Source organism: Diabrotica virgifera, chromosome 10 (assembly GCF_917563875.1).
Source record: "Diabrotica virgifera virgifera chromosome 10, PGI_DIABVI_V3a".
NCBI classification, from domain to species: Eukaryota; Metazoa; Arthropoda; class Insecta; order Coleoptera; family Chrysomelidae; genus Diabrotica; species Diabrotica virgifera.
Window position 1 is genome coordinate 30262916 of NC_065452.1, and position 132295 is coordinate 30395210.

Consider the following 132295-nt stretch of genomic DNA (forward strand, 5'->3'; position numbering starts at 1 on the left):
GATTTTTTGGCATATATATCATACTAGTAACGTGATCCATCTGGGCGTGATGACGTAATCGATGATTTTTTTAAATGAGAATAGGGGTCATGCGGCAGCTCATTTGAAAGCTTATTCAATTCTCTATTCAGTAATATAAACATTATCATAATTATTTATACAGGATGTCCAAAAAATTTATTTAATTAAATTCTATCTATCTATCAGCCTTGCGACATCCAATATTGTACATAGGCCTCTCCTCGTTCCTCCATCTTTCTCTATCCTGAGCCATGTGCATCCATTTTGAGCCGGCTTTGTGTTTTAGGTCATCTACCCATCTCATCTGCTGTGGTCTCCCTCTTTTTCGTTTGTATGTCCATGGTCTCCACTCTGCAATTAAATTAATAATTGAGACAAAAAAAAGAATGTATGTAATTTATTTAATTCAAAATACGTTTTACTGTTGTCAGAAAACAGAAACAAATGTTAATTTGACAAGTAAATATTGTTTTTCACTTAAATTCAATAATCAATTATTTTCAATGGGAAATAAGCCACAATTTTGCCAAAAAATGATTTTATTAACGTTTCGACGCCCAAGTCGGGTGTCGTTGTCAAAATACAAAATAATGCTAAATTAAACAAAAATGTTGTTGCTTAGTAAAAAATTCTATAAAAAAGAAGAATTTTTTACGAAGCAACAACATTTTTGTTTAATTTAGCATTATTTTGTATTTTGACAACGACACCCGACTTGGGCGTCGAGACGTTAATAAAATCATTTTTTGGTAAAATTGTGGCTTATTTCCCATTGCAAATAGTTGTTTAAAAAAATGCCACAAGGAAATAGCTTCAGAACAACCTTAAATTCAATGTTCAAGCTGCCACTCACCTGCCTCTTGGCAGTTTGAACATTTCAGTTTAAGCGAAAATCAATGTTTATTTTTTAAATAATTTTTTTTCTGTTTTCTGACAGTAGTAAAATATATTTAGAATTAAATAAATTACATAGGTACACTTTTCTTTTTGTATCAATTAGTTTAATTAAAAAAAAATTTTGGACACCCTGTATAAATACTTATGTTAATCAAAAATGAATAACCATTTTCAATTTCGTTGCAAAACGATAATACAGCCGCATCACATTCTAGTCCAATCAGAGAGTGCAGCAAGCACTTCTACCGGTTTCGAAACTTATTAGTCTCTCATCAGGAAGCACATATGCTGCTCTCTCTGATCCAACCAAAACAAACCCCGGCGTGCAGTCACGGATTGCAACGAACGAAATGGCATAGATGCCCTAGCGGTAACTGTTAGCAAAAGACTAAAGGCCGCGTCTCACCATCAAATAATTTGATCAAACAGTTTGAGCAAACTTGACGTACTTGAGGAAGTACGTCAAAGTGACGTCACAATTGCAGTTTTTTTGAAATTCTAAAAATCTGTGCTCTCACTATTAGTCTAGTTTGATCAAATTTTTTGTATTGAGTTGTCTAACTTGTTTGTACTTTATTTAAAATTAAAATTTTTCATTATTATCCACAATGAACACTCAGGATGTGTCGTCACTAACTGTCACTTTCAGTTTGCTCAAACCAGTTTGATCAAATTATTTGATGGTGGGACGCGGCCTTAAGTTTTCAATCTAATCTAATGGCATATAAAACAACATAAGTTGCGTTCGCGGGTACAGTGGACAAATTGTCGCCGACAAATTCTAACCTCATTTAATATAAATAATACCGTTGTTAATAGATAAATATACAAGGTATATTTACTTTTAATTAATATTAGTAACTAATTATCAAATTATACAAGGCAAATATACCTTGTATATTTATCTATCAACGATTTTATTTATATCATTTTAAAGTGCGCATGCGTTTTGCTGCTAATTTGTCGCCGACACGCTCCCGCGAACGCGCACTTATTATGTTACTCTACATTCCACCAGACTGAAAATAATGGGAACCTTCTCTGGTTACACCTCCGAGGCTTCTACAATTTGCAAGCCATAACGGATGCTGAGACTAAGGAAGATGAGGGAATTTTACAATTTATAATTCACGTCCCATCTGCTCAGCGCGGTAAAGTTCCAACGAGAATGGTTCCCTTCGTACTCCAATCAGAGTAAACATGTAAATCAAAAATGAATAACCATTTTCAATTTCGTTGCAAAACGAAAATACAGCCGCATCACCTTCTAGTCCAATCAGAGAATAGTCCTCAAAGGATAAAGGAGGTAGATTGTTGATATAGATGGGGTTAGCTCGTGCATCGGTCATGGGTTGAACTGAGTAGGCTCAGGATTGCGGTGTGCGGGACGCCTCATCTGTATCTAGCAAACACAGCGGAAGAACTTATCCTGCTTAAAGTTAAAAATCAATTAACAACGACAAGCATAGCTTAAAAGAATGTGTGTGTGTGTTTATGTTTTATTGGCACTGGTTTAAGCAACCAACTGGCCAGTCAATGTGTTTTGAATTCTCTCTTTTACAAAATATATGCTTAGTATCTAAATTTAAAACTATTAGTACTACTGTTTTTTTTACACTGTTTTTTTTATTATTTTTTTTATTATATTTTTTAACATTTTTTTTATTACATTTTTTATTTTTTTTTAGTTTTTTTTTTTTTTTTTTTTTTTTTTTTTTTTGTATATTTTTTTATCGCGCTAAGACCTAAACCCGATTCAACCTCGCGGAGGTTTAGATCTTAGTAACTTTTTATTTTATTTAATTATTTTTTTTTTTTTTTTTTATTTTTTTTTCTTTTTTTCTCAGAGCTTTAATTTTAAACAATTAACATGGTTGTACAAAATTTTATAAACATCTAGATTGTTTGATTGTAAAAGGTATATAAGATTAAAAGGAAATTGTACATTAACTTGAACTAGATTGGCAAAAAAGTTTGATATTTCAATAAAATGTAAAGGACATTCTAATAGCATATGTTGTAGATCAGCTAGCTCTCCACATAAACATTCATCATTATCTACAAGTCCTATTTCTCTTTTGTAGACTGGAGTCAGACAGTGATTACTTCTTATTCGACAAATAGTTTTGATAAAGCCTTTGTTGGAAACTTGATTAAACCATGTCTTGATGGGAAGTGTAGGCTGGATTTTTTTGTAATAATTTCCTTTGTCTGAATTATTGTATTGTTCCTGCCATTTCGTCCGTTTGATAGATCTCATAATAGAAATTATGTCTCCCATAGGAAGTTGATAAGTATGCAGAGTGGATTCCTTCGTTGTTGCTTTTTTAGCCAGATCATCTACTATTTCGTTGTTTTTTATACCAATGTGTGCTTTTATCCAACACAATATTATATTTTTTCCCGATTTCAAAGCTTCACTGTTCATTGCTATGATGTCACTGATGATATAATTTTCTGCAAAATTATGTACATTATATTTTAATTTCTTTACAATGCTTTGGCAGTCTGTAAATATAACATAATTGAGTTCTTTTTGATTAATACATATTTTGTATGCTTCTTTGATTGCAATGAGTTCAGCTGTGAAAATTGTCATTTTATCAGGTAATCTGTTGTTTATTTTAGCTTAAAAGAATGAACAACAAAAGAGATGAACCGGAACACGAAAACTCATTCGACGAGGAGGAAGTATTTAAAAGAAGCAAATCAACGACAAGAACACCACCAAAGGACAGCAAAGAAGAGCAAGAAAAACAAGAAATGGAAGAAATAAAGAAAATTTTAAAAGAAATGAACGAGGAGATCAAAACACAAATAAAAGAACTAAAAACGGAAATAAAAGAAGAAAATGAGAAATAGAAAATATGAAGAATGAATGGACAAAGGAGAGGAAAGAGCTGAAACAAGAAAATAAAATGCTCAAAGCAGAAAACAAAAAGATAACAGAGGATCTATCTGATCTTAAACAATCAATGGAAAGACTAGACAAAGAAAAAAGAAAAAATAACCTAATCATAAGCGGATTAATTATAGACAGTGAAGATCCAATAGTTCTAAAACAAGAAATGACAAACATGCTAGAAAACCATCTAGGAATTAAGACCGATATTAAGAGAGCTCCAAAAATTAACACAGAAACCTGCATAATTGAATTAGGAAATGAGGAAGAAAAAGTAGCCATAATACGAAATAAAAGCAAACTAAAAGACGTAAAGCATGAGAAAATATGGATTACAGAAGACCTCACAAAAAGAGAGCAACAGAAAGCGAAAGCCTTAAGAGATAGGTACATATAAGCAGAAAGATGAGAAAAAAAAGGGAAAAAAGTAAAAATGGGATATAATAAAATTACAGTAGACGGAAAGGAATGGAGATGGAGCCAGAAAGAAGAAAAGGTAATGGAAATAGCGACGAATAGAGTAATCGAAAAAATTGAGAAATCTTCTCCAAAAAACTAAGGAAACAACAAACGAGGGATAGTAAAGACGATGACGACAACGCAAAGACAACGGAATGGAATTCGGATAAAGAAAAACATACAGAAGGAAAGGATAATCAACAAGAAAATGGACAAAAGAAAAATGACATTGAAAAAACAGCTAGCATGATTGACGTGGAAATGAAACAAGGACAAGCCACACAAACTAGAATAAACGAAAATAGCAACTTGACAATTGGTACATGGAATTTTAACATCCCTTAGAGGAAAGGAATGCGAATTAGTGCAAGAAATGGAAGAATTTAAAATGCAAATAATAGGTATTAGTGTCAACTTTTAGGCAATTCGAGACATCAAAAATGTCCCATATTTAAGGTGGTGCGTTAATTTTGCTGATCAGGGTATTTAAATTAACAGGATTTTTAAAATTATGCGTTAATTTTGGCGCCCAGTCATGTGTGTAGATGCAGAAGCACCCCTGAAAATAATCCTGGCGACGCCCATGAATACATTTTTGTAAAAAACTAAAAACTTAATATCTATCACAAGCAATAATAGATCGCTATGAAGAAATAACAAAATGAAAATATTATTTCTATTGTATTATTATGTCTCGTATTTTTCATTTTCTAAAAAATGTATTACAGTGTTGTGCAACAGTGTGCCATCTATACTCAAAATTAAACACCATTTTCTAAACGCGCATCCGTTATCTGCGTACGAGTCGATTTTCGTCCATTTGCTTTCAAACGTTGAAAGAGCAAGGTGGTCGTGTTCACTAATCAATAGTTAAATTTCAAGTTTTGTATTAAAAAAAAGCAATTGTTAGCATCATGGAAGGAGAAGCAGCGGCCGAGACTAAAGTTGAATCAACCAACGAAAATACACAAGAAAAACCAAATAATTTCAATCGGGGCGAACGCCGTGGAGGCGGTCATCAAAGAGGTGGAAGATTCGGACGAGGTGGCCAGGTAAGTGATATGAAATCTATTATTGGTATAATGAAATGGCATAGTAGGGAATATGAAGTGCTTCTTTTTGTTTTCTTTTTGCTTTTGCTTGCTCTGTGCTTCTTTTCCACCTTCGCGTGGCTTCTAATTCATAAATGTAACGCTTTTACTAAACCTGGCATAGGTACAATCATTCTATCATGGCGACCGTCTTCTACGCTTTTGTCGAGGTCAATAACTTCCGCAAATTTTATTACAGTTACTAATGTATGGCTATTGCTAATTGCAACATTTTTTACATTGTTTTTAATCGTAATGTTTCAAATTAAATTTAATATGTACGTGATTCATATCACAAACCGGCAGATTTGATACACTTTTGACAATGGCCGCCATTTTAGATGTACTCCAAAATTGTATATTTCTGGTGTGAGATACTTTCATAAATGCAACTAAGTAATTACTAATATTGCTAAAATACGGTACCTAATTTAGATCAACAGTTTACAATTTTGGGTCTTTATTTTTTCAATGTGAGCGTTCTTAATCTTTTTCGAAAATATCCATGTGCTATTTCCAACAATTCAAATGCATTTTTCTATTGTTTTCATAAAATTCACATCACAAGATGTTGTCTAAAATTTCACCACACCGATTCAGGTGCTCTCCTCTGAAGATGATGGCAGGTATTACTAATTTACCGTTACACCTAATCAACTAATAAAACTACAGTTATGATTTTTGAAAGGATGTGAGCTATTTCTAAGCTAGCTAAATGAGATTTTATAGAATAATGAATGGTATTACACGACTTGATAGATAGAAAATGAAGACAATGGGTCCATTGAATAAAAAGAAGTATTTGCTTTTACTTACAAGTATTTAAGTAATTACTTAATATGTAGTAATTGAATAAAGTCATTTCTTTAATGCTTTATTTAATTACTATTAAGTAAATACTTAAATACTTTTAAGTAAAAGCAAATACTTCTTTTTATTCAATAGACCCAATAAGACAAGCACTGAATAAACGACTTAAACATCATGAATGAAATTGGAATACATTATTATTATTGGCTCTACACCAGGGGTTGGCAAAAGCCGGCCCGCGGGCCGGATCCGGCCCTTTTGCTTACTTTATCCGGCCCATTGAGAAATCTCACAAGCGATTTTTTTAAGAGCGTAATGCATTCATTTTTTTCGAATCCCGAGAAAAATAATAAGTATTATTTAAACGCAAAATGAAATATTACATTATTACTGAGGGCCGAAAGTCCCTGAAAACTTCTATAATGTTTATCACAGAGGGGAAAAAAAAGAGAAAATTTAGTGTGATTTTTAATTTCAAGTTATGTCTTTCTCCTTTTAATGATGGTCAAAAGTTCTCTGTTCCTTTTTCGTTCTGTGCAACACCATTTCGTTCGTAATATGATCGGTCAATGGTATTTTCATAATTCCCCTAAAAAGCCACATCTCAAAAGCTTGCAGCTTTTTCATTAAGTCACCAATAATAATCCAGTAAAGAAGAAGAGAGTGGACAAAACATTTTTATTATTATCCCGGTGTTTTATAGCGTTCTCTGTCTTCCGGTTGCCAGTTTCCAGCTTCGTCCGTCGTTGCATTCGTCAGGGTGAAGGTTCCTTTCTGACATTGCCTTCTGAATGCTGCCTAGCCAGGATTGTTGCAGCGTTCCTCTCTTCCTTCTTTCCCTTGGCGTCCATTTTAAAATTTGTTTTGGCAGCCTGTCTTCGTCCATTGACGTCATACATGACCATACCAGACCAGATCAGTTGTCTCCTCTGAATTTCGTCTATGATGGTTGACTTGACATAACATTTTACCATCCGATATTAGATGTGCAGATTGAATCTTTGGTTACTCAGAAATTTCCTAATCTTCAAAAAAGTTTTTCTTGATTAGTCTATTCTTGATCGAATTTCTGAAGTTCATTTTTTATCTGGATCCTTGTTATGGCTTAATACAGTGCACTGGAATAAGTGTTACCCCTCCCTATTAACTAATTTATTTTTAGCACATAAGCAAAACGCTCGGACAGGTCGACTTTTAAAACAGTCATGGTATATTCTGCCATCAATGTTTCGAACTTTACGTAATGCCTCTTCAGGTGAGTCATAACATCGATTTTTTTAAATGGGAAAGTACATCATGTGACATCTCATTTAAAAGCTTTTGAGATACTGATTACGAAAATGTATAATACTTAAATCCTTTTTGAGAGCGTAGTCGCAAAATTTCAAGTCGAATTATTTTTAAATGCATTCATTTTTTGCGGATCCTGAGAAAACTAATAAGTATTTTTGAAAAATTTAAATGCAGTATGAAAATTACGATATTACCGAGGGTTTTAAGTTCCTGGGAACTTCTTTAATGATCATTTTAATAAGTTACAGGGGTGAAAAAAATAAACAATTAAGAGTGATTTTTAACTTAAAATATATAATTCAAAAGAAACTTTTTGTTTATTTTAAGGGACTTTCAGCCCTCGGTAATAATGTAATCTTTTATTCTGCGTTTAAATCTTTCAAAAATACTTATTAGTTTTCTCAGGATCCGCAAAAAATGAATGCATTTAAGCTCTTAAGAAATATTTAAGTATTATACATTTTTGTAATCAGTATCTCAAAAGCTTTTAAATGAGGTGTTACATGATGTACTTTCCCATTTAAAAATATTAAAGTTATGCCTGCCACCTGAAGAGGGTTCACGTAAAGTTCGAAACATTGATGCCAGAATATACTATGATAATTTTAAAAATCGACCTGTCCAAGCGTTTTGCTTATGTGCTAAAAATAGATAGGTTAATAGGGAGGAGTAACACTTATTCCAGCGCACTGTATAGTGGACCATATTAAAAATTTCGTAATTTTACTGGGAACAAATTCTTCGCATATACACACCAAAAAGACAATTTATTATTATTAACAGTCAAATGTCTTTCTCCAAATGCCACCCTCCACCAAAAACATTAGCGTACATACTGGGTATAGTCTTCCGGCCCAGGAGACATTTTGAAAATTTCATTTTGGCCCGTGCTTAAAAGTATTTGCCCACCCCTGCTCTACACCTTTTGAGAGTATGTGCTACAACCTCAAGTAGCAAAACCTGAAGATCTGTCGGTAGTTGAAATTGGACATACACAAATGAAGAGTACAGGGGATAAATAAGGAATGTCACTTTCTCATTAATTTTGGTTTTTCTCGCCATGAGGTAGCAAAAACTGAGTACTATGAACTAGGCTATCGATTCAAGACAATAAACAGAAAGATCAGTCTATATAAATTTTCTAAGAATTTGTATCCAGGCGAAGGACCAGGATTTTCAACACACCACTGAACAAAAATAAGGAATATTAGCAGTTAGGGTGTCCCCGAAAATAGTGTGTTCCTTAAAGGTATAGATAGAAGGCACAAGGTAGAGCAAAAAACATTTTTTCTAAATTCAGCCGTTTGACCATAAAACGAAAAACATTTTGATATGCAAATTGAAGTCTGGCAACACAAAAGCTAAAGGGCTAAAGGTTGACACATTTAAAAATAGTAGGTTTGTAGGTCATTTGTATCTTGTAGGTAGTAAAGTAAAAATGTAAATATCAACCAAATGGCTAGTGTTACATTTTTTCACCCTGTCCTGGTCCCCTCGTATCAAACAAACCAAGAATGCCATCAAAGCAAGAAAGAAACCATTGCTTGATGTCATTGACATTTGATATTTGGGGTAATTTAGTTTTATTCCAAAAACACAGGTATAGTTCGCTAAACTTCGCAAGTGGCTAGTGATTTTCAATTTCAATTTTTCAATTTATTAGCCAAAATTTACATTTTTAAGTACATATAATATAATATACAGAAAGACACCTAGATGTGAAAACATCTGTGTGTGTCTATAGAAAAATCCTAAATAAATATAGATTACTTATAAACAAACGTAACAAAAAAAAAACACATTCGAGAAATCAAAATTATTTGGAATTTAAACTTAAAACTAAGTAAACAGCATATCTATATAATATAATAATATGTAAAAAATCCAACTTATAGGTATTAAGAATTCCAAAATCAAAAAAAGAACATTTTTTTCAGGATTTATAATTCAAATTGTGTTTTGTTTCCAATAATACAATCAACTACCTTTTTATTAAACATTTTTATGGATTTGATTTCTTTTATTTTGTTTGGTAGTAAATTATAATACTTGGGTGCCCTAAAAATCACAGAATGTTGGCTTATTCCTCGACTTAACTGTGGTAAAACTAAGCTTCTTTTGATGTTACCTCTAGTTTGATAATTATGTTCTATTAGTGTCTGTTTGGAGAAATTTTTATGAATATATGTGCAACATGTTGAAATATAGAGTGTTTTCAAGTCACAGATTTTATTATTATATAATTCGGTTGTAGAGAAAAGTTTAGGTTTTTTTAACATTATTTTAATAATTGAATTTTGAGCTACTTTGAGATTTCTTATGTTGTTTTCATATGCTCCACCCCACAACAAAATTCCATACCTTAGTAAAGGCTCAATTAAGGATTGATAAATCATAGTGATCAGTTTTTTTGCAAGAAACTCCCTTAGCAGATAAAATTTATGCATAGGGGCCCTAATCTTTTTTGTTAGGTATGTTATGTGGTGTTCCCATTTAAGATTTTTATCTAAATATACTCCTAAGTATTTTATGACATTTACTTGTTCAATAGGATCTTCAATGTTTTGTATGTTAATGTTTTCAAAGTTTGGACGATTTGTATCATTTATAGAAAAGGCTACATAATTAGTTTTTTTAGCATTTAGAAGAAGTTTAAATGTATCAAGAAAATTTTTGATATAAACTAGATCTTGTTGAAGTTTCTGTTTTGCTTCTTCCCATGTAGATGCAGAAAAAATTATGACTGTATCGTCAGCATATGACACGATTTTACCCCTGATCTTAAGATTAAATATTGAGTTTATATATATATATATATATATATATATATATATATATATATATATATATATATATATATATATATATATTAAAGAGTATTGGGCCTAAAACTGTACCCTGTGGCACTCCAATTTTAATAGTTCTTGGTTCGCTGATAGCATCATTTATTTTTGTATATTTTATTCTTTCATAAAGATAGTTAGTAAAAATTTTCTGCCCAATACCCCTCACGCCATATTTATCTAGTATATCCAATAATTTAGTGTGTGAAACTGTGTCAAATGCCTTGGACAAGTCAAGGAACACTGCAATACATTTTTGCCCTTTATCAAGATGCATAGTTATATCTTGCACAACTTTATTCATAGCATCTACTGTACTTAGACCAGGAGTAAAACCAAACTGATTAGGAGATAATATTTTGTTTTCAGTTAAATATGACACTAATCTATCTTTTAAGCATTTTTCAAAGATTTTACCTAGATTTGATATGATACTTATTGGTCTATAATTTTCCATATTAAATTTATTACCTGATTTATAAACAGGGCTCACTACTGAAACTTTAAAATGACTTGGAATATCACCAGTTTTAAAAATAAGGTTTATTATATGAACAAGAGAATCAATGAGATAGATGTGAAGAGTTTTTATAATTTTAGAAGAGATGGCATCTTTACCTGGTGCTGAATTATTTTTAAGGGAATTTATATATTTTATTATTTCGTTATTTGTGACTGGTTTAAGATACATTGATGTCTGAGAGGAGTAATTCATGTGGAATGGAGTATGTGGTTTTTTAATTTTACTGGTCATTTTTAATCCTATTTCAGTAAAAAACTTATTAAAATGGTTTGCAATATCAATGTTATTTTCAATTTTATTATCATTTTCAACCTTGATGTACTTAATTTCATTTTTTTTATTTTTTGTGTTTTCGTTTGTAGCCTCATTTATAAAATTGTAAATTTTTTTAATATTTTTGCTATTTTCATTTATTTTGTTTTTATAATAATCATTTTTTGTTTGTGTAATTAATTTATTTAGTTTATTTCTGTAATCTTTATATTCAATGATTTTTTCTGGAGTGGATTCCCTTCTTAGATTTTGTTTAAGTTGATCTCTTTTTCTAATAGATACAATAATGCCATGAGTAATCCAAGGTTTAATTTTTTTAAACTTATTTTTAAGAACTATGTCATCATAAGAAAGTTGAATTAATTCAGATATATTTTTTATAAGTTGTCCCGCAGCTATCTCTGGTTCTGCATAGTTCAAAATCTCTCTCCAGTTTACATTTTTTGCATGATTAAGAAGTTTTTGATAGTTTAATTTTTTATATATTTTTGTGTTACTAAAAGAGTTGCTACTGATATTTTTATTAAATGAAAAATTCAACAAGACTGGTAAATGATCTGTTATGTCATAATTAATTATATTTGGACTTACCTTTATAAAGTTCTCCTTTAATTGTGTTTTGAGGAATATATGATCAAGACATGTCAGAGATTCTGGCCTTGTTACGTCCTCATATAATGAAAAAAAGCCATGAGAATTAAGGATAGAAGTATATTCACTGACTATGTGATCTGTGTCATTCAGAATATTTAAGTTTATATCTCCTAAAAACAACTCAATATCTTTTGAATTTTTTTGAGAAAGATATTGATTCAAGTCTGATAAAAAATTAACTACATTTGAGCTGGGTGAGCGATAGCATATATTAAAAACAAAAGTTGTGTTTTCAAAAGTTAGTGTTAAGCTTGTTATACTTATTTTAGATGTAACTTGTTTGTTTGTATGTATAAGTGGATTTAAATTGAATTTAGTATATACTAAGATACCATCAAAGCTATTGAAATCTCCATCATCATAATAAATATTAAAACCTGGAATGTTACACTGAGAAGTTGAGTACAAGCTGTGGCATTCTGTTAAGATTATTAAATCACAACATTGATTTTAGTAAGTAATTTTGCCAATTTGGTAAAATTGGCAAAAAAATAATTACGTAATAGTTAATAATTACTAGGTAGTTAGTAATTTTGCTAATTTTTTTGCAAAACAAAAAAATTACCCACTAAAATCATTAGCCAGTTGTGTCTGAGTTGAGCGAACCTACTATATTTCTTAACGAGTAATTTGTAAAGGGTGCAATATTTTATGAATTACCTAGAACACTAAAAGGAGAGGGAGGGAGAGGCTTGCAAAATGTTTTGCCGGTACTTCTTGAAGACATGCAAACACTACGTCAAATGTGGTAATAATTATTAAATCTTATTGTCAATGATTGACATTTTATCAATTTGTTTAAAATTATTCCATATTTCAATAGATTTCAGAAAAACATTAGATACAAATCATTTTTCCTAAGAGCATTAATTACATTTTACCATAGTTATGTACTTTAGTAAAAGTTATAGTTTATGTAAAATTTCGAGCCTTAATCCAAAACCCTAATTAATTCAGATATTAATAGCAAAAATGCCACATTATTAAAGCAAGAAATAATTATTTTGCAGGTCGGTACCTACATCTAGGGATGTCAACAACCCTAAAAATCACAACTCAAATAGTAAATAAACAAAGGGCATTAGATTAAATTTCACAGTTACAGGTTCTTCTATGCCCTGTTGCCAGGTCATATAAATTTATGAAAATAAAAATTTACTCATGGAGAACAATGTAATTTTTTTTTGAAATGGTTAACTTTAGGAGAAAATGATATAAGATTTTTTGCTCTAAATTGTATATTATATCCACACCTTAAAGGAACTCACTATTTTCAGGGACACCCTGTAGATTCATATTATATTAAGATTATAGAATAAGAATTGCTAGAATTCGGCTAAGAATTTCCAGCAGTTTTTAGATATCATAAGAATTAAACCTTTATTGGTGTTTATCTTAATCTGTTACTTGATGGAAATTCATTTTATCTGACAATAAAACATGTGAAGACTTTTGTTTTTAATATCTCCACAAAATTTATTATTAATTATAGCACTCAACTTGCAATTTGTAGTCGCAAAGATTGCACACATTGTTTCAAATACAAGTCAATCCATTTGCAACTAAATAATCACAGCGATAGAGAAAACTCTCAAACAATCAAATATAGTCGCTCTATAAAATGAATCATGCGGACAAGCATAGACATGCATCCACTTGCGATTGTTTACTCGCGATTCTGAAACAAACTCAGCCTGGTGTGTTGTAAACAATATTTGATTTTCAATTTTTTTAAAATGTCAAACTAGAAAGATGCAAATGTTGGGAGGCATTTTGAGTACTAATAATTGATTCAGAGCAGTTGAAAAATACCAGCATTTTTTAATAAACAACAGGGTACAGCAACAGAAATAATAGAGAAAAAATGTGAGGCAATGTTTGTATTCTTGTGGTGCTAAACTGGACCGAACTCTACATAAGATTTACTTACCTTTCAAAAATGAAAGGTAAGTTAAAATTAAATTTATTATTATATTTTCATACATGTATTTTTTTCTTTTTGGCTTAGCAGGAACTTAGTGATGTAAATCCATTCACTTCCCATTCTTTTATCAAGAAACTTAATCTCGTATAATCACATTATCAGCCTTCACTTTATTTTATTATTTGGTATTAATATGTAATGGTTCCTATCCATTTTGGATGTTGGAAATCATATTGGCAACATAACCTTGCTCACTGTCGTTTGAAACAGTTTCTTTAAGGTTTTCTTAAAACATGTTCTCAAATTCTGCAGCCATGATATTCTCCTTCTACCAGGTCCACACTTACCTTTGACTTTACCTTGCAATATGGGCTGCAGCAGGGAGTAACGGTGCTTATTTCTCATGTGTCCCAGATACTGCAATTTTATGCGTTTCATGGTAAACACAATCTCCTGTTCATTCTTCATTTTTACTAGAACTTCCTTGTTAGTGATCCTTGCTGTCCATGATATTCTCAGCTTTCTTCTATAAAGCCACATCTCAAACGCTTCAAGTTTTTTATTAGTGGTGTCTGTAATCATCCATGCCTCTGCTACGTACAGTAATACAGAGGAAACCTAACATCTCAAATGTCTCATTTTTGTATTTAGGTATATGTTGTGGCTTTTGAAGATTTTGAAAAATGAAAGGCTTTTCATTTTTTTGCTGAACCTTATAAAATATTTTCAAGAGCTTTCCATTTTGCAGACCTTACTGATTTATCAATTTATTCATCCTTTCTTATAATTTTGATGGCATTGTCCAATATAACAAAGTAAAAATTTTAGATCAGTTAAACTGATTTTGATGGATTCGACCGTTACTTGATGGAAGTTCATTTTATCTAACAATAAAACACTGAAAACGTTTGTTTTCTATACTTCCACAAAATTTATTATATCTAAGTGACTACAGCTGTTTCGGCGGAGTGCCTTTCTCAAGTAATATAGTTTACAATGTGTTTGCCTTTTTAAGTCTTCAACTGAAGAGGTTGAGGAGTGGGGAGCTGTTTGTCTCGAGTTGGTCATTCAGAATTATATCTGTATTTTTCAGTTTATTAATTTCCATAGATTCTAAAAAAGATAGCTTAAGGCCTTTATTTTGAATATGTAGAATTTGAAACTCTTCATTGAAAGAATGATTATGATCTAGAAGGTGAAGTGCGTATGTAGAAGTGTCTGTTTTTCTATTGTTGAATGCCCTTTTGTGTTCTGCTATCCGTTTGTCAAAAGTTCTGCCAGTTTGACCGATGTACGTTTTCGGACAGTCACCACAAGTTAGTTTGTACACACCACTCTGTAGTTGCTTTCTCTTTCGGCTTTTATTGTTCTTAATATATTTGCTTAAGTTGTTGTTAGTTCTGAAAGCTGGTGTTATTCCTTTCTTTTTTATGTATCTGGCTATGTTGTTATCTTGCCAGCATATGTGAGAGAGCAGAAGGTACTGGGTTCTTTCTGTGGTTCTTTTTCTAAGAAAGCCCTGAAATTAGTGTATCCACCACCACAGAAAGAACCCAGTACCTTCTGCTCTCTCACATATACTGGCAAGATAACAACAACAATAGCCAGATACATAAAAAAGAAAGGAATAACACCAGCTTTCAGAACTAACAACAACTTAAGCAAATATATTAAGAACAATAAAAGCCGAAAGAGAAAGCAACTACAGAGTGGTGTGTACAAACTAACTTGTGGTGACTGTCCAAAAACGTACATCGGTCAAACTGGCAGAACTTTTGACAAACGGATAGCAGAACACAAAAGGGCATTCAACAATAGAAAAACAGACACTTCTACATACGCACTTCACCTTCTAGATCATAATCATTCTTTCAATGAAGAGTTTCAAATTCTACATATTCAAAATAAAGGCCTTAAGCTATCTTTTTTAGAATCTATGGAAATTAATAAACTGAAAAATACAGATATAATTCTGAATGACCAACTCGAGACAAACAGCTCCCCACTCCTCAACCTCTTCAGTTGAAGACTTAAAAAGGCAAACACATTGTAAACTATATTACTTGAGAAAGGCACTCCGCCGAAACAGCTGTAGTCACTTACATATAATAAATTTTGTGGAAGTATAGAAAACAAACGTTTTCAGTGTTTTATTGTTAGATAAACTGATTTTATTGAGCCTCATCTTTACACTAGTAATCAAATAAACACTTTTTCGTTCTTTCTGTCTCTGTAACCACAATACATAACATCATTTATATTAGTTTACTACAATTGAGTATTCTCCTGAAAAATCCTTGATGCGTAGTGAAAAACATGTTAAAATGTATTAAAACACCAAAATATACGATTATATTTTTTAACTGGTTGCGGCCAGTATAGTCGAAAAAATGAAAGATTACTCATGAATGATCGTATCAATCACTTATTTTGTATTTGCTGTCTTTTTCTATAAATAACAAACGTTTGTTATAGAAAAAGACAGCGAATACAAAATCAGTGATTGATGTGGTCGTTCATGGGTAATCTTTCATTTTTCAGACTGTATTTAAATATCGGCGGCTAAGAGTCTTACCTGCCAACTCCATTTGTTGTCTGTGTATGGCCCAATATCGCTCACAGTGGGAAATGGAGTTGGCAGGTTAACACTCTTAGCCGACGATATACAATTTTAATTACTTTTTATAGGCCGGCTGCAAGTTGATGCAGGGTGAGTCTTTACAGATATTCACAGAATGACGTGATGCAGTTTTCACACTCTATGACCCTGCGCTACACAGTTCTCATTTCGCAGATTGTCATGGCTTGTGGAGGTAAGATCCACAAAGTCTGCAGCAAAGAAATATGTACATCATCTAAGAACAGTAGGCACAAACTGCGTTTCAATTTGCAGTGATCCAGTTCTTCTTCTTTTGGCATCATAAAACTGGATGGGTCTTTGTCTGTCTGACAATGTCCTTCCATTCAGATCTATCTTGTGCCCTTCTCCTCCATTGTCTTATATTCATGGTTTTCAGGTTGTCTTCCACTTCATCCAACCATCTCGTCCTGGGCCTTCCTTTTTTTTTCTCCTTCCTACCGGCTTCCATTGTAATATCTTTGTCGTTTTCGTGTCTTCTTGTCACTGAACATGTCCCAGCCATGACAGTCTTTGACTTTTCACAAATCTTATAATATCGTACCCTCCATTCAGTTCATTAACCTCATCGTTTCTCCTGATTCTTCATGTGCCGTCTTCCTCTTCCACCGAGCCATATACTTTTCTCAGTATCTTTCTCTCGAATGTCCTGAGTTGGACTTCATCTTTTTTCGTCATTACCCAGGTTTCACAACCATAGGTTACAACGGGTCTAATCAAGGTTCTGTAGATAGTCATTTTGGTACTTTTATCTAGTAATTTCGATGTCATCAATCTTTTATTAGCTTAGTGTGTAGCACAGTGATCCAGTTACCAGCAGCTTTTTCTCACTAGACTCACCTGTGTGACATCACCAAGAAGAGTGTCAACTTGAGGCCAGCCTTAAGGGTTGATTCAGACTCACAGTCAGGGAGAGAAGGTACAGTCAAGATTGATTCTGCAATGAGGTAATTCACGGACACAGTACAGTCACTGCCTGGCCAGTAGCTCCGCCAGCAATCAAGACTGACTTGATCTTGACTAGACTGGACTTTCAGGATGTTGTGAATATGACACAGTCAGTTAGTCATCTGTTTTCAGTTATTGTACCATGTTTTCGTTACTTGCTGCTGCATTGCTTTGATTTTCAATGAAGGATGAAAAATTAATAGCGTGTATTTGTGAAGAAAAGTACTCTACGATTTATCGCATTCATTGTACTCTGATTCTCAGCAAAAATTAAAAACGTGATAGGAAATTACAATTTATTCATATGCCATTATGTTCTACTTTAGAAGCAATTATATTTATGACTATATATTATAAAAATCTTGTTTGTGAGATGTAAGATTACAGGAATTCCATGCCGTTTTACTCTTTGTTTCTGTGTGCCTCATATTTATGCCACACAACAAAATCATTAAACCTCTGTGTAATTCGTTAGGACTCACGGTGCAATGCTAAGTGAATGTCATAGGATAAAGAGCCGTCCTAAGGTTAAAGTGATATGTGCCGGCCGCTGCTGGCATGGCATTTGAATTCGATTTTATGATAGGGTAAAGTAAAAAAAAATATCACACTAAAGAAAAAAATATTTATTGGCAAAGAAAACACATTAATAAACCAACATTAAAAGTACTTTAATGCTAAAACTAACATTAAAACATAGTTCTTTAAAATTGATCAACGTAAGACTGTCAGATAAAAAAAGGAATTCCTGGGTAAGAAATATCACAAAAGTTAAAGATGCTACTCGTCAAACAGCTAAACTAAAATGGAAATTCGCCGGTCATACGATTAGACAAAAAGACGAAAGATGGAATAAAATTATTAGAGTGGAGACCATGGACATAAAAACGAAAGAGAGGGAGACCACAGATGAGATGGGTAGATGACCTAAAACACCAAGCCGGCTCATGTGCAATGGATGCACATGGCTCAGGATAGAGAAAGATTGAGGAGCGAAGGGGAGGCCTATGTCCAATATTGGATGTCACAAGGCTAATAGATAGATAGATTCTTTAAAATTATAGAAAATCATTATGATGCTGCCATATTGCAATTAGAACTGATTAACCTCTCTGTATGGTGTTCACTTAATGGTATGAACCTTAATTCCAGCAAATGTCATGTAATCAACTTTAACTGTAGTCACAACTCTAATCAAACTATTACATTGATGGCCAATTGCTCAATACTGGAAATAAAATCAAGGACTTGGGGATTACACTGGATAATTCTCTTTGTTCCAATACTCATATCATGAATGTTATGCAAACCTCTATGAAAATGTTGGGTTTCGTAAAAACAACAACTCATGACTTTACAAACGTTTCCAGCATTAGAGTTCTTTACTTCTCCTTGGTCAGGTCTCACCTTGAGTATTGCTCTTCAGTGTGGTCCCCACACTACTTGGTCTACATTAGGAAACTTTTAATGAGTTCAAAATAATTTCTTCCGTTACATTGCTTTTAAGCTTCATATGTATTAGGATTACGCTGTATGGCAACATCAACTGCAGGTCCCTTCTCTTGCGAGCTGGAGAAAAATTTGAAGAAATTTGCGATACATTTTTGTAAATTTTTATGGTTTTAAGTTATTTTTCGGGTGTAGCTACAATGATATGCAAAAAATTATGTTACCTTGCAGATTTAAAATGTGTTTATCTCGAAAACGGTGGAGTTTAGTAAGATGAATGTAGAATACATTTTTCAAGTAAAAATATTAAGAGAATAAAAATTTTGAAGCCAAAAGAAAGTATGTGGAGTGGGTAATAAAAAAATTGAACCTATTAAATGAGCGCTGAAAGGAGTATGTGGCGCTCTCTGGGTAATACATCATTTTTGGTGGCGAATTTAGATTTCTCGTCTCAAAAAACCCCTGATTACAAAATTTCGTGTTAATATCCCATGCCTGTTAGGAAATATTCAAGAATAAATAATTAAAAAGTTTAACTGACACCCTGTATTTCGGTTAGTATCAATTTTCGTACTAAGCTAAGTTAGCTTAAATCAACCTATTTTAACCTCAGGAATCTAGGGTTAAGCTATGGCCCATTCTTTACCAAACACCCTGTATACAGCCATCCTCAATGTGTTAAAATACCAAACAGGACACAAGAATAAATACTAAACATTTCAATCGCACAATATGAAAAGGATTTCATATTGTGGATTTTGATCCTATAAGACATGATAACCATTTACATATTGTCGTTCTATGGTTCATTCTAATTGTCTCAGAAGAATGAAATAATGGAGTTAAACTAAAAAACTGTCTGCGATAATCTTGATCAATCTGAATACTGAAGTAGACTGACTGATCCGCCTGGACTTTAAGTGTGAATTTTGACAGAGATTTGACTGAGATATGATTTGTTATTATCAATTTTCATACTAAGGTAAGTTAGCTTAAATCGACCTATAAGGTTAAGCTATGGCCCATTCTTTACCAAACACCCTGTATAAGGCCGTCCTCAACATGTTAAAATACCAAACAGCACACAAAAATAAATCTACACATTTCATGAAATAATGGATTTAAACTAAAAAACTGTCCAAAAATGCGATAATCTTGATCGATCTGAATGCTGAAGTAGACTGACTGATCCGCCTGGACTTTGGGTGTGAATTTTGACAGAGATTTGACTGAGATCTGATCGTACTGTGACTGTTGGTCTGAATCACCTTAAATTCAACTTTTCTGTTACTACTTACAAATGTGATCATCTATTTGTTTTTATAATTATTTTTATAAGCGCCGACCCCTTGAAGTGCTCCTGGCTTCAAACAGACCCGAAAGGAAGAAATACAGAACACTTCGGAGTATAGAACCGATGCAATCCATAAGTGTGATTGTAAAGCAGGTAACAAATACCTAAATTCTGGAATGAAAAAGAAACAATACGAATATAAAATATCTTCATTTATTTTGTTACAAATGTAATGTAAGTAAAAGGGTGATTCTATTTCAGATCACACAAATTTGGATCTCCGATTTGTCTGATAATTGGTATATAGCATTTGCGGGATGTAGAAATAAAACATTTAAAGTCGAATTGTCTTCTTCTTTTTTTCTCAAAATGTTATTTTAGGCGATTTTACAGTGATTTGGTATTTATATTTAAACAAATTTGCATTTTCTGTCAAAGTATTAATGGAAAACATAATATTTTAATATATGGGACTCAAAATTTTCATTCTATGGTATTATAACAAGTTATTTTGATTCAAAACAGGTTTTCGATCAAATGTTAGGTATGTACATATCGTCGTCGACACAAGAAAACCGCGTAACTCCAATTTTTACTTAAAATGAGGTTTTACTGCCATCCATTAGCCAATCGCCCTATTCTAGCCATCCGACAAATAATACGTCATTTAAATGTAGATTTCTAATTTTAAAATTTATACTAGAAAAGCAGGTATCTCTCTCCCGTGCATTTTCTGTTGTCAGTTAAGTGATTATTGCCGTTGATTTGATTTGTTTTTTTTTGTAGTGAAATAGAGGTTTTTAAGTTCTAATTTTACATCTTTAAGGAAGTATGATAAAGTAAGTTGACTTGGGCAATAAATGTTTTTAGTACGATTTAAAAATAAAGGGATTTTTGTTGCTTTAAACTATCGCTGGAGTTACATGGTTTTCCATATTTTATTTTATGAACCCATGTTGGAGTTACATGTTATTCATGTTACTGTTTTAGGCTCTCCTGAAAAATTAAGGAAAATGGAGTTACGGGTTTTTCTTGTGTTGACGACGATATAGAAAACGTTAAAATACCGTTTTTTACATTTTCCTCCATTCCCAAAATACATCATAACCGATTTAGCTGAAAATTTGCCCACAGACAGCCAAAACATAGGACTTTAAGTGGCTAGATGGATTTGAATTATATTACAATACCAAAAGAGACTTCACGAAAAAATTGTTAAAGAAATTGTAATAATTGTAAATACGATTTATTTGGAACAATGGCAGTTCCTACCATTTTTGCCAATTTAGGCTACTATTGACCCCCCTAAAGATTAGAAAAATTAAATTTTGGGCAGCTCGGCATGCAAGGTCAAATGCTATCACGACTGAACTAATATACTTTTGAGTCTGATATTATTGCATGTAACTTTTTTGGTATTGTAATGTAATTCAAATCCTTCTAACCACTTAGAAGTCCTTTTTTTGGCTATCTGTGGGCAAATTTTCAGCTAAATTGATTATGATGTATTTTGGGAATGGAGGAAAATGTAAAAAACTAGTTTTGAATTAAAATAACTTGTTATAATGTCATATAATAACATTTTTGAGTCTCTTCTATTAAAATATTATTTGTTCCATTGATACTTTACGATGGAAAATGCAAAATTGTTTAAATAAACACCAAATCACTGTGAAATCGCATAAAACATTTTGAGAAAAAAAAAAGAAGAGAACTTTTTGACCTTAAATATCTTATTTTTACATCCTGCAAAAGCTATACACCAAGTTTCAGAAAAATCAGAGATCCAAAAGTTTTTGCCTGAGTGATTTGACATGGAATGTACCAAAACTATATATAATATACAAAATTGTCCCCTGGCTTTACACCTTTTCTTTTTCTGGTACTCTTCAGCATAAAATATGTGTTGGAATAATAGCATACTCTGTTTCACTTCTACCATCTTATTCCAGTAAAAATTTGATATGATTTCTAGGTCCTCTCTTCATCTATTCATCATCATGTTTGTCTTGACTAATGTATGCACTATTTTATATTATGCCTTATGTACACACACACACACACACACACACACACACACACACACACACACACACACACACACACACACACACACACACACACACACACACACACACACACACACACACACACACACACACACACACACACACACACACACACACACACACACACACACACACACACACACACACACACACACACACACACACACACACACACACACACACACACACACACACACACACACACACACACACACACACACACACACACACACACACACACACACACACACACACACACACACACACACACACACACACACACACACACACACACACACACACACACACACACACACACACACACACACACACACACACACACACACACACACACACACACACACACACACACACACACACACACACACACACACACACACACACACACACACACACACACACACACACACACACACACACACACACACACACACACACACACACACACACACACACACACACACACACACACACACACACACACACACACACACACACACACACACACACACACACACACACACACACACACACACACACACACACACACACACACACACACACACACACACACACACACACACACACACACACACACACACACACACACACACACACACACACACACACACACACACACACACACACACACACACACACACACACACACACACACACACACACACACACACACACACACACACACACACACACACACACACACACACACACACACACACACACACACACACACACACACACACACACACACACACACACACACACACACACACACACACACACACACACACACACACACACACACACACACACACACACACACACACACACACACACACACACACACACACACACACACACACACACACACACACACACACACACACACACACACACACACACACACACACACACACACACACACACACACACACACACACACACACACACACACACACACACACACACACACACACACACACACACACACACACACACACACACACACACACACACACACACACACACACACACACACACACACACACACACACACACACACACACACACACACACACACACACACACACACACACACACACACACACACACACACACACACACACACACACACACACACACACACACACACACACACACAATATGTTAGGGATGATAAAAAGAATTCTGACGGAGCATGTTAAGGCACGCTTTGCGAAATAAAAAAAATGTAAATGTCGGGACTAACAAGAGTGGTTGAGGCACACTTCACCAGTTTCTCAATTTAAACGTCGGCAAAGATTGATAGAAAATATATAATAGTGAAAAGGAAAGAAAACACAGCTAGCACCCCATGTTACTTTGGGGCCGTTCCAAGCCTGGCCTAAGGCAAGCCGATAATGGTTTGTAATTTTTTTTTCTGGAAAAGACGTTCATACATACTTTAAATGAAAAAAGTTTGAGCTTTGAGACTTAGTAGATTTTTTCAAAAAAAATCTTAAATATTTTTTGAAAAATTTCAAAGTTTTTCCCCTTATATCTCTGATGGGCAAGCAAGTAAAAATTTGAAATTTGTTCCTAACAAGTAGAATAAGGGGTAAAAATTTGGAGTTGTAAGCATATCGAAGTTACAGACCTGAGAAAATAGTAAAAAATTGTCAATTTGAGTGTTTGCGGGTGCAGTTACTAAAATTAAAATAAACTGTCTAATGAAATAAAAATTAATTTATTTGCACCAAATTTCACAATGAATATAAATTTGTACTATTTTATGAAATATTTACTCTTTTTATATTTAGCAGTTCAGAAAATTTCTTCACATAATTATTTGAAAATAATTAGTTTGTACTTAATGACCTTACTCATTAAAATTAGACCTACTTAGGTTTGGTAATTAATTTAAACTACTAAAATGTGATTGGTAATATATATTTGGTTAAATATATAACTGATTTTCCCATGGGGGGAAAGCTGCAATCTCTCCTGTACTGTGTAGGAATAATGTATCTAGGAGCAGTTCATGTCTTTGCAGGTACATAGCATGTCTCTGCAAGCAAGACTCTTCTGTGCTTGTAGTGACAGAGCTCAGTTCAATCAGAGCACATTTAGTGTTGTATAGTAAACAGTGTCATGTATTCAGTATTAATATGTTGAAAGTGAAGAAATTCTAACATGAATCACAACTTAAAAGACAGATTTAAAACTTGTAACTTGTTTGAAAATTCCTGACACTCGTTCTTTTCATCCAATCGTACCAATCTCAAAAAATAAAGCCAAATGTTTTAAAACATCCCAGGCAACTAAATATTTAGAATTTGTTACCTACCTTTAGTGTTATCTAACTTTCCCTAAGTGAAAATGATGTAATAGCCTGTGTGTATGATGGAAAGTGGTGGCTAGGGGTAATACAAACTGTCAGCATTGAACATAATGACTTCTATGTGCACTTTTTTGAACCTTCTGGACCCAAAACATCATTTAGGTGCTCATGATGAATCTTTCATGCTTTTTCATAAAATCTTGAGGAAAATTACACCTTCAGAACTAAAAACAGCAGCTGGACGCAATGTTAACATATCTCAAGATTTATGTGATGACATATCCCAACTTCTGAACTGCGAAAATTAAAAATGACAGTTACTGTTTCTATAATGTACTATAGACTTGTATTTATTTTGAAATTTGGCGAAAATACATTCATTTTTATTGTATTAGACAGTTTATTTGAATTTAATAACTCTGCCAGCAAACGCCCAAATTAATGATTTTTGACCATTTTCTCAGGCCAGTAATTCCTATTTGCCTTAAGTCTACAACTAAGTTCCGCCCCTTTTTCTATTTATTAGGAGCTAACATTTAGCCAAATTTCAAATCTTTACTTGCTTCTTCATCAGAGATATAAGATATAAATTTCAAACTTTGACATTTTTCAAAAAATTACATCTTTAAGATTTTTTTTAAATGTACCTAAGTCTCAAAGCTCAAACTTTTTTCATTTCCTTTTCCAGAAAAAAATTACAAACCATTATCTGCTTGCCTTATGTTGTAAGAGAAATGCTGAAAATTGAATTTTATCAGTTTACCTTTTCAAACTTTGAGGTTCATTTAAGGTCTTAAGGGTAGTTTGTAATTAAATAATGCCACAGACCATTGTTTTAGAGCATACTTTTCTAAAAGGCTTGGTTTTTGATTTATTGTACTAGGACAAACCTCAGTGAAATATTGGCTAAAGAGCGAAACCATGTTTTTCGTGAAAATGATTGATACGCTGAAACAAAAATGAGCGCCATTGGCAAAATAAATTTTTTAAAAATAAAACGAATGCAATTTTGCACTCTATAGACTGAAGTTTATTAGATAGAAAAATATAAAATATTAAAAATAGGCAAGCAACCAACTTAATTTGTATTGGACCACTTGGTATGGATTGACCCTGTGCAATTAATAAATATTTACTTTTTGATAAAATCGGTCGGATCAAAAGTAAGGACGGTAATTTTATTAAGTTGGTTAATTCATACAATGATAAAAATCTTAACACGTGGTGAGACCACTATAGTAAAATCACCAGGGCACTGATCGTATCAGAAGTATTTATACTTTGTATCAAAGAAACCTGGTTTAAACCAAAAAAACCTGGTTTTTTGTTTTTGAAAAAAACCTTGGTTTTTGCCAACCCCTATTTGTTATTTATGAGCCTTAATCCATTAAGCGCCATTGATGGGAAAACATAACATTTTGAAAGGAATTTTTTTTTATAACTAAATATTATTTTTTAGAAAATTCTTTGTGTTCTAATTGTTAAAGGTTTAATGATATTGAAATATATTTTTCCACCTACCTCTACCGAAAGTATACTTTTCCGGACCTGATTGTAGGGAGCAAAGCTGTACTTTTCCTCCCTAGGGAGGAAAATATTTTTCCTCCCTTGGGAGGAATATTTTTCCTCCCTTGGGAGGAATATTTTTCCTTCCTTGGGAGGAAAAGTAAAAGTGACGGCATGGTATTTCATTCATGAAATATAACTTATTGACGCCCTGTACAATATCTATTTTATATTACGTAAGTGTCTATACATTTAAACGTTTATTTAAAAACACTCTGTATTTTGCAGAATGGTAAAAAACAGTAAATTGTTATTCTGATTTAACATTGTTTACATTAATAATTTGACTTATATTTGACAGTTGACAGTTATATTGTACCTACTTGTTTTAGTTCTAATAAATTTTGTTGGTTAGTTACATAAATAAATTAAGTAAAAATGAAAAAATGACTTGTTATTTGAGGAAGGTGGAAAAACCATATGTATAACATGGGAGTAAAGTGCCTTTTCCTCCCTTCAAACTTCCAAACTTCATTCTCGGGAGGAAAAGTAGCACTTTCCTCCCTTGTTATACAAATAGCTATTATAGAACAAGAACAAATATATTTAATTGTTTATAACTTATAAAATACTTACTTTAGCAATTTTTTACATTGTCCGTCATGACTGTATTATTCCGAATTCTTGTAAAATTTTCATTTTGCTTATATATGTAATTTAATGGTTAATAATACATGATTTTTATAAAGTATAGACTATGTATTTAACAATAACCAAACAAAAAATTTAAATAATTTTATCAAGAAAAAGTTACGTGCATTCATGAGTTTTTTGCATCAATGACGGAATCTGTTACGAAATAAATGAAATACATTTTTATGAATTATGAGATTTATTTCAAAATTAAAAGTACAAAAGTAGTAAAACTAAATAAAATATTTCTAAAAAACTATAAAAACTTAATATTTCAATTTATGAAAGCTGTCAAAACATGCAAAGTGTAGATGTACATTGCACTTTTGACACATACATGGTAACATGCTTTGACTTTTACATTGTCTGCATCTTCTCGGCTTTTTAGGGTACTGTATTACGATGAATGTTGTTCACTTTGTTAGTTCTTATTTCTTTCAATAATTCTGAATTTGTCGATCTTCCTCGTCATTTGGATTTAGAAGCTGATGTACCCTGATCTGCGCTGGCTGAGAATGAATTACATACCTTCTTCTGATTTTATTAGTGTCATAATAATATAAGAGCGAAACTGTAACTGCGATATTGTAGTGTCATTTGCCAATTTGTGTTGGGGTGTTGGTGTTGATCTATACGATAACAGCATGACCAATTATCCTCTAAGAGTAAGAGGAAAGAAATGGTGGTGGTCTTTTTTTATAAACACTATAGACATACAATCGGCAAAGCATGGACAATTTATAAATTGGCAAATGACTCTAAAATATCGCAATTATAATTTTGCTCTTATATTGTTATGGTATAAATAATGTCAGAAGACTGTAATTCTCAGCCATTGAAGATGAGGGTACATAAGTTCCTAAATACAAAGGACGAGAAAAGCCAACAAATTCAGAATTACCAAAAGAAATGAGAACTGACAAAGTGAACCACATTCATCGTAATAGGGCACCCTGAAAAGTCAAGAAGAAGATGCAGACAATGTAAGAGATAAACCATTATAATATGTGTGCCAAAAGTGCAATGAAAATTTACACACTGTTTGACAGCTTTCATACATTGTAATATTAAGTTTTATTGTTTTTTAGAAATATTTTATTTAGTTTTACTACTTTTGTACATGTCTGATCGATTTTATCAAAAAGTAAATAATTGTTTATAATTGCACACATGTGCAATTTCCAACTATGTTTTTTTTCTTGTCACTATTATACAGGGTGTTTCATTAATAATTGTCCATATAGTAACTGGAGAAACCTTAGCACAAAATACGAAGATTTAACCTAAAACACTTAAATAAAATGTGGTTCTTTACTAAGTTAGAGGTTGTTTTATCTAAAAATTTAAAAACTATTTTTGCTCAGAATTGTAAAACTATTGAACTTATCCGTTTCATACTTGGCAGGAAGTGTAGGTACTGTACAAACTACTAAATTATGTTAAACAAACGTTTCTGACTATAACCAGAGGCATATGACGGGGGAAAGTGAATGGTTGACCCTTTCCAAATTCTACGCCACTCTTGGAATTGCTATTTTAGTTCAATTTTTGGATTCTCCAATACTTTCTATGAAAATAATATACACTTCATTCGTAACGATAAAGTCATTAATTTTCGAGATATTTGAAGTTAAAAATGAAACGACAGTTTCTGTTTTCATTCTGGTGGGATATGTTATATGCCATTAGAGTGAAAACTTAGTCTTTTGATTAATGTATTGTGTCACTTCATTTTTAATTTCAAATATCTCGAAAACTAATAATTTTATCATTACGAATGAAGAGTATGTTTATTTACATAAAAAGTATTGGAAAATCAAAAAAATTACACTAAAATAGCAATTTCGCCAGTGGAGTAGAATTTGGGAAGGGTCAACCACCCGGTATCCCCTGTCGTACGCCTCTGGTAGTAGCTAGAAACGTTTGTTTATCTTAATTTAGTAGGGTGTACAGTATCTACACTTTCTGCAAAGTATTATAAGGATACGCCAAATAGTTTTAAAATACTGGGTACAAATCGTCGCCTTAATACTATAACTTGATAACTCCAAAATTGACGTTTTTGAGATCACTAGTTCACAAGATGTATTTTATTTGCCTCCATATTGTGTAAGAACTTGATATCTCACTTCAAACGGGTTAAGTATTTATTTATGATTGACGAAAGTTGATAAAACTCAAATGCCACTAATATTCAGTGCTAAAACTTGACAAGATAAGTTATCAAGCTATTATTTAATCGAAATAATCGTGAATACGACATACACTGAATGCTATAACTAGATAACTCGAGTTATCTAGTTTTAGCACGTGTTTCTCTGAAACCATTGAACTTACCACATAATTGCTATCTGTTTATTCGGTTCATTTTAATGCAAGAATTCGAGAATTGTTAGCAGATCTGGCAACCCCCATGGCAAAGGGCTAATTTTCAACAAAATAATGTTTAAAATATTAGTTGTGTTAAAAAGTTCACTTATATGCGACTTAGCACAACATGCGATATTACCAAATGTTAACATTATGGTAGTGCTAAAAGTTGATAACTTTAATTTTTCATGTTTTTTTCCATATTGGAAAACAAATTTACACCATATTCCTAAATAGATCAGTTGTCAAAAAGTTAAGGAACAGTATTTTAGAGCCGCAGAGTGAATTCCGTATTTACCAACATCATGGTAGCAGCACAAATATCTTTAAAATCTTTAAACTCGTTTATCTCAAAACTACTAATTTTGAGTTATCAAGTTATAGTATTAAGGCGACGAAATAATTTTTAAATTTTAATCATAAATATCTCAAAAACTAATGACTTTATCGTTACCAATGAAGAGTATATTATATACGTAGAAAGTATTGGAGAATCCAAAAATGGCACTAAAATAGTAATTCCTCCAGTGGAGTAGAATTTGAGAAGGGTCAACCCTTCAGTATCCCCTGTCGTACATCTCTGGTAGTAGCTATAAACATTTGTTTATCATAATTTATTAGGGTGTATAGTAGTCGCACTTTCTGCCAAGTATGAAAAGGATACGCCAAATAGTTTTAAAATGGTGAGCAAAAATAGTTTATAAATTTTTAGATAAAACACCCTGTAACACAGTAAGGAACCACATTTTATGTAAGCGTCATAGGTTAAATCTTCGTATTTTGTGCTAAGGTTTCTCCAGTTACTATATGGACAATTATTAATGAAACACCCTGTATATTTTGAAATTGGTAAACTGGTGAAGCGCACCTCAACACACTCTGTAGGTCTGGACCTTTATATTTTCTACTCATATTTGCCAACCATTATTTTAAACTATTGTTTGACATAGGTAAGTACTTTATTGTATAAGTCATCGATTTGCTGTAACTAACACAGCTTCGTTTGGTCTGCATCACTGTTCAGGGTATTCGGTAAAGAAATACTGTTGAAAAAAAAATTAACAAAATTCCTAAAATTTCAGCCATTCTTGTCCGAGTTATTTGAGTAAGCATTATGAATTACAATATTCCAATTATTTATTTACTGCTATATTATATCCCAAATAGTTGTCTAATCATGTCATATCAATAAAATTTTAATTATTAATTGTTTAGGATAAAATTTTATGACCCCTCATTATGAATGTTTTGTTTTCAATACTTTGGTATGATTCATATAGTAAATGGAACTGAGAGGGATTTTTGTGTCACATCGAGAGGTTTTTTTATTATCATAATGTGGTTTGGTTTTAAAATATGGTGTTTTTGCAGTTCTGAATCCTTTTCAATTCATACTATATGGTTGCGCCAAACCTGAGGGACAGAAAAATGAATTTACCCTAGGAATTCTTTGAAATTGAAAGAATTCTGAGATGACTGCCTCTTTGAACAGTTGGTAGAGTTCATTATGGTACATGGATATTGTACATATTCTGTTTTCGTCAATATGTCCAAATATCTTTTGTAGAACTTTTCTGTCAAAAACCTGTAACATACTAGTTGTTCTTATATACTTAGTAAAAAGCTGGTTTCCAAATATTTTTAGTTAATTGTTGGAGTTCTTTGTTGAGTATGTAAGTAAAAATTTTGGTTTTCCAGTCCGTAGGGATCTTGTTCATGCGACTGCATTTGTCATACTAGGTATTGATAGTTCAGATGGGATTGTCATACTAGGTGTTGATAGTTCAGATGGGACGTTGTCAACAAAGAAACCTGGTTTAAACCAAAAAAACCTGGTTTTTTGTTTTTGAAAAAAACCTTGGTTTTTGCCAACCCCTATTTGTTATTTATGAGCCTTAATCCATTAAGCGCCATTGATGGGAAAACATAACATTTTGAAAGGAATTTTTTTTTATAACTAAATATTATTTTTTAGAAAATTCTTTGTGTTCTAATTGTTAAAGGTTTAATGATATTGAAATATATTTTTCCACCTACCTCTACCGAAAGTATACTTTTCCGGACCTGATTGTAGGGAGCAAAGCTGTACTTTTCCTCCCTAGGGAGGAAAATATTTTTCCTCCCTTGGGAGGAATATTTTTCCTCCCTTGGGAGGAATATTTTTCCTTCCTTGGGAGGAAAAGTAAAAGTGACGGCATGGTATTTCATTCATGAAATATAACTTATTGACGCCCTGTACAATATCTATTTTATATTACGTAAGTGTCTATACATTTAAACGTTTATTTAAAAACACTCTGTATTTTGCAGAATGGTAAAAAACAGTAAATTGTTATTCTGATTTAACATTGTTTACATTAATAATTTGACTTATATTTGACAGTTGACAGTTATATTGTACCTACTTGTTTTAGTTCTAATAAATTTTGTTGGTTAGTTACATAAATAAATTAAGTAAAAATGAAAAAATGACTTGTTATTTGAGGAAGGTGGAAAAACCATATGTATAACATGGGAGTAAAGTGCCTTTTCCTCCCTTCAAACTTCCAAACTTCATTCTCGGGAGGAAAAGTAGCACTTTCCTCCCTTGTTATACAAATAGCTATTATAGAACAAGAACAAATATATTTAATTGTTTATAACTTATAAAATACTTACTTTAGCAATTTTTTACATTGTCCGTCATGACTGTATTATTCCGAATTCTTGTAAAATTTTCATTTTGCTTATATATGTAATTTAATGGTTAATAATACATGATTTTTATAAAGTATAGACTATGTATTTAACAATAACCAAACAAAAAATTTAAATAATTTTATCAAGAAAAAGTTACGTGCATTCATGAGTTTTTTGCATCAATGACGGAATCTGTTACGAAATAAATGAAATACATTTTTATGAATTATGAGATTTATTTCAAAATTAAAAGTACAAAAGTAGTAAAACTAAATAAAATATTTCTAAAAAACTATAAAAACTTAATATTTCAATTTATGAAAGCTGTCAAAACATGCAAAGTGTAGATGTACATTGCACTTTTGACACATACATGGTAACATGCTTTGACTTTTACATTGTCTGCATCTTCTCGGCTTTTTAGGGTACTGTATTACGATGAATGTTGTTCACTTTGTTAGTTCTTATTTCTTTCAATAATTCTGAATTTGTCGATCTTCCTCGTCATTTGGATTTAGAAGCTGATGTACCCTGATCTGCGCTGGCTGAGAATGAATTACATACCTTCTTCTGATTTTATTAGTGTCATAATAATATAAGAGCGAAACTGTAACTGCGATATTGTAGTGTCATTTGCCAATTTGTGTTGGGGTGTTGGTGTTGATCTATACGATAACAGCATGACCAATTATCCTCTAAGAGTAAGAGGAAAGAAATGGTGGTGGTCTTTTTTTATAAACACTATAGACATACAATCGGCAAAGCATGGACAATTTATAAATTGGCAAATGACTCTAAAATATCGCAATTATAATTTTGCTCTTATATTGTTATGGTATAAATAATGTCAGAAGACTGTAATTCTCAGCCATTGAAGATGAGGGTACATAAGTTCCTAAATACAAAGGACGAGAAAAGCCAACAAATTCAGAATTACCAAAAGAAATGAGAACTGACAAAGTGAACCACATTCATCGTAATAGGGCACCCTGAAAAGTCAAGAAGAAGATGCAGACAATGTAAGAGATAAACCATTATAATATGTGTGCCAAAAGTGCAATGAAAATTTACACACTGTTTGACAGCTTTCATACATTGTAATATTAAGTTTTATTGTTTTTTAGAAATATTTTATTTAGTTTTACTACTTTTGTACATGTCTGATCGATTTTATCAAAAAGTAAATAATTGTTTATAATTGCACACATGTGCAATTTCCAACTATGTTTTTTTTCTTGTCACTATTATACAGGGTGTTTCATTAATAATTGTCCATATAGTAACTGGAGAAACCTTAGCACAAAATACGAAGATTTAACCTAAAACACTTAAATAAAATGTGGTTCTTTACTAAGTTAGAGGTTGTTTTATCTAAAAATTTAAAAACTATTTTTGCTCAGAATTGTAAAACTATTGAACTTATCCGTTTCATACTTGGCAGGAAGTGTAGGTACTGTACAAACTACTAAATTATGTTAAACAAACGTTTCTGACTATAACCAGAGGCATATGACGGGGGAAAGTGAATGGTTGACCCTTTCCAAATTCTACGCCACTCTTGGAATTGCTATTTTAGTTCAATTTTTGGATTCTCCAATACTTTCTATGAAAATAATATACACTTCATTCGTAACGATAAAGTCATTAATTTTCGAGATATTTGAAGTTAAAAATGAAACGACAGTTTCTGTTTTCATTCTGGTGGGATATGTTATATGCCATTAGAGTGAAAACTTAGTCTTTTGATTAATGTATTGTGTCACTTCATTTTTAATTTCAAATATCTCGAAAACTAATAATTTTATCATTACGAATGAAGAGTATGTTTATTTACATAAAAAGTATTGGAAAATCAAAAAAATTACACTAAAATAGCAATTTCGCCAGTGGAGTAGAATTTGGGAAGGGTCAACCACCCGGTATCCCCTGTCGTACGCCTCTGGTAGTAGCTAGAAACGTTTGTTTATCTTAATTTAGTAGGGTGTACAGTATCTACACTTTCTGCAAAGTATTATAAGGATACGCCAAATAGTTTTAAAATACTGGGTACAAATCGTCGCCTTAATACTATAACTTGATAACTCCAAAATTGACGTTTTTGAGATCACTAGTTCACAAGATGTATTTTATTTGCCTCCATATTGTGTAAGAACTTGATATCTCACTTCAAACGGGTTAAGTATTTATTTATGATTGACGAAAGTTGATAAAACTCAAATGCCACTAATATTCAGTGCTAAAACTTGACAAGATAAGTTATCAAGCTATTATTTAATCGAAATAATCGTGAATACGACATACACTGAATGCTATAACTAGATAACTCGAGTTATCTAGTTTTAGCACGTGTTTCTCTGAAACCATTGAACTTACCACATAATTGCTATCTGTTTATTCGGTTCATTTTAATGCAAGAATTCGAGAATTGTTAGCAGATCTGGCAACCCCCATGGCAAAGGGCTAATTTTCAACAAAATAATGTTTAAAATATTAGTTGTGTTAAAAAGTTCACTTATATGCGACTTAGCACAACATGCGATATTACCAAATGTTAACATTATGGTAGTGCTAAAAGTTGATAACTTTAATTTTTCATGTTTTTTTCCATATTGGAAAACAAATTTACACCATATTCCTAAATAGATCAGTTGTCAAAAAGTTAAGGAACAGTATTTTAGAGCCGCAGAGTGAATTCCGTATTTACCAACATCATGGTAGCAGCACAAATATCTTTAAAATCTTTAAACTCGTTTATCTCAAAACTACTAATTTTGAGTTATCAAGTTATAGTATTAAGGCGACGAAATAATTTTTAAATTTTAATCATAAATATCTCAAAAACTAATGACTTTATCGTTACCAATGAAGAGTATATTATATACGTAGAAAGTATTGGAGAATCCAAAAATGGCACTAAAATAGTAATTCCTCCAGTGGAGTAGAATTTGAGAAGGGTCAACCCTTCAGTATCCCCTGTCGTACATCTCTGGTAGTAGCTATAAACATTTGTTTATCATAATTTATTAGGGTGTATAGTAGTCGCACTTTCTGCCAAGTATGAAAAGGATACGCCAAATAGTTTTAAAATGGTGAGCAAAAATAGTTTATAAATTTTTAGATAAAACACCCTGTAACACAGTAAGGAACCACATTTTATGTAAGCGTCATAGGTTAAATCTTCGTATTTTGTGCTAAGGTTTCTCCAGTTACTATATGGACAATTATTAATGAAACACCCTGTATATTTTGAAATTGGTAAACTGGTGAAGCGCACCTCAACACACTCTGTAGGTCTGGACCTTTATATTTTCTACTCATATTTGCCAACCATTATTTTAAACTATTGTTTGACATAGGTAAGTACTTTATTGTATAAGTCATCGATTTGCTGTAACTAACACAGCTTCGTTTGGTCTGCATCACTGTTCAGGGTATTCGGTAAAGAAATACTGTTGAAAAAAAAATTAACAAAATTCCTAAAATTTCAGCCATTCTTGTCCGAGTTATTTGAGTAAGCATTATGAATTACAATATTCCAATTATTTATTTACTGCTATATTATATCCCAAATAGTTGTCTAATCATGTCATATCAATAAAATTTTAATTATTAATTGTTTAGGATAAAATTTTATGACCCCTCATTATGAATGTTTTGTTTTCAATACTTTGGTATGATTCATATAGTAAATGGAACTGAGAGGGATTTTTGTGTCACATCGAGAGGTTTTTTTATTATCATAATGTGGTTTGGTTTTAAAATATGGTGTTTTTGCAGTTCTGAATCCTTTTCAATTCATACTATATGGTTGCGCCAAACCTGAGGGACAGAAAAATGAATTTACCCTAGGAATTCTTTGAAATTGAAAGAATTCTGAGATGACTGCCTCTTTGAACAGTTGGTAGAGTTCATTATGGTACATGGATATTGTACATATTCTGTTTTCGTCAATATGTCCAAATATCTTTTGTAGAACTTTTCTGTCAAAAACCTGTAACATACTAGTTGTTCTTATATACTTAGTAAAAAGCTGGTTTCCAAATATTTTTAGTTAATTGTTGGAGTTCTTTGTTGAGTATGTAAGTAAAAATTTTGGTTTTCCAGTCCGTAGGGATCTTGTTCATGCGACTGCATTTGTCATACTAGGTATTGATAGTTCAGATGGGATTGTCATACTAGGTGTTGATAGTTCAGATGGGACGTTGTCAACATTTGGAACATTTGGAGCCTTGTTATTCCTTTGTGCTTGTATTGCTTGCTTTACCTCTTCCGTTGTCGGCGCGTTTTTATATCTTATATTCTGTCTCCACAATGTGCTGCGTCTCCATAATATTACTCTTTATTTTCTTGTGTCCCTAAAAGAGTTCAGAAATGGGTTTTCCAGATCGATTTTATTTTTCTTGGATTGCTGGTTATGTGCCCTTCTTGATTTCTAGATATGTATATTTTTTCAGTTTGTATCCTTTTAAATTGTGTAGATGCTTTATGCCTTTATGCTTTTGTTATATCGTTGTTTTTGTTCTTTTTTATTCTTTTGTTTTTATTTTTTTTTTTAGTTTTCTTTTTTTTTTCTTATTAAACAGGCTGAAAGTATTTTTTGTCTATTAATTTTATAAAATATTGTAAAGTAAATTGTTAAGTGAGGCCTATAGAATCAAAACCTACTAGATGTCATGTCATGTTTTAAAATTTTGTTAGGAGGCTAAAAAAACATTAAAAATGTCTCAATTTCATTTCCCAATCAAAGCTGCATCAATAAATATCATAAAATTCACACTAATTTGTCATTTTTCATTACATCTTCAGAAATTTGTATTTTAATTTGGATTTAGCAAAACGAAAAATTTAGGATTTAGCAGGTTTGATTCTGATGGGCTCAAGTAAAGTACTTCATATTACTTATATTTTATTTTTTCCAGAACCATGGTGGAAACCAGCATTTTGAAAATAGACGAGGTAGAGGCAATTATGGAGGTGTTAATAGAAACCACGCAAACAAAGATGAAAACAATGGTAATGACAATCGCCAAGAAGGCGACGGAAATCGCCCTGGTGGAAGGGATCGTGAGGGCCGTGATGATCAAAGAGGAGATAATATGGGACGAGGACGAATGGGAGGACGCATGGGACGCGGTGCTGAGGACAAATTTATGGAGAAGGTTCAGCAGATGGCTGGCCCCTCCTTTGATGTACCGCCTGTAGATGTGACAGAACGCAAGTTTAGCGGCAGAAACAGATTGTATATAGGGAACATAGGATCTGAAGTTACAGAAGAGGACATCACTGAACTATTTAAACCTTACGGGGAAACCGCAGAGGTGTTTATAAACAAGGATAAAAATTTTGGATTCATCAAGGTAGATTACCACGCCAATGCAGAAAAGGCTAAGAGAGAGCTCGATGGAACTGTCTTGAAGTCTCGCAGTCTCAAAATAAGATATGCTCCAAATAATGCTACAGTTAAAGTAAAGAATCTCACGGGCTATGTAACCAACGAATTATTGCACTACGCATTTTCTATATTTGGAGAAATTGAAAAGGCAACAGTCCGTGTTGACGAAAGAGGAAAACCCACAGGTGAAGCTATCGTCGATTTTGTGCGCAAAGGATCAGCTTTACACGCGATCAGAAAATGTTCAGATGGCTGCTTTTTCCTAACAGGTTCCGTCAGACCTTGCATTGTAGAAGCCTACGAAGTTGTAAATGACAACGATGGCTTTTCAGAAAAGAATATCAACAAGAAACACCCAGGTTTTATGAAAGAAAGAGAAATTGGACCTAGATTTGGCGTTGGCGGATCTTTTGAGAATGATTATGGAATGAGATGGAAGCAACTCTACGATCTTCATGATCAGAAAATCGATCAGGTCAAGAAAGATTTAGAACTTGGAATAGCTAAACTTGAGGCCAAAATGGAATTTGAAAGATATGAACATGAAACCGATATGCTGAGAGATCAATTGGCAGCTCGTGAATTAGACAAAGAACGTCAAAAGAGAGAATGGGAAATGAAGCAAAGGCAGGTCGAGGAAGAACGGATGAGGTCAGAAGAACAAATGAAGCGGACAACAGCTGATATGGAGGCAAGAATAATGGCCCAACATGATGATCTACGCAGAAGACAGCAAGAAAATAATTTATTTGTACAAGCACACAACTTGGACTCCATGCTTGATCAGCAAGAGCAAGCCTACGATTCAAATCCCGGTTATAGTCATCATGGAGGTATGTATTATTCAATTTCTTAAAGATATTTGATAAGGTTGTGTTCTGAAAGTGTACAGGGTGAGGCAGATAAACAGCTTATTAGAACTATCTCGAGAACTAAAGGCAACAGAATCGTGAAAATTTGAATGAATGTGTTTTGAAGGGTGATCTATTTAATGAAAATATTTTCATCTATTTGCTACTTCCGGTTATACCGGAAGTTGCCTGAAGGGGTCTGGGCAATAAGGGACCTAAGCCTCATTTGAAAAGTTTTGAGTAAATCACGTTTAAAGTTTTTGACTAAATCCTGAAATCATATTTTTATATTTTATAATGTTTACCTTAATTCCTTACATGCATAATAAATTATTAAATATATTTTTTCAAAGAAAGATACAAAATGAAACTGCATTTGTTAAGAAAAAATTTATTAAACAAATAAATGTGGCTTATGATCTTTTTGAAAATAACAAAATGAATCATTCTAAAATAAAGAATTGACCTACATTATTTTTTATTTAAAAAAAATCGGTTTCATCATCCCTGTCTACTTCCTCTGCTTCATCAACTTGTTTATAGTCTTGTTCAATGTTACTTGTACTGATTCCAATAATACTGAGATAAAACTGCTGGTTTATGAAAGGATTATATTGTAAAAGTTTATATCCTGAATTTTTTTTGTTGTCACCAAACTTTATTAACACTCTTACCAACATTTACTTCATCAAACGCTCCATTTAGGGTGTTTTTAATGAATATGGAATTTGAGTGTTCGCTATAGAACCAAGAAGGGACCGAGCCACCTACTAAATAAAATACTTTTTTGGTCTTAAAACGTGTTATTGACAAACGAATTTAAATAGAATATTAGTCTTAATGGCTCTTTATCAATAAAAAAATTTAAAACAGGTTATTTAGGACTACGTTTTACTAAAAAAGTAAATTTAATGTTAATAGAATAGAATAGAATACTTTATTGGTATAGCTTTACAGCTGCCATCATAAAGATGGATATACACGTCAGATATACAACACAATATAGTCACAGACACATAATCAAATACCTATACATACACTTAAATTTTAGATTTAACATAATGTACATTGATAAATATGAAAATTATTAATATTAGACAGAACTCATAACAGCAATCTAGTTGCTAAGTATTCTTCTACACTGTAGAATGCATGTTTACATAGTATACTTTTCACAATTCTTTTGAATTTCACCGGATGCAAAGATCTAACTTCATTTGGAAGATGATTATATAGCCTGACCCCCACATAATCTGTGGACTTCTCAAATTTGGATAGTTTGTGACCAACAGTAACAAACTGATTGGCATTCCTAGTTGAGTATGCATGTAAATCAGAATTTCTCTTGAATGAATGTAAATTATGCTTAATATACAATATGGATTTCAAGATATATATGGAAGGCAACGGTAAGATATTGTTATTAATGAAAACTTGCTTACAAGTATGCCCAAAAGGAATATTGAAGATAAGTCTAATAATTCTCTTCTGTTTAATAAACACTGTGTCTGATTTTGTGGAATTACCCCATAACGTAACATTATAAGTAAGGTGACAACAAACCAAAGAATAATATACATTAATGAGAGTTTTAATACTGAGTGTTCTCTTCAACTGTACTAAAGCATAGAATGAACAATTTAGTTTCTTATTAACATATTCAACGTGAACATCCCAACTCATAAACTGGTCCAAGAATACACCTAAAAATTTTATGTTTGGAATATTTACAATTTCAGGAATAGACACAACTGGCATATTTCGTTTGCATCTAAAATGTATATACGATGTTTTATCAATATTCAGTTGTAGCAAGTTTTGTGTACACCATGTTTGGAATAATCTGATAACCCTTGACACTCTATTTTGAAGCTCTACGTATGTATGTGCTGATACAATCACAGATGAGTCATCTGCGTACATTACAATGTGGTCATGAGTAATATGATCGGGTAGGTCATTGACAAAAATAAGAAATAGCAGTGGTCCCAACACAGATCCCTGCGGCACTCCTACATCTACACTGAAGATGTCTGACCTTTCCTTGTTTAATTCAACATAGAATTTCCTCTCCAGAAGATATGAGTTCAATAAATTTAACTTATTATAAGACACAAGCCACATATCCTACAGCAAGGTCTCAAGCCACTAAAATGTTTACTTACCTTTTTCGGAGAAGATTCTTCACTGTAACTCGTGTGTGGAGAATATTCTCGATCCTTTACTACATAATCGTGAGTCAAAATCGGAACCTGAACTACTGTATTTTTCCTTATAAAATAATTGTTTTTCTTTTAACACTCTTCAATCACTTTTCGCCATATTGATTTTATTGTGGCTTATGACGTTCTTGCTTAAAAATTTTACATTATTTTGCAAGTCGGCAACAAGGTCGTTCTAGCCTGGTGGTCACATCTATTGCCCAATAGCCGTAAACTTCGCTGGTGGCTTGAGATCATTGTTACAGAGCCAGTTTTACTAAAATCTTCAAATTTCAAAAAATCTGGCTAGGTCCCTTATTGCCCCGAACCCTTCAATAACTTCGTTTTTTTTAAATGGGACACCCTGTATATTTTTACATTTTTGGATTCTCCTCGTTGTATTCTTTCCTAAAATATGAGGTTTTGTAATGTAATTTGTATATAGGGTAGTTTAAAAGATAATTACGTTTTTTTTTATTAATTTTGTAGCAAATTTCACACCCTGTAGAATTGTAGTAGTTTGACATCAAAAACTCTGTTTATGTTCAAATGATTTTTAATATAGTCTACTATTGTTAAGAATGGTTAGTATAGCTAAATTTTTAATTTTAGTATACAGGGTTGGTCGAAACTCAGAATGAGTATTTTCTGAGTTTCTTGCGAGTCTATGGAACACCCTGTATTTTAGTATTGTAATGAAGTGATATATTTTATGGTACTTTGTTATTTCTTAAGCATTCCCTATAATACCTAACTGCTTTAATTTGTGAGTTATTGGTGATTCAAGCCAAACATTAATTGCAACAAAAATACGTGAAATTTTATTAGGTTCGCCGTGAAAATATTCAATCACAAATAAATTTTCGGAAATAAATACATATTAATCTAGACTGATCCTTAAAATTATCAATAATGGTTGAGCTATCAAAATACCTACGTAGTTAAGATTGTTGGTGCGATTAACAATTAAGCACAAATTAAAGAAGTTGGTAGCCTTTGAGATGTGGTGCTATAGAAGGATTTTTAAAATACCATGGATCCAACGAGTTACAAATGCAGAAGTGTTAAGAAGGCTGCAAAAGGATTTCGAGGTGATAAAGAACATCAAAACAAGAAAGCTCGAATATTTAGGCCACATTACCAGAGGTGCGAAATATGAGATATTAAGGCTCATAATGCAAGGTAAAATAAAGGGTAAAAGATCTATAGGTAGAAGAAGAATTTCCTAGCTGATAAATTTAAGAGAGTGGTATAGTTGCAGCTCAGTAGATCTTTTCAGAGCAGCCGCCAATAAGGTACGGATAGCTGTGATGATAGCCAACCTCCGATAGGAGAAGGAACTACAAGAAGAAGAAGAAATAAGTTAGTTGTGGGGAATACAGGGTCACATATCCCATTTCCATTTAAGAAAATACTCATCCCGAGTTTCGACCAACCCTGTATACTAAAATTCAACATTTAGCTATACTAATAATTTTTAATAGTAGACTTTATTAAAAATCATTTAAACATAAATAGTGTTTTTGATGTCAACTACCACAGGTCTACAAGGTGTGAAATTTGCTACGAAATTAATAAAAAACGTAATTATCTTTTAAACTACTCTATGTAACATTACAAAACCTCATATTTTAAGAAAGAATACATCGAGGAGAATTAAAAAATGGTGTCCCATTTAAAAAAACGAAGTTATAGGCAACATACCGGAAGTTGCAATTAGATGAAAATATTTTTATTAAATAGATCACTCTTCAAAACCCCTTCATTACAATGTTCATGATTCTGTTACTTTTAGTTTTCGAGATATTTCTAATAAGCGGTTTATTTGTCTCACCCTATAATATGATAAGTATACTCATGAGAAATTTCAAAACAGAAAAAATATTTTACTACATTTTTTTTTAAACTTTTTGCATTTGTCACATTTTAAAATTACCAAGGTCTACTACATATTCTAAGTACATACTTGTTTTATAGCTCAGTAAAATAAAATAAAATCAAAATGTAATTCTGTACAGGTTGGAACAAGTTATATCAAAGTTTAGGTGATAACAAAAGATGTTTTCAAGAAAGTATATTATTCATATTTATTATTGTTTAAATAATGAAGTATGGGTAATTTTTGCACAAAATTTACTTTCTTAACTGCTGCGGTAATTCATGTTTTTATTAAGGTTTTTACGATTTTTTTCTGCAAAGCTGAAGGAACAATCTTTCATATAAAGCTTACCTACTACATTAAATTTGACCCTTATTTATTTAAATAATTGTAAATCAAAATTGAAAAATAAATTTGCAAAAAAATTTTGCATTAATAACCACTAGAAAACATTTTATTTTGCTTGCAGAAAAAGTTGCATTGTGGTACCAGTATAAACAAAAAAAAAAATAGTTAAAAAAATATTCAGTAATTTCTAAGATATTCAATTTGTTTATTAAATATTACCATTTTTCAGTCGAAAAAATGTGGTTATTGTTGATAGAGTAAACAATTTTTTAAATGTTAAAAATATCAAATGTCATAACATTTTAGTTTATCTTGTTGTGTACTATTGTGTACTATTTCTCATTAAATATTTTACAAGGTTTTGGTACACTTTATCTTAATGTTTTGTTTAGTTTATCATCATATGGATTCTTTTACATATTTTTTGCTCTCCTGTCTAAAAGAGTACATTTTCAATTAATGTTTTCCTTTTTGCAGGAGATGGACAAGAAGAAACTAACATGATGGTACGTATTTAGTTATAGTTTAATAATTTATTAATATTTCAGGTCTGCAGTATTACTGTGATGAATATTTTTAAAATATCGTTAGAAAAATTTCTCAAAATATAGTAACACTCTATTCAGCAAAGTGCGCGTATTGAGGGAATGTAGGTTCAGTAGACAAGAAATGTCATGAATATCTAAATATTTATGGTGTAGCTCTGTTAATAGGTACACTATGAAATAATGACAATGAATGTTCCGAATTAATGATATGAGCATAAACCACAAATTGTAGAAAATATCTTAATTACAATGTTTATTTGTGGTTCTTTCGCAAGAAATATTTTTGAAATAAGTAATCATTTTAATAACAATATTACTCCTTTGTTTTGGCATATTTATATAGAGCACATCATCTTTTGTGTTTTAAATAAATCTAACTTATTTTTTAACTTGTTTGTTGCAAACATTTCAATTGCAGTCTTGATTTTTTCACCTGGGAGTATCGTTCATTTACTTCTTTCCTCTCTGTTCACTAATCTATTGATTACTTGACTGTATCTACCGTTGATTACTCACTCATGCATAGACGCGCTTTGTGAGATGACATTTTGTAAAAGACCATATGTGTCGTTTAAAATGTCTGTACATCTTAGTATGAAACTTGTGATAATTTTAATAATTCGCCTTCAGTCGGCATTTTCTGGATCAATAATTCCTCTTGAAATATTCTTTTGCAAAGTTACTTTCATCCAAACAGCAATGCAGTAGACAAAGAATCCTGTTTATAGTATCAATAGGCCTCTATAAAAATTATAATTTTAAACCATGCAGTAAGCCTACTATCTAATTCGACCAAATCTTTCTTTCTCCCCTTGCTTTTACCATATCAGGGTGTTGGATTTGGGCTAGATATTTTAATTTCCATTCACCCAATTTCCTGCTATTATTTTCAATTCGTCAAGTGATTTCTGTTTGACTTTTCCCGCCTCTGCTACTTAATTTTTTTTCTTGGTCTGCCTCTTTTTGTTTACGATGTTATTTGCTTCGTGGACTTTTCTTGTAATTATGTTGGGTTGCATCCTCATGAAATGCCCATCCCAGTTCATTTGTCTCTTTGCTAGTGTATTTATTGTTGGTTCTTGGTTGACGATTCTCCTAGTAGTCTCGTTGCTTAATCTATCCCATTTTGCCTTTCCAACTATCCTTCTTAAGTGTCTCATCTCCATTGCATTTATGATTTTCCAGAATTGTCCAGTTTTCACTTGCATAGAGCACAGTCGGTATCATTGTGTTATATATTTTTATCTTAGTCTCTGTTGTAAGTTATCTTTCCCGATATTGGGGTTAACGCATAGTATAACTTGTTTGATTTCTTTGCTTTATTTTTCCGTCATTAGTAATTATACTTCCCAGGTATTCGTAAGTTGTAACTATTTCCAGTTCTGAGTTTTTACATTTCATCTTTATTTCATTATCTTCTTTATTATTGATTATCATTATCTTACTTTTTGTCTCGTTTATTTCCAATTTAAGTTCTTCTATTTGATCTATCGATATATCCCATTAGGTTCAGCATTTTATTCTCGGAATCTGCTATTAGTACTATGTCGTCTGCATACATTAAGGATTCTACTTTTACCGGTTGTATCTATGATATCATATTATTGTCTGTAATTGGTTGGTTCTTACTCTAGTATTTCTTATCAATTCGTTCATTACTATTGTGAATAGCAAAGGGCTGAGACTATCTCCTGTTTAATACTTATCTTCCAATTACTTCTGATCTTTCCCCTGTTATTTGTACTCTTCTGTCCTCTTTGTACAAAATACATCTTATATTATAAAATCAGTAATTATTGTATTCTATGTTTCCATCATATTTTGTTCAGAGCTCTTTACTATATTTCTTTACTATTTATTCATTTTCTTCGATTATGTCAATAGTTCCATCTTCTACCTTTATAATTTTCCAGATTTCTTTATTATTGTTCTTCATAATTGTTGCGATCTCCTATTTAAGATTACATGGATTCATCTCACCTAGCTAAGTCTAACTTGCGCCTGGAATTTCTTGGCCACTGTCAATGTTATAATTTTTTGCATTATTCAAATCATTTTACTAGATCATTTATTAAGACTTAGACATAGGGCTTTTCAACGATTCTCATTTGTTTCGAGCTTTTGTCATATTATGTTGTATTAATGTTATACATGGATTATACAACATATGACAGAATCTCGAAACAAATGAGAATCGTTGAAAAGCCTTATCATAGAAGCTCAGTAGCTTTCTGAATAAATGCCTTCTTTTTTTATTATTGTAGGTAAACTTTTCCATTTTTAGTGACATGCTACACTGATTCGATTATGATAAGATTGTTCTTTTTAAATTCGTATTCTTTAGAGATTGTGATAATAACTGTAAGGGTTCTGTTTTAATGATAATTTGGCAATATTTAATTTTGTTTATTTGCTCAGTGTAGGCTACAGCTTTTATTATAATACATATATATTTCACACCCATATAGTAAGGAATGGGTTAATTTTTTGCGTAAAATAAAAATTAATATGAACTTGCAACTTTTCCTTCTTAGGGTATAAAAATTATCACTTCAATTTTATAACTGTGTAATCAACTTAGATCAGATTATTTATTGAACGGTAAAATAAATCTATATTTTTGTTGACTTCTGAGTCCACCACCTGAAGGATTTATCTTGATTATATAAAGCATTTTTTTAAAGTAATAAAAATAAATATTTATAGTTTTAATGTTATGGTATTAGCCACAGTTTGGTTGTAATGACTACTACATTATTACCTAAAAATACTTCACTTTTTAGGTAAAAATTTAGCTGAGGCGTGCACCGGAACAACGATTTATGTAAAGGTACGCATCCATACGTGGGTGCTCCGTGCTCAGTGTAGCTGCTCAAATGGATACGGAATGCGCTCCCCTACTATAAACCACAAAGGTGAACACCCATGTATCCACTATGTGAAGCAGCTACACCAGCACGGAGCACCCACGTATGGATACGTACCTTTACATGTTGCTGCCAATATGTAACATAGATCATTGTTCCAGTGCACACCTCAATTGACATTACAACCAAAATGTGGCTAGCCCATATAAACATAACATTTAACTAAAATAAAATATTTCAGAATCTTATTCATGTTTTCTTAACAATTATATTTTTATATATAAAAACCTTAATCCACCTTTCTGTTTAAAATTCTTGTTAAATCAAGTGAGACAGATATTTGCTTATGCATTTGGTCGCTGGACATTTTACCAAACCTTTCATTAAGCTGCACCAAAAAGTTCTGTGCTGTTCGAAAAAGCCACAAATTCTTTTATCTGGCATTAAATACATATTTTATTTTCACCAAATCCGAATATTGTTTCCTGGAAAATTTTCATGACTGCAGATTATAGGCAGTATTTCTATCACAGGTAACATGTTTAACATATAACATGTTTCTCATGATATAAGGAAGAATTCTAGTGACTATGGGGTCAATAATTCTTATATTCTCTCTAATTCTAGAGTTCTAAGTCATACTATATATTTCTTGAGTCACTTGGTGGACTCCAAAAAATGTTTGCTGTGTGCAATCTAGTGCTTCGCAGTGATGCAAGATATGGTTGACTTTTTCAAGTTCTCTGAATTCATGGGATCCTTTCAGTAAGTCTGACTAATAGTCTCATGAGTCTCTGTCTCAAATTGTTCTTCAGAATAATTTGTAATAGCTATAAATGTAATTCGTAATAGCTATAAATGTGACGAAACTATAGGGAAAAAGAAATTGGTTTTTACATGGATTGAGAATTAAAGAATTAGTCTGCTTTATAGAATTTGAACAAGCATTCCATCACGATAGGTTGTGTGAATATTTAGAGATAGTTTGTAAATCTAAATTATTTTGACAGTAAAAACGTTTCTATCACTCTTTTCCATTAATTTTCTAAAGAAATTTAGTGATATAATAGTTTAAAATTTTTTTAAATATATACCAGGTGTATTTTTACTATATTGTGGATTAATATGTTTATAATTGAGATACATTTATGTACTTGATTTTATCGATTGCTGATATAGAATTTTTTGCTTAAAAAGTTACTTTTCTTGGACACTATATGTTTTTCTAATTTTTACAGTACTACTGATTTTTACTTATCGAAAACTTATTCTTACTTGATAAGTTTCTTTGTGATCATGGTAGCGTGCTTCCTACGTACTGTTTTTATGTATTTAGTTTTTCAGAAAGATCTATGGTTCGTTCTAACTTCAAGCTTCCACCGATCACAGTGGCTTCGAGCTTAGCTTGATGTTGAAAGAAATATAGATTTACTGATTTTTTTCATAAAAATTTGTTGATTACACAGCATATAATGTTTTTCTTATATTATCGGTATTGTATATTTGATGTGTCGGTCCCTCGTGGCCAAAGTTCTGCATGTGAACATTTTAGAATTTTTTACATTATTAGAGCCCGTTCATACAGAGAAAGACGCGCAGATAGGTTACCTTAAGGAGGTGAAAATAACATTTATTGTAAATCTGTGACCGTAACAGCCATATATTCACTTACTAATACAAAATTATATAAAATATTATTGAAACATGTTTTAGTACGCTCTTGGATGATATAGTACAAAAAATATTTTTATAATACTTAGCAATCAATAGTACCAAGTTTTATCGAATTTTTACCAGCCCTCAGCTATGAAATTTTTGACTTAATTTCGAAATTATATACATAGTATGTACAAACATTTAAAATATGACATATAATATACCCATGTATTTAGATAGCTGTATATACAGCTTTTATAGGGCTTTAGTGTGTGTATTGTCCAACATCTCCTTTGTTTTTGTAAACAGATCTAATATCGTCGGTGATGTGACAATACTTCCTATCTGCTTTTTCATGAATTTTGTAAGAGAGACTTCAAAAACTTTTTTTAGGGTCACATCCTGTTTTCATATGATATTTTTTGACTTGTTTTGTAGTACATTCAACTTTTTATTTACTAAAAAAACATGTTAAAACTTACATACGAAAGCAGGAATCCTAAAAAAGTTTGAAGTCTCTCTTACAAAATGTATGAAAAAGCAGATAGGAGGTATTGTCACATCACCGGCGATATACTACTACTGCATTTATCCGGCATTTGTTGCATTTCCATAATTCTATTAGACAAATCTGTTCTATCAATTTATTCTGCCAAACAAACATGTTTGGGGTTTGTCTTCCCCAATGATATGATCTGTTCCTGATGCTTTACATTTTGTTGTTAAAAGTGTCAAATGCCATCCAGAAACTTAAAAATAATAAAGTATTAGTAATCGACGACATCTGTACTGAAATAAGGAAGGGGGTGACCATGTTTTGGCAGTAATCCATAAACTGATAGTATTTAATATTATGTTTATATGGGATTAGCCACAGTTGATTGTAATGGCAATTACATTTTTACCTAAAAGATATTTGATGTTTCGATATCCTTCCAGAAATCGTTTTCAAAAAATAGTAATGAAGAAAAGAAATTGTTTTGGAGAAATATTCTTCTACCTCTTTATAAACAATTCTGCTTGTTCATTGGCGGATTGATACCTCTATGGAAGGTTGTCACTCCCATCTTTTGCGCGGTCGGCCGATACTTTTGATGATTGGTGATTTATCTCTTGCTATTTTGACCACACGTTTCTCCCCCATTCTGCTTATATGCTTATTCCATTATGTTTTCTATTCAGTGTTCATTTGTTTACACATTGTATGTTAGATTTTCTTGTCTTCACTCATCTTTAGATCCCTCAGCATATTATATATTTCCTGTAGTAGGAAGGTAGTGTACTCCCTTTTCTAGTTTTTGCTTTTATTATGTTGATCAACTTGCTGTAAGCATTTTTCAATACACTGTTTTGTTTTCCGATGTAGTCCCCTTGATTTTCTTCTTAAAATTTGAGGCAACACTAGTTCTGCTGTCATTATAAGAAATAATCTTCACTTTTCATCTTTGTTTTAGTTCCATTTTAGATGTAAATTTGTCCTTTTGATGTAATGATTTGGATGTAAAGTTCTGCCCCAATGAGGCTAAACCCCAGCCACATCTAAAATATTCATAAAAAATGCAGAACGCCAGTGGCTAGCCTGTCTTTTACACATGTGTCCTATCTGATTTTTGTTAATATCTTCACAGTCAGCATAGTATACGGGAGTATGACACTTTTTTTTTTTTTGGAATGTGGGTAACAAGAGGTGCTTTTGGAGTGAATAAGAAAATTGAAGATTTCTCTAAACGGTTCTTGTTTGGTCGAAATTCGTGAGGAACAAACCTCATTTTTTTTTACTGTGCCCACCAGAATTAATGAGTTTGCCAGTAAAAGTATCAAAATCCTTTCAATCCAATGTCCTAATTTTAAAAATGATAATATTTTGAACAGCTCATGACTATGTTATGGGAACATACCTCTAAACAAATTCAATGCATAAAATTCGATAAACATTTTTTATCAGTTTATGATAAAAGAAGTGGCGTCTCTGGTCCATTGGGCCAACCTTGTCCGATTAAGGGTTAAATAAAAATTACAAACTCTCAAAAAATAATAAAATTATGCAGTTGTATCCTCTTCCCTCTTCTGTAAAATTAGTCAAAATTACTTGGGCGGTGTTGTTAGATAAGCGACGATATGCCTGCGTCATTGATTATGAAAAGGCGTTTGACATAACGTACTTATGTTTGCATAAGTTACTTATTTTTGATGAAATATAAAATTAAATTCCAAACGTAACCCGCAATTACATTTTTTGCACAAATGAATAATTGACGAACATCTTGCACCTGAATTCTGTTCAAGGAAGTACTATTTCTTGATGTAGTTGGTCTTCCACACACTTGAGGCGCAGTTCCATATCGAGATACATATATATTTTGCAATTTCACATTTTAAGTCTATTTTTGTACTCACAGATGATCGATGTATAATCCAAGCATTTACAACCGATACATCAACCATAAATATCACAACCACCATTTTTTCGAACGTATTGCAATCCTATATCAGTTCATGTTTACTATCAGGAATCGTCATTTCATTATGTTTTGGTGGAACCTCTAAATCTCTAGATATCCAAAAAAAGTTTTTGTCCAACTCAATGCGCGGCGTAGTATGTGGCTCATCCTCTTTGTTGACCCCATAATCGATGCCAATATCACCACATCTCCAGATATCCAAAAAAAGTTTTTGTCCAACTCAATGCACGGCGTAGTATGTGGCTCATCCTCTTTGTTGACCCCATAATCGATGCCAATATCACCACATATTCTTTGGTTGTTATGTAATACAACTTCAGCATTTGCAGAGTTGCGGTCCTACTTACTTAATCCAGAACTCGTCTACCTTTCGGTGTGAGTTATTACGGAGTTAGGTTCTCAGTCGCTTTCCACATTTCCTTCTATCCATGGCCAATGCTTTTGTTTCCTCCCATTTTATTCCTCTTTTGTCGGCCGCTTCCCTCACTTCTTCTGTCCACGTCTTTCTTGGTCTTCCTCTATTCTTCCCATATCTCTCGCTTCATATATCTGTCTTACTTTTTTTCTCTCTTCTCAGTACATGTCCGAGCCAGCTAAGTTGTCCTTGTTCGATTGTTGTTATAACTGGGTGTTTCTGGGATTTTCTCTTAAAGGTTTGATTTATAATTTTACCTTGTTTTTTCCTCTATTGTTCTCTTCTTCTCGTTGTCCTTATGCCCTATAAGAGCGTCGGACTTCTCTATTGTTCTCAAAAATCTTATTTCTGTGCTTATTAGTCCATTCTTTTGCCTTTTTGTTAAGATTTACAGGCATAGGTTAGAGTGTCACAATCTTTTTTACTATTTCCGTTTTTATACTCTTAGGTATTTCTTTCTTTTTTAAAAAGTTACTCTTAATATTATTGTACAGCTTACCAGTCTTTGCAATTCTTTCATTTATCTCACCTTCTAATAATTTTCCATCCTAGCTTATGATTACCCCAAATACGTATATCTGTCTACATGTTCAAGTTGCTTGCCAACTACTTCTATTTTGTTTTTCTTTTTGTCTTCCAATTATCATTGTTTTTGATTTTTCTTTGTTTATTTTCATGTTTCTGATTTTTAGCTCTTCATACAATATGTTCATATTTTCTTGTAGTAATTGTTTTGTTGTCTGCGTATTATCTTCTCAGGTTGTCTGCGTAGCATAGTTCTGTTATTTGTATCATTCTCAACTTTCAATATCGTACATTATATTTTCTCCATTTGTGTTTGCATTTATTTATTACGTCATCTAGTACTAGGTTAAAGAGTAGTGGCCTCAGGACACAACCCTGTTTTAATCCAATGTTGCTGTCGAATATTATTGATTTTTCATTTCTTGTCCTTACATAGCTTTTCGTTTTTGTTTTTTTTTTTCGTATAAACTCTGGATGCATCCTATTAAATCTTGTTCAATTTTTGTGCAAAGATTGCGGTCCTGGTAATCGAAATCATCTTCACCTCCCGACTCTTCGTCCGTTAGAATTTAGGCTCAGGAGGTTCAATGAATATGATCCACATCTAAATCATCTTCATATACTATTTGGAGCGCTTCCTCTAAAGTGAAACCCCGTCTGAAAAAATAAATGAAAATACAGAAATGATTAAATAGTAGCTTATTGACCTAGCGTTGCCATATGGCAACACTAATTTCACGGTCACTATAAATGCACCTCAAATATTACTTTTGTGTATTTTACAACATTATTACTAAAGTTTCATCTGTTTGCTCGATATTTATTACGAAATGACGCGAAAAAATTATAACTTAACCAAATAATAAATACTACTTACTCGAATTGAATGTCCACTGTGAGCGTAACCACAAAATGTCTGTTTACAAGCGTCTCTTGTCAACGTTTAAATTCACAATAAACAACTAGATTAGAAAACATGTGTTCCTGTTCCGACAATCTTACTGAAGCGACCTAAAGCATCATCTGTGATGTAAAAGAAAAATTTTATACACTAGGAATATTTTTATAAACACCCGATTCGCGTTGCCGTACGGCAACGCTGGTTTAAAATGGGTTAATTAAGATGACTTGAGAAATGGCATTTATTATATTTTACATTAGGCGAAAGCCAAACGTCTGCTTGACAGTTATTCTTGTGGTTTTATATAGTTGTTGCTTTTGACTGTTCTCATAACAATTCACGTATTGGTTATCTATTATTTACTAAGAGAATGCTCGCCTTCACAAGGCAAACTATATACCTACAGTCTCGGCTGTAAGTTTTCTATTCTATGGTATACTTTAATTAGTTACGGCAGAAATGTACTATCGATAATATATACATATATGTAATAGTCGTCGCCCGTTTTATAATATACATACTATATACCTACAACATATTCTATAATGGTACCACCGTAGGGTGACTTATATGGGCGGTTTTCCGTACGTGTGGATAAGGCTCTCATAATGCGTTTTATGAATTATTAAATATTTTGCGGAGGTCAGTATCAATTTCAGGATTTCATCGTGTTATTACAAATGTGCAGCTTTTAAATAAGATGACTGAAATGTCTTCGGTCGAAAGGGATGATGGAATTGTATCTAGATCATTTGTTATTTTTTGTTATCTGTGAACCGTTTTATACGACTCAGTGTCTTTTTTTAGCTTTAATAGTTTTCGGGCCGAATAGCTCAGGTCATGCCTTCCACGCAGAAGGTCGAGGATCGAATCTCAGGTTCGGCGAGAACATCTAGATATATTCAATTAAGTATCTACCCAGGTTGAATAGAATGAATAAAATGATTACCTTGGATAAAAACAGGGCAATAATAGGCGATTGAAGCATGGCACTAGCCCTGTTACCTTCCTTGTATACCGTAGACCCAATAGATAGTAGACTATTCTACTATATTTCCAAAGCCGAGCTAGCGGTATAAAATTATACAGTTCTAACGAAAAGCCCTCTCCCCCTCATATCTTGAACAAAATGGTGAAATTTGGAGGGAGGAAATATGTACACAGATGTAGGCTTCTCAAATAGTCATAGGTGACGTAATAGTGACAAATGACTTTACTGAGCCACTTTGACCGATAATTTTAAATGGGACCTTCTGGCAAGTGATATCTCGTTTGAAAGGTATTGAGAATACCTATTCAGTCGTAGTAATTTTGTTTGGGTTAAGTTGATTTTGATGAAAAAAATTATATGTACTAAAATTGTAGTTTCATATTTAATTAATAAATATTCAAACGTCTGCCTATGGTTATTTGTCAAAAAAGTTGATGTTGACGTAAAAACAACTAGAGAATTGAAAAACGTCAACTTTTTTGACAAATTACCATAGGCGGACGTTTGAATCTTTATTTATGCGAAACTACAATTTTATTATTTATTTCACTGATTTATCAAAATCCCGAAATCCATCTTAAACCAAACAAAATATGTATATATTATTGAATATGTGTTTTTAATACCTTGCAAACGAGATATCACGTGCCATTTAAAATTATCGGTCAAAGTGGCTCTGTAACGTCATCTGTGACTATTACGTCACCTGTTATGACTCTTAGTATGTCCTCATAGGTAGATATGTCCGTAGTAGATATGTCCGTTTTTGTCCGACTTTTCGTATTCAAATATTATTAATAATTCTTATTGTATACCTAATGCTCAAGGTCATTGCAAGTTTTATATTAAAGATGTTGTGCTTCTCCGTTGATCTTTTAGACAAGGCGAAAATGGCGGGTTCGTTGGAAAAATTATTCCCATAAGATTTTTTTTTGCATAATCACAGTCGTGAGACATCCCAGAAGTGACTAAATCAAATTTAAAGCCCCCCTACATGATCCTGAAGAAATTTGTGTCATTAATTTATTACTAAGCTGTTACTTTTAATTATTAATAATGAGCGGTAACATCGTATTGACGCAGCTGTAAATGTGAGTGCGAGTGAGATGCGCTCTGCCTGGACTGCCTGAATGGCATCTCTTTCGCACTCATCATGGACGGCTGTCTAATACGTGCATGGCGCTCATTATTATTACTTAAAAATAACAGCTTAGTAATCAAATAATGACAAAAATTTCTTCAGGATTTTGTAAAGGTGGCTTTAAACTTTGATTTAGGCACTTCCTGACTTTCATAGTAATAACTTTTAACCAAGTTATTAAGTCTTGAAAATCGCCAGTTTTCGTTTTTTCAATTTTAAAATGATTTTACCTCGAAAACGATCAACTTTAGAGAAAAATTACAAGAGACCTTTTTTATCCAGAATGGTCCAAAAAAACCTTTAAAAAATGCCCGGGCCGAAAATATTGATTTTTTGCAATTTGATAAAAAAATTTGGACCACTTTTCGCGTGGGCGACTTGTTGAATCTTATTCTGGAATGTCTCACGAATGTGATTATGCAAAAAAATCTCATGGGAATATTTTCTCCTAAGATCCTGCCGTTTTCGCCTTATTTGTAATATAATCAACATTTACATTTGCCAGTGTCCCAGACTTGTGAATCATTAGATAAGATAGTTCACTGGTTTTGAATTGAAGCTTTTGATTGATTCTAATTATTGAATATATAGAAATTAAAATCTACAGAGTTCCTCTGTAATCAGCTATGGTTTGTTAAATTTTTCGATTGCTAAAAGTAACAGTTTCCTCTTAGCTGATGAGAGCTCCCAGGTTCGCCTGAGTCATTGCAAATGTTTGTTAGATGTTTCAATTATTATTTCTTCGATTTCCAATTTTGTGGCTTCATCTTTTAATACCTTAGGTTTAAAAAAAAATGAAAATCAGAATAGGTTTACTGAAATTATTCGTACTATTGTTTGTCAAACGTAGGAAAGAGTTTGAAAATCTTACGATCGCCATGCGGCGTTCTGGCGATTGACTGAGATTTTTAAACTCTTTCCTACGTTTGACAAACTGTACTTGTAGCTGTGCGCTCCAAAATACCGTTATCTTTAGATTTGCCCACCTCTTTTGAGAGGTTAGAGAAGTAGAAGAAATGGTGATGTGAAGCAGTGTAGCTGACTATTCATCATCATCAGTAGCTCGACAACCCTTTTTGGGTCCTGGCTTGTTCTAGGATTTTCCGCCATTCTGTTCTGTTCCCTGCTCTTTTAAGTGTTTTCAGATCTTGTTCCACTTGTTACATGCATCTAAGTTTGGGTCTTCCCTTTGACCTTCTCCCTACTGGTGTCTGCGTCATTATATTTTTGATGTTTCAGCCTCCAACATCCGTTCAACATGCCCCATCCAGCGCAGACGTCCAATCTTTATGGATGTTATGACGTCGGGTTCTTTGTATGCTGCGTATAGTTCAAAATTATATCTTCTGCGCCATACGTCATTTTCTTTCACCCCTCCATACGCCCATGTCTCTGATCCATATTTAAGGTCCGGTTTTATCAGGGTTTTGTATATTTTGCATTTGGTTTTTCTTGTTAGATCTTAGATGTTTAATTAGTCCATTATGTTTTATTAGCAATATGTATTCTTCTCTTAACTTCTTCACTGACATTGTTATCTGCGGTAACTAGTGAACCTAGATATGTAAAATTTTTCACGCTTTCGATGTTACAGTCTCCTCTTGTCAGATTCTGTAGGTTTCTTTGGCCTGTCGATTTGCTCGCGTCTAGCTATGATATGAACATCGTCTGCAAATGCCAATATTTGTACACTTTTTATTATTGTTCCTCTGGTGTTGACTTTTGACTCTCTAATTATTTTTTTCTAATGTGATGTTGAATAGAATACAGGATAGGGCATCTCCCTGTCGTAGGCCTGTGTTTTGAATTCGAATTTTGTTTTGTACTTTGTTTCTTTTACTATATCAATGAGTTGAGTTGGAATATTATACTCTTTCAGGGCGTGGATCAGAAATTCTCAATGGATGCTATCATAGGCACTCTCAAAACCAATAAAGAGATGATGTGTGTCTATATTAAATTCACAAGTATTTTATAAGATTTGCCTCGAGACGAAGATCTGATCTATTGTAGACTTCTGCCTGCAGAAACAACATTGATATCCCCCAACTATTTGTTCCGCATATGGTCTCAATCGCTCATACACAATATTTGACAGAATTTTATATGCCACAGTCAGTAGCGTTATTGCCCGCTAGTTTTTACAGCTGGGAGCTGACTATTACAACATTGCAATTTACAATTGCTGACTATTCAATTCTTACGAAAGGTGGAGCAAACCTAAAAATGTCTGTATTTTATAGGTAGCGTATCAAAAACAAGTATGTACTCGTAGAGTAGAGTTCTTAGAGCTATTCTCTGTAACTGTATGATTTAGTTTTTATTCGGAAGTTAATTACAATTGGATACAATTCCTCCAACCTTAACGGTCGGTGCTACCGATCTAGATCAGATCGATTAGGTATAGAATGTGAATCTTGAAATTTGAGTAGTGACCTTCGTGTAACACCTAACTATTAAAATCGATACCTACTTTTACTCTTATTATTATGACCAGGATCCCAAATCATTCATGAGCTCTTACGAGCGTGGAACATCTCGCTTTGATCGGGGCAATGCACGTGAACCTCAAGGAGCCAGAGGTGGTGGTCATTGGGTCAACGATTCTCGACGTGGCGGTGGAGGTGATGATTTTCCAAATAAACGTCGCCGTTTTTAAGGAGAAGCAAGAGATTTACTTTGAATAATTGACTTTATACTATCATACATTGATTTGAGAGCTAAATTAATAGAAAATAGCACATGTTTAGATGTCCAAAGGCTGTCTTAGATCACAACTTCTGAGTAAGTGCGGGTTGATGGCTTTGGACATTTGATTATGGGAATTTCGGAAATTGTGGATACGATAAAGTGGTGGTGTTGCATTCCAGTTATTTGTGAAAACCATTAAACCTTTTTCTTTCTGACAATTTCTGTTCCTTTAATGAGATATCTGTACAATGGATAAAGCCCGCATGCCCGCATTTTGGTCAAAATGTTGTGACTTTGGCAGCCGTTAATATTTTTAATTTTAGTATTGATAATACTTAATGTTAGGAAGTATCTAATTATCCATAAGATTGTAGTACCTAATTATTTGAAATGACTTGTGTGTGACTTTTTTTAGTTAATTCAACATTGTTTACATAATTTATGTATTTTATGTCCCTTCATATATCTCTAAGATAAAATATAATCAACTTATAACAAAGTAATTTTTAGTTTTAATTTAATATATACAATATCTAAAGAAATGTGGCAAAAGGACACCGCGCACGTATTATGGAAATTGTAATGTTACTCAACTACAATAAAGTTTACATGCATAGATCGTCTTTAAATTACAAGCATTTCATATCATTGCGCCAACTCTGAATTTCGATTAATAATGGCGTAAATTATAATTAAAATTTATGGAGATTACATTTTTGAAGTCCATAAATACTATTAGTCTAAAACAGTGATATCAACCTGCGGGCCGCATGCGGCCCTCTAGCGTTCTTTATGCGGCCCGAAGGCTAACTAAAGGGTCCTGTTATCAAATTATTTGTAAAATTTCACGCGTTTTTCAAATTATTTGATAGTGTGTCGATGTGTTTGAGGCGTGTTTGGGCGTGAGGCAGACAATTTAATGACTTTAATTTTAAACTATATTGATTTTTTTAAGAACTCTGATTAAAAAGCATTATTAACTTTTAATAATAAATTATTAAAGTTAATGAACAAATACTTATTTTAAAAATAATCAATACTTATTTACTACATTGCAACGACCCATTTAGTAATCACAAGAAAATTTCAGGTCCGGATTAACAAAAAAAAAATTAAAATAATTGTGACCTTGAAACAACACCCTGTATATTAACATTTTCAAAAGAGCACAAAAACTGTTTAATTGATCGCTTCAATTTTTTTGCGCAGATAATTTAATGACATTAATTTTGAAATTATATCGAAATTTTTGTTTTGAAAGTTCGAGTTCTTAAAAATTTCGACATAATTTCAAAATTAAAGTCACTGAATTGTCTGCGCAAAAAATGGAAAATCCATTAAAGCTCTTTTCAAATGTGCAACCGTTTTGTTTAATCCGGACCTGGATTTTTCTTGTGATTAGTAGTTGGGCGGTTTGGGTTCTGAATGTGACATGTGTACCAAATATCAAAAAAATATACAAGGTGGTTCTAAAGTTATGGGTCCACAAAGAAATGGGCAAAATCGATAAAACACCCTGTAACTCGGTTATAAAGTCGGTGGAGCAATAAATTTAATATGTCTGGAACCACCTCATTTACCTCTATTCACCATTCAAGTATTTCCGTTTCCCAATGAGACACCCTGTATACTACCTACTTCTTCTTGATTGCGGCCCGCAAGCTGTGGCAATAGCTACTATCTGGCCCAGGAAAGAAAAAGGTTGAGTATCGCTGGTCTAAAATATTATATTGTCGCTATTGAAAACAGCTTGAGGCTGACCCTTATTTTTGTCACTGGAAGTGCATTGTCATTTATTATCTATAAGATCGAGATTTTAATACAGAAAGATGTCGTCGCAGCAAAAGTCACCAAGTCCAAAATAACAGATCTGAGAAAACGAACATTTAGTGACGTCTGCCTTACAACAAAATGGTAATTTTGGACTTATGCATATTCAGTGATTTAAACAACCATCTCTACGTACTTTCTAAGACTTCGTTATTTCTGCCAGACTATGAAAATTGATATTGTGAATCGATCAGGACGCTTAACTCAATTTTGACAAAAGTGGACTTAGTTAGTTTTGCCGTGACGACGACGGTATATGAAGTGCCGATTCACAAAATTCCTTTCTCAATTAAGCCGGTCGCCTACGATACTGCGACGTCGTTCAATTTTGTCGAATTCAACTAATTGGCAAAAATTTTGATTATGTGTGACCGTGCATCTAAGGAAATGTACAATTTGACCACAGACAGACTGGCCTGTCTGCTGCAGTACTGCAGAATTGATATCATCGACGATCTTGTCGAACGACACCGCAGTACCGTGAGTGGCCTTAGTACCGGCTTTATATACCCATTTGATTTTAGATTTATTTATATCAATTTACGCCAAAATTCATTGGCGCACATATATGAAATGATTTTAGTTGCGAGGCGAATCTATCCTGTAAATTTTATTTTATTTGAGTGACATTACATTTTCCATAAGATGTGTGCGGTATTCTTCGATTTTGCCTATTGAAGACTATAAACAACACATCGTATATCGTCGCTGAAGGTGGAAAACCTTGTAACCCACAAATGGGTTTTTGTGCAGGAGAGTAAAAAACATTCTCTGCATGTGAAAGTTGTTAGACCTAAATGAAGAATCGTTGATTTGACCCTTTCGTTCACCGTGTATTCAATTGAGGACAACCTATTCTATAATTTTTTGTATGTAGCTCCATGTGTTCTTACCGTTGTAAAACATTGTCCCCGATTATGGACATCCTATTCCATCCAATGAATACCTGTTCTGCCATCTAACAGCTTTTGAACAAAATATTTAATTTTTTTAAATATAGGTTTCTATAATTCGTGCGACATTTCTATATTGACATGCTACAAATGCAATGTTCATCTCTGTATAAATAAAGAAAAACATTGTTTTGTAAAATACCATCCATTACTTATTAAATAAAATACTTAAGTTTTTGTGTTTTGTCAAAATTAAAAAAAATATATAATATTTTTACTCCAGTGGCGCACGATGTACTTAAATGAGGACATCTTGTAGTGACCAAACTGTGCATTTTGAAAATGTAAAACTAATATCAAAAAAATCATTTTTGCTATATTGCAAATTTCAGATTTGTAGCTTAAAGAAATTTAATTCGTGAACGAAAGGGTTAATATTAGGTTAGGTATTATTAATACCTTGATATTGAATGAATAATTATTATTCTCTATTCAGGTCAGGCGATTTTCTCATGCAGAGAATGTTTTTTTGTTCTACCGTGGAAAAACTTATTTGTGAGTTGCGAGCTTTTGCATCTTAGCGACGATATTATGTTTATGCCTGAAATACTATAAGGAATATGAATCAAGAACTCTAGGAAAAGAAATTTGGATGTCTAAAAGACAAATAGAGTTGATGGAAAACTGTAAGAACAAGTAACATTTATCTTGAAAATGGCTCAACTACTTCGAGATGTTTTATTGTAGACGAGTTCCCACCAAATATTACAAATTATGAAAGATGTAGGAGATGCAGTAACGGCTAATATTTGGACAGGTGTACGAAAAACTTGATGGATTGTATGAGAAAAGGATCTAGGATGAGAAAGGGCTAAAATCTCAGCACTAAACCCAAATATGTTGAGTTTTATAATATCGAAGCCTCGACGAGACATTCTTAGGTTTTTAACTTGTGTTGGTAGAAAATATTTCGAAGACTTGTTAAGTAAAAAGACTATATATCGGTCAGATAGCCAAGCTCACTTCGCTTCGATGCTGAAGTGGATCTAGTAGATGTGCGTTCAAACCCTGGCTCGGTGAACAAAAAATAAAAAGGCTAACGCAGTAGTTTAAACTTCTAAAATGAATCTACGGTTTAGACTGGAATATGCTGGTGTCTGATTGGCCTGTGGGGAGCAGTACGGAAAGGAATAAGGACTCCTTCAGATTTCCTATCGGAAGGGCGTTAACGCCTAATATACCGGTGTATATGAAGCAAAAAGACTTAGGTCAGAAATAGGATACCTATTCAAGGCATATTAATTCCGGTAGGATTAAATCTATGGATGATGAAGTAACCGTTTTAGATGTTTGGATCAATGTTTTAAGTAGTGAAGGAACCTATGGAGATACGTACAGTGGTGTTTGCAGTTCTTTTGGATGTATGGAGCATCGTTTCCCCTGCCATGGAGTTCCGGAACACGGGGTGTTGCACCTCGGATTTGCCGATTGAGAATGGTGTTTTTGTGTTTGGTTGTGTGTATGCTTATGTGTGTTTATGAGAGTAATGTTCAACACGTTAAGCCCTGCGTGACATATGCTGTCTCACGGTGCTGTGATCTTGCCGGACAGCGTGAGCTTACGGGTGTGTCTCGCAGCTCAATTTTACATCAGTCCGCGTGAGCAGGTGAAGATACGCGTTGCAATCTTTTTTGTCATTGAATAACGCCGGTCTGGGGGAACACTTCAGTGTTTGCGGTTTCAAAATAGGATAATTTGATATCAAGTTATGAATCATAAAAACAGCCGTTTGTACTTGTACAAATATTTATTCTAAACAAAAATAAAGCTTAGGTTTGTTTCAGAGTTGTAAAATCATCTACATCTGATTAATCACTGCTCTCAAACGGGTTGTTAATATCCGACCTTGTTACTGCGCTGTGTATAACACTTCTCCGAATTATCTGTTCAACAATAATTACTTGTAAGGTAATGCAATATTTGCAAGTAACCCTCAACGCATCGATTTAGTCAAATAATACCCGCTTTACACCAACAATAAATTGAACAAGAAATTGACCAAGTTATTCAAGGCCAAATTTGACGTGTTCAGAAAACAACAATTTGACATCCAATTTTGTTCGTTATTAAATTCACGTCAATAAATTCGTGAATTTCTTGGAAAACAAAGTTTCTTTGACTTCAATAAATTGAAGGAACTTTGAATAAAGTTGGATTTATAGTTTGACGTAGACGCACTGGAAAAGCTCAACACCGAATTTTGTGTACTCGTGTTTATAGATGAACGCAAGCGCCTGACGGAACGTAAGAGAAACGTAACGGAACGGAAGAGTTCACCAGCTTTCATCTTTTACAGTGCGTTTCTTACGTCTGGCCAATCAACAGTAAGAATTTGTTCTGTCACCCAAAGTGGACAGGCCCTCATATAAGTATAAATAAATAAACACAAAGTTTGTTTATTACTGTTCGCATAATTTATAGGCTATGTTGTTGAATTAGAATTAAGTCATTGTTTACTCTTTCTACTCATGCGCAAAAATTCCGCTACGTCATAGCCACCTTTACTTTACTAAGTAAAGGTGGCTATGGCTACGTCGATCTATAAATTGACATAATATTTTTTTACGTTTCCAGTCCGTTTCTTACGTCTCCGTTGCGTCTACGTCTACGCTACGTCAAACTATAAATCCAACTTAAATGTTGTAAACGTGTCAATATTTTCAGTAGTACCAATGCAATGACACAGCATAATAAGGCCCGGTCTTTTCACCTCCGAATAAAAGTTATTGGGAAGTTTATCTGACAGATAAAAAAAGTAGCGTCTTTTCACTCTGGAATAAAGTTATCCGGCAGATAAGTTTGACGTTATATGTCAAATATTTAACTGCCGAATAAAAAGTTATTTGGAGGATAAACTTTGCTTTTTGTATATTTCATGGTTTCTGGTTACCACGAAACTAAAAATATAACCTAAAATCTTGTAGGTCTGATTAAATTTATTGCAAAAGTAAAATTTTGTTCTTTCTAAAAATTATCAATCACAAATTTTTTGTTATTTTGTTTTTTATTTATACATACCTACTGTAATTTTTTGAGCAGAGTTATTAGATATTAAATTAAAGATGGGTTATACTTCGAGAAAATTGTAATAGGTATTATGTTTTATTGTATACCTACCCAACCATATTCATTTACAAAGGAAAACAAGTTGTAAAAAATAAAAATAGAATAGTTTTTTTATCCCATCTTGCAAAGAACCTATCTTAAAGTTACCCACCAGAATAATCTGTGAAACATGAAATTGGTAAAAGTTTTACCTCTAGTTTTATTAAAAATGTTTATTTTTCTCGTTTTTAAAAGAATAGTTTCTTCGAATTGCCAAATATTTTACGATTCCAAAATGAAAGGTATTGATATAGTAACTAGAATTATGTATGCACATGGTTCTCAAAAACAGTAGATACCTACCTTGAAAAAAAAGCTGCAGAGTTAAGTATCCAAAACATACTGGGTGTATCATGAAATTCTCAAAATTTTCAATAAATCTATAGAATATGAGGAAGACTGATTTTATATTCTGACAATTTCGTAATACTCCCTGAATATGTTTTAAATAGGTACCTTCTTACTAATATTTTTTGTGCCAAATATAAATAATTCTGTATTATTGCTGTTTAAATTCAGATCATAGCAATGGGTTATTATTTGGAGATTCTGATCGTCCCCTGAAACCATTTTTAACGAGTCCACAAATACATCCCTTTTTGTATATGGCAGAAAACAAAACAATTAAATTGGTTCAGTTGTCCTATCTTACACTGAAGCAATATGTTATAATATAACATAGAGAGAGATGAAAATGAAGACAATTTTGAAAATGAATTGCTAAGTATAGACCAGATGACCAGAAATAAGCTAAATTATTGAATTTACTGAAGTTAAGATGTTTGGTAACCTTATAAAAATTTTTGTGTTAAGCTTTTCACGCACGGGGAACTATACTAAAATATATCTCATAATATCACTCACTATAGTAATGAGTGAAGCTGCATACACGGAACTATAATGTATATTATGGTTTCGTTTATGCAGGCTCACTCATTATTATAGTGAGCAATATGAGATGTAATCAGTGGCGGCTCGTGACATCTGCTATAGGGTGTGCTGCATGAACCACGGCCAATATAAAATAATAGAAATAGAATAACATACGAAAACAAAAACAATAAAATTAGCTTTAATACTAATTAATAGTAACTAATAACGACATGCTATAAAAATCTGATTAACTTACATTTATTGCATTTTTCTAAATTGGAAATTAATACGCCGGTCCTTTTTTGTCGCAAACTTTTCGATTACTTTATCGTTAAAGTTCGGTATTGAAGCGATGAACTTTTTTTCTATCGAGAGTGTGGAAAGGGCTGTTAATCTGTCTTCGCGCATTGAATTTCTTAAAAATGTTTTGATCCGTTTTAAAGTTGAAAAACTACGTTCAGCTTCTGCTGTGGTCATTGGCGTAGTCACCAGAATTTGTATCAACTTTTTGGTTTCTGTTAATGTGTCCTCTAAATTATTAGAAATTATAAATTTTAGTAAAGGCACTGCACCTTTTAATGTTCTACACTCGATATTGGAATACAAAACTGACAGTTCTGTTCGCAAACGGTTTTTATCAAAGAAGTTATAAGCTGTACAAGTTAAATCCAATTCATTTTCAGGAAACTTATTATTATATTTTTCGAAATGTTCTGAAGATAAAAGTGTTGCGGCAACTAGATGATTTGTATATGCAAACCGTTCTTTTGCATTGTTTATAATAACATCACAAACTTCTAGACAGGCAATACGGTGATCCTGTTGGCTGTTATTTGGGCGTTTCCTTTTTTGGACACTAGGCGCCGCATTTAAATTTGAAGCTTGATGTATGATAGGGTCTATTTTATTTCGGACATTGTTAATACTTTGCTCAAAAACATGTATAGCTTTCTGTGCTTCGGTTGGGTCCATGTTCTTTTTTTGAAGATTATTGTACAAAACGTCAACATGTGGCATAATATAATGAAAAACAGTCAGCCAGAAAGTAAAATTTTGATCTTCCAGAATACGTCTAAGTCCTCTTGCTTCCTTGGAAGTAATAGCATTTGACTCTTCTTCTAGTTGCTCCATACACTCAATAATAAAGTCTCTATATTCGTAAACGACATTTACTGTACGAATATTGAAATTCCAGCGTGTAGGGATTGAACGAGGAATATTTTTTCCAACTATTTGATTTAAGACAGCTATTCTTTGAGGTGAATGACTAAAAAATCCAGGTATATCATGTAAATCTCCAAAAAATACGCGTACTTGGGAATTAATAGAACATGCTCTTGACATTATTAGATTCAATTGATGGGCGTAACAGTGCACAAAATGAGCAGTTTCATATTTTCTCTTAATTATTGTTTGCACTCCGCCATGTATCCCACTCATAACAGCTGCTCCGTCATAACTTTGTGCAATGAGCTTATTTTTGTTATTCTTTAATATTGGGTCTAAAACATTCAAAATTGTGTTAGCTAAGGTTTCAGCATCATGTTTTTCTGGAAGCAAAAAAGTCCAAAACCTTTCAACTGGAGCACCGTTTTTTACATAACGAAAAACAATGACCATTTGAAATTTCATAGAAACATCCGTTGTCTCATCAGCTATCACTGCTAAAAATGGGGCTTCATTGATTTCGTTTAAAATCTCCTCAGCGTATACTTCTAGCATGCAATCCAAAATATCATTTTGTATTGTTTTTGAGGTACCTTTGAAAATTGTCGCATTTGTAAGGTGTTCACTAAGTGTTTTATCAAGTTCAGCAGAAAAATTCACTAAACCACGAAAAATTCCAGGGTTATCTGATGTTTCAGATTCATCGTGTCCTCGTAAGGCGAGCTCAAAAGCCCCACAGAATTTTATACAGTCAATTATTTTTGACAAAACATACCTGTTTTTCGTCACCTCTTCATTGTGTTTTTGTATATTTATCCAATAAGCAGAGTCAAGTTGGGCCTGTATATTAAGTTTCCCAAATAATGCAAATCGCATTTCATTGTTCATATGAGTTTGCGTGTTTTCATGCTTCTTTATTTTTTCACTTAAATGCACTAGATCCCGCACTCCTGTCTCGCGCCACAATTTTTCCTCTTTATCTGCGCCGAATAATGCACACGGAAAACAGAAAAAAGCATTTTTTTCGGAACATCCACAAATCCACTGATTTCGTAGATACATGTCTTTATTAAATTTACGCGTATATGTTTTTCCACGGCTTTTACCGGACACTTCAATATTAAGATCAGGCATAGGACGGCCACGTTCTTTTATAATCAACTGTTGTTGATAGTGAAGTTTTTGAAATTTATTTACACCTAATTTAAATTGAAACTCCATTGTTTTAAACACGCTCGAACAAAACAAATTAAACAAAATTGTAACCTAAGAATTTCTAAACACGGCACAGATGCAACGGTCACGAATAACTGTCGTGAATTGCAGCTCGCAAACACATTTCCGAGGCCGTTAATCAGCCGATTGCCGAAGCACATCGGCTAAGATCGCCGTTTGCCTAATAAATGCATTTTACCGCTGCCAGTGTTTCGGTTGTTATCGACGCGGCTTCACTGGAGCAGCAAATACGTAAAAAGATTGCTTCACTGGAGCACCAAATACGTAAAAAAATTATACGGTTTCACTAGAGGAGTAAATACGTAAAAAAAATAATATTAATCATCGTTGTTGGTGAATTATTATTAACAGTTGATGTTTAATATGATAATATGGCAGATTTTAAATAAAACTATATTAATTATTCTTTAATAATTAAGATTTGCTATGGTTGTTTGGTAGTTCTGCAGCTCAGCAGCACATAAAGAAAAGCCGCCACTGGATGTAATATATCTATTATAATATACCTCCTGGTCAGTAACAAGCTTTATGGGGAAATAGAAGGATCATTAGTATACATGTATCATTTTTTATTCTTTATTTAATTGTCCTTTGTATAATTTAATTTTTAAATTTAATAAATCAATGAATTTTTGTGTCTCGCTTCTGCCCTTTCATTTTCTCTGGCACGCTTGTGTTGTACCCTTTCCTCCTCTTTTTCGATCTGAAGCAATTGAGCGATGTTTAGTATTACCGTTGTTCTTTCTTGTAATACATTCTCTAGTTTATTATTGGTAGCTTACTTCTGGAACTAGCTTTTTTCTTTAAGAACGCAGGAGTCCATCTTCTAGATGTTTGTCATATTATATGTAACTAATTTTTTTATTTAGAAAAGTGAAAGGTATCTACTAACAAATATTAAAATTAGGTTTTATTCTTATTGGGATTCTTCAATTTACCATGTAAATTGCCCAATCTTTAAAAATATTGTGTTCTGATATACATAGTTTATCCCTAGTTTACTATTCAATATACCAGTTGGATGGATTATAAATCTGTAGCGTTTTGACAATGATTGATATGTACATCTAGCCTAATTTTTCAGAAGAGCATTTTGAAAGTTTGAATCATGTTTTGCCAACCCGTTCTGACCTACCTAATACAGTAGAACCCTGATTATCTGTGCTCCTCGTGATCGAAGGTGGCACTGATAATTAAAAAGCACGGATAATCCGAACATGTATTTTTTCTTATGTATAATACATATGTATACACATACACATATGTACCTACCATAAAAAGATAACAGAAAAAATAAATCTTTCATTATGAGTCTCTCTTTCGTCATATAGAGTTTCCGTCAAGTGATTTACGATGACTCTATTTTGATAAAACCTCAAAAATGAAACTTGAGTAATAGAAAATCATAGCACGGATAATCCCCACCCAGATAATCGGGGTTCTGCTGTAAGTTAAAAGGGGACATATCTCTTACACAAAAGATATGTGGAACCAAGGGGGTTTTACCTTTATCATACACATACCAAACTCTACCAACTTGAAGAAATGTTACTAAATAGCATATCAAGCAAATAATCTCATTCTGGCTAAAATCAGACATAATATCAAGTTTTGCCATACCACTACAGAAATATAGTATTGAATTTAAATAAAAGTTTTCCCCACATTAACAAATTTTTACAGCATTGAACAGTTAATAGATATTAATAATCATGTGTGTACATATAATAATTATGTAAACAACATTACCACTGCATCTGTTTCATTAGCTAGCTTGTCTTTATTTAAACTTGTCTTTGTCTTCTTTACATACAAATCAACAGTTTTCCACTAATTTAAAATTGATTTACATCAAACAAACACTAAACATATCAAAATAGCGTGTATCAAAATATACAGTCACTGCCCACGCTAAATAGTCACTAGCTTGATGAAGTTTAACTTTTTTATTTGCGTACATTTTAGCGTGTACCTAGACACAACGTGTTAGGAAACCTTTTTTTGACGTCACGACTATCGTGGTCCATTATTATGCTGTCGCAATGTTCTATTTCGTCAATTTCTTCACGTGAAGTTGATAACGAACAAGTTTAGATGTCAAAATGTGCTTTAACACGTCAAATTTGGCCTTGAATAAATTGGTCAATTTCTTGTTCAATTTATTGTTGGTGTAAAGCGGGTATAAAGGCCGCGTCCCACCATCAAATAATTTGAGCAAACTGAAAGTGACAGTTAGTGACGTCACATCCTGAGTGTTCATTGTGGATAATAATGAAAAATTTTAATTTTAAATAAAGTACAAACAAGTTAGACAACTCAGTACAAAAAATTTGATCAAACTAGACTGATAGTGAGAGCACAGATTTTTATAATTTCAAAAAAACTGCAATTGTGACCTCACTTTGACGTACTTCCGGAGTTTGCTCAAATTGTTTGATCAAATTATTTGATGGTGAGACGCGGCCTTTAGAATCAACAATCATCAACATCTGCACTCCAGGCCGGGTGAGCCATCCGTGTAAATGAAACACAATTGACTAAATTTGAATGGAAATTACATTGTGGGTTATTTAAAGGCTCATATTTGATAATTTAAGTAAAATTAATTTCCGGTCCGCAGATCTCATAAAAAATGTCAGGCCGGGGCTGAACATGTTAATAAAAGAGTTGTACCATGATTGACATAATCTGCTATGTCATCATCTTCTCAGCTGTCCACGGGTGTTTATTTGGTTATGTCTTATTCACACCTTTCATATAAACTCACGTGACGTTCAATAGGATTGCAGAGCTTGAATATTCGCAAAAATGCGAAGTGAAGACCACAACGGACATGAGATACTAATAATAGGACCTAAGTTAGGAACTTATGAAAAGTTGAAGCTTTCCGTTATGCATTTCCGTGAAATGCCGTTCGTGAGTTACTGAAAACTATAAAAATAAGAAAAATGTCATACCTAGGACATATTCTTAGAAGAAACCGGTACATAATTCTTTAGCTTATCATTAAAGGTAAAATCGACGGCCAGAGAGGAATTCAAAAGATGTCATGACTCTTAACATTTGAGATAAAGACCGTGAACAACTCGGCAATGTAATTGTCAACGTTAGGGGACCTAACATAGCACCGAAAGAAGAAGAGTCATGCAATTTGTAGATGGTGAAACAACGTTTACGTCAGACATGAAATTACTTTTTTGGTACAGGCAGCATCATGTTGATTACATCGAACAATGTGTAAAATGCTACTAAGGGTCATTTCACACCAAGAAAATCCAGTCACGTCCAATGCAGTTAGAAAATTGATCCAGCTATGTTAACACGAAAATAAAGCAAATGCGTCTGTTTGATTTCACACTGACCCAATCACGTCCAGTGGAGTCGAGTCAAGACTCTTCATTGTTCGACAGGTCGAATTTTTACATCAGTCTTGTTCAGTCACTGCACTGTTTTCACATTTAAAAATGGATATTGAAAAACTGATATTATTAGTTCTAGAAAATGATGAAATTTATGATCCCAAAATTTATGAAACCTCCAGATATAGCATTTCTTAACTCGCTCGCTACCAAACATCCCATATAAGAGCCACTCACAATTTACTGCTGGACTGCCGTGTCAAATATGAGCCATTAGCAATATTACTATTTTATTCGATTTCCGTTGTACCCGTCTACTGTACTGCCCTCCTAAGGAAAACCACCGCATCTACAGTATTTATAAAAATGAGTAAATGGACTTCAAAGAATCTGCAACTTTTAAAAGGTGCTAAAATTGTTACAACAATGCGGTTAGAAACGATTTTACTTTATATCAATAAGTCTGTAAATAAACTGTGTTTAAAAAGAAGTAGCAGTAATTTATCCTAATTTTATGCCTACTATGGCAGATACTGGGAAAAAAATTGTAAGTAATATTAGGAATTGCTAACTAAAACTACAGCATCTACGGATGTTATGTATATGCGATGTTTTTTCTTAGCATAATGTTACATAAAATATAGTTAAACAACAAAATGAGTTTTTGAATAATTTATTAAATCTACATATTTAATAAAAAAAACACATTTATTATACCGATTAAACCCTAACAAACAAAATTAAAAAAAAATTAAATATGTATACAAAGAAATTATTTTATTAATTCTTATCTTACTCAAGGTTTTCTCAAAATTGTAATCTATTTGAAGGCATTATGATTTTTAGATTTTTAATAAGGGTTTCTTTTTTATTTTTTGATACTCCACAAGGAGATGTAAATGCCTGAGGATTGGGAAGTTTTTTATTTAAAACTTTATTTTGAAGAAAAGTTATTTCAAACATACTATCTGATTTATTTGTTAACTTGTACTTTTTAGAGAAAATAATCCCCTGTTGGCAACAATTTGTTATTTTCGCCAAGTAAGGACGTTTCTCTATTTTTTTAATTTTTGTTTGTGACGCGAAATTTTCCCACTTAAAAAAATCTGTATACTGCATTCTTTTTATTGTAACCTTTTTTAAACTTGCCTTTCCAACAGCTGTCACAAAATCATTAAAGTCGTAGGTTTTTTTTCTTTTTTTAAACAGTTCCACCTGATGGTGGAAACTATCGGCGGACATGAAGGTGTGTCCTGGTTCGAAATACTTAATACAAATATCTTGAGCAGCTATAGCGTCAGAATTTACAATATTGTATATACAAGGAAATGTAATTGTAGGTGAATTAAATTATTATGTTGTTTTACAAATTCAATGAATATGATTAAAACATTTTAAATTGTTTTAACTTATGTACCTACAAAAAAACTTTTTAAGCAAATTAAAAAAAGAAGTATTTAGGCAATTTTTTTTTTATCTAGACTACTTACTCTACTTGATTTTCAACATTAAAAATTTTACGTTGTTTCTTAAGACAAAAAACTAACACAATCGTACCATACACAAGTTGAAAAGAAAGTAAATAAATTGATAAACCGCGCCAATTAAGTAGCAAAAACACCGCAATTGGGTATTGCTTAGAATAAACACAGTAACTGCAGGATCCGACAAGTATATGCGGGGTTTTACCTAAGTAATGTTGTAGTTGCGGGGTTTTTCCTTAGTTCCACGCATGTTTTTGTAGATGCTAGGTTTAGTATTTCTTTCAGAATATATAGTTCGGGTTGTGAATACTGTACTTTTTTTAAATAATCATGTAATATAAACCCTCTAGATCAAGTTTTCGCTCCTAACTCAATTTTCATAATTTTTGCATATGCGGTGTTTTTCCTAAGGATGGCAGTGTAAAGGTTTCATATTTTTCAGTGGTCTATAGTAAGGTCTGGCTCGTGATTGTGTCTGATGGTCTCTCAGTTACTAACCAATTTCATTTGTAACTGCCGACAAACAACACGTGTTTTGCTATTTTATTGATTTAAATCGCTGTTTTGGTGTTTATACATGGTGATTATAATGTCATACTAGACTATAACAAAAATATGTCGGGCATAGATCGAAGTGACCAAATGGTGTCATACTACACAACGCCCCGGAAAACAGTCCGTTGGTACCTGAAAGTGTTTTCCACTTATTGGATGTTTGCATTTGGAATAGCACGTACCTATATAATAAAGTGCAAAGAAAAAAATACTTATTTGAAGTTTAGAGAGTTGCTTGTATTTCAATATTTAAAAGCCAACACAAACACACATGCTCCATCATTAAAAAAACTGACATATACGGAAAAGCCACATTATCCAAAGAAGGTGGAGAAGAGGAAAAGATGTCGTGTTTGCTCTTCAAAAAAGAAGAGAACTCAAACATACTTTGTTTGTGCAGACTGTAAGGACAAATATGGAGAAACTGTTGGACTTTGTGTAGACCCTTGTTTTCGTGAATATCACGAATCGAAGATCTAATTTCTTTTTAACATTATGTATGCTCGTTTTGTAACAACAGAAATTAAAAATAAAAAAAAAAATCAGTCAAAATTATTATTCTTGGAGTGGCTCATAAGTGAGACACATGGTCTATCAAAGAAAAATTTATATAATAGACCAGTGTCTCATATATGAGTCGGGTTCAAAAATCCTTTCAAATGTCTTTTTTCTGCATCTGATATTTATTACATTGATTCACAGCACAATTAAAATAATTGTATTTCAAAATAATAAAAAAAAATTGTCGTCCCTCAATGTCCAAAATTTTAAGATCTTGGTAGCGAACGTGTTAAATGAAAAAATAAATCTATGCTCATTCGAAAATAGTTGTAAAACTTTTTAGGATCATAATTAACAAATCTGGAAACAAGACTGAATAAACTAAACATAGATCCTCTAGTGCCTATTTATGGGATGAACTCAAAATAGTTTTCCTCGTTACTTCATTCTCCTTCTTCGAAGGCTACGTAATATTACTGTTTGAACAACTACATCCATTTTTAACCACATGTGTGTCTACACTGATGAGTCCACAAGACGCATTCAGTGTGAAATTTAATGAATGACTTGATTTGGCTGGACTTGGCTCGACAGGACTGCACTTGATTGGACTCGCTTGGTGCGAAATGAGTATATTTGGACATTTTTGTTCACTGAGTGTATTACTAATCAAACGCGAAAATGGGAACTAGTCACCAGAAAAAAAATACAGCAGGAGAATGAACGTGGAATCATAACTTATGATATGGAGATCAAAACTTTAGTTCTATTTCAAACAACTTGGTGTAGTGGACCAAGATGAAGTAATTTCTCAAGAATGGAAAAAGTTGAGCAGCTATTTATATCTCAAAATGGATTTTTATGACTACACTGCGCACCAAACTAACGCATAATTTTAAAATTTTAATTTCAGCCTTAATAAATTTTTATTTTTCAAAGTTGGTTTTAGAACAACTAAAATAAAATATGCTGTTTTTTACGAGAATATTATTAAATAAGACTAACCTTAAAAATTACCAAAGAAAATTTTTTAAACAGCCAGTATTGCCTTCCCGCAAGTTGCCGTTTATTTTTTCTTGACAAGATCTCTCATATTTTATAAAAATTGCCAAATATGTACCCAAATTTCAAACAATCGCAAAAACAGTAGTTGTTTTAATGTGTTTGGTGATTTAGGTACTTGTCGTGTCTGCACGATATCCCAAACATGTTCTATTGGGTTGAGGTCCGGACTTCTCGCAGGTCAAACCATGACAGGAATTCCAACCTGACAATTTTGCTACACAGTTCTTGCAATGTGTGGCCCGACAGTATAAGCATGAAATTGTTACCAAAAAATGGTGTAAGTGGTAAGGCATCTTCTTCTAAAATTTCTGCAATGTACCATTCTGTTGTAAGCCGCTACCATACTGACTGTACAGTCTCTAGAATGTTACACTATGCGTAGCGTTTCTCAGAGCTTTTTCGTCTGTCTTCAGACAATGTTTGGATTCATCGGTTAATAATAAAATATCATTTCCCAAACTTCATTATCCCAAACATGTTTACGAGCAAAATGCAATATTTGCCCTCTATGCTCTCTGGTCAAGACTGGGCCAGTGTTTGTCCTTCCAGGACGTAGGTAGGTCATTTTCGGCATGTCTTCTCTCCTTATCGTATTTTTATATCCTTATCGGATTATTCTAAAATTGTAAAGATCTAAAAATTTTGTTGAGAACACCTTTCAACATAATTAGGAAACCGTATCTTAATCCTATTAACAAGTCAATTGTATTTGAGTAGCATCGTTAAATTTCGATTAATGAACATACTGAATAGCAGGTGTAATGATTAAGTACAATATATTAAAACTTGTTAATTTCTACCTAGACCGAAAACCATTCAAATACAAATGACTTTGTAATAAGTTTAAGATTAAGGTTTTCTAAAATATTTTGAAAGGTACATGGTAACTGGTAACAAACACACTGGTACTGGTAACAAATCTTTGTCTAAAGAATCGGTCTTGATCAGGAGTTTGTCGCCTTGACCGGGTCTTAGTTACTCGCATTGACACCAAACGTGAAAAACTCTTGAATTAGTTGACAAACCATAAATCGTTCGGCAAACTTAAGTGTATCCTCTTCACGAAGAGTAACGATTCTAATGTAGTGAGATTCTGACAAATTTCTATTTTCTTGCTTCTGGAGTTATAATGAAAACAGTAAATAAACTTAAACTCCTTTGAAGATTTACCAAAGCGCATTCATACCAATATAAATTGAAACTTAAATGAAGAACTGCTATCATATTTTTAATTTACTTTAAAAAATTATAAAAACTAGCCTTTTTGCAGTTTTTAAAAAATCTCTCCAATATATCGGTACATACATAGTAAATATTTATCGCCTAAAATTATGCGTTCATTTTGGTGGGCAGTGTATTAGAAATATGTACAGCTTTAAATATTTTTATAGGTTTTCTCGTTTTCTGTCGATTTCTGGTCCATTTTTTCTCCTAATCGTTTTTATTGTCAATTTCGATTAATTTTGCGTTTTTATTAAATTTTCTGTGACCTTCGAACAAGCCGCAAATGGTGAAATAATCTCTACATTTTATAATTTGTGGTTTTTGTTTAACCTTTAGATAACCAAGGGGGCTCGTTTTTTACCCAAATATACATTTTTCTTTAATACATTCAGAAATGTTTTCAATTTACAACTCGTTATTTTTTATCTGAATTTAATATCATTCTAGATATCCTGATATTTTTAATAAAAACAATTCCCTATATTTCACGATTAAAAAATATTTTCTGATTTAAGGTCAAAAACGACCCCCCTTGGCCCTCTATGTTCCAATTTTATATTAAGTAAATACCGTCTTTTATGTGGAATTCCGAGTAATTTTGCGTTGCGCATTATCAAAATCTATTTTTTGTACCTATGTGTGTACTTAGATAAATATAAAGACTACGAAAAAGAAAATCTTTTCGAATGAGGCTCTCTGTTCAAGATTTGGTTCTTGAACTAGTTACACCCTTTATACAATCCCGACTGCGTCAAGGTTTACATACAACACATTTACACAGCCATTAACTAACAACATTTTTAGAAGATTCTGAAAATTCAGAGCCAACTGAAAATCCCAGGAAATGTGGCCGATGTAAAATTTGCAGTCGATCATCGCAGAAAATACACATCGAATTGCGATAAATAAATGCAAACATTTTGTCTGCAAGGAACATTCCAATATTTAAAAAAATATATTTGTTATACCTGTGGCGACGTAAATTAGTGTATAGGTAGGGTTACCATACGTCCGGATTTGAAAGACATGTCCAGATTGGCGTCCGGATATGAGAAATGTCCGGATTTTTTTCTTTACTAAAAAAAATGGAAAATACTAGGCCCAACGGTAGGAAATTTCATTCTGCGCAGCACCTTAGGTCTAAAGTACTTATGTTAAAACAGGTGTATATGTATTTTAAACTGGCAGATATTTTTGATGTTAGTTGCATATTGTAGCGAAACAGCTGTACTTTAAATTGTGCCATATGCATTGGCATATACATGTACAATGTAGAGGTAGCAACACAGTCAAATTCACATTTTACATTTTCTACAACCCCTTGCACTATCCCTGTCCGGATTTGGCCTTAATAAATTCTGGTAACCCTATGTATAGGTATGTTTTGTATTAGTGTGTGTAAACCGGCCAAACCCGATTTCAGGACAAAGCCAAACTAGTTTGTCCTGAACGCGTTATGCTGGGGCCACAGTAACGTTAACGTCTAACGTCCATTATCGTATTAATTAACACACCAAAAATGATGGAAAAGTGACTGGTCACACTTTTTTTAGCGCGTAGTCAGCAGAAAACGCGTTTTTTAATCCAATAATTTCAAGATGGAAGTCGAAGTTGCTACGCTGTTATATTTTATGAGTGCTAATTATTATTTTATAAACGGATCAAGCAAAAAACCAAGACACCAAGAAGATGGTGGATGATAAAAATGCAGCGTCACATAAAGCCACGATTTTTATGTGATTTTTGTCGCGGATCCCATAAACAAGGTTCTGTTTCAAACGGTGTTAAAAATTCAAATATTTTCTCATTACTCCACTCCATTTTCGTAGAATAGTATGTACCTATTTTACAAAACAAATTACTCTGCTGCGCTGCTAGCTAGAACTTGTTGAAACAGTGCAAGTGTAGCCACAACAACGCGATAAGTAACGGAGTAACTCCTTTGAAGTGTCGAAAGAAACCGTCACCCGATCTATCGCGTAACGTTTAACGGCATTAATAATGGCAATAACAAATTAGCGCGCTAAGTCGTGGCCTCACCTCTCTTAAATGTCAAATAACGCGTTAATTAACGGCATTAGACGTTACTGTGGCCCCAGCATTAGGATGAACTAGTTTGTCCTAAACGCGATAGGATGTCCTGATATTAATACGGATAGTGCAGGACCCACTAATTAATAGTACGGCCTATAAACCTTACAGTATATCGTCGTTAAAATTAATGGACAATTGGTAATACAAACAATCATATAAAAAATAATAAGTGTTTTTATAAAAACAATAATTATAACTCGATTATAAAAATTATTATTTATTTTTCCATGGAGTGTTGATAAACACAGTTTTTGTTCCAGCTGCATTTGACAAAACTTTGTCCGATCCAACTGAATCCCTCGTACCTGCAACCCTTAGCGATATTTTAGAGATAATTTATAACTTATCTAACTTTTTGTGGTATTAATGTCTAAAAGGTTTTTAATTGTTTGGAGATCATAATTCGATATTTGAAAAAAGGCACTGAAATATCGTTAACTGTTGATGAGAGGTTCAGTTGGATCAGGACAAGGTTTTGTCAAAAATGTAGCGTCAACAAAAACTGTTCCACTAACAGATGTAAAAGCAAGAAGGCAATGATAATCCTCAATAAAATTTTAAGTATCACCAAAAGACTCCATGGAAGAATAAATAATACACACACCGGCAAAATTAGCCGAACACGTTAAAAATGGGACATGTTTGATGTCTCGTATTTCATAAACCAGTGGTCCGATTTAAGCGATTCTTTTAGTATGTTATAGCCTTATTACTTAAGAATATCGTTGTAATAATATTGTTGCTAGACAGGTAAATACCATTTTATACCGGGTGTACCAATCATACTGTATTTTTTTCTTAAAGTTTGGAACACCCTGTGGAATATTCTAGCATATGTAAAATATTAGAATTAATACTCGATTGTAGACTGGCTTTCTTAACATTTTCCTTTTCGATTCATTTACTTATGTGAGATAATAAAAAAGTTATGTGCGTTAACAGCTATCCATGTTTTTCATCAATAATCCTCATAGTAGGGGAGGAAAGTATACTAAATTTGCAGTTACTCGAGCGTTATGGGGACCTATTGGATTGTGAAGAGTATGTGCTAAAATCAGAAAAAGGTTAGGTTAAGTTTTCCATAAAGTGGGGGACTTTTCATTTTTTAATTTAATTTTCCATTTGAAATACATAATCATTTTTCTCCGATTATAGCGCTATCTATCCATAATTCGAAAAAATATGTCGAATAAAAGTTGCTTATTTTTACGTAAAGGATTCAAATCTGCAATAAAAATTGGGGGGTTCCTATTTAAGATTTGAAATTAAATCCCCCACCCCACCTCCGTGGGGGCTCGTGACACCCCACGGAGAGGGGTGGGGGGTTACATTAAGATATTAAATAGGAACCCCCAATTTTTATTGCAGATTTGGATCCTTGACGTAAAAATAAGCAACTTTTATTCGCAACATTTTTTCCTATTATGGATAAGTGGCGCTATAATCGGAAAAAACCATTGGTGGAAATGGAAAATTAAATTTAAAAATGGAGAGTCCCACACTTTATGGAAAACTTAACTTTTTTTGGTTGTACCACCCATTCTTTACAATCCACTCCAGGTCCCAAGAACGCTCGAGTAATTGCAAATTTAGCATACTTTTCTCCCCTACTATGAGGATTTATTGATAAAAAACATGGCTAGTTGTTAAAGCACATAACTTTTTTATTTTCCAACATAAGCAAATGAATCAAAAAAGAAAATGTTAAGAAAGCGCAATTCTACAATCGAGTTTTAATTTTAATATTTTATATATGCTGGAATATTCCACAGGGCGTTCCGAACTTTAAGAAAAAAACACAGTATGCTTGTTACACCCGGTATAAAATGACATTTACCTGTCTAGCAACAATATTATTACACCGATATTCTTAAATAATAAGGCTATAACATACTAAAAAACTGACTCAAATCGGACCACTGGTTTATGAAGTACGAGACATCAAACATGTCCCATTTTTAACGTGTTCGGCTAATTTTGCCGGTGTGTGTATTTATAATTGAGGTGTAATTATTATTGCTTTTATAAAAAACACTGATTATTTTTTATAATATGATCGTTTGTATTACCAATAATTGTTCATTAATTTTAAGGATGAGTCATTATCTTTTACTAAAAATGATTACTTTCCAATTACAGAGTATTTTATTCAGTTTATCTATTTATTTTGATATTATAGGTATATTATAAAGGGTTTACTAGTTTATCCTGCAGTGTTCGTATTACTGTCAGGATAAACTAGTTTATCCTAGGCCAAACTAGTTTAGGACAAACTATCGTTATCCTATCGCGTTTAGGACAAACTAGTTTGTCCTGAAATCGGGTTTGGCCGGTAACATACATATTTTCAAATTTTTGCACTTCTAAGCTCAGAATGATGTTTCCTATTTTTGTTCAGTTGTAATTAAAAATATGTTTTACTAATGTTTAAATCATTTATTGGTACAATACCAACATTAAAATTATGAATGCATTATTTTATTTCTTAAAACAACTTCATTTTTTTTTTTTTCAATTGTCATTGTTGACCCGGGGTCATTTTTAACACCCGTTGGTCATCCGTGTAAGAAAAAAAGGTTGGCCATCGAATGGTTAAAATATATTAGATAAAAATTGAGCTTCTACCAAAAAAGTTTTTGTAGTGTGGCTGTGAAAATCAGTATAATCTCATCTTTTAATCAGTGCTTTATTTTAATAATAATAATAATGTTTTTATTATATGAAAACATAAAAAATATACCACCTACTTAGAAATCATCAGCGAACAACAGTAGATACATTTTGAAAATATGATCAAGAAAATGTTCACGAAATTGTTAAAATTAATAAAAATGTAAAATATGGTTAATTGCTTGAGTCAAATTTTTGTGTAAATAAAGGTGAAAACCGCAATAGGGATTTAATAATATTGCAGAATTCCAAACTACATGAACATTAACATGCAATAAAAAATTTAACTACGTACTTAAAAACTGTAATATGCACATAAAATAAATTTATTCATGGGAAAAATATGAACGAGTTGTATATTTTTCTATGAGTCAATCCCTCACAATGAACCATCTGATTGTTTTATCAAATTTTTACCTATAAGAACGAAATTAATTATTCGTTGTAGATTTCAGGAAATTTAAATTATACAGTAATAGTATGTATAGTGCTCAACAATTGATAAGGATCATAATTCTTAAAAAACAGCTTATGTTTCAATTCGGTCCAGAGGTGATGCACCATCCCCATATGTACGTTTCTGTCTCTCCAGACGTCTTCAGTTGGGCTACATGGTCATCTCTGAATTGAAACGAAATCAAGCTGCCTATTTAAGCAGAACTATGAAAATAGTTCAGCGTATCGGACGCTCAATAGCGACATCTATTAAAGAGAAATGAGAAGTCCCAGATTTAAACAATAAATCTGAAACTTCTCGTGGAACCACTTTCTGTTAATTATTATCAAGAGCGTTGGTACTCCGGTGTCGGACTTCAACACGAACAAATGAGCCCATCATAATCAGAACCTGGTAAATCCTAAACTTTTCGTTTTCCCCTTTTTTAAACAATTTCAAAGTTCAAGTATCTATTAATATACAGACATAAGGTTTCGGCTTAAAAACCTTCTAAATCCACTTCAAAATGCCACTGAAATTTTAATGTAGAATCAAACCCTGATATGTCTATAGTTGGAAAGCCAAATAGGACTTTCTCAAGCCTTTATATACCAAAGATGGACACAATTCAAATTCTCATAAAATTTTACATCTGGAGTTCATCAGGTATACTTGGTGCAGTATGGATATCTACATTACTGACACAACTGTACGCTGGGTACACAGTGGGGAATTTGACAGAGGGCGTGGCTTGTCTTGGCTTTGAGGGACACTGTGTGGTTTATTCTGATATACCTGCTACTTACCACAAAAAGAGTCTAACGGAGTCAAATCGTCTAATCTAGGTATCCAGTAAACATCGCCTTCCATTAAATGACCATGCCCATCGCTCGTGCAGAATGTCTAATGTGGCAAGTAGCGCTGTCCTATTGAAACTACATGTCGTTTATTTTCCATATCCAATTTAAGCCAAAAGAACACCATTGTTAACAGTGATGACCTCACCAACGTCTTTCTCAAAGATATATGGACTGATGATGCAGCGAGCCCAAAATAGACATCAAACAGTTTTCGAGATGCAATTGGACGCTCTTGGATCTTACCTGGATTGGTATCATCCCCAATTTGACAATTCTCTTGATTGACCTATCCATTCAAACAAAAATGGGTCTCATCACTGAAGATGATTTTTCGATGAAAATTAGCTTTATTTTTCGCTGCTCTAGAACCCATTCAGCGAACACATGTCGTACAGACTTTCAGAATCTGGATCAGTTGAATTTTGAACGTGGCACGACACTCTTCACCAGTACACAGTTGGCGAAGAGAAAAAGAAAATATGTAATAGAAAAAGATAAAAACAAAAAGCCCAACTTTCGTGGGCTAGGACAGAACCCTCATTTTATAGTCGACACGAGCTGTCCCATCATTTGTTGGTAAATCTACAAGGTTCAAAGGACATAAACTGATAATATATATATGACGGCTACTTACCCCTCCAAACCTTTCTATGCAGCTAGGAGCTGGTAGGTTATTGCCATGGTAATTTTACTGTGGAGTGGTCTAACGAAGTTGTGTTGAAATTGTTAGCATTGTATGAATTGACCAACTTACTATAAGTGCGCGCTTTTCTTTTCACTATTATCTTCTATTTCTCTTTGCCGACGTCAACTGTCTGAAGAGCGCCGTGCTACATTCTGTGAGATCCCGACTAAATAGAGTTCCGTCAAATCATGGTGAAGACTATACTGGGAAAATTAAAAAAACCAAACAAATCAATAAAGCTTGTCACGCACGGGGAGCTATACTATAATATATCATATCTCATCGCTCACTATGTAATGAGTGAGCCTGCATACACGGAACCATAGGTATGCAGGCTAACACATTGCTATAGTGAGCGATATGAGATATATTATAGTATAGCTCCCCATGCGTGACAAGCTTAGACTGTTTTGAAACAGTTGGGATGTAAAGGAAGTCAGATATGAACTCATTGTTACTTAGCTGTTAGTGAAAAACAAGGTAAGCTAGAAAAAATGATATTTTTTTTTTATTTTCTACGGAATAAACATTGTATTTTTGTTTTCTTCCTGTTTGTTATTCTGTGGAAGCTGTCTGTTCTACAGCCAATTAATTGGCTTATTGGATATCTTCAGCAGATCTGATTTAAGCTTTCAGCAACAGTTAGTTCTGAGGATGCTGTCGAATGTTCATGCAGAGTTGACCAGCTTAGGATGTCAGTTGTGCTGCATCTGACGTTTAATAAAGGACAGATAATGTTCATAGTCAAAAGGTAGAAATAACTGTGACTAAGTACATGATACAAATGAGATCAATTTTCCTGTTCCTACCTTCTTTGTACATTTCATTGGATTTATTTGATTGCAGTCTTTTAGCTTTGCTCTTGTTAGTTCCTGGTCATCTCTATACACTATTGGAAATCTTTTTCGGAACATAGGAACTTTCAATGTAATAAGTTAAATTGTGAATTTGCAATTAACCAGTGTAAATTTCAAAACAATGTCGCGATGTTTCATATTTAATTCATTTGTTCGATAGCACAGAACTGAAACATTTGATTTGCAATAATTAACCAGTGTAAATTTCAATAGGACTGTAACACTGGATAGAACTATCGCACAAACGATGCAATCCGATGGGACACCTCAGTTCACTGCAGTCGAACAAATTAATTAAATATGAATTAACTTTCATTATTTTTTTAAGTTACTGAAGTGTCTTGATGAAATGTTCTTTTTCTTTGCCTTTTTAGGTTATACAAGTCATACTTGAAGTGTGTACAAGTCATACAATCTTTTTCAATTTTAAGGTTGTCAAATGATGGATCTTCCACAGTTAATGAATTTGTGATTTTTTTTTATTTATTAAAATCATCTAAAAAAATTATCTACCACTGGAATAAAACAGACAAGTCAAATGGTATACCTGTGGTTCCATATCAAATAGTGATCTTTTTCATACTTCCAATTTTATTAATTTTAGAGATGAACTCGACAATCAAGTCCTTTTATCTGGTTTAGATCGGCCTGTGCCTAACCAAAACATTTGACTTAACTGATCAGGTACATTTGTGGATTTATCCAGTTATCAGTGAAATGCTCACTAGCGAAGAGACTGACAGTCATGAAAAAAGAATATGTAAATCAGCGTTTCCCAGCGGTGAGTCGCGACCCACTAGTGGGTCGGGGGCAGATTTCAGGTGGGTCGCGGCGTGGCTCTTACAGTAGCTGAGAAGCGTACATTATATATCATCATGGGTGAGGGATGGGTCGTGAATACGAAAAAACATCAGAAGGTGGGTCGCCAGACATAAAAGGTTGGGAACCACTGATGTAAATGATTCATTTAATTTGTATTTTGGGTATTGATTACATTGTGTTTCTCACGTTTCTTATCTCTTTCAATGTTTTATTTAATAATATACCGTGTATAATGTGTAGTAATCACATTTCATCAAAATATTCATTAAAAGCTAAATTCATACACAAAATCAATACCTAGATGTTTCGTTTGAAAGTTTCGAATTAAAAATGAAATTTTTAACATGGCAGGGCACGAGAAACTATGTGTAGAACTCTTCAACAAAAACACTTTTAGAGGAAGTGAAGTGATATTTTTTATTTTAATAAATGTAGATATGCTTTTTGTTGTACATTAATATAATTTTATTGTACTAAAAGAGACTCTTATCCTATCCAAATTTATTCATAGGCATTTAAAAAGCTTAACCTTGGATTTAAAAAGACAAAACTTGATACAAGTGTGTACAAGTCATACAATCTTTTTCAATTTTAAGGTTATGTCAAATGATGGATCTTTCACAGTTAATGAATTTGTGGCATTACAAAAATGCCAGATTTAAGTTGAGTTTCACTTAAAGGAAATAATGTCTCTTATGTATTTAGCCTATTCTTTTTAGTTCATTCCTTTACCAAAAATTTTTAACAAACCCAGCTTAATGTGTAAGGATGAATGTAAAATATGTTTTGGTTCTACCAAGGGCTCAGCAACAATTTTTTCTGTTTTTGCTGGCCAGTTTACTTTTATGTAGTGTGACTTATCTGCCATATCTATAATATTTTATAATTCCTATTCTGCGTTTCGCAGTCACTTTGCAGTGCGAACAGCATATCCCCATATAAAGCTTATGGAACCTTGCAGCTCAGTATTGCCGGTTTTAAGTAGAGGAACTAGAACCGTCTAAATAGAATATTCCAGAAGTTCAAAACATCTTTATTTGAAAATATGTGGGTTTTATTATTTTTAATCAATTCATAGATGGGTACTATGAAAGATATTTATACGATATTAACGCTGATGTTTACTTCTTAGAACAGAAAAATATCAATTGCTTAAAATATATCTCTTGGCAACACTCTTCTTCGTAAGAGTCTGTACTGAAAGGTGATCGTGAAACGGAGGATAGACATCATATTGAAGATTCCGTTGTTGTAGCTAACCTCTGTCTTCTCCAGTGACTTCGAATGAGGTGGCTCAGTTCTGCTCGACTTAGTTTGTGCGGTGTATAATTCCTATATTATTGGGATTACAGGTTTGTAGAATTTTTTGGGTATTCTTCAATATTATCTTCATTATTTTTTAATTCCAACTAATAATTTTGAGGTGGAATAGAAACTGGTAGCCATAAATCTTTTTTTAGTGGCTACTTCTTATCGCTTGATATATCTACGTTTTTGCACGGGCCAGAATCAAATTCACTCGTAACGAGACGCTTGCAGTATAATATACATTATATTTATACCTAATTGCTATGCTTATGGGCTAATCCGGTCCATCCTCAGATGTGACTTTCATCTTGTCATGTTACTATCAAGAAACTATTCAAAATAATTGTTTTTCCATACAAAAATACATTAATAATAATAGTATTGTTACTCTGCTTTACAATAACTTGATTCAAACACCAAGAATATTACAATACTTTTAGACTTTTATAACTTTACTAAAATTACAACTATAAGCATCAAATACTGCTGATTTATTATTGTCAACTTTCTATGTTAATACATATTCAATTCTATACATTTTCTGACGTTTTAAACGTCACTAGACATAAAAATAAACGTTGCAACAGGTGAAGGGTCCAGGGCGGTAATAGCTCAATGTTCCTATGTGTCTAGTACGGTGACGCTTACTGTATGTACTTATCTCTCTATTTATTTATTATCAATCAGTAGATTATATATCATATTTTTAACAAATCATTAAACAAAATTTTTAAGAAAAAAATTGTTTTTTTTTTTAATTTTAAAGATTTTAAATTTGTGGTACTATTACAAAAAATATTAACAATTCAGTAATTCAGACATAACATTTCGTTAACCCACATATTGTCGCGATAAGAAGTAGTCACTTCTGTCGACACTCTCAAAGTGCCACGCGTCGTTTTTTTTTCAGCCTTTAGCCATTCTTGTAATATATCTGAACAAGAGTTCCAACAAATATGTGGAGCACATATCTTGTCCTGGAGGTAGTCCTTTGGTATGAAGGCAGTCCCCCACTTTCATACCAAACTAGTAGTAATAGACATTCTTTACAATTGCATCTTTTTGATGTTTTTTTTTTACTTTTGTGCTCTCTTCTCCATTCGTTCAGTCTGTAGTCATTCTCCACAATCAACTGCCAAAATAATGTTTGCGTTCTTGTCCACATCATCCTTCCACGGTTTTATTGGTCTTCCCTGCATTCTTGCATTCAAAAATATTTTGGAAGCCTGTTATTTCCAAACTAACTACATGTCCGGTCTATTGAAAACGCTGTAGGTGAAATACTGAAATAAAGGCGGTTCTTTATATATCTCTTTCATCTGTGGAAACATCTACATTGCAATGTTATGTAACCAAAAGTTTAGTCGTTAAATAATGCTCATTGTGGTTTGGTTAAGAAAGACATTTTATCGTAGTTTTTTGTTTCAGTTAATTTAACCCGGCACCTGCCACGTGGCTTTGCAAGGCGCCAATTGCCACGTGGGGTGCTCCCAGCACCCCTTAAAAATTTTTTGTGATCTACTTGTTTAAAAAACAAAATAATGTGTTGAGTAACACAAGAATATAAATAAACATGTTTTATTAACTTATTAGTCACTAATATGTTATAAGAGTTAAAAAATAAAATGAAAAAGGTGTTATAAGCAAATTAGCAAGTACCAAGCCATACTAAATGAAGTCAAGTAAAATATCTAAAAAAATTAAGATTTAGTGAGTATCGAGTTTATATTAATAATTTAAATCAGTTATTTCAATAAAAAATGTAAATTTGACCTGTTTATCAAAAATACAAAAAAATTTAAAACCCAAAGTGCCAGATGATGACACCCCAATTCGACTTTGAGCTATAAGTTCAGAATGACACTAAATAACCACTTCAAACACTAACACATATATGCTACATAATATTATAGAAAGCTATTATGACGCACAGCTCGGTTACCAAACTTGAAATACCAAATATGTGATAAAAATGTAGCACCCCACGTGGCAGGTGCCGGGTTAACAAAAAATTCATAAACTTTTTCATTACAAAAGAAAAACCAAAATTTTGTCTTTCTTCTTCTTATACACATTCCCATACAACAGTACGCTACTGACAAACATGAAACTCGTAAGGGTAAGAACGGAACAAGGGGTCGAGGTGGAGGTGTAGGTCGCGGTGAATGTTACTAGTTAAGTCGCGGTCAATGTCGACAGCACATTGCAAGGAGGTCACCTGCGCTGTCCGTCGAGCTAGAACCACTATCAAGTGGAGTAGTTTAATGAAATTTGAAGAAATTCAAAAATAATCTGAATACAAAAAAGGAATTATATAAAAAGTATCAACTCAGATAGCGCAGGTAATGACAACTTGGCTTCGAACGGACCAATCACAGGGAAGCATCCTTGTGGGCCGCGCAGTAGACATATATGTAAAACAAACTCATTTTATTTTCAAAAGCATCGATGTAAACCTCCTGGGTGGTATCGCGCTAAACCTCCACCGCGACTTACCTGCTCTGTTCTCTTCCATTCACTACAATGTGTTTGTTTTACATGGATATCGACCTACTTGTTCTGTTCTTACCCTAAAGTGTCACCGTTCTGGATAACACTTTCTGTCAACAAATGATGACGATCTACATCTACATGCTTCCATTTGTGGTCTGCCTATCTAGTTACTGTACTGGATACTGTACCAGTTCACATTCTGCTAGTTTGGTTTTGATTGATGGGCAGGAGTTAGTACTAAAATAAAAAGAAGCCGTTGTAACAGATTACTGCACCGGCCTTGATACGACTGTAAATCGAGTATAGTACCTTTCAAAATATTTTAGAGACCCTAATCTTCAGCTTATTGCAAAGTCATTTGTATTTAAATGGTGTCTTTAAGTTTTCGGTCCAGGTAGAATCTAATAAATTTTATTCTATTGTACTTTTAATCATTATACCTGGTATTCATTATGTTCACTACTCAATACAATACACAATACCAATGACTTGGTAATAGGATTACTATAGAAGTTATAGAAGTACTATACATTCAATATTATTTTTTGCTAAATAATTTTTATCAATGTAATTTCTATAGACAATACTCAGTGATTGGCGCTGAATAGAATGATATTTTCAATGCAAAAACATCTGCATATATATTAAATGGACTGTAGTTATATATTTTATGCACCGGTCTGCAATCTAATGTTTGTATATCTTATGTCATCAGTATATTATCTAGAAATAATCTTATAAATAAATTTTATATTTTACAGGTATAGTTATCATCAACAGATAGATTTCTTCTAAATATTTCATTCTCCTACAACCTAGAAGCACCGTAAAAGCTTATTAGTTATTGTTTTTGTGATTTTAACAGCACTACCTTCAACGATCCTTCTTATTTAACCATTCCCATAGAAAATCACATTGTAACAATAATGCTAGATTGTTTCATCTAGTCGCAGTCAGCTGAATGTAAATCAAACAGATACAATGAAGTACCGAAGGACCCGAGACAATATTTGAGGCGCTCAGAGCAACAGTGGCCTAACCCTCAATCCACCATTTTACCAAAACGCTTTTATTACATTAAAGTTATTCCTTATTTAAGTATTTTCATGCTTTGATGCAACCAATGCTTGAGCCACTCTGCATCTGAAAATACTTAAATAAGGGATAACTTTAATGTAATAAAAGCGTTTTGGTAAAATTTTGGATTGTGGGTTAAGCCACTATTGCTTTGAGGGCCTCATTTGAATGTACCTACCAAAACAGTTTGCCGAAGACCTAAGCGAAGTTTCAAGACTACGTTTATCAGGAGTTTCCTACGTTTGGTGAATCACTAAGCTATCGATCCCACAGTCGATTGGGTTTTTGAACCAAGAGGAACTTATGAACTGAGTGTCAAGATTTTATGACTTTCCCACCAATAGCTATCTTTATGTTAAAGTGAGTTCAACATTAGAACTTAAGGAGAACACGATGAAGCAGCAATCAGTCCTTAGGCGTTACAAATCCTAATGAACCAAGAAAAAAGTATTCAATTTTGTGAAGACGAAACATCAAGAAAACTAAATTTATGAGGATATCAAAAACCCAAAATAATGATGTAAGCCTGACAATTAACGGTAAAACTTTAGAGCAAGTTGAAAACTACAACTATCTTGGCACAATAATTAATCACACAAACGATTACTCCAAAGAAATTGAAGTTCGAATAGGGAAAACATGAACAAACTTATATAAAATGAGAAAGGTAATTTGTGCAGGAGAACTGAAATTAGACTTGAGAGTTAGGCTGGCAAGGTGTTATTTTCTTGACTCTGCTTTACGGCATAGAAGCATGGACACTTAACGTGTCGACTGCTAAAAAACTGGAAGCATTTGAACTGTGAGTGTATAGAACAATCCTGTAGGTATCATGGACAGAGCATGTAACAAACAACCAAGTCATAAGAAGAGTCAAGAAAAGAATGGAAATATTGGAAACCATTAAGACACGAAAGCTGAAATACCTGGGACATGTTATGCGTAATGAGAAATACAACATACTTCAATTAATTATACAAGGGAAAATCCAGGACAAGAGAAGTGTAGGTAGGAGAAGAATCTCATGGTTGCGTAACTTGAGGGAATGGTACGGATGTACATCAATCAAACTATTTAGAGCAGCAATATCTAAGATCGGAATAGCCATGATGATTGCCAACCTCCGTCGCGGAAATGGCACGTGAAAAAGAAGACTATGAAATGAGCATTCGAAACCTTGTAGTAGAAGCAGTCTAGCCTTATTTCATGATGACAATATGCCTAATAAAGTGCTTGCTCTCAGTACGTTTCCTAGACAAGATGTTGGATCAGATCAGCAAACTCTTCTAACGTGACTTTAAATGAAGTGTGTTACAAAAATCTAAAGAGTACAAATAAAAACAAATTTAAGTAATTTGTCATCCCACAACATTGAAGACTAGGACTATGTAGTAAACATCAGTAAAATGAATTTGGTACTACTATATAAATAGTAGTACTACTTTATAGTCTACCTATGGTATACTGTAAATTAATAGATTATTCAGAATGATGTATTTATAGTCTGCCAATGGCAGACTGTAAATTAATACATTATTCAGAATAACCTCAGGGCCTCATTCACACAGCCCTGGTAATGGTACTAATAGCCTCCCATTGCTACTCTTTACTGGCAACGTTGCAGTTCATTTGATATCTCGTATCCATTGAAGTACGAGCTCATGTGAACGCTTGTAAATGTAATGTATATGTTACCGTAAAAACCCGATTTCAGTTAAAACCCGAATTTACTAGGAAAAACTAGTTTTAACTGTGGGCTTTAGACAATTCTAGTTTTAACTAGTGAAAACTAGTACTATCAAATATTTTCAGTTAATTCTAGTTGAGACTAAGCATATTTCAGTCAAAACTAGTTTTTACTAAACTTTTCTACCTCGGTTGTTTGCAAATAATTTCTCTAAAACGTAAAATACTGGACAAGATCGTAAACGTAAAAAACACAAGTCCTTTTGACCACGTTGTGTTATTGTCTTGCATCCAGACTGTTAACATTTTCTTGATGTCTTGGTTAGCTCGCTCCACTAAACCTTGACTCTGGCTGTGCCTTGGTTTTCCATGAACTAATTTTGCCTCAGGCCAGTGTGACATCACCTCATTTATAACTGCATTACCGAATCTCGGCCAAATGCATGGTGCGCCAAAAGTCAAGAATATATCCGTTAATTGATAAGCAACTTCTTCCGCCCTCTTACGTTGTAATGATCTCAACAAAGCAAATTTTGTTAAAAGGTCTTGATAAACCATAATAAACTTGTAGCCGTGATCCTCTTGTGATTGTATATCGATCAAATCTACTTAACAGCGACTATTCATTTCTGAATGCAATATAGGTTTAGACACAAGACCCCTCTTCGCTTTACTCTTCTTCCGTTGGCAGGTTTCACACATTGATATAAAATTATTGAACAAACATATCCATTGTTATATTTGCGTATGTTCTAGCGGTTTTAGTCTTCAACGTATCCCAACCTCCATAACCAATAGCAACGTGGGCTGCTTCAATTATGTCAAAAATGTTTTCTGTAGGTACATAATATTGAAATTTGTTCGGGATTTCTAGTTTTAACTGAATTTAGCAGTCAAATGTAGTTTTGACTAGTTAAAACTGGAATTGTCCAAAGCGCATAGTTAAAACTAGTTTTTACTAGTAAATTCGGGTTTTAACGGTAACATATACATACATCACTATTCGGTAAAATCGAATACTGAAATTCGAGGTGTAGTACACTGCTAAGTGGATGAGTATGAGAATGGCAAATGTAAACAAAGAAGCGTGTTAACTGTATTTTCGATATATTACATTATACAGTAAGCATCAAAATTAACGCACCACCTTCAAACCCTCAAAAATGAGACATTTTGGATGTCTCGTATTTCCTAAACCTGTTGTCCGATTTTAGTGATTTTTTTAGTATAACATAGCTTTATTCTTCAAGAATATTGACGTAATAATATTGTTGCTAAACAGGTGAGTGTCATTGTATACCGTGTGTAACAATGATAGTGTGTTTTTTTCTCACAGTTTGAAACACCCTGTGGAATATTCTAGCGTATATAAAATATTGAAATTAAAACTCGACTGTAGCATTAGGCTTTCTTAAAATTTTGCTTTTTAATTCATTCGCTTATGTGGGATAATAAAAAAGTTCGGTACTTTAACAACTAGCCATGTTATTCATCAATACAGGGTGTTTCTAAATAAGTGCGACAATCTTTCAGGGGTTCTGCATGAAAAAATAATGACCGTTTGCTTTATAAACATGTCCACAAATGCTTCGTTTCCGAGATACGGGATGTTGAATTTTTTCTTACAAACTGACGATTTATGTATTGCACTAAAACCGGTTGAGATATGCAAATGAAATTTGGTATACCCGTATGCACGCCAATGGTGAATATAAAATTCTTAATTGTGTCAAAAAATGCGCAATAACTACCTCTTAAAATCTACCAAATTTAATTTGCATGTCTCGAACTGGTTTTAGAGCATTTCATTTGCATATCACAAACCGTTTTAGAGCAATAAATAAATCATCAGTTTGCAAGAAAAAATTCAACATCCCGTATCTCGGAAACGAAGCATTTGTGGACATATGTTTATAAAGCAAACGGTCATTATTTTTTCATGCAGAATTACCCCTGAAAGAATGTCGCACTTATTTAGAAACACCCTGTATAGGGCTTTTCATTCACAGTCATTTGTTTCGAGCTTCTGTCATTTGTTGTATAATCTGTGTATAATATTAACATACACGGATTATACGACATATGACAGAAGCTCGAAACTAATGACAATCGATGAAAAGCCCTATTGATGAATAACATGGCTAGTTGTTAAAGTACCTAAGTAACTTTTTTATTATCCCACATAAGCGAATGAATTAAAAAGCAAAATGTTAAGAAAGCCTAATGCTACAGTCGAGTTTTAATTTCAATATTTTGCATACGCTAGAATGTTTCAAAGTTTAAGGAAAAAACACACTATCATTGTTACACACGGTATACAATGACACTTACCTGTTTAGGAATAATATTATTACAACGATATTCTTGAAGAACAAAGCTATAATATACTAAAAAATCACTCAAATCGGACAACAGGTTTAGGAAATGCGAGACATTAAAAATGTCCCATTTTTAAGGTGGTGCGTTAATTTTGATGCTTACTGTAATTTTCAGAAACGTATTACAAAGAAAAAGAAAATAATGACATTGGGGTAAAAACAGTACAGCGTGTAGATTAGTTTATATAACATATTATATTAGAACATACTTCGTATGTACTTCAATTTTACGTAAGTTATTAGATTTTAAGTAATTTTGTTAATACCGGGTGCGCCTATACCATCTTTTGGCTGCAAGTTGGGGAATAATCATAATTGGGGAAACCAATGACATGCTAACCAACACCATCTTTTGTAGGCATCAAGTAACGCCATCTAAACTTATAGTATCGCTAGTTTCTCGTCGCTACACTGTTCTTACCCCTTAAGAGTGGAATGCAAACACCGATTTGGCAAAGTAGTGGTGTACCACACTCGACAATTTCAGATTGAAGTATAAGTTGAACGTATCTTGAAGGTGTCATAACAGAAAGCGGACGTACAGAAGACGATATTCGTATGGGGATACGAAAAGCTCAACAGCTAAGGCATGTTCAACCCTGCTTAGAGGTCTGGCCAACACTCTAAATCTACTCTAGGTATTGCCTACTACAGATTCGAATATTCCAATCAAATGACCGAACAAAAGAGGGTAGACCATGAAATAAACTCTAGAAAGGGGGATTGGATCGGTCATACCTTCACCAAAATAGCTTCAATATTGCAAAGACTGCCCTAGAGTGGAATTCCCCAGGAAAAAGAAAAAGAGGTCGCCCAGCACAAACTTAGAGAAGATCCATCATGGACGAGATAAGAGGTCAAGGAAAGTCCTGGAATGAAGTGAAGACCTTAGCACAAAATAGAACTCAATGGCGCGTTTTCACTGAAGCTCTATGCTCCACTTATAAAAGACCTTAGAAGTTGAAAGGGTTCACAAATTCCTATATTTGGGAAAGTTAAGACCGCGTCCCACCATCAAATAATTTGATCAAACTGGTTTGAGCAAACTGAAAGTGACAGTTAGTGACGTCACATCCTGAGTGTGCATTGTGGATAATAATGAAAAATTTTAATTTTAAATAAGTACAAACAAGTTAGACAACTCAATACAAAAGATTTGATCAAACTAGACTGATAGTGAGAGCACAGATTTTTAGAATTTCAAAAAAACTGCAATTGTGACGTCACTTTGACGTACTTCCTCAAGTACGTCAAGTTTGCTCAAACTGTTTGATCAAATTATTTGATGGTGAGACGCGGCTTTTACATAACACACCAAGATATATTTTAACTAAACGCAGGCTCACACAAGACTTACAATTATGTATATTGAAGACAACCAGATCTGTTTATTTCTGGTTATTTATTAAGAAATTAAAATCGTTTCCGTATTTCTTCGGGCCGGTTTTTCAGTGCTGGGTTAACCTTTTTATTTTTTGGTCACCGAAATATTCATGTTTAATCAGTTTTTCAGTAGGTACTAGGTTGGAGCTTATGCTCGTTTAAGTTAACCACGATTTTAACCGATCCTCGTTAGGCCGATGCCACATTATGCGTTTTGACCGGATGCGTTTCCGCCGCATCCGGTAAAAACGCATAGTGTGACAGATCGGATGCGTTTTGAGTCATCGGTACGCGCTTACAAACTGCACCAGACTAAACGCATAGTGTGAAAGGTCGGTCCGGTTGCGTTGGAAACGGATGCGTTTTCACCGCATCCGGTCAAAACGCATAATGTGGCATCGGCCTTAGATGGTTTAACTCCGAATTTTGCGGTTACGCTTGCGCATTGGTGCAGTGAATGCATTATGCATCATGTTTATTTTTTTGAGTACCTGCCTGACAGAAGGGATTAGTTGGGTTATGTTATTTTCTTTCATCGCGGGAAGTATTCTAATACCTCCGTATTGTTATAAGGAAATTATTATTATTGAAATATAAATTATTATCGTTGTTATATAGGAAGGAATTATAAGGAAATATATTTAAATATAACTGTAACAGGTACCTATGTTTACACTTACTGTAACAGGATTTTATGCATGATTCCTGGTAATATTTTAAAAAGAATATTTTATTTGTCTACACAGCAAAATACTTAATTATTTACCAAAGAGTCTGACTTCTTATTTCCTGGTCAATCTGTTCAAATAGTGATAAGACCGTGGTCTTCGACAAACAAAATCGGAAAAAAGTCTAAATCGTCCCAGTAATTCTAATTCTCTTCTGTTATGAAACCGAGGTAGACTTTATGAACTAAACAAATATTCCGAACTTGATATTGCATTGCATTAATCATTTTTTTAATTTGGTTATGAAATTGTCTTTTAATTTGGTTATGAAATTGTCTTTTAATTTATTTTTCTGTCAAATTGATCATTATTTCTCGAATTGCACGTGCGCACGTACAGTTACTGCTGCCAACAGAAGAAAAAAGTGGTTAGCTAACCGAGATTTTCTTAACTTGATTTAAACTTAGACAAGGAAAAAGAGAGGACGGGTAACACTCATTTAAAACACACGTTCCAAAAGTGAAGCCAGTTTTTGGTTTGTTTGTCACCAGAAACATGGCGGTCACGTCAAAAATAACAATGGGTTGCCAGTGGTGGGTGTTCGTTGAAGGTTAAAATTTCATAAAAAATAAAGTAAATCATCATCTAAAATTCGTAATAAAAACATATGTATGTATTGAAACATATGTACGTAATATGAGCAACTTAATAAAACATTTACCGTACACAAATTCTTCATTTTAAATACATTTCATGTTTTTATTTTAAATACTCGATGCATAACAATACCCCAAAGAGATACGTCGATGATCAAAATCTCTGGTGTCAGTTTGGCTTCACTTTTGGTCGTAGGATTACTCGTCCTCTCTCTTTCCTTGTCTAAGGATTTAAAGCACTGAAAAACGCTATGAGGATTAAAATATTGGTTAAAATTTTAGGTTAGCTAACCAAAATTTTAACCGCTCACTGAAAAACCTGGCCTAGTTGAAAACATTTTCTTCAATGTTTATTTTAATTTGCCAAAGTGCAAACGCGTAGTTTTGACGTTTGCTAAATATTTCTTCTTTAATTTTTCTCGTTTCATTACAACAATACTGCTTTACCAATAATTATTTCAAATCGAAATAATAGTTTCAATAGTTTTAATTTCTCATCTCTCTTTACATTTTCTATATTTCTGTTTTATCTCGTCTATTATTATTCACAATAGTGTAGGCTCTCTTTGGTAGCTACAAAGAAGTAGACGCTCGATTGCTAGGTTTTTTTTTATTTTGGACGTGAACCAATAAACGTCACATATAACGTTACACCGTAAGTCGCGTCTGTATGCTTGCACAACAGTTGAATTCCGCGTTCAGCGTACAATAAGAGACCGCATTATATAAAAAATACAGACGTAACGTATGGCGTAACACTATACGCAGCGTACGGCGTTTATTGGAGACCAAAGCCTCGTCTCCAATAAATCATGTAATCTTTATTTCAAGTTAAGAATAGAACGTTACGCTTAAGGAGATCAGTATTGCCAAACCTCTCGCGCACTGGTAGATACTCGACTGCCGATATACGATTCATTCTAGTCAGTACGGCGTGGCATCGGCGCGCTTCTATCGCCCGTAAGAAATATATGGAGTTATCTCCGCAATGTTCTATTCTAAACGTGAAACGCTCCGTAGTAGTAATTAAATAAGAACGCTAGATGGTGATCTGAGAAGATGGAAGCTACCATGGTGGAGGATTCTTAGTTGAAGAATGATGGCAGGTCGGAGATCTGTGGTAGTACACGAACTTCAATGTAGAAAACACGCCACTTCAATAATAACGAATATCTCTGAATAGTGCCATTCGAAGGTTTTTCTTGGTATTTCTTCTTGCTGTACCGTTTCCTATCGGAAGTTGGCTACCATCACAGCAATCTTAACTTTGTTGGCTGCAGCTCTGAACAATTGTATTGGACTGCACCCGTACCACTCCCTTAAATTTCGCAACTAGGAAATCCTCCTATGTCCCACATTTCTCTTTCCTAAGATTTTTCGTTGGATTATGAAGTTCCTTGGTATTTGTAATTTACCTCTAATGGTGTTGCCAGCCTCTATGTAGCCCATTATTAGTTCTCTTCTACATTTTAGTTTTTTACAATCCCACAATGTTAGATCAATACATGCACCCAATAAATCAAAACATCTTATTTTTGTATACATGGTTTATCGCAGTGTGTAGGTGTCTTTAATGATTTGCACACGAACTTCTCTTTCCAATAACGGGGCCAGAGGTCTGTTCTGATGACTAGGTTTACGCAGTCCTGCGCATTTCCGGTCGTTTTCTTAGGTTTGGACAGCTCTGTTGTATGGAGTGGTGATACGGGACCAAGAAAAGCCAGGAATAACCAACTGATAGATTTCGAAATTTGATGCTGCTGCAGGACGAAGTATTTTCTAGTCTTCTAATAACACAACTCTGGACCTCGGAGGTAAACTACACTATGCCATTTCGAGCAACTGTGTTTGCAACAAGTTTAAAGCACTTAGGATGTTAATAAAACTCTGATCTATCCCGTAATTGGTTGAAAGACAATATGACCATATTTTAATGATAATATATAACCATTTTGTATAATCCAACTAATAAAATAAGTGGATTAAAAAAACTTGTTCAAAACAACACCATGTCGACATAGTGTAGTTTACCTCCGAGGTCTAGAACTATTTCTAGTCATCCTTATAAGGAACCACTTGTGTAACTATCCTTCTAATAGAGGGTTCATATTCAATTTTCCCTTTACTCTGTGAATATAATGTTCACTTTCTTTTGTTAATTTCTTTTTCTTCTTCTTCTTCCTGCCTCCATGCAGGCTCCGTTGTGACCTCCTGTTACACCTTCCGTTGTGACTCCATTTCTTCCTTGGCCTTCCTATACTCCTTCGGCCGTTTGGTAATCTGTCTTGTGCTATCTTTACCCAGTCCTGCCATTCTGCTTATATGGCTATACCGTTCTTTTTTTTCTTTTTCAATGTCCAGCCATTTATGTTCTCTATATATGCTTTGCCTGAGGTCTGTGCTATGTTGTCTGTCACATAATGATTTTCCTGTGATATCTCGATTTTCATTTTACACGTTTCCATCAGTCTTTTTGTCCTTGTGGTGTCAGATCTTGTTTACGCAGTGTAAGTGATAATTGGCCTAACTACTGTCATATAAATCTTGGCCTTTGTTTCTGTCCATAAATGTGTGTTGCGCCAGATAGTGTGTTGTTGAGGACATCCTGCTATTCTGTTGGCTTTGGTTATTTGTTGAGCAACTTCTGCTTCTGTATCTCCATAACTGTGGATTAGTACTCCCATTTAGCTGATACTTCTTTCTTGTTGGATTATTTTGCTGTCCACTTCCAGCTTGCACCTTATTGGACGTTTATTTATTTAGAGATTACCATACTTTTTGTTTTATTTGGTGATATTGTCATGTTGAACTTTCTTGCTGTTATATTATTAAATTGATATAAAAGTCTCTGAAGGTCATCTTCACTCACTGCAATAAGTGTGGCATCATCTGCATAGCATACTATAAAGATAATTTCTTCACCCATTGTGTACCATATACTCAGGTTTTTGATTTTATAAATAGTTTCATCCATGATGTGGTTAAACAGCAGCGGGCTCAATGAGTCTCCTTGACGTATGCCTCTTTCCACTGGTAATTTCTAACGTGGGTATTTTACTCTTTTCATACTCATAACAATTATGCTAGTACTGTCTGGAGCTGACTCACTTTTTGTTGCTGTGCCTTTGAAAGTATTGTAGGTTATGATCAGGACTTTCCACAGGTCTTGGATTTCTTCAAAGACTGGTATAATTTAATGTTTAATAATTTTTAACAATTTCTTACAGCTATTGTTTTTCTTTTTAAAACAATGCATTACAGCTTGTCAAATATACGGTGGCCCTTGGCGATTTTGTCCACTTGCGTGGACGCATTCAGTGACTTGTGTTGCTGTCTGTAGACTGCGCGTCGTTGGTGGAGCCATCAATAGGCTAAGTGTCGCCGTATATTTGACAAACCGTACGAATAGTATTACCCTTCACTGGGAGAAGAACACCCAGACGGAAGTCTCGCGTTCAATATAGACCAAGGTCAGGTAAATTACATTAATTATTATACTCATTTATATTTTCTTTTAATGGAGAGTGAATTCTGCGTGTTTTATCATATGACTAAAATAATTGCTCTATGATACAGACAGGATTATTGATACAGTATACATATATGTAGTATTAAATCAAAGTATGTGGCAGGGGTAAATAACTTAACATCTGATTAGTATAACTTTTCAGAAAATGTGGTAAATATCTAAGAATATGAATTTTATATACCTTAAACCTCTGTATTTATTTTTATTTACAAAATTGTTCATATTTGACTATATTTAAATTTTTGGAATGGAGATTTTTGTACAATAATAATTTCGGTGGACGTGGTTATATTTTAGATCCGGGGGCGAAAAACGAAAAAACTTGAACCAGATTGTAAAATATATACATAATATAGTACAATTATTACTTTTATCTAAGACTTAGCGTAAACATTACCATTGAAGCGTTACAAAAGAAATTACTCTGAACCTCACGCTAGTTTATTGGACCAGCGTATATATAGCTGTCATCTCTTAAGTATTTTACGTTGACAAAGGAAATATATCAGTTTTTTGGCGCATTCTCTACGCCTTGGTTCATTCACCATATATATCTGTGTTTAATCAGCTAACAATCCAGTCACCATCAGTGTGATACATACTATTGTGAAGTTACTATAATGTTCTCTGATTATGAATTGGTAGAAGGCTAGTCTCTGGGTTAACATCAGGAAATGGAAAGTATTTTACGTTGACAAAGGAAATATATCAGTTTTTTGGCGCATTCTCTACGCCTTGGTTCATTCACCATATATATCTGTGTTTAATCAGCTAACAATCCAGTCACCATCAGTGTGATACATACTATTGTGAAGTTACTATAATGTTCTCTGATTATGAATTGGTAGAAGGCTAGTCTCTGGGTTAACATCAGGAAATGGACCGGGTTTTGGACCAGCAGATTTAGAATAGCTCAACACATAGATGGTTTTGCCATGTTAATCGCCAAAATCAAGCACACTTAATTACGCAAGAAGCATCCAATTGGCTTATTGCACTTGGTAGTGTTTTTTTTGTCTCGCTGTCCATATTCCCACGAGTTGGGACGAAAAACTGCCAGGTACTGAGGTGAGCTGCAGTGCTAAGGCTCTAAACCCCGAGTTCGCTAGCTCCCTGGGGTTTCGTTTAAGGCAACACTTTCTCCCATGAGCACGATGGTGTTACACTTTGAGATTATACGAGCATTATTGTCCCTGACCCATTATAGGAGCAGGTCTGCATTCAACATACCTGCCCCCCCCCCCTAAAGGTGTCTCCACACGCGACAGAAAAACCTTTCCTGGAGGCGGGCAAGCAAGCCTAAGAGCTACAGGACTGTGTAGATGGGGTGGGAGGTAGGCCTAAAGTCGATTAGTTATCAGTTGTACTAGTTGTGTTGTTAGATTTAGTTTTCTCATATAATCATGGCCCCTGCAAAACAAAATCAAGAGGAATCCATCTATTCGCAAATAATTGTGCCAATATTTCAAACTGAACCTCGATTCTTTTAACAAATTTATATTGGCAGTAAGCTTTCCTTTTCTACAGCCAGTATTTGGTTCACAATGTTCGCTTTTTTTGCCTTCATAAATATATTCCTTAGTGTGTGGAAACTCACATCTTTTTAGGTTTACCTCGAGGCATGCCTTCGGACATTCCTTTGCGTATCGAGGCAACAGTACGCTCTCGGAAGCTGTGCTGAAGGTTTGCCTGTAGGGCCCTGATTGGGGCATGCAAACCTATTTGGGACAGATACAGGTTCCGCCACCGTTCTCTACTCTTTCCCTTTCCATTTTTATAACTGGATGAGTTAATCATTTCTGAATCTTCTGGCCATCTTTTTGTCTCGTGTCCATTTTATTTCCATGAGTTGATGTTGCAGCTCAAGATAGACGGTGTTGGAAACACGAGGAAAAGGCCTATGTTCAGCAGTGAACTTTTGAGGTTGGATGATGGGACGAATTGCTGTCAGGTATGACAGTGCGCCCATACCGTGTCAAGGTATAGTCCCCAGTTTTTCAGTTAATTACAGCATTGTTTAGGCAACACTTGCTCCCTGTACCATGCACCTCATAATATGTGATGGTGTTACACCTCGGGAAGTTGGGGCTGTATAGTCGCAGAATAAATCTCACCATTCAGTTAGGTGTTTTTGTGTCTTCAACCAACAAATATAATTGCTCCTAGGCTGTCTTCTATGTCCATAGGATGTTCCCTATTGGCAGTTGTGATGAGAACTTCCCCACCTAGTCTGTCCTGCATTGAATGAAGGAGAGACTCTGTCACAGACCAGCACGAACTTCTAGGCCATCGTCTGGAATTATTTCCCCGTGACGTTTCGTCTGCACTTACAGCAGGTATTTGCAGACGATGTAGCAACAGTTAAAAGATGGTTCTAACGGCCGAGAATTCTGTTCTTTCAAATTCGGGCTTTCTCGCACACCATTTTGAAATAACCATTCACTAGAAATATGATATTTTCCAAACATCACAAATGAGTAGGCAATTGTCAAAGATGGCCCAAGTCAACCACGATACACTTTCATTTACATATTTTTTATGATACATTTATAGTAACACGTGATAAAATTTTAATGATTAAACCTACTTATGTTTTCTAGGCGTACTATAAAAATAAATTAAACAATAAAAAAAATTAATTACGTTCCTAAAGAAGATAATATTTTATTGGGAAATGGGCAATAAACATGAAATCATAGTAGTTTAGTGTAATAGATTTTTTATATGACTTGCAGTTTGCAGTTCACCATTCCTAACAACAATAAGTAATATTAAATCCATATGTTTATGCTTATAATGAAACAACTCGTAACAACTGAAAAATCGATCAATTACATTAAATTTAAATTGAAAATTTGAATATAAATTGTATATAAAAAGAATAAAACACATACATCTCCAAAGTAATTTGGTACATTTACAGATGTGTTGATCTGGACCAAATTATAATTAAAATAATAAATTTAAACAACGGCAATTAATTATTTTCTCTGAACCATCATATTCTTTAACTGCATATTAGTTTCAGATTTAAGTTATTTTTTACTTCATATGCCCCAAAGGTATAGTATCTTTCATTATTCGAAAGTCAAGTTCGTTTTATTGCGCATCAGTTTGACTGAATGCATTTATGCAAATTTTTGAGAACTTTCAAATGGGTATAAAGGAGTAGGTGAGACCATTGTGTTTTATCACTGTATCATCGAGTTCTATCCAGAGACATGTTAACAATAGACCAGGCTAGTTATTTGCCATTCAGTGCATCGGGGTGTAACGCCAATATCAAGTACGGTGGTCTAACTATCTTCGTCTGTCGTGCGAGTGTGAGCGTATCTATCAAGAGGTGGGAGTAATGGAACGACACAAACACAGAGGCGGCGGTCATCATATGCTAGAGGGAGAAAGCTTAGCACCGGTAGAGAGAGATAGATAGACCACCGACCCGAACTGCTCTGCGTTACGCTATTTTTTGGACCTGGCCTAATCTACTTGTTATTATATCTATGGTTTTATCACTGTATCATTGAGTTTTATCACTGTATCTTTGAGTTGTATCACTGTATTGATTTTTATCACTGTATCGTTGAGTTTTATCACTGTATCGTTTGTTACCTTGTTCTGATGTTGTGTGGATTGTTAAGCATATACAGAGAGGGGCTAAATTATGGAATAAATTCATTTTCTCTGAAACTGACGATTTTGAAGAAAAATCCGGAAACAGGTCGATTTTTATTTTTAAATTACAATTTTTTGGCATATAAAATTTCATACTAGTGACGTCATCCATCTGAGCGTGATGACGTAATCGATGATTTTTTTAAATGGGAATAGGGGTTTTGTGGTAGCTCATTTGAAAGGGCGTTCAATTCTCTATTTAGTAATATAACCATTAATATCATTATTTATACAGACTGGCCAAAAAAATAATTTTGGAATTAAATTAATTGATGCAAAAAGATGAATGTATGTAATTTATTTAACTCAAAATGCATTCTATTGCTGTCAGAAAATAGCAAAAATGTTTATTTGGCAAATAAACATTGCTTTTCGCTTAAATTAAATGTTTAAACTGCCAAGAGGTAGGTGCGAGGCTGTTTGTGATTTAATTTAAGCGAAAAGAAATGTTTATTTGTGAAATAAGCAGTTTTTTTTATTTTCTGACAGCAGTACAATGTATTTGAGTTAAATAAATTACATACATTCTTCTTTTTGCGTCAATTAATTTAATTCAAAAATTATTTTTTTGGTCACCCTATATCAATAATGATATTAATGTTTATATTACTGAATAGATAATTGAACGCCCTTTCAAATGAGCTACCACACGACCTCTATTTCCATTTAAAAAATCAGCGATTACGTCATCACGCTCAGATGGATAACGTCACTAGTATGAAATACATATATGCTAAAAAATTGTAATTTAAAAATAAAAAATCGACCTGTTTCGGGATGTTCCTCCAAAGTCATCCATTTGAGAGAAAATAAATTTATTCCATAATTTAGCCCTTCTCTGTATAATAAACCTGTCTATTTTGGAATAAATGTATCTTTCCCGAAACATTAGCTAATGTAAAATACAAGAGTATGATACCACAAAAAGGTTTGTTCCCGTTTCCAATTGCATTACCAATCAATTTGTTCTTTCTCAATTTTCTATTCAGTATAAGCTATACGTTTCAAATGAGCATCTTTTTTTTTGGTGATTACTGTCTAATTGTTTGAGAATTGAAATTTTTTATCTCTAAGCTTCCCATAAAGTATGCCCAATTCCATTTCAAAATTTATAGGTAACTAAAGATGTTCAATTTGCTATTAATTGCATTCATACTGTAATTATTCATAATGCAATCATTTTTAATATAAATAAAAGTATCTCAGATGCGTAGTTGACGATTAATCGTGCAAGAATACCATTTAATACGTAATTTAAATTTATACGAAAATATATGATTTGTTATTTAACATAAAGAAGATATCTGCCACAACCAATGTATTGTGCAGTACTTTACTCCATATCATTTAGATGCAATACCCTATGTCATATTATTATTATCTTGTTAAAATACTGTTTTTTCATAATTCTTAGCATGAAACAGATGCTTCTTCTATCAAAGATGGTCGAGATTAAATTTTAGTTGATTTTATTGCTAGTGTTGCCTTAAAAAATACTAACTCAACTGTGTTGTTTCAGGAACTGCGAATACAACAATTTTCTCCAGACACTGCTTCTTGGACAACAATTTACCAATCATGTTGTTGATCTGTTTACTTGACACAACATGTCAAATGTCGGTATTTTACAGATGAAATTTTAAAAGCTAAAGCAGATTATCGTGAACGTAAGGATCTGGGATCCTTATTTCATGTTTGCGATTCCCATATTTGATTTCAACCACTAAAAGTTGTGGTTTCATGAATATTTTTTATGGTTTTTGCTGCAGTTAGGCGGCTTTAACAATAATTGTGATATATAGATTTTATTAACAAGTTACTAATAAAATACAAAACAGTATTTGAATATCTCCAGCTTATCAATATGACAAGCTGTATATTTACTTATAAGATAATGTGATATAATGAATTTAATATGCCATATGCATATGTTCATGAATTTCTGACTATGATCTTACAATTGTGATACTACTACATATACTTAAAAATTGTTAACATTTATATAAGCTATTTACAAAATTTAAATATTTTTATATTTATCCATTTTTCTATTTGTTATTCCTTTTTTATTTTATTTATTTGTTATCCAAAGAACTATTTGTAACATTTGAGTCTGATATAAGACTGAAGTATACATTTTTAAATTTTTATAGTCGTTTTATTTACTATATAACCAATCCTAAAAGTTGGGTAAAATGTAAAGGAAAAAAGAGAAAATAATGGTTTGACCATGTAAACAAAGTTTGAAGCTAAAAACCAACAAGGATGAAGCTACTAACAAGACACAACAGATGAGAAGAGAGAAACCATATACAGTATAAACCCGATTATCCGTGCTCCTTGGGAGCGGACGTGGCACGGATAAGCCCAACATTTATTTCTTATATAATACATATGAAGGGTTCAGGGAAAAAACAAGGAATTTCCCGTTATCTTTGTTTTGAGAAAATAGGAAATTTAATGTTTGTGACTACATATCTTTAAACCATTGCACTGAAGAAATAGTATTTATTTTTATTTAGTAAACTTAAAGAACTTTGTATTTAATACACGAAACACAATTTAACCAAATTTTTAAAGAATAGAGATAAAAAATAAAAAAGTACCTAACTACAAATAAAAACTGAAAAAAACAAGGACTGTCCAAACGTCACGTTGTATTTTACATTACAATATTACTTTACGTTACAAACATTAGTTGCACCAGCTGATAGAGAGACTGAAAACAAAATTATGGCAATAAAAATTATAACAAAAGGCAATGCAATATTTTTTGGTAGTCTACTGCAATGACCGCCTGATTTCTTTGACTTTTTGCCAGCAGCCTTTTTAAAATTATAGAATGTCTGTGCCTTACGTTTGTGTAACTCATTTTGAATTGTTAATTTACGAATATCTGTAGCAACCTTGTCATAATTTAATGATTTTAGTTTCGCATAGAATTCATCACATGCTGAACATGTGTCTGATCTTGGGTAACCAAATGACAAATTAAATTTCGTGTTAAAAATTTGCCGATATGTAACGTTAGAAACTTTAATTGGCTGTGAGTTTCGACGGTAGCGCTATCTCGCGGTTTGAAACTTATACTTTTCTGATAAAATTTATGTATGTGAAATATGCAAAACGAGAAAAATAGATACTTATCTAGAAAGACACAAATTATGAACTGAAATATTATTGTAACCTGATTACTAAACGAATACACAGAATTAATAGTAAAATTAATTATGTTTTTTTATTTTATTCATTATAATTTTAATATTTAATATATAAGTTTTTTGAAAAATCCATATTATCCGCCATTTCAGTTTGTGAAGTTTATCAAATGCACAAAACAAAACTGCCAAGGCCAACTGCCACTAACACAGCGTTGCCACATTTTATTTAGAAAATCTACTGTAAGTTTAGCTTACTAAAATTTACTTATCAAAAACTAAAATATACTATAAAACTTTATTAATATATTTGTATATAATTTAGGACTTTTTATAATAAAAATAACAGCTGACTAACTAGAAATTTTTTTTATTTAGCTAATGCCTCGACAACTAATGGGCATTGGCATGGTGATTTTACAGTGGATTTTACCAATTAGGTAGCTAGTGTGTGTGTTGAGTAAGTGTCTTGTTACTTTGCAAAGTCGATGTCATTGTCTCTGCAGAGACGCTAATTGTATCCGAACGTCTGCGGTCCCTCCGGTGGGTACCGATCCCACAAGGATAGAAACTATTTTCATTTATTAATTTATAATAAACGAAAAATTCTCTACCCTGGTGAGATTCGAACTCACGACCATTCGGACCTTTCGATCCAAAGGTAGGCTCTCTTACCACTGAGCCACAGAGGGAGTTTAACTAGAAATTAATATGACTGTTTGTAAACAAAAACCAAACTTTTTTATATTTTAACTGGGGAACAAAATGACCAACTATAATTAATTTTTATCAGTTTCATATTTAATATTTGTATATAATATTTTGTCATCAACTGATTTTAACATCTGCATGTCTGGATCACATTCTTCAAACAATTATTTCGCATTTTACATTAGAAACACGCAAACACAACATTATTTGTTGTTTTGCAAAGTTACATATATTATAATTATAATATATATTATAATGGGTCATTCCATTTCAAATCACTCAATTTTGGAGCAAAAAAAATTTTGGACCTCCGATTTGTCTGAAAATTGGTATGTAGCTTCTTCGGGACGTAAAAATAAGATATTTAAGGTCAAAAAATCTTCTTCTTCGTTTGTTTCTCAAAATGTTATTTTATGCGATTTTACAGTGATTTGGTGTTTATTTAGACAAATTTGCATTTTCTATTGTAAAGTATCAATGGAAAAAAAATATTTTAATAGAAGGGACTCAAAAATGTCATTATAACAAGTTACTTTGATTCAAAACAAGCTTTTGATCAAATTTTATAGTGTAGAAAACGTTAAAATACCGTTTTTTACATTTTTCTCGATTCCCAAAATACATCAAAATCGATTTGGCTGAAAATTTGCCCACAGATAGACAAAACATAGGACTTTAAGTGGTGAAAAGGATTTGAATTATATATTACAATACCAAAAAAGTTACATGCAATATTATAGTCAAAAATATAGGCATCTACTGTAAGTACAATTAACTCAAAAATATCGACTTCACGACAAAAATTGTTAGAAAGAAATTGTAATAATTGTAAATACGATTTATTTGGAACAATTTCAGTTCCTACCATTTTTGTCGAAAAGTTCAAAATGGCGGAGATATTGAGCAAAACAGGTTCTCCTTTAAAATCAAGATGGCGGCAAACGTAACGGAGGAATTAATTCGTGATTTTAAATTTAGGCTACTATTGACTCCCCTAAAGATCAGAAAAATAAAATTTTGGGCAGCTCGGCATTCAAGGTCAAATGCTATCCCGACTGGACTAATATATACTGTTGAGTCTGATATTACTGCATGTAACTTTTTTGGTATTGGAATATAATTCAAATCCTTCTAACCACTTAGAGTCCTATCTTTTGGCTATCGGTGGGCAAATTTTCAGACAAATCAATGATGATGTATTTTGGGAATGGAGGAAAATGTAAAAAACGGTATTTTAACATTTTTTACACTATAAAATTTGATCAAAAACTTGTTTTGATTCAAAATAACTTGTTATAATGCCATATGATGACATTTTTGAGTCCTTTCTATTAAAATATTATGTTTTTCATTGATACTTTACGACAGAAAATGCAAATTTGTTTCAATAAACACCAAAAATCACTGTGAAATCGCATAAAATACCATTTTGAGAAAAAAAGAAGAAGAAGATTTTTTGACCTTAATTATCTTATTTTTACGTCCCGCAGAAGCTATATACCAATTTTCAGACAAATCGGAGATCCAAAATTTTTTGCCTGAGTGATTTGACATGGAATGTACCTAATATATATTATATTTTAGTTTTCCATCGTTAGCTTCTGACAGGCTCACCGAATAGCAGAACTCTTCAATAACACCTGAAATAGGTACGATTGCACTGCTACTTGAAATCTGCAAGTTTATTGTTACACCAGAATCCAGTTTCATTTCTGTTTAATATTCATCTTCTACGTCCTGGGGCTAGATTCCGTACACTATAGATATCTGCACTTCGCTTTCTATCGATGTCAATTGTCGTGAAAATATTTGAATTTTTAGCTTTAATTGAATTATTTTCTAGTTTTGCTAGTTGATGCTGAAGTGACACAGTAAAACAAGAAAATATTTGAATTAAAACTAAAAATTCAAATATATTGACATTGATAGAAAGCGGTCGGCGGTGTCAGCAATTGTACACAGAATCCCACCACTGAATCTTATTTTCGGTAATGACATTGGGAAATTGTAACAAAATGTCTAAAAATTAATTTAGAAATGGGGTAAATACTATTAAAAAGCAAATTTTATTTTAGTCATAAGAAAATGTTGAAATATACCAAAAATCTACTAATAAATATTGCCTACTAGAATTTTTTAAAATATATCAAAAATCTACCCAAAAAAGTAGAAATCTACTAAATGTGGCAACGCTGCACTAACAGCGCTGGTGAAAACCGTCAAATCCCCTCTCCTCTACCCATGGCGCGCCATTTGAATTTATCAGATAAATGCACAAAACTGCCACTAACAGCGCTGGCGAAAGCTGTCAAATCCCCTCTACCCATCGGCTCATGGCCAATAGTCGGATGTTTTTCTTTAAACAAGTTGAACATTTTTGTAATATTCAAACTCTCTGGTAAATACTTTTTCTTAGATTCGTGTAAACTGTAATGGGATAATCTAGTTTTAAAAGACTTTGTGGTTATATATTGCTTCACGCGATTCTGGATGCAACTTTATCTGCTGGGAACTATGCTTACCACGTTTGTCTTGTCCAGAAGTTCCTGTAGCTTTTAAATTTTTTTGTAGGTGTTCAATGTTGCCCTTAGTTACACCATGTATTGACATGAATGCTTTAAAACACACATTAATTTGTTGGGAAAACTCCATTACGCTTAACTAACTTCATTGGCCGTGTTCTAACACTTCAGTCTTTGGAGCTGTGGTTGTACAGAAGCATCCTGAAGATACCATGCACAAAGTCACCAATGAAGAAGTACTACGGCTACGGAGGATGAACACAACCGCAGATATGGTCAACATCGTGAATAACAGTAAGCTGTAGTACTTGGGACATATAATGAGAAATCAAGGCAGATACGAGCTACTCCAATGCAGTTTACAACGTAAAATTGAAGAAAAAAGGTCCCAGGACGAAGAAAAATATCCTGCCTTGCTAACCTGAGGGCATGTTATAGAAAGATCTCAACACAACTATTCCATAGTGCAACAGTCATCAAATGATCGTCAACGTTCGGACGGAACGGACAGGCACCCTAAGAAGAAGAAGAAGTTTCTAACAAACATAAACAAAGGAAACTAAACGATTAAACTCGAAATAAAAACGTTAATTTTTGTTTTTGTTCAAGTGGACTCGCCTTGTTTTTACCTTTCACGCGTGGACATTTCCAGTTTTTATCCTTCGCAGTACTCCTATCTCAATTTCTTATAAAGTGTGACATTCCCTGTTTTTTCCTTCACCCTTCATATATAGTCCGTCCGCTATAACTTTTCCCATGCGGTACGATTCATTTTCAATCAAATTAAGTCAAAACATAAATTGAAACGAACGTCGATGTGTATATACATTTTGTATACTATATACTACACACATCGGCGTACGTTTCACTTTCTGTTTTGACTTAATTTGATTGAAAATGAATCGTACCGCATGGGAAAAGTTATAGCGGACGGACTATACATATATATTGTATGTGCCATAAAAAGATAACAAAAAAAAATAAATCTTCATTGTGATAGTCTCGCTGTCGGCGCATAGAGTTCCCGTTGAGTGATTTACGGTGACTCTATTTCGATAAAACCTCAAAAATGCAATTTGCGTAATAAAAAATCATAGCACGGATAATCGGGGTTCTACTGTAATTGAACAGAAACTAGAAAAGTGTTACGAAGGGAGAAAAAACAATACCTAGAAAATTGGATAAAACAACTCCAGAGCAACCACACGACGGGTCAGTCTAGGCAGTTTTATAACCAAATAAAAATCACTAAAGGGAAAATTGAAATCAGGAGGAGACTACCTAGGCAGGTATGTATTATGTCGAACGCATAGTAGCCAAATAAAATAAAATCAAAATGTAATTACGTACAGGTTGGAATAAATTTTTTATCAAAGTTTTGGTCCAAAGAAAAGATATTTTTAAAAAAAGTATATGATTCATATGAGGGGATCATTGCTTAAATAATTAAAAATGGGTAATTTCTGCACAACATTTACTTTTTTAACTGCTGCGGTAATTCATGTTTTTATTAAGGTTTTTACAAATTTTTTTTTCTGCAAAGATGAAGAGACCGTCTTTTATATGAGGCTTACTAAATTAAATTTGACCCATAACTTATTTAAATAATTGTAAATAAAAATTGAAAAACAAATTTCCAAAAAAAATTATTTCCATTATAAATAAGCACTATAAAACATTTTGTTTTGCAGAAAAAGTTGCGCTATGGTACCAGCATAAGACGAAAAAAAATGGATGATAAATATTAAGTACTTTATGAGATATTTAATTTGTTTGTAAAAAATTACCATTTTTTCAATTGCAAAACGCGGTTGTTGCCAGTAGAGTATACAAGTTTTTAGGGTCTCATTTTTTTTTGCTTTTATGTATATTTTCGACAAATGTATTGACAACTCAAAATTTCAATTAAACACCCCTCCAAAATAGTGTTTGAAAATTGGTGTGTAATTTGTTTAAAATTTGTTTTTTAATAACATCGCCGGGATTAAAAATTTTGAAATTATTTTTGGATATTCGTATTCCTGGAAGTTTTTGACACACTTAAAAAAAATTTTCTAGATCCATTTTTTGCCGAGATAGCTTTTCCAAGTTTAAAAATTCATAATTTGTTTATTTATCAATATTAACATTTTAAAGTGCTTGAGTACATCTATCAACCCTACTAATTAAGAATGTCATTTATACATAGAGTTAAATTGTTATGTTGTTCTAAAGCTATTTTCTTGTGGCATTTTTATAATCAAGTATATTCAAATGGGAAATAAGCCACAATTTTACCTAAAAATGATTTTATTAACGTTTCGACGCCCAAGTCGGGTGTCGTTGTCAAACGATTATTTTGTATTTTGACAACGACACCCGATTTGGGCGTCGAAACGTTAATAAAATCATTTTTAGGTAAAATTGTGGCTTATTTCCCATTTGAATATACTTGATTAAATTGTTATATTTAAAAAAAGAATGATTTTCGTAGCGACCTTAAATGAAAACTTTTTACATGAAGAGTGGTGCAGTAGTACTTTCCAATATCTTCGTTAATAATGGACCAATTTCAATGTTTTATTTTTAGTTTATGGTAGCATATAAAAATAATAACATCTAAATGACACTTTTTACTATAAGTATTCGTCAATTTCTTATAAACAATTTTTTTCTATATATGATAAATAAAAATTGACAAAAGATTTTTTATAAAAAAAATTTACAAAATAATACTCAATTAGCATTAAAAATTGTTTTTTTTTTTAATGACTTTTTTCTTTGTACAATATTCTAACAAGTATTCTAATATAATCTAACAAGTAGTACACTAAAAAATGTGAGTTAAAAAGTGAATAAAAATTGTTAATTTTTATTCACTTATATACCTATCTAATATATTTATATAGAGGTTGTCCTCCATTTTTTATATATTTTCTTTTGAATTCACATTAACTTTGCGAGATTTTGCCCAAAATGATTTGTACAAAAGAAAAAAGTTTTATGTTTCTTTAGCAAAATTTTACTATTTTGTTAAATTTTTAAAATAAACATTTGTTTTAATACTGTTTTGTGGTTATCTTTGGTGTCAACTTTTATTTATCACAATATTGGAGAAAAAAACATTTTTAATAAAATATTGCTTATAACAAATTAGTGAATATTTATTGCAAAAAGGGTCATGTACTATTCGTTGCAAGATATTTCGGATTTAATCTTAATTTGAACTTAATTTTGATTTAATTTAATAAAATTGAACCTAATGTAACGAAATACTAAGGGTGACAATTATCGTTACAGCATTAAGGGAGTACAGTCATTTTGTGCTTGATATCGGCCCAGTCTCTTAATCTGGGAATTCCATTCGAATTATCTTGCAACGGATAGGTGTTACTATTTTTATATGCTAACCCAAATTTAAAAGAAAAACATTGAAATTGGCCCATTATTAATAGAGATATTGCAAACTACTCCTCCGCCAATTTTCAGGCAAAAAGTTTTCGTGCTATGAATCATTATTTTTCAAAATATTCTACAGTTTTTATCATGTGTATACATGGCATTGTTAAGTAGTAGGGTTAATAGATTTGATGTACTCACGCACTTTTAAATGATAATATTGATAAATAAACAAATTATGAATTTTTAAACTTGGAAAAGCTATCTCGGCAAAAAATGGTTCTAGATTTTTTTCTTTTGTGAATGTGTCAAAAACTACCAGGAACACGAATATATCTAAAAATAATTTCAAAATATTCAATCCCGGCGATGTTATTAAAAAAAAACAAGTTTTAAACAAATTACGCCATTTTGGAGGAGTGTTTAATTGAAATTTTAATTTGTCAATACATTTATCAAAAATACACATACAAACAAAAAAAATGAGACCTTAAAAACTTGTATACTCTGTCGGCAACAACCGCGTTTTGCAATTGAAAGAATGGTAATTTTTTATAAACAAATTAAATATCCCATAAACTGCTCAATATTTATCAACCAATTTTTTTTTTCAGTTTATACTGGTACCGTTGATTGATAAATATAGGGGGAAGATACGAAACCATGTGCATTATTTTGTTCCCTTTAAAATCTGCCTGTATAGTGGCGCGCCTAGCGTAAATTTGTTGAAGCTAGCCAAGAACAAGCACTTATTCTACGTGGTCCGTATTCAAAATTTTAACGCACAGTCGCTATCATATTAATCTGTATTAATACCTGTATTAATTTTTTTTTCTGTAAAAATGTTGAAAATATAAATTGACTATAGAGTTTTTTTCACTAGTCTTGACCTCACAAGTAAATACTTTTCGAGTTATTTGCGCGTGAATATTTTCATTTCTCAAACAAAGTATATTTCATGAGGAAATGAGGAAGTATTTCGTCAAAAAAATATTCATAACAAAAATACAGTTTATAAAAAAATGAAAAAAATGTTTTATATATGACATATGAAGTCGTAGACTCAGTAAGAGCAGAGTTGTAGCTAATAAAAAGTAGGTTCTTATTCGTCAAATTCCAAATTGAATATTTCTACGTGAGATAACCAAAAAATTAAGTACTTTTCGGGGAAAACTCATCATAATTTTTTTAAATTGTTTAAAAACAGCTTTATTTTTTTAAGTTCTAGTATCAGAAGTAAAAGTTGCGCACAAAATAAAGTTGATCCCTTTTTTTGTAAACAGAATCTTAAATATCACCTCTTAATTAGCATCCCAGATGAAATTAATCAGACCTATGAATATGACCTTTACACTTTGGGATATTTCGTATCACTGATAATTATAAAGTTATTTTGAAAAAAAGGCATTTTTCTTTCAAAACAAAAAAAATTACTGTAAAACTAAATTTACGATAAAACTTACAGATCATGACAAGGCGAAAACGGCGGGTCCTTTGGGAAAAATATTCCCATGAGATTTTTTTGCATAATCACATTCGTGAGACATCCCAGAATAAGGCTCAAGAAGTCGCCCACGTGAAAAGTGGTTCAATTTTTTTTAACAATTTTTTTTAATCAAATTGCAAAAATCAATATTTTTGGCTCTGACATTTTTTTTGTAGGTTTTTTGGACCATTCTGGATTAAAAAGGTCTCTTATTATTTTTCTCTAAAGTTGATCGTTTTCGAGTTATAAGCAATTTAAAATTGAAAAAAAACGAAAAATGGCGATTTTCAAGGCTTAATAACTCGGTTAAAAGTTATTATTATAAAAGTCAGAAAGTGACTAAATCAAAGTTTAATGCCCTCCCTACAAGATCCTGAAGAAATTTTTGTCATTATTTTATTACTAAGCTGTTATTTTTAAGTAATAATAATCAGCGCCATGCACGAGGTAGGCGGCCGTAAATGTGAGTGCAAGTAAGATGCACAATTGGACTGCCGGAGTGGCATCTCTCTCGCACTCAGCATTTACGGCCGGCAACCACGTTCATGACGCTCAATATTATTACTTAAAAATAACAGCTTAGTAATAAAATAATGACAAAAATTTCTTCAGGATCTTGTAGGGGGGGGGGCATTAAACTTTGATTTAGTCACTTTCTGACTTTCATAATAATAAATTTTAACCGAGTAATCCGAGTAACCCTTGAAAATCGTTTTTTCATTTTTTTCAATTTTAAATTGCTTATAACTCGAAAACGATCAACTTTAGAGACCTTTTTTATCCAGAATGGCCCAAAAAACCTACAAAAAAATTGTCCGGGCCAAAAGTATAGATTTTTGCAATTTGATTAAAAAAAATTGTTAAAAAAAATTTGGCCCACTTTTCACGTGGGCGACTTCTTGAACCTTATTCTGGGATGTCTCACGAATGTAATTATACAAAAAAATCTCATGGGAATATTTTTCCCAACGTACCAGCCGTTTTCGCCTTGTTCTAAGTAAAGTAACTTGTGAAGCGGTAACGATAATTTGATTTTATTCGTCTTCAGGCGCCAAACGAAAAACAAACGACTTTTTTCTTTGATACATTTTAAATTGTGTTTTGATGTGATTTATAGCATCTCTTTCGAATTAAAAATTTTACGCAAGTTCCCCTTCAGAGGGTGATTTTCACGATTTTTTAAAACTAGGTTTTACAAAAAAAGGACCAACTTTATTTTCAGCGTAACTTGCTTACTTTTAATGCTAGAAACTTTTTTAAAAACAAAAATAAAGCTTTTTAAACACTTTAAAAAGCTGCGATGAGTTTTCCCCGAAATGTACTTTATTTTTTTGTTAGTTCACGTTGAAACATTCGATTAGGAATTTGACGAATAAGAACTTACTTTTAATTAGCTACAACTCTGCTTATACTGAGTATAAAGATTTCATACAAACGCCATTTTTTTTAAGTGAAAAAACTCTAGAACAAAACTTGCTTAGAATTAGTCAGTTTATCCACTTGATAGCTACTAGATAGTATTAGACTTATTGTTAGCTACCTAGCCCTATACAAAGTGACGTTAGAAAGTCCACATCTACATTAGAAAACCTAGTGGATATTGAGTCATTCATGGGTTATTTGGATGTGATCATGTATGTTTGGCTTATGGCTATCTTTTATTATATAACGCGTACCATTTGGGGATTAGATATTATAAGAATTCTATTAAGTTGTTCAATTCAAGGAAATATAAAATTTATTAATAATTTTCTATATAGACGAAACTTATTCGAATAAATAACGTTCTTTTAGACTCAAAAATCCAATTAAACGACATTCCTCAATGGTCTACTCTCAGTGTTGCACTTTTCCTTATTGCAATCAATCACATCGCTAAATCACTTAATCCACTACTCATTTACAAATTTAAGAATTGTTCGAACACTACTGGCTTAGAATTTTCTCCCACTAAAACGAAAACAGTAATCATCAGTAAAACTCCAAAGAAGCACATTATACTACCGAAAATCTACCTAAAGAATTTGTTCTTCTTCTTTTATATAGGCAGTACTGCCCGTTTTTCTTCAACGGTGCCTTTCATTCTGTCCCTAAATTGTCATTCCATCTTTTCCTTGGGCGTCCTATACTTCTTCTGGCTATTCTTACTATCCTTGATTCAGACATCCGGCTTAAGCGTTGATTCCACTCTTCTTTTCTATTCTTTACCCAGGCATTTATATTGTCTATCCCACATATGCATTTGATTTCCTCACTTATTACCTTGTCCCGTAGTCCTTTTCCAGCAATCCTTCTTAAGATCTTCATTTCGTTGGTCTCCAGATGTCTTTGTGTTTTGCTTGTATCTGGTCTTGTTTCGGCAGTGTAAGTCATAACTGGTCTAATAACTGACTCATATTATATTCTGGCCTTTGTTTCCACTCTTAGGCGTTTGTTTTTCCACATTGTGTCGTTTAGGCATCCGGCCGTTCTACTGGCTTTAATTATTTGGTCTTTAACCTCTTCTTCGATATTGTTGTCGGCTGATAGATTAATTTATTATTAATCCAAGGTATTTGAAAGTCATTACTTGTTGTATAATTTGATTGTCCAATTTGCATCTTATTGATTCTGTGGATATTACTAAGATTTTTGTTTTTTCAGGCTGATATTTTCATATTCATTTCTTTTATGTTAATGTTAAACTCATGCAGTATTCTTTGTAGGTCGACTTTGCACTCTGCTACTAACACGGTGTCATCAGCGCAACAGAGTTTTTTATCTCTTTATCGCCCATTTTGTACCCTCTTTTTTTCTTCACTTGTTTTATTATTGCATCCACCTTTATTTTAAACAGTATGGAGGGTTTAGTGAATCTCCTTGCTTGATTCCTGTGTTTGCTTCTATGGGTTCTGTTATTCATTGACTTTCATTTCTATTTTATTTCTTACATGTGTGTTTATGAGAACGATATACGGCAACTGGTAATCAAAGGAAAGATAGAGGGTAAGAGAGGTCTAGGAAAAGATGTCATGGCTGCGTAATATTCGCCGAATGATAATAATAAAATTACTCTTAATAGAATAATGTAGGTAATCCTGACTATCTAATATCTCACCTGACAATACAATCCACGGTGGACGCCTACGCAAAAATACAAGGCACCTTTAAGAAGTAAAGTTAATAATAAATAATTCAATAAGTATACTTAGTCACGATTTTCCCCCTAACTCGGAAAATATCGACCGCATGAAAAAACTTGGAAGAAATTGTAGGAAATCGCAACAACTTAAGTCCTTACCATTTTTTCGAAGAGTTTAAAGTGGCCGAGCAGTTTACTTAGTCAATTTTATATTAAGTAAATACCGTTGCAATATCTCCAAACAAAATATACAATCATCAGAGAGACTGTAATTAACGAAAATACGTACCTAATTTTTTATCGAGATTATGAGGCAAATAAGATAAATGTACAATATATAAAATCACCTAGTGAGTATTTTTCTCGTTAAATAATTTTTTTATTTGGAATATTCAATGATTTCCTTCAAGAATTCAAATTAAAAGACAAATTACAACTACAATTTTGTTAATTTAAAAACGAGTTTAGAAAGTAATAGGTGCTAACTTCAATAATTATTTTAAAGATTGTCTGATTGTCATGATCATGCCACTATTATCGTTGAATAGTTGAATGATAACTCAAATATAAATGAATGAAAAGAAATAAATACGTTATATTATAATCCAGTCGGCCGACCCCAAATTCCGATAACCAAAGCTACCTGAATACGTCTCATCGTTGTCTCAGGTAAATTCAATCTCGTACCTAGAAAGCTGCTAACGCCATCTATTTCTAAAACCACTGGTGTCGTACATAAACGCTCGTTTAGTTTCGTATCTTCTCCCCTATATTTATTAATCAATGCTGGTACCATAGCGTAACTTTTTCTGCAAATCAAAATGTTTTATAGTGCTTATTTATAATGCAAATAATATTTTTTTGGAAACTTGGTTTTCAATTTTGATTTACAATTATTTAAATAAATTATGGGTCAAATTTAATTTAATAAGTCTTATATAAAAGACTGTTTCCTCAGCTTTGAAGAAAAAAATTGTAAAAACCTTAATAAAAACATCAATTACCGCAGCAGTTAAAAAAGTAAATTTTGAGCAAAAATTACCCATTTTTAATTATTTAAACAATGATCCCCTCATATGAATCATATACTTTCTTAAAAATATCTTTTGTTTTGACCTAAACTTCGATAAAAAATTTATTCCAACCCGTACGGAATTACATTTTGATTTACATATACATACAGTAGAACCCCGATTATCCGGGTGCGGATTATCCGTGCCATGATTTTCTATATTACTCAAGTTGCGTTTTTGAGGTTTTATCAAAATAGGGTCATCGTAAATCACTTGACGGAAACTCTATATATGACGAAAGAGAGACTCATAATGAAACATTTTTTTTCTGTTATTTTTATGGTAGGTACATATTATTATGTATGTGTATACGTACATATGTATAATAAATGTTCGGATTATCCGTGTTTTTCAATTATGCGTGCCACCCTTCGGTCCTGAGGAGCACGGATAATCGGGGTTCTACTGTATTGTAATTTTATTTGATCGGTCTATAGTTCGTACGTATTAAATCGTGAACCCATTTTTTAAGAAGCATTACTATCTCAAAGTGAAAGAATAATAGTTAACGGAAGATTATTTTATTAACAACATGAGATATGCAGATGACTGTGATTATGGCAAGCTCTGCTGAACAACTCCAATTACTACTAAACAAAACAGTTTCTGTGAAAAATATAAAAAAGACCAAATACATGATAATAACTAAGAAAAATATACAAACATGCATTTGGGAAATGTACCGATGGAAAGCGTTGATAAATACAAGTATTTAGGAACCTGTATTTCAGACAATACTGATCAAACAACAAAGATAAAGATCACGATAGAAATAACAAAAAATGCGCTTGTAAAAATGAAAACAATTTTCTGCAACAAAGAACTGAGATGGCTAGGTACGTGTTTTCGATACTGCAAATGAACTTGAGAGCTGGACATTGAACCAAGAACACACAAATATGTTACAGGAGGATGCTTAGAATAGCTTGGACACGGAGGTATTGTGAGAAGTGGGCAAAGCAGAAGCGTGCGGTCCATGGAAGCGGGGGAAGCACCGCTTCCCTATACTTCCATATAAGAAAATACATATATTATTAATTATAGTTTATTTTTTAACCAGGAGGAGTAAATAAAAAAGACAGATTCACTTCCAAGAAAGTCACTAGAATAATAAACAAATACATCTTCTTTTTTGGTTGATCTAGTCGGCCCTCAACGGTAATCCATAAATATTATATTAAATTAATACGTCGCTAAAGAGTTCCAAAAACAACTGCTTTTTATATAAAAGCAGACTAACAATCTAAAAATTAAAGGAATAACACAGAAAACACAAAAATCGCCGATCTATGAAATGTCACTAGTGTCAAAATTTGATAAATGTCATCAAGACCGCGTCCCACCATCAAATAATTTGAGCAAACTGAAAGTGACGTCACATCCTGAGTGTTCATTGTGGATAATAATGAAAAATTTTAATTTTAAATAAAGTACAAACAAGTTAGACAACTCAATACAAAAAATTTGATCAAACTAGACTGATAGTGAGAGCACAGATTTTTAGAATTTCAAAAAAACTGCAATTGTGACGTCACTTTGATGTACTTCCGGAGTTTGCTCAAACTGTTTGATCAAATTATTTGATGGTGAGACGCGGCCTTTAGTGTCACAATTTTATAACAGTGGAGTAAACTTGCCTGCGGTTGGACAAATTACAAACAAGCAATACAGCGCGGTAAATTTGAATCACTCCTCTTGGTTAAAAAACAAACCATAGTATTTAATTATCAACAATGTTTCCGTAATCTAAGTAATCTACATATTATGTAGGCAATAGGCATTGAAACATTATTAAAAATTGATCGCATACGAACGGGCTCAATATGCACACAACTCAACGATTCAGTCCGCTCCTGACGGAAGCGCATCTCAAAATCGCTGCTTGTCATGCATTTGTCCCGTTCAAAAATTGGTCAGGGTTTACTATACCCTCACCCGCTAGTCATGTTCCTTTCACGAGAATTTTGATAACCCTGGAAGCGATCGTCCGAGCGCCTTCCGATTCCGAAAACGAGATGCGTAGACTGTTACTGCTGCTATAAGGTTTAGGTAGGTATTTAGGTAAAATGGCTTAAAGAAAATTTCGATTTCAATTTTTTGCTTAATATTTTTATATTTTATTTCACATTTTGAGATTTTTCCTTTTACTGATATTTTAGTCGTAGTACCTACGACATTTTACAGACGAAGTCAAGAGACATTGCATTTTGTATAAGACAATTTGATGACTTACGCTGATTAAAAAATGAGCTGGATATTTGGGATAAAGCTAAAAATATGGGCTTCGAACCTAAAAGAAAAATAATGATGATTGATAATGTCGGCGAAAGAGATACCTATCGACGATTATACATTGAAATTTTTGATAATATTCTACAACAAATGAATTATCACAAATGAATTGAAAATTTTAAAGAAATAAAGTATGTAGAATTATGTAATTTTAATATGTCTAATAATAATTCATCAAAATTTCCCACAGAGGCATTTATAATTCAGTACGATTAAATTATTATTTTTTTTTTGATATTCTAGCTTTGCATTCTCAGTTAAATGTCATTCATAAAACACCTGAAATTGGTGATAAAGAAATACTTAGGAATCGGTTGAATTTTTTGAATACTACTGGTTTAAATAAGTCTTTGTGTGAAGTGGTCAAGTTGTGTGAATTAGTAGGTACTAACTATCCCAGCTACAAGTGCATCAGTTGAACGAAGTTTTTCAGTATTAAAACGCATTAAAAGTTTTACAATAAATTTCACAAGCGAAGACAGACTTTCCAAGTTAGCCCTATTATCCATTGAAAAAGAGTGCATTTATTAAACAATTATCAAAAAATCCAAAATTTTACGACGATGTTATCGACAAAAAATTTGCATTGGTTGATAAGAGGAATAGGACTCAAGTATAAGTAAATAAGTGTCATATTGTTGAAAGTTGTGTGTTATGGAAGGTGATTCGAAATCGGAATATAAAAACAATTCTGAATAGAACTCTTCTTTTTAAGTTTAAAGAAACCAGCCTGGAGCAGGGACTCGCGAGCCTGAGCAAGCAGTACCAGATCGATGATAAGTCACTAGATATACTATATACCTATAAGTCACTAGAGTCACTAACCTGCATTGATCGGGGTAGGATTTCGTTTGTAAGTCCTTGTATCCAGGACTCACACATAATAAGCACTTTGCTGATAGAGAGCCCCTATAGCGCATCCGAGTGCTATCGGAGGGGAAGTGGATAGTATGAAGCATTGGGACGGGATGGAGTGATGCCCGCTTATGAGAGTAAATCCTCCTTGTCCAATAAATTTGTATCACTCGAATCTCATTCTCAAGGCGTGTGCATGTTTCTCAGACTGGGTTAAACACCATTCCTAATTTTTTGTAGTTCTTTTTTTTTAGTCGATATAAGTTAACAGGTAATACATTATATAGGTATATACCTATTAAGTAGGTATATATTTTGATCTCGACCCTCGTAAGAAAATATTTGTTAAACCCTTATTGAATCGCTTCCTCTTCCGAAAATGTCACCGCACGCCACTGAGGCAAAGAATACGAAATTATACAACACAATAACGTTACAATATCTGGGACACGTAATGAGTGGACAGCGATATGATATGCTTACAACTGATAAGACAGGGAAAAGGGACTGGTTTAAATGCATAGTACTCTTCAGCAGAGCAGCGGTAGGTATAGTGATGATGCTATCCAACCTGCGGTTGGGGGACGGCACTTAAAGAAGAAGAAAGGACAATAAGATAAATAGTCCGGGATTCATAAAAGAGAACTTCTTACGAAGCATACGGATATATCATCATTCTCTTTGCCTTATCCCTATACGGGGCCGGCTTCCTTAATTGCATTTCTCCACACAATTCTATCTTGGGTCATATCAATGTTAATCCCCTTAACCAACATGTCCTGCATTATCGTCTCCCCAGGTCTTCTTTGGTCTTCCTTTCCTACTCCTTCCAGGAATCTGCACTTCAGCTATTCTTCGTATTGGGTGATTAACGTCTCGACGTTGAACATGACCAAACCATCTTAACCTATGCTCTCTCATTTTGGCATAAATTGGTGCCACACCTAGACTTCCCCTAATATACTCTTTTCTAAGTTTATCCTTCTTTGTCACTCCACTCATCGATCTAAGCATTATCATTTCCGCCACATGCATTCGTTGTTCCTCTTTCTTCTTCACTGCCCAACATTCAGTTCCGTACATCATAGCAGGTCTTATGGCTATTTTATAGAATTTTCCCTTCAGCTTCATTGGAATTTTTCTGTCACACAACACACCACTCGCTTCTTTCCACTTCATCCATCCAGCCCTAATTCTACTGCATGCATCTCCATTTATTTCTCCATTGCTCTGTAATACCGATCCTAGGTAGTTAAAACTATTGCTTTTCACAATCATTTCACCATCCAAAGATACCATTTTATTTATAGTAACTCCATCTTTAAATGAACATTCCAAATACTCTGTTTTTGTCCTACTAAGTTTTAAACCTTTTTCCTCGAGAGCTTGTCCCACTGTTCCAGTTTTTGTTCCAAGTCTCTTTCACTATTTCCTATTAACACTACATCATCAGCATACATTAGGCACCATGGAATTCTACCTTGTAGTTTCGCTGTTATCTGGTCCAAAACTAATGAGAATAAATAAGGACTAAGCACCGAGTCATGGCGCAATCCTACTTTCACCTGAAATTTATCCGTCTCTCCCACACCGTCCTAACACTACTCTTTACTCCCTCATACATATCCATCACAATCTTTACATATTCGCCAGGGACTCTTTTCTTATCGAGTGCCCACCACATAATCTCTCGAGGAACTCTATCGTATGCTTTCTCAAGATCAATGAATACCATATGAGCGTTGGTCTCTTTATTCGTGTATTTTTCCATCAGTTGCCTTACAATGAAAATTGCATCTGTTGTTGATCTGTCCTACATAAAGTCAAATTGATTATCGGATATTTCGGTTTCTTCACGTATCCGTCTATCAATTACTCTCTCCCATATTTTCATGGTGTGGCTAAGTAGTTTTATAGCCCTGTAGTTTGTACATTGTTGTATGTCTCCCTTGTTTTTGTAGACAGGTACTAATATACTGCTTCTCCATTCGTCTGGCATTTGTCCAACTTCCTTAATTCTATTAAATAGACCTGCTAGCCAACTTATTCCTGTCTCTCCCAATGCTCTCCATACTTCCCCAGGAATATCATCTGGCCCGACTGCTTTTCCTTTCTTTATTTTTTGAAGCGCTTGAGCCACTTATCCTCGTTTGTTATTCTGGTAACCATTGCTGTTACTGTCTCCGTTAACTCCACAGGCTGTCTGTCAAATTCTTCATTTAATAAACTGTCAAAATACTTTCTCCATCTCTTTTTGACATCCTTTTCGTGAAATAGTATTTTATTATTTTCATCTCGGATACATCTAATCTGATTAAAATCTCTTGCTTTCTTTGCTGCTCTCTCTATTGGCTATTTTATATATCTTTGCTTCGCCTTCCCTGGTATCACGTTGATCGTATAGGTTTGAATACGCTTCTGCTTTAGCTTTTGCTACTGCTACTTTCGCTTCCTTTTTGGCGACCATATAGTTTTGAAGATCTATGTCCGATCTGGTTTCTTGCCACTTTTTATATAATTTTCCTTTCTCTTTTATTTTGTCTTGTACTTCATTTGACCACCGCCAAGTCTCTTTATCCTCAAACTTCTTTCCTGGCGTTTTCCCAAGTATTTCAATAGCCGTCTCTCTAATAATATTGGCCATTTTTCTCCAAATTGTGTATTTTTTCTACTATTCTTTCCCTGAATAGACCTTCTTTCTCATCTTTTAGCATCCACCACTTGATTTTTTGTGGTTCTCTCCGATATTTTTGTTTAGTTTCGCTTTTTACTTCGATATCCAGAACAAGCAGCTTATGTTGTTGGCTTACTGTCTCACTATTACCTTGCAGTCCTTGCATTCACGTATGTCTTCTTTCCTTATCATGAAGTAGTCTATTTGGGATTGATGTTGTCCACTTTTGTAGGTAATAAGTTGAGTTTCTCTCTTTTTAAAGAATGTGTTAACAATCGCCATATCCAATGTTGTTGCTAATTCAAGCATGTCATCTCCAGCTTCATTTCTAGTTCCAAAGCCTAATCCCACATTTGTTTCATATCCTGTCTTGGCTTGGCCCACATGAATTGAAATCACCTCCTATTATAACTTTCTCCTCTGCTGGAATATCACTCAGTACGTCTCCTAATTGGTCATAGAAAGCTCTTCTTTCATTCTCACCCAGACCTGTTTGAGGAGCATACACACACAGCATTTAATACCTCTTTATCAATTACAAATTTCAGTGACATTAGGGGGAAATGACGGGGGGTGAGCCACTAATTGCCTCCTAGAGCGTCAAACCCTCGTGACGACCTGTCGAATTTGAGTATAAGTATTGTAGGTACTTACAGATTACAGGATTTTGCGTGTGTGGTTACTGGGTTCTGTTTTCTTTTTCTTGTGGAGGTGAAATTATACACTGCACTGATTTTTATTTGATGTATTGATTTATTATTTTGAAGATGAGAACTATGAAAAACACTTATAAACTTAACAAAACTAAACTAAAAGGGAAGTTCCCTAGGTTGGCTGTATACCATATAGTTAAAAAACTCTAACAAGAAGTAAAACCACTTCTATGTAAATTGGTATATTTATTAAAACTTAAAAAATCCCAATGGATTGAATAAAATATGTCCAATTCAGAACGTTTTCAGACCTATCGGTCCATCATCAGTGAATGTGCATACTTGCTAAATAGCCCCAGAACCAAACAATGGTTGAATTTAAAATTCAATTTACATTATTTAAAAATAATATTAAACAGGCTAAACGCCGATGTTAAAGGATATCGCCTATGGGAACATGGTGAAACCCTACCAAAACCTCAATCAACCATCTTAGGCCAACTTTGACTATAAAGTCATAACTTTAACATCGGCGTTTAGCCTGTTTAATATTATTTTTAAATAATGTAAATTGAATTTTAAATTCAACCATTGTTTGGTTCTGGGGCTATTTAGCAAGTATGCACATTCACTGATGATTGATGATGGACCGATAGGTCTGAAAACGTTCTGAATTGGACATATTTTATTCAATCCATTGGGATTTTTTAAGTTTTAATAAATATACCAATTTACATAGAAGTGGTTTTACTTCTTGTTAGAGTTTTTTAACAAAACTACTTTGCTCTTGTACTGCTTAATTGAGAGAGAGAGTGAAACTTAACTTTTAGATGAGAACTTAACTTACAAAACGGTGAAAATGCTGAGAGTGATAGAGCGGCGTGGCGTTACTTGCTTCCAACTTTTTGGAGAGGCCGGAAGTGGAAGTGATTTTTCGGAAGTAAATGGAAATGCGATTTTTTGAGGAACCGGAAGTTTTGGAAGTGTGGCCTTTGACAACATAAATATTTAGACATTTATAATTCTATGGTTAGTTTTCCAACAGACATCATTCTATCACTCGTTCTTACAACTTCTACTACGTTATCTTTCATTTCACTATCAGCATATAACTCCATTTCTAGTGTTACTACTCCCTACATACCACAATTTGTATCCTTCACCTAGTTCTTTCGCCCTTTGTCCTTTCCACCATATGCAGAGAGTATTTCAAACAATTTAGTATTAAATACTGACGAGCAAACAGTACACTCGGCAGAACTCGAAATATCGTTACCAGCGCTTGAGCAAGCAAATTCAGCACTAAGAAATCATAGAGACCCGGGTCCAGATAGTATTCATACGGAAGTGATGGTGGGAACAATCTATAAATACACCTTATAAACGAAATATGACAAAGAGAAGAAATAGCGTGAAAGCCACACAGTAGGTACCCGTCCACAAAAAGCGGAAGATATAAATGTGTATGTAAGAACTATAGAGGGATGTCATTAATTCATACAACTAGGGAATGCAGTCCAGCTGGAGTTTGGTAAGATTGGCCTGGATCCAGCAAAATATGGAATCAAAATAAAAACACGATTTTAGGCGATAAGACGACAGTCTTATATCATTTTCCAAATGGTGTAAAAATCCAAAATTGTAATGAATGGAATCCATATGCAGAAATCCTCTGACTTAAAGAGGCAATGAAGGGATTTATAATAGCAATAAAATTTTGAGTCTCAAAGGACCAGGCAACACTCCTTATGGAAAAGTGGTCCCGGTCAAATTTGATGAAAGTTTGGTCAATGATACTTCTTGATGTGTAGATTAAAAAAGTCCATGGCACCTGGGTCTGAATAACTACTGTTCTCGAGTTACAGCCTTCTGAAGTTATTGGATTCGAGTGCTCGGTTTACGTTAAGTGCACTAATTTACGGTCAAGTGAACGAAAATATTTATTATTAGAAGAAGAGAAACACCTGTTCTTCATACATACTTGCGTGTTGTATAGGAATTCGTGGTCAAAAATAGTTGGATCGTATTTTAGTCTTCAGAAAACCTCCGAAAAGTCTTCAGAAAACTAAAGAAGTGCGGTATAAAATGTGCAGCTAGATCGATATAAGCATTATCATGTTTTCATGAATACTTCTCAGTTATGCAATACCAGCCAAACTGCAGTTCGGCTTTATCTTTAGAAAACTACTGAACAGTGGCGGATCTAGAGGGATAGGGGTAATTCCACCGGTAACATGTTCCAGAATTAATGAAATAACTTTATTTAACGAAAATTAACGAGATGGAGCCATCAAAACACATTTATAACCAAAGAGCGGATAGTGTGACGAAAAGACGTAAGCCCAGAGCACGGGCGCCCATATAAAAATTTTTAGGGGGGTGGCAAACGTGAAGATGTTGCACATTATATTTTGTATACTTTGAATAACCATATATAATTCAAAGCACCCGAAAAGCCAGGGGGTCACGGCCCCCCTGCCCATGGCCCAGAGTACGATTTAAGGACCAGAGAAGATGAGTTACGGGTGTTAAGAGTACGAAATTGGAAAACCAAGGCGGATGATAGAATGGAATGGAAGCTGATTCTCGAACAGACCGAGGTCCACCAGGGGTTCTACAGCCAATGATGATGAGCTTTTTAATACAAAATATTATGGAGAATAATTTTGTAGGGTTATTTTTATAACAACTATAATATTCATACTTAGGTATAATCATATAGAAGAAATGGTCAATGGAGAAGACTTATAATCATGATTTTGCTAATTTTCCTGTTTTCGACTTAGACTACCTAAAAGACCTTACGATTGGGATATATGAAATTAAACTGGCACCATCTTACATACAAGATAAAATAATAAGAAAAAATGACGAAGAGTTTCAAATTGATGAGAATATGGATGAACCGGGATTCATAAGAGTTCGAATATTTTCTAGGTTTCGGCAAGCTACAAAACACCAAGTATTCATTTCCTATACGGTTGATGAAGATGAGCATGTAGAAGAACCGATTAACGGGTACTACTGTACCCGTCAATCTGGTGCCAGAATTGTAGGTACTTGTGCTCATATCACCAGTGTGTTATGGTTTTTAGGCTTTGCATGACATCAACCCAATGTTAAGAATCCTGATAGGGCGTTAGTTAACACGACGTATGATGCATCTAACCAAAATCAGCAAAATGTTAACATACGAATAGTCCAAGATGAGTTAAACCCGATTTTTCCATAGACAATTGTAATTAATATTTAGCATTTACAAACTACCATTTACTTTGTTTTTTTTTTTGTATTGAAATCAAGTCCATGTTCTCTACCTGTCTTATATCTGATATGCGGCACAAGTTTCATGTCAACTAATGTATTTTTTATGTTTCAACAAATTTTTCTTTAATTATTCTGGAACATGTTACGAGTGGAATTACCTCCATCCCCCTAGAACCGCCACTGTTCAGTAGTTTTCTAAAGATACGGCGGAGCTGTATTCAGGTATTCCATAACTGAGAAGCATTCATGAAAACATGATAATGCTTATATCGATCCAGCAGCACCTTTTATACCGCACTTCTTTAGTTTTCTGAAGACTTTTCGGAGGTTTTCTGAAGACTAAAATACGATCCAACTATTTTTGACCACGAATTCCTATAAAACACGCAAGTATGTATGAAGAACATGAGTTTCTCTTCTTCTAATAATAAATATTTTCGTTCACTTGACCGTAAATTAGTCCACTTAACGTAAACCGAGCACTAGAATCCAATAACTTCAGAAGGCTGTAACTCGAGAATAGTAGTTATTCAGACCCAGGTGCCATGGACTTTTTTAATCTACACATCAAGAAGTATCATTGACCAAACTTTCATCAAATTTGACCGGGACCACTTTTCCATAAGGAGTGTTGCCTGGTCCTTTCTCTGATTTCTCATATCTTTCGAAATTGTCACGTCTTGACTATAAATTATTTAAGTGATCTAAGTGTCACCACTCCTGAATTAAGGTCAATATTTGGATCTTGGAGAATACGACTTGTGTTGTTTGTCCTCTCTAAGATCCTCTCTGTTTCCGGTATACACATTCGATTATACAGGAATATATTTCTGCCACGGTCTGCGTTGCTTTCGCTTAAAGACGCAGCTTTTAAACATTCGGTGAACAAGTTGTGTCTATATGTAGAGGACGTTAAAAAAACATATTTTTAAGAAATCAAAGAATGCTGTAGCAGCAGGACAACACTCAGCTACAGCTCAGTGGAAAGTGAAAACATAACCATGAACATAATGTATTTATGACTATTACGCTCCTTCCTTTTAAACATACTTGTCATACATTGTCGAGTGCCTGTATCTCCTGTCAATATCTGTTTAAGGGGGGGAGTATGGTTTGAAATCAACATATCAAGCACATTTTTGTGAATTTTTTTCGAAGCTATGGTACAATTATTTTATTTTTAAATTAAATAAGCATATTAAGTGCAATTCAAAGAATATTTAGGAAAAAATTCAATTCAAAATATGGAAAAGTAAGCCATTGGTGACAAATTTGGCAGGCAGCTCACAAAAAAATGGATTTTGCGGTGGACATCAGAACTCGTCACTAGATCATACGAAACAAAAAATTAAAAAAGATTTAATTAGGTTATAAGTTTCACGAGGTCACAACGTCGAGTTTTTTTTATTTTTAATGATTTTTTAATTTTTGGTATCACTCAGAAATAAAAAAAATTAAATTTTTTTTAAAAATTTTGTGAAAATCAACAGATTTATTATTGCTGAACAAAAAGTAAGTAAAAAAAGAAAAATATCTCGACGTTGTTACCTCATGAAATGTCTCAAGAAAATCTGTGCAAAATATCAGGTAGATCGGCCGAGTAGTTTTTCAGTTACAATGTCCACCGCATTTGAAAAAGTAGTTTTGAGAAAAATGCGTTTAAAGTTTTGACAACTGCATCTTCATCTTCTTATTTGTCTGCCAAATCGTAAAGTGATGCACATTGGAATATGTTTTTTAAATCGCGGAGTAATCGATAAAAGAGAAGGCGAACAGTTGTTTAACGTTTCTCACTACGCTCAAGCGTGCTGGCGCGAAGTCGCGGCAAAGCGAGTCGAAGGTAGGGATATTCAACACGCTGTATCTCTGGTAATTTTACTCCGATTATTTTGAAATTTTCAGAGAGTATTCTTGAAAGTGTGCACTTTTATTTGAAATAATAAAAAAAATTAAATATTTCAAACCATACCCCCCCTTAAATGAACACCTCATCCGTTTGGGGATTTGATTTGGGGCTTTGTGGGGGCCCCCTTAAATCCAGCCTTACTATAAATTTATATATTATATGCATAAATTCTGTCATGATCCATGTTTCCACGTTTCTATCGGTCGTATGATGGTTTTATATATTTTAAACTTGATTTCCCTATGGATGTCTTTAGATCCAAACACCTGCAATAGAGAGAAATATGCTTTGTTAGCAAGCATTATCCGTTTCCGTACTTCCTTAGTTATAGTCCAGAGAAATAAGGTTTTTGTCAGGACACTTGAGCAGCCAGGTTGCAAATGGATTTTTGGGTGTACTATATACCTAATACATTATAAATACTAAAATGCCTGTCACAGTTCGGACGAGAATTTTAGTTATTAACAAATAAGCGTCAAAATGGGAGTTTTTTCGTTTAAATCGCTACAGGTAAAAATAGGGTAATTAAATATCTTATTTAGAGCATTCATCTTTTAGTACATGAGCAAAGGTTCAAAATGGCAGTTTTTGAATTTTGGTCCGATCATTTGTTGCTTCGCAATTGTAAAATAAGTCTAAAATTTCGAAAATAAAAAATTTGCTATAACTGTTGCGAAAATGAACTTAAGACTTTGCATGAAAAGTTGAGACAACCAGTACATATCATGCACAAAAAATTTCAAGACGGTTCGTCAATTAGTTTAAATTTTATTTAACTTATTTATCCCAAAGAGCTTTTTTTTGCAATGTTATTGTTCAGAAAATAATGATACAGCAATTCTGTGGAAACTACATGAAAGAAGAACACTTATATTTTCAAAGAATTTAAAAAAATCAATCAAAAGTCATTTTTATCACTCCGAAAACATTTTACTAAAGTAGAGTAATTTTTGGCTTAAAAACAATTTGAATAGATTTGTTAATATTGACTGTAGAGTAAATCTACTTTGGGATTTCAAAAGCTGGTATTTTTACACGAATTTTCAAAAAAAAACTTCGCCTAGGTTAAATGCGGTCAAAGTTAGCCACTTTTATTATTTAATTCACAGTTACTTCTATATACATAAAATTCCCCTGTAATAGTGTTAGGTACCATACTCCTCCGAAATTTTACACGTATATCCTGTAGGACTGAGAATATGTTTTAATCTATTTTTCATACCCATAAATTATAAGGGGGGTAACCCCCCTGATATTTTTTTTATTTTTTTGGACAAAATTGTCTACCTTAATTTTATATGGTGTAGAATTAAAAAATACATGCAACCCTTAATTTTCACTCTTCTATCACCAACCCCCATATATGAATATTCGCTAGGTCTTAGAATCGGTCGTAATCTGTTTTTCATATCCCTGAGTGATAAGGGGGTTCCCCCTAACATTTTGTAATGTTAGGTGGGGATATGTGTACATAGCGTACTCTACAAGACTATGAGTAGGTACATACAAATTGAAAAAATTATGATCAAAATCCATCAACAAGCTCCGGAAATATTAATCGCAGCATATGTTTGAAGAATCAATTTCATTTTTTGAGTACACGGATTTTAATAATTCCCCTCCACCGCCCACGAATCGATTTCGTTAGGACGTAAATTTTAAAGCTTTATTAACCACTTTGTTGAAGTTCAAAGTTTACTCAAACTTTTACACATAAACTACACTGGGATGCAAAATTAACCGGACACCTTAAAAATGGGTCTTTTTGATGTCTCGAATTTCCTAAATCTGTTGTCCGATTTAAGTGATTTTTTAATATGTTATAGCCTTATTCTTTATCAATATCGCTGTAGTAATATTGTGGCTAAACAGGTAAATTTTTCATTGCATACCGGATGTACCAATGAAACTATGTTTTTTTCTTAAACTTCGCATCACCCTGTGGAATATTCTAGCATTTATAAAATACTCAAATTAAAACCCAACTATAGCCTTATGTTTTCTCAACATTCTGTTTTTTGATTCATTCGCTTAAGTAGAGTAGGACCATAAAAAAGTTAGAAAATTTAACAACTAGCCATGTTCTTTATCAATACAGAGTGTTTCTAAATAAGTGCGACAAACTTTAAGGGGTAATTCTACATGAAAAAATAATGACAGTTTGCTTTATATAAACCTATGTCCGCAAATGCTTCATTTCTGAGATAGAGGGTGTTGAAATTTTTCTTACAAACTGACGACTTATTTATTGCTTAAAAACCAGTTGAGATATGCAAATGAAATTTGGTGGGTGCTAAGACAATATAAGCCATCATATTAGCCGTATGCGCGCTAATGGTGAATATTAAATTCTTAATTGTATATAAAAAAATGTGCAATAACTACTTAAAACCCACCAAATTTCATTTGCATACCTCAACCGGTTTTAAAGCAATAAATAAATCGTCAGTTTGTAATAAAACTTTCAATACCCCCTATCTCGGATACGAAGCATTTGCAGACATATCGTTGATAAAGCAAACTGTCATTATTTTTTCATGCAGAATTACCCCTTAAAGTTTGCCAATTATTCTTTAAAAACACGCTGTATTGATGAAAAACATGGCTAGTTGTTAAAGTACCTAACTTTTTTATTATCCAACATAAGCGAATGAATCAAAAAACAAAATATTGAGAAAACATGAGGCTATAGTTGGATTTTAATTTCAGTATTTTATAAATTCTAGAATATTCCACAGGATGATGCGAACTTTGAGAAAAAAACACAGTTTGATTGATACACCAAGTATACAATGAAAATTTAACTGTTTAGCAACAATATTATTACAGCGATATTGCTAAAGAATAAGGCTATAATACATTAAAAAAATCATTTAAATGGGACAATAGGTTTAGGAAATTCGAGACATCAAAAATGACCCATTTTTAAGGTGTCCGGTTAATTTTGCACCCAGTGTATATACCGTGAGCTTCAGAATGGCGCTAGTTGGTCGCTTAATTGTTCTGAACAAAGTAGCTGTGAATTAAAAAAAAAGTGGTTAATTTTGACCGTAATTAACATAGCCGAAAAGTTATTTTTTTAAAATTCGTGTAAAAATACCAGCTTTTCAAATCCCAAAGTAGTTTTAATCTAGAGTCAATATTAACAAAGTTATTCAAATTGTTTATAAGCCAAAAATGACTACTTTAGTAAAATGTTTTCGGAATGATAAAAATGACTTTTTATTGATTTTTTTTAAATCGTTGAAAATATTCACATTCTTGTTTCACGTGGTTTCCACAGAACTGCTAAATCATTCTTATTTTCTGAACAATAGCATTGCAAAAAAGCTCTTTGGGATAAGCAAATTGAATAAAATTTAAACTGACTGACGAATCGTCCTAAAAATGTTTGTGCATTATATGGACTGTTTGAGTCAACTTTTCATGCAAAATGAAAGTCTAAAGGCCATTTTCACAAAAGTTACAGCAAATTTTTTATTTTCGAAATTTTAGTTTTATTTTGAAATTTCCGAAGCAACAAATGATCGGACCAAAATTCAAAAAAAAGCCAAGGTTTAAAATGGCAGTTTTTGAATTTCGGTTCGATCATTTGTTGCTTCAGAAATTGCAAAATAAGACTAAAATCTCGAAAATAAAAAAATTGCTATAACTTTTGTGAAAATAATCTTAAGACTTTCATATTGCATGAAAAGTTGAGACAAACAGTCCGTATAATGTACAAAAAATTTTAAGACGATTCGTCAGTTAGTTTAAATTTTATTCAATTTGTTTATCCCAATGAGCTTTTTTTTCGCAATATTATTGTTCAGAAAATAGTAATGATATAGCAATTCTGTGAAAACCACAAGAAAGAAGAAAAGTCATATTTTCAAAGTGTTTAAAAAAAATCATTAAAAAGTCATTTTTATCATTCCGCAAACATTTTACTAAAGTAGGGTCATTTTTAGTTAATAAACAATTTGAATAACTTTGTTAATATTGACTAGATTAAAACTAATTTG

General features: G+C 33.1%; 1 protein-coding gene and 1 long non-coding RNA gene across 3 annotated transcripts; both read left to right on the plus strand.

Moving 5' to 3' along the window:
* The first annotated feature begins 5084 nt into the window (after window positions 1-5084).
* LOC126893172 (hrp65 protein-like) lies at window positions 5085-103343 on the plus strand. 2 transcript variants are annotated; one of them, XM_050663126.1, is made up of 4 exons: window positions 5085-5331; window positions 36618-37923; window positions 42847-42875; window positions 102715-103343. In XM_050663126.1, exons 1-4 carry the CDS (start codon window positions 5194-5196, stop codon window positions 102781-102783), a joined length of 1542 nt encoding a protein of 513 aa, XP_050519083.1. In that variant the 5' UTR covers window positions 5085-5193; the 3' UTR covers window positions 102784-103343. The 2 variants fall into 2 exon arrangements, with proteins under 2 accessions (XP_050519083.1, XP_050519082.1); XM_050663125.1 differs by lacking the exon at window positions 102715-103343 and adding an exon at window positions 56373-57069 and having other exon boundaries at window positions 5086-5331.
* A 3674-nt stretch (window positions 103344-107017) lies between these two features.
* Window positions 107018-108177, plus strand: LOC126893178 (uncharacterized). The gene is made up of 2 exons (XR_007701081.1): window positions 107018-107462; window positions 107636-108177. It is a non-coding gene; the product is annotated as an uncharacterized LOC126893178 (long non-coding RNA).
* Window positions 108178-132295: the final 24118 nt, after the last annotated feature.

Excerpts from the sequence above, each read along its gene's own strand:
- LOC126893172 (XM_050663125.1), top strand. The coding sequence starts at position 5,194 with ATGGAAGGAGAAGCAGCGGCCGAGACTAAAGTTGAATCAACCAACGAA. Across the intron at positions 5,332-36,617 it reads GATTCGGACGAGGTGGCCAG|AACCATGGTGGAAACCAGCA; the intron begins GTAAGTGATATG and ends TATTTTTTCCAG. Across the intron at positions 37,924-42,846 it reads CGGTTATAGTCATCATGGAG|GAGATGGACAAGAAGAAACT; the intron begins GTATGTATTATT and ends TCCTTTTTGCAG.